Source organism: Amphiprion ocellaris, chromosome 12 (genome assembly GCF_022539595.1).
Source record: "Amphiprion ocellaris isolate individual 3 ecotype Okinawa chromosome 12, ASM2253959v1, whole genome shotgun sequence".
In the NCBI taxonomy this organism is placed as follows: domain Eukaryota; kingdom Metazoa; phylum Chordata; class Actinopteri; family Pomacentridae; genus Amphiprion; species Amphiprion ocellaris.
Window position 1 is genome coordinate 31,391,606 of NC_072777.1, and position 142,884 is coordinate 31,534,489.

Genomic DNA, 142,884 nt, shown 5'->3' on the forward strand with positions numbered 1-142,884 from the left:
CTGTGTATTAATAGTCTCTCATTAAATGACCATAAAAATTACTTAACTATGAATGTCTACCAGGACTCACGTATTCGATTTTTACAGCTGCTTGACTAAGAAGTTGTAACATCATAAATATTTTACATAAATTCCATTTCTTTTCTTTTTCTCTTTGTACAAATTGCTATTTGATTCATTATGTATTAATGCCAATGTTGATTATAGGAAGTCCAAAATGCTCAAATGTATAAGTGGCCGGATTGTTCTGCATCGTGAAATTTCTCTTGACCCCCCAATGAGGGTTTAGCCAACAGCAAAGGAAACTCACCAGCACCAAAATCATAACAACTGAGAAGAAAATAAGTTTTTGTTATTTGGGCTTTGAATAACTCAAGCATAGTAGCAATTTTTGCTTATACTAAAATGAAGCAGCATAGATTTCTATCAAATCTCACTGTCTTTACTGTATGTAGACTGATCATGCTGAGCCTCAATAAGAATGAGTGCCATAAACACTGTCAGGAACAAGGTTACATTAGAGTTATATTAAAAAAAGGAAAAACTATGGGATAATTTTTCAGCAAGTTTTTTTTTTTTATTTCTAAATTGTATCAAGCATAATTTTCTACATTATCTTCTTTACAATAAAAAAAACATACACCAATACTGATATATTTGTGACAAGCCGATATTTGCTTTGATTTGATTTCACTTGATTATCAGAATATTCTGCTGAAGTATCAACTGATACCACTGGCCAAGGCGTTAGAACTCAAATTGAGTGTGGTACAATGAACATCTGGTGAAAAAATGTATGAAAAAGTGAAATAACCTGAAAGAGACACTTTTTATTTTTATTTAACTATTGGAGGTCCAACAAAGGTTTATGACTGAAGCTTGGATATAAAAATAGAGGTGATCGTTTTGCTGGAATTAGTCTCTTCTATTCAAAACAGAAACATTTATCTTAAAATATAACTTGATCTTCAAGTTCAGACTGCCCTATAACTGCCCAGCTTGCAAAATTGATCTCATTTATCATTTCATTTCATATGCATGGTGCTGGTGTTCATACTAATAGTAGTAAGCATAGTATGCATTTCAGTCAAGTATCAGCCAGTGCAAAAAGATACTGTGAGGTCCTACCAGCAGAAACCAGGAGGTGGCAGGCTTCACACACGTGGGTGGCAGGCTTAACACATGGCCTCACCTCATGCGGGAATGACTGTAACATTAGAGCAGTCCAGCACATCAACAAAGAAACACACCTACATATTAAAAAGAGCTGCAAAATTGGCCAGCATGCTTGGCTGGCTGTCAGTAAAACACCATCTGTACAAATGGTGAAAAATGTCCGGTATCAATGTTACTGATGTGTTGTTGTAGTTTCATAAGCTGGCAATATTATTATGTGGAAAAAAACAAGCTCAAGTGATTCATCTTGATTTACTCGTTGAGGAGAATGTGGGATGCTGGGCTGATTCTTTCGAGGTAAATCATTATCCATCATGTTCTGGGTCTGTCTCTTTAAATCCACTTAAACATGAACCATCACTGTGGTATGATATTTTCACATTAACTATACCGCCTTTGAAAAGAGGTGAACTCAGTCCCCTTCTGTATTTTCTGTATAGTCTGTTTAACCAGGTCAATAGCAAATGAAAACTTTTTTGTGACTTTGTGTTTGGGTATACAGAGAAACTCTGTGTTGCTGCAGGGTTGTTATTTGCTATATGTATAATTTAGTTTGTGAAGTTTCTTAATGGGGTATATTAGAAACACAGTACTGCAGTATTTTGAACTTTGGAAAGCTCCAGTGTCATGAGACTAGTATACTGACTGATGGCAGAGGACGGACTCACATTTTTACTTCAGTAAAACTACTACTAACACACAGTAACAGGAATTTGCTCCAAGTAAAAGTCATGCCCTGAAAACATTACTGAAGTAAAATGTGTAAGAAAATGCACTTTGAATATTAAAAGTAGATGTAGCCAATGCAGAAAAATGTCCGACTACTACAAATATTATATATTACCTCATTAGGTTAGTTTTACTCATGCATTGATGTACACGCAGGAAGCTACGATTGTAATTGGCTGAGTTTAAGCTATTTTGTGTAGGACTGCAACTAATGATTATGGATTTATCTGTCGATTATTTTCTCCATTGTTTAATTGATTGTTTGGTTTGTCCCCCCCCCCCAAAAAAAAAAAAAAAAATTTGTGAGAAATACTGCCATAAGTGCTGTAAACAATTATCAAAACAATAGTTACTTTCTTCTCCAATTGATTAATCATCTAATGGTGTTAGCCCTATACGTAAAAACTGTTGGGTAGGTCAATTTATCACAAAATATTGTATTTCACAAGTTGTTTAGTTTCCAAAAAACAATCTGTAAAGCAACTAAAGCTGTCAGATAAATGTAGAGTAAAAAGTAGGGATGTCTGATATTGGCTTTTTTGCCAATAACCGATATGCTGATACTGTCCAATTCTCAATTTCCGATTCTGATATCAATCGATACCCATATATGTGGGATATTTAACTAATTTTAGGTAACATCACATATCTCCTGTCATGGAATTAACACGTCATGCCTCATTTTATTGTGATGCCCCATTGGATGCATTCTCAGATGCAACAGGGCTTTCCAAATGTAAACTTTGTGCAACATAAAAAAACTACTTAAATTAAGTTATGGAAAAAAGCTATATGTATGCCTTTTTTTTATTGTCTCAAACAACACACTCTCCCTCTCTCTCCCGCCCTCTATGAGTTCGGTAAATGCCTTCGATAATATCAGTGGGCTGATATTATCAGACATCCCTAGTAAGAAGTACAATGTTTCCTTCTGAAATGTAGTGGACCGCAAGTAGAAAGTTTAATGAAAATAAAAGACACAGGTAAAGTAACTAAATTTTGTACTAAAGTAGTGTACTTGAGTAAATGTATTTAGTTACATTCCACCAATGGCTGCACCTTCGATTGCGATAACAGATTGATGCAGTCTGTTATCAGTGCATTAATCAACAGTTAGCCACGGGAGGGGGCAAGCGCATGAAGCAAGGGACAGGGTGTCCTTCCACAGGAAATTGTGCCTGTCGACTACTTACTTTCCTTTATTTTAGTGATTTTTTTCTGCACTAAAATTTGAATTTTCTGCATCAGTTTATACCGAGGATGTCTTTAAATTAAGGAAAACTAAATTCAGGGGCCAGGTGATGATTTCAAATGCAATGGAAGATAACGCAGAAAGACTCTCTAGCATACCTTTATGAACCTAAATTTGTTGCACTGAGCTGCTGTTCACATGTTAAGAAGTAACTGTTATGCTGCTGTTTCCACAAAAGGTACAGTAGTTGAAAGTAGCATAATACACATTTGTTTCATATTAAAAAAAATGTTTTTGTTTTGTTTTTTTTTTTTGTTTTTTTTTTTGTTTTTGTTTTTTGGGTAAGGTGTTTATGATTTAGGTTTCTAGGTAATTTATTTGAGGCTCTTTAATACAGACTGTGGAGATGAAACCTACTTTCAAGAATTCTGGAAACAAAAGATACAAACTGGCCCAGAACCTGCAGACAAAACAGTCACAGTATGTGATAGAGCAACTACATGGATGTCCATGGAGAACAGATAAGACACTTAGGGCAAAAAGCAAGTAACTTCTGCTGTGCTGAGCTTCTATTTATTTAACCTGTTTAAACTAACTTACGGAAGTTATCTGTGTTACTGTTAGTTAGCATCAGTGTTTATTATGCTAACTGGCGACTCCTCATGAGGCTAACGGCTACAGACAAGCTCTGTATTTAGCTAGCAGCTTGCCTAACTTTATTTAACCAGTTTCAACTTTCTAGCCAGGAAAAGTTTGTTGAAAAAAATTACAACACACCTTAGAAATAAGCTGCTGTCCACTTCACCTGCATAAACTCACTTTTAAGTAGCCAATTAGCATTCACTTGAGTATGCTAATTTTGGTGGCTACTGATGAGGCTAAGGGCTACAGCCAAGTGCTGTAACTTAGCTTTACATTTGCATAACTTTATTTACCTACTTACACTTTTCTTAGAAAGAGAATTTTTGAAAAAAAAAAAATGAAACCACATCACTACAAATAATTTCTGCTGTGCTGAGCTTCTATTTATTTAACCTACTTAAGCTGACTTAGGTGTTGCGGTAGTTATGTGTGCTACTATTAGTTAGCTGTGTTACTATTAGTTAGCATTAGGGTTGATTATGCTAATTGGCGGCTCCTCTGAGGCTAACGGCTACAGACAGGCTCTATAATTTAGCTAGCAATATTTAACCAGTTGCAACTTTCTAGCTGGGAAAAGTTTGATGAAAAAACTTACACCACACCTTAGAAATAAGCTGCTGTCCACTTCACCTGCATAAACTCACTTATGTGTTGACATTAAAATAAATAGCCAATTAGCGTTCACTTTAGCATGCTAATTTTGGTGGCTACTGATGCGGCTAACTGCTACGGACAAACTGTATTTGAATTAGTCATTTGCAAACTTCATTTAACTAATTCTGACGTACTCGCCAGGGAAACAGACACCTTCTTTAGCTGAAGTGGTGTTCTGTTGACAGTAAAATGAGTAGGCTGCTAGTTAGCATTAAGGTCGACTGTGCTAATTTTGCAGCTACTCATGAAGCTAACGGCTACAGACGAGCTCCGTAATGTAGCTAGCTGTTTGCGTATCTTTGTTTAGCTGGCCGTAACTTACTAGCTATACATGGGTTGTGTTTATAAACAAACTCATCTCCACAGCACTGTTACCTTTCCAGACGACTCCTCCTGTTCCTCCTCCCGTCTACCTGCACTGTGGACGGGGCGTGTTTTCCCACTGGAAGAGCTCCACTCCTGCTTCAGTTCACTCCATGAGAAATATCCAGGAACAGCTCACCGGTCAAAACTGTGAATCAAGGTAAGACTGCTTCCACATTCCTCACTTCCACGGTTAGATTCAACAGCTGAATTTGATTAAAACCAGGATTCACAACACTGGACGAGATAATGCTAAATATCACAGTATATGACCGAGATTTATCCAGTTGAGCTCAATCTGTCGTGGGCCTACACAGAAGAAAGTTATTCCTTCACTGGGTGTTGTTTGTGGCTCCAGAGAAAGTTTGATATCATTGTTTTTTGCTTCATTATGAATAATTTTAAAAATAAAAAGGTGTTTTTGGACATAGTTTCTAAAAGAGGCTGCAGCTGTGTTGCAAAGAGGAAGTGTTTCTGTTTTTTGAGGAGTTAAAATCTTTATAAGCTCTTTAAATCATTGCATATTTAGTATGAAGCAATATTTGTGGTTTTTCAAATCAAGTGTATTTAGTTCTAGCAAGTTTTATGACAACTACAGTTGACCAAAGTGTTGTACTTGTCATAAAACAGGCAATTTGCAAATATTTGCAAATAAAAGCAAGACAGAAAAAAATCAATTGTAAAACAAAATAAATTACAATATTAAAAAAGTAAGAGAATAGGAGGAAATTTTATAAAATCAATTAGTAAAATTAAATAAAAATGAAAAATCTATTTGTACAGCAAAATAGACATAAATTAATAAAAATCAAGACAGAACTGGCTAAAACCCTATAAAATCAATCTGTAAAATAAAAGATACAGAAAAGCAAAATAGAAAACAGTAAAATAACTTGTAAAATCAAGCTGTAAAACATTTTTAAGTACATAAAAATAAGACATAAAACAGGGTTAAAACTTGTGAAATATAATTGTAAAATAGAATTTAATAAATTTTTAAAAATGTATATTAAAATAGAGGGCAAAACAGGATAACAACTTGTAAGGTCAAAAATAAGAATAAATTTAAAAATATTAAAATATTAAGACTGCTGATGTAAGCCAGTAAAAACACATACGTATTAAGATTGTTCCTAAAACTATAAATGGAGGAGGAATATTACATTAACTCACATTTACCTCCATCATGGAACGGTTAAAATAAATTTTTCTCTGCATTCCAGAGGCCTGGAAGTTCAGTCAGAGAAATGTACCCAGGTGCCAACCCACGCATGGCTTTAATGTATTTATTTAATGTAGTGCTTGTATTTTCTGCCATTAGACCAGTACACCACTGCTCCCTCCATCACTTTCTGTTGTTTTTGCAGCTCGTGTAATATTATTGGAGTCAATTAATCGTGCTCCAACACATCTCAACAAGTCTTTCCCTCAGCAGCCTCACAAACTTTTAACTGCACCCTACAGCTGCTCTGGGTACAGGGAGAGAGCGGCAGCAGAAAAGAAAATCAGAATGTTCATTAAACCTTGCCTTCCAGCTACAGCTTTTCACACTGTATGCACTTCCACTGGTCTATCCTCTCGGGATGAGTGAAACAGGTATGATTGCTTTGGTCTTCATTCACCACGTTTCAGAAATGAAGGCAGATTGGTGCATTGTATGGAGCTGGTTGTTTTTTTGTGGCTCTCCTGCACCACATTCGTGTCCCTGCTCGTCACACATTCCAAAGCTTTACCCTCCCTGCTCCTCCTCCTCCTCCTTCTTGCATGCCTCGAGTCTTTCATCCATTCATTCGGTCCCATTAAACCCGACCAATCGTCCCACAGATCTGTAAGGAGCAGAGCTGAGCGTGCTGCAGCCTCATCTGTTTCTCCCTGCTGCCTGCCTGTCTGTGTGTTCGTTGATGTCTTATTTATAAATGTACTGGCTGAGAGGAGCTCCACTCCGGGGGCTGCGGTACTCTGCAGCAGAGTTAAAAATGTGTAAAACAGAAGGAGATGAATGTTTGCTAACTGCCAGCCAAGTTAATCAGGATGTTGAGAAACACTTAATCCGCTGACTCGTGTTTTCACGTCAGATGTTTCCTAATGTTCCAAAGAAAAAGAGCTTGAGAAACAAATATTTTTAGAGGAATTCCCCCCCGTCGTGTGTTTAATTAGAGGTGGCAGTTGTTTCTCTGCGTTGGTGATATCTAAACCTACGAACAACCTGTCTGCAATCTCACCTCTGTCTTTTTTTGTTATTTTTTTTTTTTTTTAAGAGTGGGGCTATGATCACAGCTGCAGAATATGGAGAGACGTCATGGGAGCTGTCGGTACAGATCGATCAGAAACAGGGGGATGAGTCCATGAAATTTAAGCTGAGGGTGAAGGGAGACTTGCACATCGGAGGCCTCATGCTGAAGTTGGTGGAAAAAATCAGTAAGTGGCACAAATGTATGGAAAACTCTTGTGTGAACACAAGTTTACATCCAGTTGTAAAGATGGTGTATATCATGGCAGGCTTGTACTTTCCAATGACTCCTATAACTTAATTTTCTATTGTGAAATGGGCCAAAAATATGCATACAGACACTTAAATTACCTGTTTTGGTGATGAAGAAAGTTTTGTTAATCAAATTTTCTTACTTACTTTCTCATGGTTGATAACAATCGACTACATTTTCTCTGGGCCAATTTAAATAAGGGCTCATTTGATTCAGTCATTAGACTCTGCCACAAACACTACAATGGGAAAGTCTGAGGAGCCCAACAAAGATCTGAAGAAGCAAATCATTGACTTGAACAAGTCAGGAAAGTCACTTGGAGCAACTTCAAAGCAGATGCATATCCCAAAATCCTCAGTGCAAACAACTGTAAGAATAAATTGTGTGGTACAGTTGTGTTACTGCCATGATCAGGAAATAAACATAAGCTATCACCTGCTGCTGAAAGACAATTGGTCAGGATGGTCAAGAGTCAACTAAGAATCCATAAAAACAAGGTCTGCAATAAATTAGAAGCTGCTGGAACACAGCTACAGTGTCACAGATCTGAGAGGTTGCCATGAAGAAGGAAGTTCTTCCTCTAGAAGCAGCCCCTTAAAGCTATACTGAAGTTTGCTGTTGATTATATGGTCAAAGAAAAGGTCTTATGGAGGGAAGTTCTGTGGCCAGATGAAACAAAAAATGATCTATTTGGCCACAATAACTAGAAATATGCTTGGAGGTGAGAAGTTGAGGCCTTTAAACCCAAGAACACCAAACCTACCATCAAGCATGGTGGTGGCAGTATTATGCTCTGATGCTGTTAAAGTAAATGGAATAATGACGAAGGAGGATTACCTCCTCGTTCTTCAGGAAAACCCTAAAATCATCAGCTAAAAGGTTGAATCTTGGATGCAATTGGGTGTTCCAACAAGACAATGACCGCAAACACACATCAAAGGTGATGAAGAAACTGCTAAATCAAGCTAGAAATAAGTTTATTTTTTTAGACTGACCTTCACAAAGTCCTGACTTAAACCCCATTAAGAACCTGTGGACTGTGATGAAGATGCCTGTGTCAACAAATTCAGCTGAACTTCACCATTTCTGTACAGAGGAGGGTCAACGATACAACTGGAAGCTTTTGGGCAAATATTTTTGACCCTTCCTGACCAATTATCTCAGCAGCAGGTGACAGTGTGTGCTTTCTTCCTGACTGTGGCATTAACACAACTGTACCATGCACTTTATATTACAGCTGTTTGCACTGATGATTTTGGGATCTGTAGCTGCTTTGAGGAGGCTCCAAGTGACTTTCTTGACGTGTTCAAGTCAATGATTTGCTTCTTCAGATCTGTACTCAGCTCCTCAGACTTTCCCATTGTAGTGACTGAGTCCAATAAGTCAATGAAATGGGTCTTATTTAAATTGGCTTCATGGAGTCACCAGCTGTAGTCAATCTTAATCACTCACAAGCAGTTAAGAGGTTATGCCGCTAAGAAAATTTGATCAATACAGCTTTCTGATACCAATACTAATACTTCAAGTATGTATACTTTTGACCAAGCAGATGTTTTCATATTTCTAAAAGACCTGTAATAGTCATTGGAAACTCAACTCTGCCATGATATTCTTGGCCTTTTCTAGTGTATGTAAGCTTTAGTTTGCAATTGTATATGTGTAACTGGAAAGAATTGCTGTTCCTTGTCTTAACTACTTACATTTAAACCCCAGCTTAACCGGCGTACCTGTTTCAAAGCGTCCGCCCGCCTCAGCCTCCCCCTGCAGCCACAACAGCTCTGTTAGTTGAGCCACACCCTTGTTTGCCCTGCATTTTTCTACACCGCAGCACCATTGTTTTGTCACAAAGCGTCGGCTTGTGTAGCCTCGAGGGCCGAAGTTCAGCCAGGATGCGATATCTCTTTACAGTCCCCAATAAACACAGAGGAGGGAGCAAGTGCAGCTTTAGTAAGGTGGCTTAAAGAGCAGGAGACATAATAAATGACTCAACAGTTTGTCATGAACAGACGGAGTTCGGCCCAGTGATGTCAGGTAGACTCATTAAACCACACCACCTACACACCAGTGGGTACTGGAAGTGTTGGCAGCAGATGTAGTTGTTGAAATATATTTGAGCCATGAGGCCAGAAATTCACCTCAAGACCCCTTTAAGCATGACATGCAGTAACTTTATGTGTTAAAGATGCAGATATGATGGAGATGATAATGTTTCCCTGCAGAGGCTCCTCAGGACTGGTCCGATCACGCTCTGTGGTGGGAACAGAGGAAATGCTGGCTGCTCAAGACCCACTGGACCCTGGACAAGTATGGAATTCAGGTAATACGATACAAATCAGCCACAAAAAAAAAACTCCCAAAAAAGATCTATATTTCTCGAAAGTTTGAAAACTATTTGAATTGCCATGTGAAGGGTTTCTCCAGTCTAAGCATAATAAATAAATTCTGTTTGTGCTCACAGCTCTTTAGGGTGTGGAGTTTTTTTTTTTACAGCCACACTAGGGAGCTGCTGAATGAAATCATCTTGTTTTTATTAACCTTTTCAGTGCAGCCAGAACTATCTGGTAGGAATATTATTCCTATAATACCTGACTGTAACAAAAAATTAATGCTGAAAATCAAGAAAATGTTTCGTAAATGGATGCAATGACTTTTTAAAGAACCCATTACCGACTCTGCATTTGTAAACATCATTTTATGCTATATATAACCTTTGTGTAAATACTATAGAAGTGCATTGCTGCAATGCCAGAAAAAGAAAAACAGATCATAATTTTAAAAAGTAAATTGTTATAACAAGATGTTTTTCATATTGCAAGCACATATACAGGTTATAACAAGATATTTTCATGTTATGACAAGATATTTAAAACTTCTAACGAGACATTTCATGTTCTAACAGGATGTTTTTTTAATAATAGCAGGATATATTTGTGCTATAATAGATATTTTCATGTTCTAACAGGATAGTTTCACATTATAAAAAGGTATATTCATGTTATGACAAGACAGTTTCATGTTCTTACAGGATATTGTTATGTAATTACACATAAATAACATATTATAACCAGATATATTCTTGTTATAGCTATATTTTTTCACATTGTAACAAGTCACTTAATCAGATATTTTTATGCTATATCAAGCTATTTTTATGTCATAACATTTTATTGCATAATAACAAGATTTTTTTGAGGTATAAAACTATATTTCTTATGTTATGTCAAATTATTTTCACATTATAACAAGATTTTTTTCACATTTTAACAAGACAGTTTCACATAATAACAAAATATTGTCTTCTAATAAAAAAGTAGTTGTTACAACACTATACTACTTATCTTGTAATGTGAAACTGTGCAAACAATAGATAAATTGAGGAAAAGATAAGTTACATGATTTGATCAAGTTCTCGTTCATGCATAGGTTAAGCTATGGCAAGATTCTGCTGTTATTGAGAACAATGGATCATCTAGTGTAACAAAAACTTCATATGATAACATGATATTGATCCATATTTCTCTTAGTGCCGCGGCAGTTCAACAAATGCACAAATAAAGCGACAGAGGAAGTTTCTTAAACACAACTTAAAGTTTGTACAATACTGTATGTTTTGATTTTGCACCTGAATTTCATATGATTTGATTGACTTCTGCTCTGTAGTCGGATGCCGACCTGCGCTACACACCTCAGCACAAACCTCTGCTGCTGCAGCTTCCCAACATGAAAACCATCAAAATGACCGTCAGCTTCTCCAGCGTGGTCTTCAAGGCAGTGACAGAAATCTGTCGAACGCTCAGTGAGTTTTAACTCTTCCTAATCTCTGCACTTTAGACAGTAAACTCATCTCCCCATCACATCTTCTTTTCTTATCTTCCCTCTCAGACATCAGAAGATCAGAGGAACTGTCTCTGCTGAAGCCTCCAGATGATCCGTCCAGGAAGAAGAAGAAGAGAGACAAGAACTCACCTCAGGAGGAACTGTGGGACATTGATTTACTCAGCGGGGGTCCAGGAGGAACAGGTGAGTCCTTCTTGGTGCATCAGTTTACTGGATAAAGACTAAACTGTAATTAAGAAAAACACTCATTTTAATGGATGAACTGATCTGCGTTGGTGGATTTCTATAATTGTGTTTCTTGTTAGGATGAATTTATAGATTGCATTTGATAAATCAAACTGTTTTACATTTCTGATCAGTAGCATTTGTGCAGTGGTTTCTGTTCTGGGATGTGGAGCTCCTTGAGAGAGGTGCAGAGTTACAGAAGGGGAATTTTTGTTGTGAAAGTTTAATTAATTAGAATCCAAAAAATTGCCCATGTGATTGGTTCCAACTGGAATTTGTTTTCTATGTCAAAGCAAAATACTAATGTGTTTGATTTGGAAAAGATGAAGGGACAAGAACACTGTGATGTTTTAGTTGAATCAAGGCTCAGTTCAGCAAGATTGTAAATATTGTGGTTTTGTGGACTCAAGCTGACTAGTTGTCTAATTGTTTAACTAATCATCAGTGGTTGTAAATTGAAGTTTAATATGAGCGATGCTGACAGTTTGTGTGTTGAAAACCAGCCACAACTGTATTTAGGGTCAGTTGGAGATTCATAATTTCTGTAATTTCTCAAGTGAAATTACTGTCCAGCTTCTTTTTTAAGCCAGTTTCGGACTCTTTTGCGTTTTGTTTCATGTCTGAATGAAAAACCTCCTCACGGCTCCATAACATTTACATTTCACTTTCATTTTACAAGTCTGAAGTCCATACCGTTGTATTAACAAATTTGCAAATATGTTTGGTGAGCAATGTGGTTTTGGTACTTAATATAACGATTTGTCACATTCTATACTGTATGTCGTGTGCCATTATATGTGCACACTATAATGTAAATACTGCAGATATATTGTCATGAGACTGAGGAACAGAAAATCTTCATAATAAAAAGTGACAGCAACTGTGGAACAGATGGTTTACATATATCTTCAGTACAGTTTGCCATCAGATCCTGACTGATCCGGTTGCTCTTAGTTCAGTTTAGTCTTTTGTTTTATAGCGGCTCCTTGGTGATCACATTTCCCAAATATGATGCATGTACTTTTGCTCTCTTTGTCACTGTGATGAGTCTGTTTGAGGAACATTACTCTGAAAGTGACTTATGTCTGAGTCACAGAATGCCGTCACTTTAAACCCTCGTGTCGTCCTGCAAGTCAAAACCTAGACCTGTTTTAAAGTTTGAAAATGTGGGAAAAAATATATTTTCACAGTAAAACTTCTGATGTTCACATTGTCAACATTTTTGGAGAAATTTTTGAAAATTTTTTTGGTGGAAAAAAGAAATTTAAAAAATGTTTCTTTAAGAACATTCACAAAAAATCAACCAAAATCCAGCGAAATTCACTGGATTTTGGTTGATTTTTTGTGAATGTTCTTCTAGAAAATATTAGAAGTTTAGTGATATATATGTAATTACTTTAGATATTTTTAGGATTTTTTAGGAACATTTTTACTCATTTTTTTGAAAATATTTACAAGAATATTCTTGCCACATTTGGGGGATTTTTTTCAATAAAACTTTTAAGGGAAACTTCTAAGGAATTATTGGAATTTTCTTCCTGAAGGTTTTGCAAATTTTCAGATATTTGGGGAATTTTTTTTGCTGAATTTTTGGATTTTTTTCAGACAAGGAAACAATATTTTTTGGTGCCCGTAAATGAGGACAACAGGAGGGTTAAGATCAGCGCAGCAGCAGTGTTACACATCATGTCAGGAAGCAGCTGGTGTCTTGCTTGCGCTGGGGGAGGAGAAGAAATATGAGAAATAATGTAGATGCCATACTGTGAAAATGCTGCAATACAATCAGGAATGCATCTGAAAGCAGCATGACGATGACCCCATAACTACAGTCAAAGACCTAAAGAACAATTTTTACTGACAAAAAGATAATATTACCCCTCTAATCTAAATCGAGGCAGCCTAGATCTATAGAGACACACTGTAAAAAAAATGAAAGATTGTAATTTTTTTTAACAATTTGCTGTTATTTTTGTTAATTTTTGTAGTTGGTTTTGTTCAGTTACAGTTAATAACTAGCAAAAGCAAAGGAAAAAAAATGTAATTTACCTGTTAACTATTTTTAAAAAACAAGCCAAAACTGTCAATGATGTCCAAATCAAAAATCAGTATTTTTAGAAATGGAACTTAAAATTTTTTTTTGTGAATTTAACTACTATAAATTACCTTTATTTTACAGATATCTGCCATTATTTGAAGGGAAAAGTGTGTATATTATGGACTGAAAAATAGTAAATGATTTTAAACTGTTTTTGACAGTTTTTTTTTTGTTTTGTTAAATTACAGATAATGTCTTGTAACATGGCAGAAAAATGTATTAATTTATATGCTGACTGTCAAAAGAAATTAATTAATTAATGTCCACATGACAAATATGTATTTTTGCGAATATTGATAAATGCTTTTACAATGTGTGAAAAATCTTCTAAAATCTTCTTTATTTCTTTTTTCTTTTATTTGCAAATATTTGCAGTTATTTTCACAGTTTAAACAGTTCTTTAAAGTTACAGTATTCCACCATTTTTTAATTATTTTTTCTGCCAACTTGCCAGTTTTTGTACAGAATTTTTGTGTAGTAACTTCTCGAAGATACTTCAAACATTCTTTCTGTACCCGGGAACACTTTCGAAGTGCGCTTCAAAAGAATTGGCACTGCTTAATGCAAATATTGATTTGAGTTTGATTGGGTTTATCCTGTTTACTGCACTTCCAATAAAGAAAACTGATAAATAAAAACTCTTTATGACATAATTGGTGAAAGAATGAATCATCCTGAGTAAAACTTTTGCACAGTCCTGGGTGTATGGGGCTGCTGAGATGTGACAGGCCACAGTTTTAATCAGTGAGATCTAAAAGAATAGTTCAGTACGCTGCCGTGTTCTTCTTCTCTCACTCTTACACCGTGTTCAGCCTCCACATCAACCTGAAAATCACTCTAATTAAGACCCTTGATGTCTGTCACCTTTAATGTTTCATGACGCTTTATTGTGTAACCTTTTTGTCAAACTTTTATTCTAACTCTTTTTCAAACTTCTCTTTTAGTTTGTTTAATTCTTTTATCTCACTTCTGACTGGTGAATCGTACCATTTTTTGTTTACCATGATTGTGATTTTTGATCTTTTGTTTTCCCCTAACAAGGCCCCATGTACAGTAAGACCATGACAGCGACCTACGACCCGGAGAACGGGATGCCGGTGTCGGCCACCAGCCTCTGGTTTGGAGAAAACCCTCTGGCTGAAAGTCAACCGAACCTGCCGCCTGCTGAGCTCGCAAAGATGTACCAGCCACTGTCGCTGGTGGACAAAGCAATCAACAGTGCAGGGTAGAAACTTTTAAATACTTAGTTGGTTATTATACAGTTTGGATTTTATACAGCTGAAACAGCAAAGCCATGGCTAGAAGTAGGGAGTACTCAGAAATGTTTTGTGCAGCAAGTTATAATGCCGTAAATCATAAAAAACTTTACATTTGTTTGAATTTTTTATTTGCTAAATTTGAACATACCTAGAGTCAGTGTGTTTAACATTATTCCAAGTGTCAGCAGGTGCTATTCCAAGTGGAAAACTAAAAAAATATAGAGGCTGCACTATAGAGATTTTGCATTTTTAATTTGTTTCCATGTATGTCTCCTATCCGCTATCTGTTTTATACTTTTTACTTCACATTTTTACAAGTTATTCAGATTTGTTTTTGTCCTATTATTCCTTGATGGCTTTGAAAACATGCGAAGGTTAAAATCATTTCATTTCCTATGAGCACTGTGCTGAATTTAACAGACACAAAGGCCTTGAGGCATAAGAGACGGTTCTAAACACTCTATGGACTGACTATGCAGTGCAAACAAACTACATATAAGAAACTCTCCATAAACCTCACAAGAAGAATATGACTAATTAAATATATTTTTACATATTTATCTGTATATTTAGTAAATCTAGTAAATACATTTGCTGATAGACACAGATCTTTCTGTAAAGGCAAGGCAAAGGAGAGAAAATCTGTGGTTTGATATAGATTTTGCATTTTTTATTTGATTCCATGCATGTCCCCTATCTGCTTTATCAAAACACATCCTGCAGTTCAGTCGAGAAGTCCATGAGTTTTTGTCACATCGGTGTTAGTTGTAGTTGAATGGCTTCACAGTTGTCTTGAGGAGAACTAAATATTTTGATTTTTACATAATCTGGCTGGAGCAAACGCTGTATATTTGGCAAATATTTAAACAAGGCATGTTTTGGTGAAATTTCACAATTTTAAAGTTGGGTTTGGTTAAGTTTTCTGATAGATGTGTAGCTCAAGAACCATCGGAAAGCTATACAGTTGGTTAATATACAATTTGGATAATGCAAAGTTTATTCAGTCGCAACACCAGAGACAGAAGTAGAAAGAACTCAAAAATGACAAAATATGTTACTATACATACCCACAGCTCCTCTGATTGGTTGTTGCTGTGTTTTTCAGGTGGTTGGACTCGTCTCGTTCCCTAATGGAGCAGGACATCCAAGACGACGACAAGCTGCTGCTCCGCTTCAAGTATAACGTCTTCTTTGACCTGAATCCTAAAGTAAAGAAACCACGAATGCGTCCCAAAATAACAGCAAGGCAGTTTAAGTTTGCTGTTGTTGAACTGAACATGTGTTTGTGTGTTTTTGTGTCTGTGTAGTACGACGCTGTGAGGATCACACAGCTGTATGAACAGGCTCGCTGGAACATCCTGCTGGAGGAGATCGACTGCACTGAGGAGGAGATGCTCATGTTTGCTTCATTACAGGTGAACCTTCAGAGTTATAGGAGAAAATAAATCATTTTGAAGATTTTAAACTCTTGTTTTGGGCAACATAATAATTGGATAACAATTTCTAGCTGAGGAAATATCAGTAAATGATAATTTAATGTAACCAGCATTTGAAAAAAGCCATGACTATAAGTACACTGTAAACTATAAATAATAAATAGCATGACAGCATATCACTGTGACAGCCCATAATAAGACAACAGATTAAGAGTTATTCCTTTTACTGGTTGGAGAAACACCAAAATTTGCACCTGAAACAAAAGCAAACCAAAAAAAATCACACCGTTGTTGCTGTTAAAGATTGTATGTGCAATTACTGGCATTGCTTTAGTTAAAAATTAAAGTTGCTAATGATAAATTATGACCCAGCTCACCAGGGGAAAAGGAAGGAACATAGAATCAACAAAAACAGAACTTCTAACTGGAAGTTTTAAACACCTGCTCAACAACTCAACTTAACAAAATATAGGACTTAAAATTAAATACTGTGCTGACCTTGTTAACCAAACAAAAATGACAATACAAAAAGGTCTATACATTGGTTTTGCAACTACTAATGCATCTCAGCCAGTTAGAATATTGTGAAAAACTTTCATGTTTTTCATCAGCTATTTAAGACACTAAAAATTTTATATATTTTAGATTCATATTCACATCTAAAATAAAATGTTTGAAGTATTTTACTCTTTTAAATTTGATAATTATGACCTACAGCTCCAGAAGGATTAAAAAAAATATTAGAAAAAATGATCATGCATTTCTGATTTTAATGTGCCATAATCAACCAAATTAAAGCAAAAACAGCCTTGAAATATTTCATTGCACTTCAGCCAAACGGTCCTTAAATTTTTCTTCCATCACTGTTGGTTGAAACTGAGTCACTGATGGCTTCATCGCTGCGATGAGGTGTGCAGAATTTTTTGTTTGTTTCTGAATCTGGTCGAAATAAACTGTATATTTTTGATGAATTTTCAAACAAAACACGTAGAATAAAGTGATTTTGATGAAATATCTCGATTTTAAGCTTTGATTTGGTTTCATTTTCTGATGGAATGTGTGTTACATATGAGGAGATACGATAAAGTTTTCTTAATACCAAAGGAAAGCCGAGATATTATACAGGACTAATGCAGCATCTAATAGGAAAGTAGTGAGAAATAAATATGATACATGACTAAATTTAAATAAATAAGTAAATTTAAGTAACTAGCTGAGGTAATTCTGCCAGTGATACTGAAGAAAACATGGAATATTGTGGATGAAATTGAACTATTACACATGAAAATTAAGGAATGAGTAGTTCAAAGACCATCAATAAGTAGCAAATCTAATAATTCTTTCTGTTTTTACCATTTCTGACTGATGCTGCTGCACTGATCTTAACCCTCCTGTTGTCATTTATTATGGATTACAGTGCTCCAGGGTTATAGTGACGTGGCTTAGATTAGTTTTAAGTGCAGTATATGTTTGTGTTGGAGTTGAGAATAGAGGAGAGCGAGTTTGGAGTCTAAATCCTTGAGAGGACGTGTCGGGACAAGAAGAAAATCCTGATGGAGAGGGAGGACATAAAGGTGGAATAGTAAGAATTACAGCTCCAGAAAAAAAGAAAGAAACTCATGTTGACCATGAGTTTGATCTGTCACCTTCTCTGTGTGTAAATTTCAGCTCATCTCTGGTGCCTTCAGCTTTTCTTTTTACACAATGATTCAGAAACCAGAGGGATCCAAAAGGAGTCACCTACACACTGCTGCAATGGCTGCCCAATCCTCCCTCTGACTCACGCCAGCCTTGCATAACCTCTTCAGTCACGTCGGACAACTTCACAAAGACTAGAAAAGACAAAAAAGGTTGCTTTTTGATTTAAAACTTTCCTCTCTTTTTAAATTTTGTCTCCACAGTATCACATTTGTAAGCTGACCATGTCAAGCGAGCCGCTGGATCACTCCAACGAGCCGGAAATCGATGAAGTGGAGGCCGCCCTGTCCAACCTGGAGGTGACGCTGGAGGGAGGACACACGGACAGAATCCTGGTAAACATCGATTTTTTGATTATTTCAGGCTTCTCTGCTCTGATACAGTAGAACAGCTGTTTTTAAAGGCGATAGGTAGGAGCTCGCTGATTGCAAGTCTTCACAAGAAGTCGCAGGATAATGGACAGTTGTTTGTCTCGCCTCCAGGAAGACATTACAGACATTCCAGAGCTGGCAGATTCCCTCCGGCTGTTTAGGTAAACCCGTCTTTATGCATAATGCACTGTATTACAAAAAGGACTCAAGTAAAACCCCAATTGTGTGTGGCTGAAATTGCATTTGCATGTTCTTTGTCTCTAAATCAGCCTAATGTAGTGATTTGGAAGATCATTTTTGGAGCTTATAAGATGATTTACTTAACAAATCTAAAATATTCTCAGCTTGTTTCTCATATTTTTGCTTTTTGCTTATTATTAAAGTCCTCAAGGCAGTCTGATCCCTAACATAAAAAAGCTTTGAATAGGAAGTCTGTGTTTTTCATTTAGAGAATGTCTCATAAATTATCTTAAACTTCTAAGCAGTTTCGTTTGCTTTATTTTCTGTGTTGAATCAGGCCTAAAAGATTAACGCTGCGGCCCTACAAAGAATACTGGTTTGTATTTAAGGACACCACCATCTCCTACTACAAGAACAAGGAGGCCTCCGTCGGAGAACCGATAGAACAGTTTCACCTCCGAGGTCAGTGGTGCTTCTTGTGTTTTACATTGTTGTGGATCAGTAACCCTCAATATAAGCTTTACCTTGTTGTGTTAATATGTCATGAAAGATTAGCAGTTTTCTACTCAGACTGGAAAAGTGAGTACCAAGATACTCTACTGCATCGATTAATCGATTAGTTGTCAACTACTTCGATTGTATTTTTACAAATAGTAATGTGCTCTTTTACAGTGTGTGACTGTGAAATGACACAGTGATTATTCTGTACTTGTTTTATTGTGCTGTGGTTTTAATGTGTCTGTAATCTCGACGGCATTGGAAATGAAGGAAACCTCAATGTCCTTTCGAGAATAAATAAAGGTTTGAACTGAACTGAGTTTCCTTGCATTTAAATCCGCTAAAATATCTTTATTTTAAGATATTTGCCATAGTTTAAACTGCTTTTTGAAATGTTAGATTATTTCTCTGTTTTAAATATATTTTTTTCTGGCACCTTTGCTGCCAGATTTTCAGATATTTCCTCTGAAATATAGGAGAGAGGAAGAATAAAGTAGCATAACATGGAAATAATAAACTGTATTTTAGTACAGTCTTCTATCAGTACATTCTTCACTATTTTCTCTTCTTCAGGCTGTGAAGTTGTTCCGGACGTCAACGTCACAGACAAGAAATTCGGTATCAAGCTGCTTCTTCCGGTCGCTGACGGGATGAACGAGGTTTACATCCGATGTGACAATGTAAGATCCACCTCGACATCCGTGTGGTTAACAGCATTTCCCTGCAATAACCAGCAAGTCTTCTTCTTTTTAAAAATCCCTCCATGCATACAGAGGATAAAAACACGAGGCAGATTTTAAACTCGTCGTTCTGTGCAGGAAACGCAATACGCCAAGTGGAAAGCCGCCTGCATCCTGGCCTCCAAAGGCAAGACGATGGCCTACAGCTCCTACAAGTCGGAGGTGAAGAGCATCCAGTCCTTCCTGCAGATGAAGAGCCTGGCGCCCCCTCCTGGTCAGGCAGCTCCCGATCTGGACGCCATGGAGATGAACGCCGAGTGTTTTGTTTCTACTCGTTACGCCAAAAAGCACAAGACCAAACAGGTTGGTTGAGGAGCTCCATGCAGCAGATATGACATCAGTGCTATTGCTAAATGTTGTTGCTAAATCTTGTGATTGTGTCAAGCTGACAGCACGTATCCTGGAGGCGCATCAGAACATCGCACGGCTGTCGCTAATGGAGGCCAAGATGCGTTTTATCCAGGCCTGGCAGTCGCTCCCAGAGTTTGGCATCAACTACTACATAGTCAGGTAAAAATGGAGCGTGTGTTTTATTCTAACACAGTATTTTTGAACATGTATTGTGAGGCTATTCTTTTTGTGTTTCAGGTTCAAAGGCAGCAAGAAGGATGAGATTCTGGGGATTTCGTACAACCGGCTGATTCGTATCGACATGTCCTCCGGTCTGCCCGTCACCACGTGGAGGTTCGCCAACATGAAGCAGTGGAACGTCAACTGGGAGATCCGACAGGTGAAGGATTGTTGGGATTTATGTGTTGTTATCTCATCCGTCTCGTCGTTACCTCAGAATCCTTCATCTCTGTCTGCACGCATCTCCCTCCACAGGTGACCATAGAATTCGACCAGAATGTGACGATAGCCTTCTGCTGCCTGAGCTGCGACTGCAAAGTGGTGCACGAGTTCATCGGCGGCTACATCTTCCTCTCGACGCGATCGAAGGACCAGAACGAAACGCTAGACGAAGAACTTTTCCACAAACTCACAGGAGGCCAAGAATGAGCACAGAGTTGGTGGCTTCTTAGAGTGTACTTCTGTTTATTCAGATAGAGACGAGTGAGAAATTAAAGGAAAAAAACAAGAAAGTTTCTGGGAAAAGTGTTGGGCTTCGTTGTGCACCTTGACATTGATTCTCTGAGTCTCTAAAACTCTACTGGATTGATGAATGAACCATTTTTTCCTATTTTTTTAAAACTTTTTTTTAGCAAAACATCACCAAATCTCCTCACGGAGGTCAGGTTTTTCCTTTAATTTGTCACCCATCTGTATATGTTTTAGTGTGAAAGTGCAGCATTCATTTGCTGCAGCAGTAGTAACCACAAATACTGAGCAAATCACTGCCAAAGAACACATCAGAGAAATGATGCTTTTTCACCCACAGGACAGTATCTTTAGTTGTTTTTGTATCATTATGTGTCCTGCACTAGAAAAACTACGGTGTTGATGTAAATATGTAGCCAAGATTTGTCTTTCTCTCAAAACTTGGATGTTTGTAAGAAGTTTTTTTTTTTTTCCTAAGGTGAAGAAACTGAACAAAAACCAATAAAGGGTGTTTTTATATTTTACAACCTGTTTGTTCATTTATTGAAATTGCTTGTTTGTTCTAATTCCTAGACTGTAATGAGTTCTGCTGCTAAGTTCCTATACACTGTATTCAGGGTTTCTCGAGCACAGAGGAAATTTTCACAGCCTCCAGTGTGGTTTTAGCTTGTGCCAAAATGATAAGAATTGAGAATAATCATCACAATTAAGTTTTTAATTAGTTTCGTTAAATGGGATTTAATTTACTCAAGCACAAAATCGATTTTTGGTGATGAAATGGTGACAAATAACAGGAAAATCTCTTTCTCTCACATAAGGTAACACAGGCGTATTGTTTTTACTCTATGTGGACCAATCATGTTTACTGCTATGTGTGGTGACCCTCAAAGAACTATTCTGAGAAAAAAACTCAGTTGCTTTATCTTCTGTTCATGTCTGATGAGAAAATAACACCCTACTTTTTCAGAGCCACTGTATGGAAAACACATACAGCCGTACTTCTCACTGCTGCTACAACAATTCTGATGGTTTTTACATGAAGAAAAATTTCAGAAACAAGGTGAATTAATGCTGATTATCAGAAACGGTGAAAGACAGTCTTAGCTTTGCAGATCAGCAGAGCTTCTGCTGCTTTAACGACTGATTTTTAATACTAGTATTATCATTTTAATGCATGATATTTTGTTCATTTTGGGAACACACTATTAGAATGCATTTTATGTTCACATATCATGAAAATGTTGCCACTAATTTCCCTGTTCTATACCTCAATCGGGTTATTTGACAGATTTCAACATGATGTTTCTGACAAAACCTTAATCAGCAACTGATTAGTATTGCAGAGTTTAATTTAGTGTAACTGTCATTTAAAAGCTGCAAGTTATGAAGAAAAATAACTCTCTTTCCCCTTATTGAGGTATTTCCTGGCAGCTGTTAACTGAAGACGTCCCAGAATATCATGCAGGTTGCATCTGTCAACTACAGTCACCTTAAATAAAGTTGTAGAACCTATAGGTCACCTGAAATTATCCTACAGGTTGTCATTTTTGACCCCTGTTCCTATTTGCTTCTTTCACACTAATGCTGGGAGCTCATTCAGACCTTCTCTGTCCCTAATATGACCCTGAACGGTAGATGCTGCAACAGAAGATACAGGAGAGAGAGACAACTGATGTAGGAAAAACATGACTTGGTTAAGATTAGATACTGTTTAGTCTGACACTAGTAGACAAGTTGTCTCCATACTGGGCCGTAATCTAAATGTGGCATACCTCTCAACTCATTATATACCCAAGCTTGAAGAGAATCCTGAGAATTGATGCTACCAGCGCTCACATCACTGTGTTGCTGGTCGTGTCACCTCTCCTGATATCAGTAACCCTTCTTCTCAACAAAAGCCATCTGAGTCTCCAGAGTGTCTCTGAGTCTGCCTCCTCATTGGTCTCTCGCACAAATGACCTAAAGTTGCACCATTTTGTTCAATTTTCAATTTGATCAACTTATCCTGATAATTCCTGTCCAGTGTAGGATGAGCTCTTCTGCTCTCTCAGCCTCCTCACTGCTGCACTGGTGGTGGGCAGGTAGAGCTGGCAAACCATTACAAGCAGTTATAAAACACATCATGACAATGGGAAAAGGCAGGTAGAACACTTACATATTAAATGACAGTGGCACTAGGGAAGGGATCATATAATTTGGGTACAGTTATAAACTTTTATTTATCATTGTACAAATCTGAATGCAAAATGGAGGAAGACAAGGTAAAATGAACAAGAGGAGGAAGCAGTTAAGGCTCCAGTTTCATATTCATAACACTAAATGTTGTCAAATGATGAGGCACCAACAGTTACCCCATTGAATAATAAGTGTTTTTCAATATTTTGTTAATATAATGTCATATAAAACCAGTTTAGGACACCATTAATGCAGACAGCGATCATATCATCACTGCACAAACCAAGGAAAGATAATTTCAGTGCAAACTAAAGGCCTTTAAGTTTATTTTATGCTGAAAATATGACCTGCATCTTATTCAAATGGCTACATATCGTGCAACACACATCTATAAAACTAAAACTGCTACAATATATTGCACCTATTTAATATGTCTATTCAATTTTCCATGTTTTAAAATGGAAATGAAACAGCCAATATGAAGAAGGTATGATGTACATTATGATATTATACATGCAATTAAGCTGAAATATCGTGAGACAGAGTTTAACTGATGCAAATAATGAAAAGTCTGGAATTGTACATAGACAGTGGTGGAAAGTAACTATATACTCAAGTGCAGTACGTAAATACAGTCTAAGAGGCATGGGGTATCAAAGAGATGAATATTTCTTTAAACATTTACTCAAACCATTTAACTGATTGACAAATGTGTTGATGATTAATTCAAGATTAAATAACAAATTGATTAATGGATGCGCATCTATTATTAAAAGATGAGGAAAACTTGTTCCCAGCTTTTGCAGTCTGTATAGAGAATTGCTCATGCACACAATCTGTATTTACCAAATTTACATTTCACTAATAACAACGTTAAATGTCAGTCAGACTGACCAAACTAGGATTTTAAGTTTTAGTAATTTAACAACATTTTGCTGGTACTTAAAGTAAACATTTTTCATGCAGGATATTTACTTGAAATGAAGTATTTTTACCTTGTTGTACTTAGACTCCATCTCTAGTAAATTCCCCGGATTCAGCGCCCCCTCCTTCTGGCAGACACCGGTATAAACGCTTCTATCGATGATTCTGAAATCTACATTTTCCTCATCGCACTTCGCTCCTATTGGCTAGAAAACTCAGCGGCTCCTTTTCCAGCCAATTGCTCCAGCTACGTTCTGCTTTCCGTCCTGAGCGGCTACGGAAATGGAAGCTAACACGTGGAAATACTAACTTGCGGTGTTTTTGCTCTGACTTCAGGTTCCCGTTGTGCCTTTTTTGAACTGCCCTGTCAGTGACGACTCCGTGAAATTACCTAAAAGCGGCTTTTAGCTCCCAGCTGTGCGGTGAAGCGGTTTGTCAGCCGTTATTATGGCGGACAACGGAGATGAAGAGTACAGAATCCAACAGGGAGACTATGTTGTTCTGAAACGAGGAGACATCTTCAAAGCTGTGCAGATTGTACCGAAGAAGTGAGTCAGAAACTACTAAATGTGCTCCTTTTAACACCTAAACACAAGCTCAGCGGGTGCCTTTCTTAAAAGCATGGTGCTAGTTCGCCATTTTTCTAATTAAATGTCAATTTGCCATCTGCCAGTTGTCTACACGTGTATAAATACTACGGAAGAATGACGATTTATGTGTGTTTTCCTCACAGAAAAATAATTTTTGAGAAGCAGTGGTTCTTCCTGGATAATGCAGTGGGAAACTTGTACAGCACCACATTTGAGATTTCATCAGGAGGAATCCTGCAGCCACAGAAACTAAAGGAGACAGGAAATCCTTCAGGTGTGTAAACCACTACTCAATGCTGCATGCAGTCACATCCACTGTTCAGTTTTAATATTCTAAAACTGCCTTTTTCTAGCCACCTGAGGAAGTTTAATTTGTGATGCATATCTGTTATTTCCAGACCACTGAAAGCCTTACTTCTTACTTTCTATTTTCCCAGATTTAAAGGAGGCAGGCACAGACAACAGAAACATCGTGGACGATGGTAAATCTCAGAAACTGACCAGAGACGACATCGAGACGCTCAAAGAGCAAGGTCTGAAGGGTCAGGTACATCTGCAGCTTTACGATTACATATTTATATGGAGGAAAGTGACGCAGCACTGCCAGCTCTTGTGGTTGTTTAGTAAAGAATCATGGTGGCAATATTTTTTTATTTATATACAGTCACAGAAAAAATGATTAGACAATCATTGTTTTCTTCAGTTTCTTGTTCATTTTAATGCCTGGTACAACTAAAGGTATATTTGTTTGGACAAATATAATGATAACAACAAAAATAGCTCATAAGAGTTTCATTTAGGAGCTGATATCTAGACATTTTCCATGGTTTTCTTGATAATAACCAAAATCACTTCAGTTCTTCCATCAATATCTATGGCATTTTTAGTTAGTACTGATTCATCACCATTGTTTCTGATGACTGCAGCATGCGTCTTGGCTGCTCTCCACCAACTTCTAACATTGTTCTGCTGTCACAGCAGCCCATCCCTGTTGCACCAATTCAAATTAATTTGCTTTGTTTTTGGGTTTGTGGTTCTCCATTTTACATTTGATGATTTTCCACAGGTTTTCAGTTGGATTTAGATCTGGTGATTGAGCAGCCAAGGCATGGTTCTAATGTTCTGGTTCTCTATCCAGGCTTTAACTGACCTTGTCTTGTTGGAAAATCCAGTAATTGGAGGAAGGAAAGAGTTTTCCAGCTGATAGAAGTAGACTGTTTTCAAGAGTAACCCTGTACATGACCTGGTTCATTTGCCCTTCACACAATTGCATTTGCCCTGTTCCATTTTTTGTTATGTTCATTGTATTCTTCAGGTAATAAACCTTTAGTGGTACCAGGTATTAAAATGAAAAAGAAATTGAAGAAATCAAGGGTGGTCTAATATTTTTTTCCATGACTGTAGAATTCCACAATAAACAAAAACCAACAATGAATGGCTACTGCCTGGCTTATTTGCCTGTAGAACTGCAAAGAGACATTGATTATTTGACAATGAATCCATTAAATGCCAACCTGTTTGATGATAGGTTAGTCAGTTAGAAATAAAAGTCTCAGAATTGCAGCTTCTATGAATATTTTCTGGGGTCAAACAAGATATTTGTCAGCTTGTGTTTTAGGAAACACAGATTCACATTTGTCATTATTTTCTGGCATTTTATAGACAAACAACGAATCCAGAAAATAATCAACAGAATAATCATCAGTTAGAATAACTATTAGTTGCAGCGTTTTTCATCTGTGCGATAGAAACTGTTTGACAAAACACCCATCGAAATACGTAGATCAGCATCACTGGTACACACAGAAAAAATATTTAGTTGCAGTTTTTTTTCTGGCAGATATTACAATTTGATATATGTTAAAATTTCATTTAAGTCAATCTTCAGTTTGGTATTTTTTTGTGTTATAGATTTAAAATGTGTGTTGGAGTACTGAGACATAAGACACTATCAACAATGTGTCACACAAAGAGGATGGCATGAATTTGTAAAAAACAGTTTAAACCCAGACATGCTGCACAACATTTACCCTAAACCGCAGCCGTTATGATTTCCGTCTCCATCAGTACGATAAAAGTCAGACTCACAAGCGTCCTCAGATGGAGATCGCTCATGCAGTTAGCACAATATTCCTTCCAGGTAGCTCATTTCTGTGTTTAACTTTAGTCACAATGAAGACAATTGTTTAATTGTTTGATTTCTTTGGAAAGCTGCAGGGAGCTCAGGTTAATTTCCCAACTAAATGCTGTTCACAAGCTGTTCTGTGCAACTCCTCATTTCCCTGAATCACTACAGTGGAGGTGATGAGTGCAAAGTTGGTCTGACACAATGGACACATTAATAGGAAATACGGCAGGTTGAAGTCACCCAGAATTCTCTTTTAAGTGTGAACCACTGGGATGGGAGGATAAAGGCCCCAGACATGACTGGGAGGTTGAGAGATAAGTCAAGATATTGTTGGTTTTGTGGAAATCATGACCTTTAAATGGTTAAATAAAATGTTGAAAGCAAAATAATGTGAATTATTGCATTAAACTAGTCGTTGTGAGACCACTTACATTTTTGTATGTAAAAAAATCAATTTGCAAGTAAACTGAAACTTAATTTTTGAATTTCTTTTGTCGTTTTATTGAGTGTATGATCTGTTGCGTGATCTTTACATCACGTCGTAAAAAGTAAGTGGTTCATATCTGACAGATTGGAGCGTCTTGGTTTACTTGAACAAATATTCTTTGCCTGCTGCCTCTTAAAGCTCCATTTTAGGCTCAATACTCATTTCATTGTATTTGCTGCCCTTGAACTCTATTTTTAAGAAATATTTCTTTTCATAGTCTTATTGATGATATTAAAAATCTGTTTGCCCAAGAAAGTAAAAAGTAAAGACTCACTGCAGCCCTTGTTGGGTTGCTTAAGAGACATTCTAACCTGTATGGATTTAAAGACTTTCTGAAGACCGGTTGAGGACACTTTTGGCACTTTAGCTTCAAATAACCGATGTTTTGTGAAAACCTTAGGGGTGACCTTTGACAGCTCCTTCAGGTTTTGTTTGACAGATCGGCTCTGTTGTCAAAAGAAACTTTATTCAATTATTTCTCCACAGGAAATCATCCAGCAGCTCATAGAGAACAGCTCTACGTTCAGAGATAAGACCGAGTACGCTCAGGATAAGTACATCAAGAAGAAGAAGAAGAAGTGAGTGTCTGCTGATGATAAACTCACAATCTGTTCTGGACTCGAGTTAATGTAGAAATCAGTGTTTTAACCGGTTTCTGTCTTTTTTTCCAGGTATGAAAACACTGTGACGATTCTGAAACCCTCCTGCCGCATCCTGGCTATGATGTACCACGGCCGGGAACCAGGAAAGATCTGGTGAGTCCAGTTATGAGCTGTCAGCAAAATGTGAAAGTTTTCTCTGAATAGCAGCGAGATGATTGTTTGCTGTGTTGCAGCCACCTGCGGTACGACACACTGGCCCAGATGCTGACTCTGGCAAACATCCACGCTCACAGCAAGGTCCTGGTGTTTGAGACTTGTGCTGGACTGGTGCTGGGATCCATCATGGAGCGGATGGGAGGTAAATTGTGCAGGATTCTTCATTTCAGAGTGTCTTTCAACAGCCTTCGAATGATCGTCGTGTGGTTTCCTCCTCGTGCAGGCTACGGCTCGGTGATTCAGATGTACCCAGGAGGTGGGCCGGTTCGAGCGGGCGTGGAGAGCTTTGGCTTTCCTGCGCATTTTCACGACACGCTGCACGAGTTTCCCATCTGCCACGTCAACGCTCTGCTGGCAGGCGAACTGGACACCACTGCCAAAGACCCCACTGCTGGTAAGGACCGCCTCTTTCAGCAGCCTCTCCAAGATGTTTACAGCAATTCTCTCTGGCATGAACCAGTCACTCTCTCGCCTCCAACCAGTTCGGAAAGCAGCAGCTCAGCTTTTTTTCAGGTCTGGCTCCTCTCCATCGCCTCCATGTTAGTTGTAGAAGTGATTCTAAGGTTTTAATCATCTCCTTTAAGCCAAGTCAGGGTCCATATGAGCCAGCTCAAAGCCTTAGATAGGGGTGTCAAACTCATCTTAGTTCAGGGGCCACATTCAGCCCAGTTTGATTTCCAGTGACCAGTAAAATCACAGCATAATAACCTATGAATAACCACAACTCCTAATGTTTGCCTTTGTTTTAGTGAAAAAAGTACATTCTGAAAATGTTCACATTTAAGGAATTATCTTTGTACAAAACATCATGAACAACCTGACATTTCTTAAGAAAAAATAAGCTTATCATTTAAACATTACAACTTACAGTGTATCTACAAAGGGACAAAATGCTTAGTCGCAGGTATCTGGAACTGCTGAATGATATAATATTTTACTTTATGATCAAAACGACAAAAGTCCGACAAAAAATAACAAAAACAAGACAAAGTATTACAAGGATGAGACACAAAAAGACAAAAACGAGACAGAAAATGAGACAAACTGCACGAAACAAAACAGAAAAGAGGCCAAAATTTAGACAAAAAAGTTAGTGACAAAAAAATGAAAAAACAAGACAAAAAAATTGCACAAATGGCACAAATGAGACCAAACATGACAAAAGGGAAAAAAACAACAAAAAAGTAGACAAACAACACAAGCAAGACAAAAAACGTACAAAATGACAAAAACAAAACACAAACAACAAATAAAGCAAAACAGAAAATGACAAAAATATGATAAAAAACACAAGCGAGACAAGAAGGAAACAGAACATCAAAAACCAGAAACAAAGCGACAAAAACATGAGACAAATGCCAAAAATCAGACAAAAAAAACAGCAAAAGCAAGACAAAATATTACAAAAATGTGACACAAAATGACAAAAAATGAGACAAACGAAACAAAACAAAAAAGAGACCAAAATTTAGACAAAAAACTTACAAAGTGACAAAAAATGGACAAACGAAAAAAACTAGACAAAAAAATTGCACAAATGCCACCAACAAGACCAAAAAGGACAAAAGCGAAAAACAAAATGACAACACAAGCAAGACAAAAAAAAACACAAAACGATACACCACGAATAAAGCAAAAGACAAAATGACAAAAATATGATAAAAAACACAAGCAAGACAAAAAAAAACACAAAACAACAAAACCAGAAATTAAATGACAAAAACATGAGACAAACAACAAAAGTCAGACAAAAAAACAAGACGAAATATTACAAAAATAAGACACAAAATGACAAAAGAATGATGAACAAGCTAATATTTTACTTTACGATCAAAACAACTTGTCATGGTCTAGAAAGTATTTTAAATTTCTAGTTTTACTAATTTACAATCTGCAGTTAATGTCTTCTCTGTAATTTTTCCTCTTTACAAAGTCGTCCCGCGGGCCAGATTGGACCCTCTGGAGGGCCGGATTTGGTCCGCAGACCGCATGTTTGACACCCTGCCTTAGATCCTCAGACTCTTCTGGCTGCTCCAGAGTTGAGGATTAAATGTAAACTTGCTTTGCTATCGGAGCCCCTCGGCTTTAGACCGACCTACCTGAGGAGAAAAGGCTTCACAATCTGTGTCTTCTATAAAATCACTTCTTAAAACCAACTTTATAGACTTGATTTTTTTGTGATATCTTCTTTTTATTGCTTGGACTTTATTATTTTATTTATATTTTCTGTGAAGAAAATTCTTCACTGGAATTCTGTTTGCTCAAACAAACGGTCAGAGTCGTGTCTCAGGTCAAATTGAATGTTTCAACCTGCACAGAACACAGTCTGGACAAGTGACTGGCAATATAAAGAAACAGTTTAGCTTTTATATAAGCACATAAACAAGTTGCAGTGGTATTGTCAGTTTCTGAGCAGCTGGTTTCAACCGGCTGCTTGCAGGATCCACTTGTTGTATTTTCATGGTCAAAGTTAATCATGGAAATTTACTGAGTCCATTGGGTTATAAGAGTTTACAGTCACACAGTTATACAGTAGTTTGAAATCATAAAGAGCATTTAATCATAACATTCTGATAATTTTATAACATTTTCTTACATTGATAGTTTAAATCTGTTCACTTGCATGTGATACTTAACATTGCTGCGTCATCAGTCTGTTAAAGTTACATCATTCTGTCACTTTTAATGTTTCTCATGTCTTTATTCAGACATTGTCACAGTGCATGCATTATATTTGTCCTACATGCAAGACTGGACAGTACATTAAGTGACGTATAATAAACAAGACTGAATCAAAATGATTTAACGCCGGCTTATAAACCGTAACCCTGTGTGACGGCTCTCATGTCTTAACTTGCTGTGGGATCCTGATCCATCCTGTCACCATGTCGGAGATCATTTAGAGCCATAAGTTTTAAATGAGGTTACTTCTGTTGTTCCACGTGCATGAATGTGCACGGCTGAGACACTCGCATGACTTCAGCTGCTGTCTGATGATGATGCAGGTATTTTAATAAACTCAGAGGAAAGACTCCTAACATCTGGAAGCAACAAATTAGACTTTAGTGCTTACTATTTTGTTAAAGCTAGAATTACATTCATTACTGAGTTTTATTTTTTACAGAGAGTTCAGTTTGTAATAAATGTTGCAGAGAAATGTGAATGAGATGCATGGTTTATGATTTTGACACTAAAAGTGTTGCTCTCTGATGTTTTTGGACCAATAATGATGTCGAAATGTAGAAAAGGCCTCCCCCAAATCACTACACGCAACTCAAACTGCATATCTTATCTGTGGCTATTTGTTAATTTATAGTGGTACTGCATGCAGTTTAGACTTGTATTACCTTTTGTAGGTGACAGAAATGTTATTAAGTCACAACTTATCCAGAAAAAAGCAGTGTGCTCATTCAGATATGAAGTCAACACTGTCATTTTATCAAAGCACTTTGAAAAGTGTTGTTTTTCAAAGTGCCACATTTATTTATAGTGCTACAGTTATTGTTGTTTTCGATGAGACAGTAAAGCTACAAGCTTGTTCTGAATTGCCAAAGAAAACCAACATTTTCTGGTTGCAGCTGAACAGATACTAAGATGTGAATGTCCCCTTCTGATTAGCATTTTCTATTTTTCATTTTTTTGCATTATCAAGCTAAAATATGCCTTAAAATGTCACACAAAGACCACAAAATGACGAAAAACAGCTAAAATGTGACGCTAAACTCCCACTAAAGGACACAAAACAACCAAAATGAGACGCAAATTAAACTCATAAAGACATATAATGACCAAAGTATGACACAAAACAACCACAGAAAGAAGCAAAAATGATGTAAATGAACAAAACTATGACATAAAAGGAAGTTCTACCTTCATACTGTGAATTTTTGCCGAGTCTGGATTTATCACTTTTTAAGGACTGTTTGCATCATTTCTGAGCCTCAGAACATTTGAATTTTGTTGGAAGTGTCATTTCTAAAAAGTCATGTTGACACTTTTAAGCTAGGTTTTTAGACACATTTTGAGTCGTTTTGGACAAACTTTGAGTAATTTGCGATATTGTTTGTGTAATTTTCAACAATTTGCAAGCTAATATTCAGAAATATTATCTAAGATTCATCTGAGAGAGCTTTATCTTTTGCAACATTGCAGAGGAGAAGCTCAACCTGGCTGCAGATGAGGAACAAATCCAGCCCGAGGCAGAACAGCAGGGCAGTCCAGAGGAGCAGAACATGGAGACAAACGCTGCTCAGGACCAGGAGAAAATAGAGAAGGAGAAGCGCAGAGAAGCCAAAGTACGTCCAATATTTGCTAAAAATGTCTGTTTCGCTTGCATCCTATTATGTTTGTAATAATAAACAGGAGGCAGTTGATATTTTTCCCTTGATGTCAGCTGACGTTATTTATTCAGATGAAAAGTTGTGCTTCTTGTTTGAAGCTGGTGAAGCAAAGAAACATCACAAATGGTGTCCTGACCTCCTTGTTTTTTTTTTTTGTTTGTTTTTTTTTGTCAGGCTCAAGAAAGAAAAGTGAAGCTGGAGGAGAAGCGGAAGAAGCTGGCGGCTGCTGCAGCCCTGCTGGAAGGCAGAAACGCCGACGGGTTGGTGTCACGTTTTTGTTTCTCTGCTCACTTCTACCGGCTCTAAACTGCACCAAAACAAAAGCAATTAAAATCCACGCATGAGAAATGTACGAATGATTAAAGAGTCGTTAACTACGCCATAAAACGTCACCGTAAATCACCCAGCCTCCTCTGAGCTCCTGCACGGTGATGAGTCCTTTCAAGGTGAATAAATTGATTGCTTTGCAGTTTCCTCTCATCTAAAATCAAGAACCGTACAGCTTTCTTCATGATTGATGCATGAACTGGTGTGAAGGTGACATCTGAGCTCAGAGTACAAGTATTGATCTTGTTAGCTTATTGATTTCTCCTCTACATCACAGCAGCTATATCATAAACTCAGCCACAGAGCACAGTTTAGCCAATCGTCCTAAATCAGCCTCTTCGACCGACTCTCATCCAGTCGTATGAAATATGGTGAGAACATCGACCACGGGGAGCTGGTAAATCTCTGCATCTTTTGGTGATATGTCACGGACAGCTCATCGGCTAAATTCCAATTACAAACTGTGCTGTTGACGGTGTATTTCACATCGGACAGGTTTGCTTGATCATCCGTTTGTTTCGCAGGTTGGTGATAGCGAGTCGCTTCCACCCGTGTCCGGTCCTGATGACCCTGCTCAAATTCCTCGCCCCCTCCAGGCCTTTTGTAGTTTATTCCCAGTACAAAGAGGTGAGACGTTCACAGAGCCACAGCCACTGAATGAGCCTCATCAGTTATCTTAGAAGGATCTCCCATTAGCTGCCACTGCTCACAGATGTCCCCTGCATGAGAGCGGTGGACGTTTCTGTAACTGCCGAGGAGTTAGAATCACATCACACATCGTTCTACTTTTTACCTCAGTCGTGTTTATGCTGCTGAAAAGATCAGTTTGTTTTAAACGCTTGTTTTTCATTTTGATTTCTGCAGACTCTAATCGAGTGCTATACAAAACTCAAGGAGCAAGGCGGCACGGTGAACCTGAGACTCTCAGACACCTGGCTGAGGCATTATCAGGTAAATGTTCTGAATGTTTTATTTTATGCAGTAAACGCTGTTTTAATTCATACTTAATGTGATTGTGTGTGTAAAAAGTCACAAACAAAAGTTTATCATGGCAGTCTTGAGTTCCCAGTGACTCCTATAACTCAGATTTTTCTATGATGGAATAATTTAAACTAGTGGTTGGATGCAATTTAAAAAATGTATGTAGTTAATTAGAGGCTTTGTAATTAATTAATCGTGATTAATCGTATTTTTTTGCCAAATAGCAATATTTGACACAATAAGCAAAGTTTTTCTGTTCAAATACATTTTGATTGATGGCTAAATGGATGAACAGACATACACATATACGTGAACTTGAACAACAAAAATGTTTGTTTCATTTCTATTTATCTGCATTTTTCGTGTCTACTACATTCACAGATTACTGCAAACTCAAAGTGCAGTTATAGTGATTATATTCAACATTTTAAGACTTTTTGTAAATTCAAGCACTTTCAATGTCTTGAAAAGTGGACTATTATGGGATGGCTACACCGTTTGCCGGTTCCAGGACTGTAGCTAATGTGTCCACTGGATCATCAATTTCTCACATCCCATTCATTGTCTATGTGAAACTCACCGCATTGCATGCTGGTTGTGTTGTGTTCCGAGCTGTATTCCGGTCTGTAGACTTGCCTTCTATTTAATGCAAATTCGATGTGGGCAGCAGAGGTCCGACGCATTGCAAAATATTCGTTAAACATCTAAACTAGCTGTCGTTGAACTAAAACAAGGACAGATTCAACAACTGCACAGCTTATTTCTTCCCTCAAATGCTTTCAGAAATACTTTTGCTGAACTGTTTGTGTAGTAAACAAGAAAGTTTGTGGTCAAGCCGCCATGTTGGTCTGATGTTTCAGTGTTACCGATGTGCCAGAAATTAGGAAACTGAGAAAGGTGTGATTAAATGCGTTATTTTTTTAACGCGTTATTTTTTCTGTAATTAATTTATCGTAATTAACGTGTTAAAGTCCCAGCCCTAATTTAAATGTGCGCAATCATGCATTTTAGTTCTTTGCTGGAATTATGACAAGATCTGCTGTTTCAAAAGTATGCACACAGCAATTCAGTTATACGTTTTGGTGATGTAGAAAGCGGCATTAATCAAGTTTTCCTAGTTGTATGGCTCTTAAGTTCTCTTGAGTGAACATTACCTGATGCACAATTTTTTTCACTCACATGGATAAGTTTCCATGCTTCTTTCTTGTTTACTTTTGTTCTTTGTCATGTTTTTATGTCTGTTTGTGTCTGTAGTTTACATGTGTATTTGTTCCTGCTGGCGCCCCTTGGACAGGTCATGTTTGCAAATGAGAACTGGTTCTCAAACATTTTTACCTGGTAAAAAAAAAAGGTCAAATAAATAGAAAAAAGCTAAAGGTGCAGCCATGGTGTTCCCTCAAAATAGCGTCGGTTGAACATTTTCGGTGGATCACTTGCATGCAGGGAGACGCACAGTATCGTGAAAATGGATAATCTGCTGTAAAAAAACAGCAAAATATGAAATATGGTCACGCAGAAAACTGTAACCCAGATAGTGTGAGGAAAGACAAAGCCGACTGACATCATCGGTGACTTCCACCTACATCTGGTGAGTCATACTACACATAGTTTAACCCTGTTATGATCATTAATGCTTTGAAATTCAAAATTTCAACCCTCGAGTGTTATTGGAGGATGTAAGACTTTTTTTTACTTTTGTGACATTTTTAATTTTCATGTTGAAATTCAAGGTCAGTGAAATTACCATATATGGTTCTGTGCCCATTAGTGGAAAAAAAACATTCCAAGAAATGGTTATATCATCACTTAGTACAACTACTCAACCATAAAATGTGTGAGTTTTGTCAACCAGTCATTGTTAGTTTTGACGTTTCGACCGCAAATATGGAAGAGGACCAAACCGCTAGTCCATCTTTTTCCAACTTCCAAAAAAAGAGAAAGTTTGAGCTGTTCCAGGCCTCTGCTGATTGGTCAAATGCCATGATGTAGTGTGCTGTAACATAGCATGATCTTCACTGATTGGCTGGGTGAAAACCACATGCTTCTCCACCTCACTGAGAGGCGGGAGCAACTCCATATTTAATGTGTGCAGAAGTTACCAAATATAATCGCTTAACCGACGAAGGGTTAAGAGTCTCAGAGACGAGTAGAATCAATACCAAGAAGCACTGAAACTGTTCCTGCAGTATCTGGTTCCCCACATCTCACAAGGCGCTTATATTGTTTTATTTTCACATTTGTAAGTTCCAAACCCTTTTATGAGCTAAACTGTTGCAAATATTCTACATTTGGCAGCCTCAGTTCTTTATCATAATTGGTCATTTGTTAGAGACTTCCTATGATTTGTTCTCCTACTCTTTAGCTTTCCTCAGAATTGCACTGTAAAAATAAAACTGTTATTTATACGGTAAAATTCCAGCAGCTGTGGTTGCCAGAACGCTACCATAAAATTACAGGAAAACATTTTGTTCATTTATGGTAAAGAAACATATTGATATTGTTGATTTTACAGTTAAAAAATGTGCTTCCTTTTAAAAAAAGTTTGTTTTACTTGAAAAGTTACATGAAAATACCGTATGAACTAAAGTTTGCGTGACCCATAATAAATATTACAGCATTTTTCCATAATCAGAACAACAGTCAGTGGATTTAACATTTAATATTAATATTAGCATGACATAGTGTATATGTAAAAATTCTGGTTATAGCTGTCAAAAATATTAAAGCATATGTTTATCAACACAAAAGTACATCAATCTGACAGGGACAAAATGCAAAAATGTTTTTAGTTCTAAATATTACAGCATGTTTCTGTTACCAGTTCATACATTTAACTGTGAAAACTTGAGAAATGTATGCAAAAATTACAGTGTTGAATGCTGTACACATATTAAATAACTATGCAAGAGTACTAAGATGTATTTTTTTCAAGAGAAAAATACCTAAAAAAAAAACCCATAGTTTTCTCCTGATTAACTTCTTTACAGTGATTCAGTGTTATATAAACTGTATCAAACTGTTTTAGGGTTTACAGATTTTACCCGTCATGGTTTGACATTATTTCACCATAAAACTTACGAGCATTTTTTCCACAGCAACTGTATAAACTTAGCATGTTTTGCATTCTCACGAAACTTTTCCCTCTAAAGTGTTATTTCGCTGAGCCACTCCAGTCGCGTTAACGTCTCCTGACTGTATTTTCCCCAGGTGTTGCCTAACAGGACGCATCCCGTGCTGCTGATGAGCGGAGGCGGCGGCTACCTCCTCTCAGGGACGACTGTTGCCATGGACCAATCCAAACCTGCAGCCTCCCAGCGATCGGAGGAACCGGCACCAAAGAGGCAGAAGGTAAAAGACACGGAAGGATAAACTGGATACAGGAGCGTCTAACGTTAGAAGTGCACATCACCGGCATCCTGAAGGGAATCTCCTCCAGCACTGACGTCGGTTTCTGTTGAACTGATTTGACACATCTGGAGTAACGGAGGCAGGGTGTCTGGTTTGCATTCATCAGAGCACTTTCTGCCGTCTTTTGTGTTCACATCAGTGCACGTTGATGCTGAGAAGTTAGCCAGTTTAGGCTATCTGAGCTCAGTGTGTGTGAGGAGCAGGTGAATTAATCATTTCTGTTCTGGACAGGTTTGCGTCTTTTTGCCCCGAGACCAAGTATGACACTGTTTTTTGTTTTGTTTTTTATGTTCTCCAGCTTTTAGTTTTTTTATTGAGTTACCCCTGCAGAAAGTGCCATTTGTTATCTGATCCAGGGCTATATCTGTACCTGCACCCAATTATAAAGCAGAACTAAAAAGCATCATGTGCAGCTAATTATCATGAAGAAATAAATCACAGATGTCTGTTTGGTCCCAGAATATGTCCTTTTTATTGAGTGCAAACAAAACAAAGTCTTGAGAACACATTTGAATAATTTCTCATATGTATATTAATGTTTTCACATTTCTCTGACTATATATAGAAACATCCAGGCCATTCCCATGCGGATTAATTTCAGAACATCGAAATATCACAAACAGGTTGATAAAATGGTTTGGCAAGGCTCCATGGTTCTTTTTTGTATATTTTTTTGTCACTTTTAACATTGTAAGCACACTACATCAGCAGACATACAGTTAGACAGCAACTTCAATTCATTGGTAGCTGATAGTGTTAAATGCTGCTGGATTACGCCGTGTTTTCATGCAACTTGGCTGCGATTTTCTGCAACTCCATGTCCATCGCTGCCAGGTTTTCCAGCTCTTTCTCCTGGGAAAGAAAGCATTTTACACGTCAGCAACAAAAACAACACCAACTTTTATGACGACACCTGAGCAATCTGCTTTTTAACCACATTTGGAGCCGAATTAAAGGATTAATTTCCCATGCCTGCTCCAAAATGTCCTTAATTGGTCATTTAGGATAAATATTCCCTGATTATGCTTCGAGTTGCGGAGCTACAGAGCTAATAAATCACGATGCCGCCGCCTTTCTTATTTGTTTTTCTGCTTCAAAGTGTGACAACATAGAGGGGTCTCTGCAGGCTGTGGTTCTCGTTTAATGGCCATATTATGGCTTTGATTGCTCCAGGAGGCTACAATCATGAGCTTCTAAGTGCGATTACTGCAGCAAACATAAAACGTCGGTGTGCAGGGAACAAATAAAAGGGACAAACGAGAACAAGAGCTGATGTGAGCAAAGCAATTGCAGCTTCCAAGAAAGCCAGAGTTGAACAAGTCATTGCCTGTGAACACATTGGTTTGGTGTTTGTCCTCATGTATTTGCTCACTAGGGGTGGTTGTTGATGTGCATTTGCACAGATGCATATTCACCAGCGCTCTGTGGTTCTGAAGGCTAAAACCCAACATCTCCACATACAGCAGAGATTTCCATAATGAGCATGGATGTTTTTTTTCCCCTCAGTAACACTGTGGTGGAGGGACGTGATGTGCTTCGTGACTTTACTAGGTCAGCTGAAAAGGCTGCAAATTGTTTATGGGGACGACTGCAGAGTTAAGTGCTTTTCCCAGAGAATTGATATTTTAAATTTCAGCTCCAGTTTTTTGAAGATTTTCATGTGTGTTTAAATTGCCTGGATGCTGGTTGTCATGAGGAGCAGATATGACATATTAGAGTGAAAAAAGGGCTAGAACATCAGGGGAAAACATCTAAATGTGTTTTGTTTTGGTTTTTTTTGACAGATATTGCAGTTTGATTTGTAACATTATCTTTTAAAGTCAAGCTTCACTTCAACATTGATTATTTTAATAGATTTAAAATGTGATGGAGCGTCACCAAATGAAATACGATCAAAAATGTGGCTGCATCACAAGGCTTGAATTTGTTAAATCATTGGCATTGGGTCAATGTTGTGCCAAATGTTTAAATTGTGGCTCATAAATAATGAGACTGGTCAGTTGAACCACAGCATGCAGCCTGAACCATGTATTATACATTGATTGGCAGCATAAATGACCCCTGAAGCTTCTATTTGAATTAAATAAAGCATTAGTTAAGAAGTTGTACCTCGTATATCCTAAACTGCAACCTATGTAATATGCAAATCAAACTGTCAAATCACCATTTTGGTTTGTAATTGTGGAAACGTCCACCGAGACTGTAGTTCAGTGGTCTAGTTAGAGGTTTGATGAAGGTACCATGACAGAAATTGTCCATCAGGGTCATTTTTTTGCAGTTAGTGATGCAGTTTTTCCATTTACCTCCTGTGGAGTGAGTGTTCTCTGATTTGTGCTCCTTTTCGCCTCCTCTTGATTCGAGTGGTTTGCCAGCTGGTTTATCTTGTAGCTCAGCAACTTGGCCAGTTCGTCCATCTGAGCAGAGGAAAAGCAGAACCACATCATGTCAACTGACCAAAATAATGACCTGCTCATGAAAAAAATGGCCATTAAACACAATGAAATTCAAGATTTGCTTGGAAAATTGATGGAACATTGCACGTGCGTTAATTCAAAGCCTTTAAAACTAGTTCCTCGTTCAGTTTAATATGCTATATAAATGAATGACACCTCAAGTCTACCTTGTTTGAGGTGGCAGCATGTTCATCTGAATCCCTTTTATACCAGGCAGGATGATAGTAGCCTCTGAAAATCCAGGGATTACGTTTTTCAGCCAGATACCTGAAAAAAAAAGTGTGCCAATTACTTTCTTATCCCTGTTTACATCAGTGTTTTGTGCTCTACAAACTCAGAATTAACCAGCAGAAGGTAAATCTGATGATAGATACCTCAGAGCTTCATCTCTGTCCTTTCCCTCCTCCATATTCTCCTCTGAATCACCCCTCTGTTCTTCCTCTTCTTCTGATGATCCTCCGCCACGTTTGTGAAGTTTCTTTTTATGGTGATACCGGTGTGTTGGCTTCCAGATACGCTTTTCTATTTCTCCCTCTTCCTTGCCGTGTCTTTCATCAAAGCTCCATGACTCCTGGCTGCGTTCCTCCTCTGGTTCTTCTCGGACTTCTTCTGAGAGCTCTTCATCACGTTTGTGTTTCCTCTGGTGGTATCTGCCGGGTTTCCAGTTCCTCTTGTAACTTCCAGTATCAAAATCCCAGTATTCCTGGCTGCGCTCTTCATCAGGCTCGTCTCTGGCTTCTTCAGAAAGCTCTTCGTCACGTTTATGCCTCCTCTGATGGTGCCTGCCAGGTCTCCAGTCTCTCTTGTCTCTTCCCGTATCAAAATCCCAGTATTCCTGGCTGCGCTCTTCATCAGGCTCGTCTTGGGCTTCTTCAGAAAGCTCTTCATCACGTTTATGCCTCCTCTGGTGGTACCTTCGAGCCCTCCATTCTCTCTTCTCCCTTCCGCCATCAAAATCCCATGACTCTTGGCTTCGTTCCTCGTCTGGTTCTTCTCTTTCTTCCTCAGCGAGCTCTTCGTCACGTTTATGCCTCCTCTGGTGGTACCTACCAGCCCTCCACTCTCTCTTTTCTCTTCCAGTATCAAAATCCCACGACTCTTGGCTGCGTTCCTCCTCTGGTTCTTCTCGGGCTTCTTCTGAAAGCTCTTCGTCACGTTTGTGTCTCCTCTGGTGGTGTCTTCCGGGTCTCCAGTCCCTCTTGAATCGCTCATCGTCGAGACCCCAAGACTCCTGGCTGCGTTCTTCGAATTCGTCGCCCTCTGATGGCTCATCGCTGCGTTTGTGCAGCTTTTTCTTGTGGTGATAGCGATGCGTTGGCTTCCATGCGCGCTTGTCCACATCCCAGGACTCCTGGCTACGTTCCTCCTCAGGCTCCTCCTCCTCATTACGTTTTTGTTTTCTTTGGTGGTATCTTCCAGGCCTCCAGTTCCTCTTCTCCCTCTCCTCTTCGTCGTCTTCTTCCTCCTCATCGTCGGATCTCTTCTCTTCTAACCCCCAGCTCTCCTGACTGCGCTCATTATCCTCTTCCTCATCTCCTCGTTTGCTTTTCCTTTGGTGGTATCTTCCAGGCCTCCAGCCGCTCCTCTTCTCTCGTTCTTCCTCCACTTCGTTGTCGTGTCTCTTCTCCTTGTCATCGCCGAAACTCCAGGACTCTTGGCTGCGCTCGTCTTCTGGGGTTTCTCTTTTTTCCTCCACGGACTTCAAGAGCGCCTCGATGTCTTTTACATCTGCTGCCTTTGCTTCGGGCTCCACAGTGTGACCTTTGAGTACTTCTTCATGGTTTATTGTCCCCTCACTGCTCTTCTTGTCTAATGGGGCATGTTTAACCCCTAGAAAGATGAAAAGAGGAATAAAGATCCACTTATAGCTCTCAGGGACAAGATATGATGGATTTATCATTTGATTTCAGCCTTTAGATGACATTTGTCATGTTTTATTTTGTTGCATTTATGTTAAATTAAAGGTTGTTGGAGCTGAAACAGACTCCTGAATATATTCACTTGAATGAGACATTAAAACTAGGAGCATGGTTATCTTAATTCCTGTATTTATGTACATTCAGGTATTTAATAACACTTTTTTAAAAATTGTAGAGGGTCTCTACAACCTTAAAGTTACAGATTGTTTAAGAATCTTTATTAAATTGACTTTTTAGGTGATTTAGACTGAATTGGCATGAAAAATAACCACATATGGAAAGTCAATAAGCGTGGATAGAAGTTTTGTTGAAACTTTAGGTTGAAAAAAAGTAGAAGGGGGAAATTTATTCGTAAAACACTGCATTTCCCTCATTTTGGCAAATTTTAATGTGCCAATAGGTGCCTTTTCTGCATCAAATTAGGGTCAAAATATCTTAATTTACTGTAATTAAGTTCGCAAATTTGGATGATTTTGACTTTGAGCATGAAAAATAACCAAATCTGGAAAATTTATAGGCATGGAAAGAGGTTTTGTTTCAATTTTAGATGGGGAACATTAAATAGGAAGGAAATTAAAAACTAGTTTCCTGCATTCTGGTCATTTTCATGCCCCAATACAAGCCTTTTCTATGTCAAATTAGGGTGGAAATGTTCTACTTTATGCCAAGGGAGACACAACATCCACACATCAGGTAATAATTCAGAATATAATATATAATTCCATCAAGCTGTTTTCTTTCAATTGCAGTTAAAGAATCTTCTTCAAATTTGGATAATTAGGCTGAATGAGCATGAAAAATAACCTTAAGCAGAAAGGAGTATTAAACACTTCATTTCCTGCATTCTGGTGAATTTTCATGCACCAGTTTGTGCCTTTTCTGCCCCAACTTGTGTTTTTAATGTCTTTCTTTAGGTAAAGCATAACCCAAAGTTCATGCATCAGGTAAAAAAATCTAAATATAATGGACTATAATGCAGTAAAGCTCCCCTACAGGCTTCTATAACAACTTCTATCATTCAGTATTTTCCCTGCAGAGTCAAATACACATTTTAAATATTGAGAAGGAAGCATCCCCCTTCACTAAATCTACACCTCTCTCTTTTTATATCGTTTGCGCCACAAACCTGCTTGGATAATGTCTTTGCATTCCTGATCCAGCTGAGAATCCGGTTTGGAGAGAGCTTTGGACAAGACTTCAACCAGACATCTTGTAACCTGCAAGATTCACATCAGCTAAATATAGAAAAAAAATCTGCTATGATTTGATCAAATTCAAAATCAGATTGCATTTTAAAAAGTCATACCACGTCTTCTCTCTGTCCTTCTTTAACCACTGGAAGCGCTAGATTCTCTGCAAAAGTAAAACATGAATAAAGTGGATGAATCTCTGTCCGTGGTGCTGAACTGATCACTAACTTTACTGCGAGAAAAAGAAGGAATAAACGCTCACCTGTCAGCAGAGCCGCAACCGCGACCACAACGCAGAAAAGCCTCATGTTGGAAAAGATGAATGTAAATCCAGAGAGAAGAAAACCGAGCGGCTCCGGTCTCCTCCTTGTCGGCAGGAGGGAGCTGCTCTGAGCTTCTGCAGCCGAGCGGCGCCTCAAATACAGAGCGCAGTGGGCAGAGCAGCGTGGGAGGAGGACGCTCCAGGCTCAGCTATGTCATGACTCATTAAGACCTGCCAGCGAAGTGACTGGAGCACAATCTGACGCTCCGCTGTGTTGGACATTTTGCGGCAAAAAGTGGAATTTGTAATCCAGTTAGTGCCACAGTTCATTGTGGTGATGGTTTAAACAGGTTTAATGGGGGGGAGGTGGAGAGTTTTTGTGTTGCGGTGGTGCAGCAAAACCACCAAGAACCCAATGCAATGTGATATTTAAACCATGTAACTTTTTTTTTGTTTAATCTGATGGAAGTTAACTGAGCTGTTAGTGATATTCTTCTAGCGAAAATGACAGTTTTTATTGCATATTAAGTTGCATTCATGATACTCTGCTTGGTGGTTTATTCAGAAAAAATTAAATTTTCTGTAGAACTCAGTGAGAAAATGCCATAGTTTTGCTATAGCATTTGCTAAAGTTATGCAACTCCTGCTTATTTCCAGCTGCAGTGATGCCTCTTATGTGGGTTAATGTACCAGTAGGAATAGATTTCAGGGGGAAGCAGGAGATACATCATCTTCAGTTTTTGGAACATGCATTTCTGTCCCTGAATAAAAATGTGAAAGAAGCAAAGTAAAACCGGCTTACAATGTTTACTCAACCTTCTCCTTAAGGACATTTACAGGATAAAATGAAGCAGAAAAATCACAAATTTGTGCATGAAAATCCATCAGAATGCAGCAAATTGAGTATTTGATGGTCAAATTGTCCCCCCTACTCAATGTTTTACTCCATAAAGTTCAAACAAAACCTTCATCCATGCCTATAGATTTTCCACGTGGTTATTTTTCATGCTCATTAAACCAAAATCATGCAAATTTTAGAAAGACACACTCCAGCTTCTTGTTGTGTTCAAACTGAGCCTACATCCATGCTACAGATTCTCTGTATGTAACATGGATTTTCCACTTAATTCAACCAAAAATCATCCATGTAGTCCATTTCAGGAAGATTCTCTAACAGCCTTGTATGTCATTATATTTAAAATTGTTACCTGTTACATGAATTTCGGGTTTTCCTTTACCTAAATAATACATTTCACGCAAAAATTGGTGCATGAAAATTCACAAAAGCGTTTGATACTCAAAATGTTACTCATTCAGCTTGAATCACCCAAAAAATTCATTTAAGATTCTCTGTCTTTTAAAGAAATACAGAATGCCTGCACTGTATTCCATTATATTTTCAACATTTTTTGTTTGTCTTTGCATAAATTAAGACATTTGCAGCAAAAAATGATGAAGAATTTCCCTCCTACATAATGTTTTCTTCATAAAGTTCAACAAAACCTACACTGATGCTATAGATTTTCCGTATGTAGCACGGATTTTCTGTTATTTCAGCCAAACATCATCGAAAAAGTCAATTTAAGTAGATTATCTGTCTTTGGAAGAAACACGGAATGCCTGTATTATTCTGTTCTAATTAGCATTGTTGCCTGGTTCTTGAATTTTGTCTCTTCCTTTGCATAAATAAAGACACTATTATCATAATTTGATGCAGAAAAGGTGCAAATTGGTGCCTGAAAATTCACAAGATAAATAGGTGTTTGTGGGAGGACTAGTCCTTAATGTTAATGATCCCTTGAGTGTTTAAAGAAAATCACTGCCCATGCTATGGATTTTTTTTATGTGATATGGATTTTTTCGTGTTCATTTGACCAAAACCATTCAAATAGTCCCTTTAAGGAAGACCTTTCAATTGTCTTTGAATACAATAATGAAACATTAATTAGTAGGGTTTTTTTTCTTTTTTACCATTTCTTTCTTTCATGTGGTATACTTCAAAGACACTTCAGAATGTGTTGACTGTTCAGTACTGAATGTTTGAAATGAAAAATATTACATTTTTATTTTGAATTGTTACCTGCTTCCTGAATTTTGTGCTTCTTTTGCATAAATAAAGACATTTCCACCCTAATCTGATGCAAAAAGGCACAAAAAGGTGCACGAAAACTAACCAGAATGCAAAATATCAAGCGTTTGATGGACACACAGACAGAATTTCTCCCCTTCAGTGTTCTAACAAAAGCTACACCCATGATATAAACTGATAAAAATAAAGCACTGCATGCAAATGGAATTCTTTTCTGGCTTAGAGAAAAAAACCAAGCATCTAATTTCAATTTGGCCAGTGGTGCACATAAAGTTTTCGAGCTGTTTAACCGGTGACAAATTCTCGATCGTTAAGTTAATCCACAGCCTCATTAGGCGGCACAAGATGGAAATGTTGGACACAGTCATTACTGACTTGTAAATTCTCCACTCTCTGCTCATTGTCATTTCCAATATATGTGCTTGTTTCTATTCTGCTGCAGAGATTCCACGTGTCGGGACGACCAATGCTTACTCCCCTATGTTAAAAAGAACCCATAGAATATAATTGAATGCTACATGCTGCCTTAATATTTTTATTCAGTGCATTTAAGAAAGTACATCGACCGACACTGTGTCAGAATTGAGCACAAACGCCTCTTTAATAATTCATTCAGCCTTGAGCATTCAGGTTCTCATGGGAACTGAGGAGCTTCAGCACCAGCAGAGGAAAACTAGTTAATGGAGACCTGAATCAATAAGTTGCTGTGGTTTATCATGTACTGGAGGAGTAGCTTGTTGCTGCTCAGTGTACCTGTGATACTATTCAGTATTCAGATCTTAAGTAAAAGCAACAGTATCATAGTGTAGAGATACTCAGTCCTGCATTTACAGCTCCGCTTAAGTAAAAGTAGAAAAGTATTAGCATCAAAACATACTTAAATTTGCAAAATAACTAATATAAGAATAATGTATATGTTACAATAACTGATCACTTTGATGTTGCAGCAGATAAAGGTGATTTAACTACTTTAAATCTGCTGCTTGTCAATTTGTTCTCAGAGATCAACAGATTTTTATCCTGATCTATAATATTACACTATCATTTATTTGTTATTTGAATCATCAAAGTTGTATCTTTAGCTAATAATACTTCACATTTTATTTGTTGATTGTAGTTTTTAGCATTAAAGATACAAAAAAGTAAAGCAATTCAAGTAATAAAATAATTCTAGGGGAGCAAAAAGTGCAATATTTCTTTCTGAAATGTAATAAAGTAGAAGTCTAAAGTAGCAAAAAATGTTAAATACTCATGTAAAGTGTCCTAAAATTGAACTTATGTACAGTACTTCAGTAAAAGTACTTAACACCGATGATCCTGACTGTTCTTACACAAGTCCAGACACCATACACGAGTGTTTTACTTGATTAAAAATATGTATTTATATATATAGAGAGAGAGTTAGAAGAAGTGCTCCAATCTTCTACTTTAGCAAACGTACCAATATCACTGTGTAGAAATCCTCAAGTATTACAAGTCCTAATTTACATGAGTAAAAGCCCAAAAGTATAAACACTGAAATATCCTTCAAGTACCAAAAGTAAAAGTACTAATACTGCAGCATTTTCCATATAAGAACAATGTATATGAGATTATTCATTCCAAATTATTGATGTATTACTGTGTGTATTTACTGCTGGAAACAATGAAGTTTTATCTTAAGTTAATACTAAGGTATCACTGTGAGATTTTCCAACAATAATACATCATAATTTATTTGTTGATTGTTTTGTTTTTTTAACATTAATTTGAAAATGCAAAGTAGTTGAAGTTACCAGATAGTTGTAACGGAGTATAAAGTACAATATTTCACTTTAAAATATAGCAAAGTACAGGTATAAAGTAGCCAAAAATAATAAAAAGTACAATATTCCCCTCTGAAATGAGGCAAAGGAGATAACAAAAAATGGAAATACTCAAGAAAAGTATCCCAAAATTGAACGTAGGCTCAATACTTAGTAAAAGTACTCAGTTACTGATTATGACTATACCTACACAAGTCCGGACACCATAGACTGGTATTTATATGTATAATAATACATCGTAATATATTTGTTGATTATATTTGTTATTCTTAATCTAAAATATGAAAAGTAGCAAACTGGAGTGATGTGCAATATTCTCTCTGAATTGTACTGGAGTAGACGAATGAAGTAGCAAAAAAAAAGGAAATACTCATGCACAATACCTGAGTAAAAGTACTTAGTTACCTGACACCACTGCAAGTTGTTGATTCACAAAGAATTATGCAACTTACATAAAAACCCGTCTGCAGAGACACATTAAACATTTACCTACTGGAGTGATGTAGAAATGCAAATGTGTCAGGACAGTAACTTCAAACTTGTTCTTTTAATTCCCAACTTTGGATGAAATTAGGCTGAACAGGAGCATAATCTGTGGCTCCTGCTGTCTTCATAACAAACCCCGGATCGGGACGAGCTGACATGTGCAGCGACGGAGCTCAAACGTAGCGCGTTCGGCTCAGCATGGCTCAGAACATTCAATCTGACAAGGGCTGGCATCTTCTTTTTGGCACTTTGCATGGATTTTTTTTTCTAGCTTCCTTCCTTGTACAGTAGTTTGCTATTCCTCTTTATTCTGTTGTTCAGACACAAGACAAACACCTAAAATTAAATCAGTTTTTCCACAGGATGTTTACACAGCAAGCGCTGGCCTTTACATGCAACATTCAATTTCAATCATGTCTTGGAAGCTATAAGCCCAGAAACTGCAAGGGCTGCAAGCAAAATGGGAATATCGTGCTCCATAAATCACCTGAACATCTCGTGTATGCATGACCGGTTACTGACATGTGTATTTGTTACTGCAGACGGCCTCCATTGGGGGTAATAATTACAGGACAAAGCACAAAACCGGAACATCAGATGTATTATTTTTGCACATCTAGGCGATACATTCTGAGCCGAAGCCATCAATTTACCCAGTGCTGTGTGTGAATTACAGGACTGTTTTCAATTTGACATGCAGGGCAGCAGGACACTGCAGTTTCCTATATAGTCTACTGGGAGGAAGTCATGTCTGAAGCTTGGTATTCCTCAGCAAGCCACTGCAGGATATCAAAAGCACTGAACCACTAAATTATACAAGTCCCCATGCTCTGAACAATGTGTGTGCGTCCGAGGCTGTGTGTGCATTCACATGTGACGCTGTGGTTTTGAGGCTTTACTGCTTTTGCTCCAGGACTGATTAATATTTTAGTGAGCCATGAAGATATAGGAGCTTACAGGCAGCGAAGGTGGTGGTGGTTATAGGGGGGGTTTCAGAGGCAGTGTTTTCAGTCTCAGTCTCTCAGAGCATGATTCAGATCAGCCCCCCCATCCGTCTGCAACTGCACCACTCCTTTCATCGCTACCATTTACATGCATGAACAAAAGGCGAGTGGCTCACGATGAGCACAATGCGACGCCGCCGCATGAAAGGCTCCACTGGGCTTTGATCTTCGCCGAGGACAAGCTTTGTGTTTGGCTCAAAACTACTAAGAGACTTTGATGACAATCCAACAACAATAGTGGACTCTGTGTTCTGTCAAACGCACTTAGTTTTGCTAATATTTCTCTGCTTAATGGATCATTATGATCTGGCATTTGTTGACAAGGAGCCTAGTTTTATTTTGTATTGGCCTTAAGCTTCAATCTGATGTAGGATCTAAAGCAAAGTTCCATCCATCTTTAACATAAAAGATCTTCAGAACTGCTGGAATAGTTATGTAACACAGCTCCCCCACAGTGCATCTATTATCTATTCAATACTACGTACTACTAAAAAGAAGTTTTCTTTGGATGAACTACAGTTATCTTTTCCAATCTCTGGATGACCAGTGAGAAAATTCGTATTATGCTGCTGTGTGAAGCCCACATGCATTTTAGGTTCCTCTTGTACAGTCTGTTCTTTTCTGGTAATTCATGCGTTCATTTCTTTCTGCTTATCCAGAGTTGGGTCACGTTGGCAGCAGGCTAAACAGGGCATTCAATACATCCTTTTCCCCAGCAATGTTTTTCAGTTCCTCCTCGGGGATCCTGTGAGGTTCCCAGGCCAGATGAGATATATAATCCCTCCAGTAAATTGTGGATCTACCCCTGGAAAACCTACAAAAAAAGACAATGCCCAAGTTCCTCACCATATAGAAAAAAAAAAAAAAAACGAACTACAATTTATATTTGACTTTTCACATTAAGATATTTTGATAATGAGGTTTGTCGTAGTATGGAGAAATGGCGGTGTCATTCTGTTGATCCAGACTGCAACATCTCAAGAAACATTCAAAGGACTGCTGTGAAACTTTACACAGACATTCATGATGAATAGAGATTGAAATGTACTGACTTCCCTGGTCTCTTGATTGTGTTCCTAATGGGTCATCGTTTTGTTTTATAATGACATGTCTCAATGTCTCTACTGAATGTGTCAATAGGATAAATTTCTAACAGTCCCAATTAGAGTATATTAGCCTACTACCTAACTATCTACCAATATACCTGCTAAATGCTAGCATGTTAGGATTCCAGTTTTAGCATTTATGTTAAATCACTGCTTTGCTCAAAACAGTAGTAGGCAGAAACAGAAGCTTCTAGCACTTAATAATCAGTGAATGTCTGCCTGCTACCTAACTAACTGCCGATGTAAAACGCCTAGAAATATTAGCATGTTAATCTGTTTAACCTTAATACACCCTCAACCACAGTGGTCAATATGCGCTAATTAGCAAGCATTACCCAGCTACCTAAGTACCTTTGTAAGTTAGTGACTTACCTGCTAAACATTAGCATATTAGCATTCTGGTGGTCCCAAATCATTGCTCTAGCTCATGTAGTCACGAGCAATGTTCCCTCTAATTTTTCCTGAGTCTGAACAAACACACAAACTCCCTGAGCGTCCCTTGGACCACTGTGAGCAACATCAGACGTGTGCACTGTGGTCACACCAGCATCACATCCATTCAAGTTACATGGTTCATTAAAAGAATCAAATTACAGCATTTACATTTCTGTTAAAACACTTTGTCAACAGGAGCCAGTTGAAGGCTGCAGTGATTTTAGTGACACTACAATGTATAAGAGTGAAGTTATTGAATATTTGTCTCTCTTTACTGTTGCAGAGGTTTTGCAAATTGCAGATGGACCCTGTTCACTCCATAGACACCAATGTTATTCCTGTAGCTTGAAAGACAGCTACTTTTGATAAAACTGGGCTTGTAGCACATTGTCTGCCTTGCAACAATGGGAAAGAGGCACCGTTTATGTTTTGACAACCTATATCTAATGAGTTATTGATGCTGGAAGTCCGAATCTGTGAATATCTTTCCAACTTTACTGAACTTGGGGCCACTACCACCTAAGGAGTGATATATTTAATTTTGAAAAAAGCATTTAGCCATACTTAAAGATTTAAGTGCTTTATTAACACAGAACTAAACATTTTGTAATGTTTTATTATCACAGGTTCTGTCTGAAAAGAGGTGGCATCATTTTAAACAGTGAAATCAAACTAACAAAATGTAATGACCAACTAGTGAGCAATACTGGATTCTGCAAAAACATAAACAACTTTTTTTAAAATCTAAATCTTATCTTAACACAGTTAATGTATTAACTTATTTTTGTGTGTATGCATGTATTTATTGATTTATTTAGTACTGTTAACATATCAGAGTTCTGAATGAATTTTTCTTAAGTTAGGCAAAGGCTATTTATTGATTACATATAGGCTGTTAAATGTTTATTAAAAACTAAAAAGCATTAAAAAAAAAAAAAAAACAACTTAGGCATTTATTGAGTCACTAAAATACTGTAGAGTACAGACCACATCAGCATGATTATAAGCATCCTCTGGTAAATTAACAACCAGATACTGATGTCTCTCACCATATGGACTTCAGGAGATGACTGGGGGATGATAAATTGTGACCTACTGGTTGGGTTCTCTCTGTTCTCATGTTTCTTACATGTTTGTCCCCTGACAGCCGGGTCCTAATGTTTTTTGAGCAACACATCATACTATGACGTTTTTACAATGATGGTTCTACTATGGAACCAGTTTGACATGTTCAGGTGTTCTTTGTGTGAAAACTCAGAGATTTCAGGTATCAGAAGGTGGTTTTCAACTTTCTTTGTTAACTTTCTGCTTCAACTTTAAATTAAATTTCCTTCACTAACCCCGCCCTCTGGATTTCCAGGAAGCTGTGTTCCTATTGGCTGTCCAGGTGGCTGCTTGGTGTTATCAGGAACACCTGAGCAGCTTGGTGTTATCAGGAACACCTGAGCAGCTCAGTGTCTTCCTGCTTTATTTAGCTGCAGACAAACATTTCCTCTGCTTCTCCACCACTGAACCGGGTTTGGTTCCATTGCTTTAGCTTGTTCTTTAGGCGTTGGCTTGCAGCTTCCAGCAGTAAAATAGACTTTAATGTGTTTCTTGGTGTGTTTTAGGGCTTTGTACTGGATAGTTGTCTTGGTAAATGTGGTTCTTTAGCCACAGTTAGCACATGGTACTAATGTGTGCAGTGATTAGTGGATTTGGTACAGCTGAGTTGTGTCTTTATCTTGGCTGTAGTGAGTCTTCAGAGGTTTTTGGTCAGACACATTCTGTATTCTTGTTTGTGAACGAAGGTTGGTTGTCCAGAAGGTAAGAGTTCCTGTCCTGATTCTCTGTTCTCAGAGGTTCTCTGGTAGGCTGCAGGAGACTTTAGCGTTTGGGTTGTACTAGTTTGGTTTTTGTATGGTTTCATTTGGACGACTATCTTGAGGCCCCTCCATGTGGTTTAGTGAGGTTTTCTGGAACAGTTCTACAAAGCAACCTGCAGCAGAAGAGACTTTGAGAGTTTTTAGGAAGTTCTGGAGACCAGACTTTAGAGCAGCAGAAACATTTATCAGCAGTTTGAGCAGGAGAAGGTGATCTTCAGAGTAGAAATGAGACAGAAACCTTCTTGATCCGTGTGGTGAGGTCCTGTACCAAGAGTTTGAGCAGGTTGTGAAGAGTCTGTAGTTCTTTGGTCTGAAAGCACAAGAAGAGTCGACTCATTAAAGGAGAAAACAGGAGATATTGTTGGTTCTTCTGTCTCTGCAGTTTCCTTAGACTGAATATCAAGTTTATATTTTAAATGATTTACCATTTGAGCCCAAGAAGATTTCAATAAACTCCCTCCATCCCCTGGACACAACAGATTTTATTACCATGTTAAATCTTTTTTTTTTTTTTTTTTTTTTTTAAATGTTTTTGAGTTTTAATCATAGTTTTAGCATAGTTTTTTTTCCTCTTTGCTTGTTTAGTTTTGTCATCTGTGTAAAGGTGCTAAACAAATAAAGTTGAATTGATAAACTGAATAATTGACTAACTCATGATTGTGACAACAAAAGTTTTTTCATTGTGATTTAAGGGTTTATTTCATTTTTAAGGTTGGGGTTAAAATCTTGACAGAAAAATAAGATTAAAGAAATAAACTACATAACAAAAAGCAATTAAATCAAAGGAAAAAAATTAATACAATAAAACTTTAGAAAAGTTTTATTATTAAAAAGATTTAAGGGATTTAAGATGTAATTTTGTAATGAAACATTTAATTTTTTGATGAAATATTTTGTCTTTTTAAAGGTTTAATAATCTAATTAAATGTTTTGCATTTTTTAAAATGTTTAATATTCTTCTTGTTTAATTGTATTTTTTAAATGTTTAATTATGGAAAATATTTTATCTGTAATTTTTAATATTTGTATTTTAAAAATTTTGTTTAATTTCATAATGACATGTATTGTATCTTGTTGAATTATCTCATTCAATATTTTGTCTGTTTAATATAATTTAATTGTATTCAATGTTTAACTCTATTAAAAAGAAAAACCTTAAAGATTTAATCGAAACATTAAATATTGGGAAAGGAAAAAAAAACTCAAGCCGATAAAACATTTGAAAAAACAATTAAACATTAAAAAGACAAAACATTTGGAAATCAAATCAGACATTAGAAAAGAATAAAAGGTGAGAAAAGAGCAAAACTAAACGTTTAAGAAGAATCAAACTAAAGACAAAACATTTGAAAAGACACCAGTTAGACTTTAGAAGATCAAATTAAACAGAAGAGACAATAAAACTATCAAAAAGAGCAAAAACAGATAAAAGTCTTGGGTTTTCTAGTCTGAAAGAAAACATCAAGTTGTTTCTTCAAACATTTCCTCTTTCTATGTTCTTGGTTTGATTGTGGACAGATTTACTAAGAACTCATTTCAGAAAACTGCTTTCCAGATAAAGTCTACTAGTAGTTGAAGGCATTTATCAAACTAATGTTACCTTCTGATCTCCACAAACTTTACTGTTCAGTGAAGAGAATCAAAGTTTGTTGAGGATTTCTAAAAAACCCACAGGTGAAGGTCTGAGAAGAACTCAGATGGATGGTCTAAATGTGAAATCAAGACTCATGGTCACAAGTTTTAAGGCTTCTGTTAACCACAAAGTTCAAACTAACAGAGAAGTACTGAGAAACTTTTAAAATTTCAGTCCTCAGACTGTCTAAAGGTTCAAACTACCAGAGAAGTACTGAGAAACCTTTAAAACTTCAGTCCTCAGACTGTCTGAAGGTTCAAACTAACAGAGAACTACTCAAGAACTTTTAAGATTTCAGTCCTCAGAGTGTCTAAAGGTTCAAACTACCAGAGAAGTACTGAGAAACCTTTAAAATTTCAGTCCTCAGACTGTCTGAAGGTTCAAACTAACAGAGAACTACTCAAGAACTTTTGAGATTTCAGTCCTCAGAGTGTCTGAAGGTTCAAACTAACAGAGAACTACTCAGGAACTTAGAGGATTTCAGTCCTTGGACTGTCTGAAGGTTCAAACTAACAGAGAACTACTGTGGGACTTAGAAAATTTCATCCCTCAGACTGTGTGAAAGCTCAGGTCCTGAGGACTCAGGAGGTGTGGAGGCTTTGGAAAGTCTTGGAACTGAGGGTTCCACCCTTCAGCACAAAGGCTGAAGTCCAGCCTCCTGAGAAAAACGGTCGAGTCGAGACCCGAGAAAAAAAAAAACTCGAAAACGACAAAAAATAGATGATAAATGCGCAAAAAAAAGAAGAATTAGTATCTGAGCGAGTAGCTCAGGAGGATAAGAAGAGGACTACCAAGTGGAAGGTCGCAGGTTCAAGACCCACCACCGGCAATTTTCTTTCTTTGTCTTTGTCAGAATTTTCAAAAAACTTAAGAAGTGTCTGGTCTTGAACCAGCGACCTGCAGCTCCATAGGCAAATCCTTAACTCACTGAGCTACAGATCAGATAAAAAGAAATAAATTCGTCGTCCCTTTGGCATCGTAGTTCCTGAAGTGACCACATGGGTGGAGCCAGGGCGGAGTCTGGGTGGAGTCAGGGCGGAGAGTAGGCGGGGAGCTGGGTGGCGGCCTCCCCCCTCTACTCCCCCACCTCCCCCCACCACCCACCACACCTTCCCCCGCCCGACGAGTTCTTCGAGTCTCCACGAGTTCTTCGAGTCGCCACAGGTTTTCCCGAGTTTCTGGAGTTTCCACCAGGTCAGAGGCAGAACAAGTTGTCATGAAGAGGTGTTGAAGTCGGCCAGGATGGACTGACTTTTTACAGCGACTAGAAGGAAGACGACTAGAAGAGCAGGTCTTTAACCACCATCCATAAAATCCATGGAGTCGCTCCAGAGAAATGAAAGGTCAACTTTTATCAACCTCCATCCAGATATTCAACTTGATATCTTTAGACATTTTTAGCACCACAAACCTTTAGTATCACACTTTATTATCATTCATTAGGACTTTAATGGAATCCACCAGCAGATTTAGTTTTTGTTGACAAACTTTATTATTGTCATCGTGGGACTGCAGTATTTAAAACTGTTTCTTCTATTTGACCTCATGTTTATTAGTTTTAGTGGAAAAAGTTATTTTACTTGTCGATTAGTCTCTTAAAAACCACGTAATAAATTGGATTAGTCAAGAGCTTTAAATTTCTTACTTTGTCATATTTTAAATATGACAAAAAATATAAAAATAAAGTGTCTTGAGACAATTTGACCTGTATTTGGCGTTATATAAATAAAATTGAATTAAAATTGTATGTATCTTGTAACGGAGTAATTCAGCCATATATGTTGGAAAACACATTTTCTTTGTCCATTAATCTGTTGATTGTTTTCGCCACTAATTCATTTCTTGTTTTGGTTTATAAAATGTCAAACCCAAGTATATTCAGTTTACTGTCATAAAAACCAAAAAGATGTACATTCATGATGCAGGAATCAGGCAGTTTTTCACTTTTTATCTTAGTTTAGTCAGAAAGATAGTTGATAATGTGTGAATTGTTGCAGATTGTGAGCCGTAGAAGGTTTTAATCTTTGGGGCCGAGTGTCAGAAAACATTTAGAAACCAACATCAACAAAACACTCAACAAAGATTTGAACATCATTAAAGGGAAATCCAACTTTTGCATGGCAATGTCTCATGAAAGGACATTTATTTCCAATGTAAATGTGTGATATTCATCCTCTGGAGCTTTCTCTTCACATCGTCTTCCACCTGAACTGGTTTGGTCGGGATCATGTGCAACAAACATTTGAAAAACTGCACTTTAACATCAATGAATGACACTGAACTTTAATCTCGACATAAATGAGACTGAGTCTGGATGTGCTGCTCTGTCATTAACTCCTAAGTTTAGGGAAAGTTCAAACAAAAGAGGACAGTTCAGATAAGACTTGAGAATGAGCTTATTTTGAACAAACATCTCAGACTTTCTGAGCTTCAGCACCTCTAGCAAGATAATTTAACAACAAGCAACTCAAGAGATCCAGAAGTTGGAGAGAGTTAGCTTTAGCTGAGCCAAAGAACATGTGGGATGCTAACCTAGCAAACATTTCAGACTTTTCTCTGTGAATTCTGAGAAATAATTTCCTATTTAATGACAGAGCTACACATCTTAACTCAGTCTCATTAAAACAGACTCTAATTCAGTGTCATCCATCCATATTAAAGTGCAGTTACCCAAAATGTTGGCTGCATGAGCTCCAACAAAACCTGTCCAGGTAGAAGGCCACTTTGACAAACAGGAAGTGGAAGATTCCAAGCAGATTTATAGAAGGGGGAACCGGACTGTACTAAGTGTGGTCCAGTATAGAGGGGTGTTTTGTGGGTTTTTAAGGCTGATAATGATTATTAGTGAGACATTTGGAGTAGATATTCATTTGCAGTAAATGAAAGTATTTAAAGTCTTGGAGTTAAACTTTGAAGAACACAAACTCTAACAGAAAACTTTTTTGATACGTTTTTGTTTTGTTTACAGATGTTAAGTTAAAGGAGTTTTATTTGTGACGTATAACCAATCAAATCACTCCAGAAGACAGAGCGACCACAGGTAGATAAAGGTTCAGAGCCAAAGTAGCACCATTTTAAAATTTATTTATTACCATAAATCAGTAAAAAATAAAATATTAATAATCAGTAAATCAGTCAGCCCACAATTACTACAATTCTACAATGTATGTCTCTTTGCTTTGACTTGTTATTTGTACAATATACGATGTATATGATGGTGTTTTTTCATCCCAAAGGCTCTACTATGATGTTTTCTAAGAGACATACGATGCTACTCTGTTTGTTCTGGTCCTGGGTCGCTGCACTCCTCCTCTGTTGTTTTCTGGATTGTACTCAGCTGCATGCCTTCGTCCACCAGGCCTCCGTTGACTCGTCCCGCCTGCCGTCTCTGGAGCTGAAGCTGGATTGGAACAGACCAAAGTACAGTTCAATCACGATGCCAGCTGCCTCTCAAAAGGCTCCTTCATCTGGCAGGTGGTGGCACTTCTTCTGAGGGGAAGCTGAGCTGGCCCAGCAGAACTTTGGAGATGTGTTCCAGTGGTTGGTGGCTGTGTGGGGAGATAGAGAGGGACCTTTGAATTGTTCAGAAAGGAAAACAGGGAACCCATTGGTAGTTTTAGTTTAGGGTGCTACTGCGGTGTGTTTTTGGGTTTTAAGAGGTGAACAGGAAGAGTTTTTTTTCCTATTGATTATCTTTTACTTTGTTCCTGGTTGGACTGCCCATCAATGTCAACATGAAGTTCACTTTTAGTTCTGTTTATTTATTTTTATTTTACTAACACCCATTTGTTTTTAACTCCCTCACATGTGTTGTTGTAAACTTACTCTTTCAAATAAATACTAAGCTAACCCTCTGGAAACCAGCATTTGGACTGTTTTTGTGTTGCTCCTCACCTACTGACAGCTGTGGACTAAAGGCTATACTGTGACGTTTTTAGAGCAACATGCTATACTATGATGTTTGTTGGGCGACACGCTATACTATAGGCTTTTTTAATTGAAATATTACTGTGACTTTTTTTTGTTTTTTTAGCAACATATAAGAATTCGAACAGTTTTAAAAGCTACTACACTTTTACTTGTGCAATGAAATTATTATTCTATGGCATTTTTTAGATGACATATTATACTCTGATGTTTTCTTGAATTACATACTATTTTGACAATATACTGCACTATGACATTTTTTGAACCACATATCATACATGACAATTTTAGGCAACATCCTATCATTTTGCGCTTTTTGAACCACATAATAATCTATGTTTTGTTTTTTTTCTTGCCAACATGCTGTACTATGAACTACAGGCCATACTATGTTATTCTTGAGTAAAGCATACTATACTTTGACATTTTCTGAACTACATCCTATACTATGGCGTTATACACAGAGTGCTTTGGTTACATGTTGATTTATAATCTAGATTTTTTTCTGTTTTGTTTTTTGACAGGATTACCACAGACCTGACCGTGAACACTGTTGACACCCACCTCGGGGAGACGCTGCCTAAGATCTCAAGGCTGCTTGGTCGTGGTCTTTCTGGCACGTACTCTTCCAAGATGAACCGGGAAGTTTAACACTGATGGAATGACACCAGGTCTAAGCCGACAAACTTCCAATTCCTCCTCAACCCATAGTCTCTGGGAAACCTACATGGAGTAAGAAAAGTAGACGGAGAAGTAATTAAGTCTGTATACAACATATTAAAAAGAAATCATGCTACTAAATTTAGTACAAAGAACCGAATTCGCCAATATACTGGAGACCAGAGCTATTTAATTTGATAAGTATAACCTTGTTTAGTAACATTTCAATTATTTGAGAGCAGTCCTAAAGAACTGCCTGTAATCCCAATCATAAAATGGGTTTGGAGGAAGAACATAGATGGTAATCTGGATATACATGAGTTAGGCTTTATAACTACTATTGGTAGTATTGATGGTAGTAATAGTAATGTGACTACTACTAGTAGTAGTGGTAGTACACACTACTGCTGCTGATACTGGCACTGCTACTACAACTTGTAATACTATTACAAATGCTAACACTACTTCTACGACTCTAACAGCTGTTTATACTACTACTGCTGCTTGTACTTTTAGTATTACTACTACTGCTTGTACAACTATACTACAGCTACTATTAATCGTCTGGTATTTGGTTGTCAAGCTGCTAGCTCGCCTTAGCGTTTTGCTAGTGGCTAACTAGTTAGCTCTCATAGACTGGAAGCTCTCAACAAGATTTCATAATGAAAAAAGAGCCAAAAACTATTCTTAACTATGAAAAGTCATTCCAAGTGTAGCCCTCCTACTGATATATACTTTGGTTTTATAAAGAAAACCTTGGCATAAGAGATCAACCAGCGTGAGCTACTGAATTACCTTCGGATTCTTAAATACACACTGAGTGTAGGCATAGCTCTCATGCATAACTTTCATATCATTTAAACAGTTAAACCTACCTCTAGCACTAAACACACTACCAACACATGATAACATCAATGACTAGTCTGTTAGCATAAAACATAGCAACATTTATTCACCTCAAAAGGATGATAAACAGTTCAACGTGAAATTACAAACCCAAAATCACCCGGGATTTAGTCTGTCCTCTGGTACCAGACCTGGTGCACAGTTGGAACTCATGAAGAAACACACAAGGATAGAAAGTCCGGCTTCAGCTTCCAAAAAAATAGAAAGTCTGGCTTCAGCTTCCAAAAACAGAAAGTCCGGATTCAGCTTCCAAAAACCACAAAGTTCAACTTCAGTGTCCAAAAAAAAACAAAGGCTGTTCAACAGTCTTCACCGCCTCGGTACCTCACCACGATCCTTAACTCTGTCCCTCCTCACTCGGCGAGCGGCAGCTGTCGGTTGCTTGGTCGCTAGCTCGTTCGTTTTCCACCGGTAACTTTTCCTCCATTCTCCTTCAGCATCGCCGTCCGCTTCGCGCGCTTCACTCTTCATCCCGCCTCTGCAGCGATTCAATTGGCCCCCATGTCCATCACAACATAACAATCATTGGCCAACTATATCAGATTGGCACCTGTCTAACCCAATCATGACGGAAAACAACTTGTGGCGTTCACGGTCAACACAGAACATTGGAATTTCAGAGATTATGCGAAAACAGTAAATAAACAGCATTAGATACACGTCAACAAAATAAATGACAATAACAGAATACCAGGGCACTACACAAGTTTCCTTGTCTCAATCGCACGATGCAGTGTGTAACTGTATGCAGCACAGTGAGCCGGCATACTTCTTGTTTCCGTTTTCACGCCGTCGACATCAACGGAATGCACTGAAACTTTGCCCCCACTAGCTTAGCCTCGCTGTAGCACGCAGCTCAAAGGGGCGTGTCCTATCTACTCATTCATATCTATGACAACAACGATGGCTGCACATAAGGACGCCTGATGTTGATTAGCTGCGTAAATACCATTATATACAGTCTATGGTAAATACGTATGTGAATCGCATCATTGGCTGCAGCAGCCAGTCACCGGTAACTCACTGACTCACATTGAAAAATAGCACAGAATGAATTGTTACGTGTTTATTTTATTTACAATTTAGGTTGGTTTTTTTTGTGCGCAGCGCAGATTTTCTGTGCGCGGAGACCGTGTCAGCAGTGCGCAATTGCGCACGCGCGCAGCTTAGAGGGAACAGTGGTCACTAGCATGTACAAAGTAGTGAATATTTGCCTGCTACATTCCTAACTGTGCATGTGAGACAGTGAATCACCTGCTAAACATTAGCATGTTAGCATTCTGATGGTAGTATTTGGCTTAGATCACTGCTGTGCTTAAGTAGAGCCTCACATACTGTAAATGAGTCATTAGTACGACTGTAGAGCCACTTTAAAGCCTTTATTATGTCAGTTTTACTGTGCAGTTTATTCCCAACCAAAGTTGATAATAAACCTATGTGGCCTCTTATATCCTAGTGTCCTGAGGTGGTAATCCTTTTAGCCTGATTGGTGATCCACTTCTGCCCACCCATAGCATTTGGATACTCAATATGCTCTATGTGACACTTAAAAGAAGCCCAGCAGGCTAAATGAAATGGAAATGAAGCTCCAAATGACCCATGCAGGTGTCGTTACAAAACTGCTTGGTTGCTCCTGCTCTCATCAAACAGGATAATAAAGGGCTTTTACTCAAGTCGTATTTCTGTATATCCCAAACTGTATTAGCATCACTATAGTAGCCGCATGGCGCTTTCTCAATACAGCACTCAACAGGACCTAGAAGGCCTGCACAGGGGTGAAATAAAGAGGATTCATTGCGTGATACAGGATTACATTATCATAATTACCTGTCATGCAGGTAAAGCCTTATTGTAATATGCACTATTTATTAATGCTACTCATAAAATTTTTAGCCTCTGTCCCTTCATTCTGTTGTAAGTTAGATGAGAATTCAGCTTCATGGACAGAACCTGAAGTGAATAAAACTGAAAGAATCATGGAGATACTCCTCCAGAATTAAAATAAATTAAATGATCCCTGCAGGGGAATTGCTTCGTTGCAGTTAAAAAGTGACTATTTGTTGTGTGGATGTGTGAACTGCATACCGGGGGAACTGCATAATTACAGTCACTAGTGAGTTTTTGTTTTTTTTAAATGCAGATTTGTAGAGAATAGTTTTATTCCAGTAATATGAGTGAAGGTGAAGATTTTAATGAGATCTTTAAGGAGAAAAAGGATGATGATTATAACAACTTAGGAAGGATAAATATGAATAAATTATGACCGGAGAGAAGCAGGTTGGTTTTTATGACTAATGGCAATTTTCAAAAAAAGATTGTTTTTTAGAAGAATTAAGGTCAGCTGTTTAGAAATTCATGAAATGTTTGCAGTGAAATACATAAGGTTTGTTTGATTAACAGTAAAATGTATTGTTTTTTTGTGACTCTTCATCCTATATGGCTATGTTTCCCTGATTTCTGTGTTCATATCCAGAGTGAAATCAATTCTGCACAATATCCTCTCCCTGCCTGACACTGTGACATGAGTCATGATGGATGTCAGAACCCATACATCCAGTCAGAACGCCCGTGGCTTCGTCTGCAGCGCCGGCAGCACTTCCAGTAGTGCAGGACCAGCTCATCTTTCAAGTGTGTGTTTACTGAAATGTGCTAATGAAAGCCACGGGGTTATAGATGATGCCATGCCAACACTGCATTCAGCACAGTGAGCAGACAGAAACTACATTTATGGAGAAAGGATTATTTTCTAGTTAACTGTAGCTCATATTGAAAGAAGCATGCAAACATTGGTGTACAAACTGGTGAGATTTATCTTCTGTATTAATTACTGTGCGGCTTAGTTGCATGTTTTGTTTTCTTTTGCAATTTTAAGACCCTATTAAGGCTGACTTTGATTATTTGTGTACATTACATAGAGAATATTCATTTTTTTAAAAGTGTTTTTAACCATTTTAAACTGTTATTTCTCAGCATCTAGTGGTAAAGTTTTGCACTCCAAACTTTAACTGAAAAGATAATCAGTTATTGCCTCTATTTCAGTTTTTTCCCCTGTATTTTCTTGGAAAAATCACTTCTTTATGTTATCTAAGTTTTTGCTGTGGTTGCAGTAGCCTTGTTTGAGGTGCAGCTTACTGAGAAAAATGTGCTGAAAAGTTTAAATTCTCCTGAGCAACGGTGAAGCCAATCTGGTTTGCAAGAATGACAAAACACTGAAGGTTTGTACAGTGTGTGAGCTATAGCATGGCTTTAGGCAGAGCTCACTTTTTGCTTTTATGGTCAGAAATGACAAATACAACAATCAAAAAACACTCAATTTAGTTTGTATGGATCATATTCTTACTGTTTAATAAGAAAATGAACAATACGAATAAGAAACACATGAAATGTTGCTGCTTCATTTTAGGGTTAAATTTGTTCAGAAAGTTTGTTTTTCTTCCAGATTTTTGCGTTAAAGTTTATGATATTTTGCCGCCTCACCTTGATGGTGATGAATTCAACTGAATCAGTGATAAATCATACATCAATAAACCCTAATTTTATGCTCGATCCATGATGATGAAGATAGAGGAAAAACTGCATTTGTGGCACAATTAGCATCCTGTCAATATTTGAGAGTCTCCCAAAAACTTTTATGAACTTACGAAACGCTTCTTAAGGCAGTACGATGCAAGAATTGTGCATAAATTACCTATTGTTATGATTTACAAAAGCAAGCTGGTTATCCATAATGCCCGAACCCAGTGCAAAACATTTTTTCTAATCAATATACAAACACAAAGAACAAGGGAGAAAGAAATTGGAAAAGCCGAGTTAAAATAATTGCGTTGTATATGAAAAAGCTGAGACCCTGAACTCAGAGAAAGTCAATATCAAACCAACAGTAACGTGCCACACAAATGAGTGCAACAGAAGGAAAAAAGCCGAGGGCAAAAGAAGAAAAGGGAACATTTTCAGATAAAGAAAAGAAAGTTGAAGACTATATACTTCGAAAATCTAAAGAGCATGTTCAGCTCCCTTTGATTTCCTTTTGGTTATACTCTGGATTTATATAGAGGCGGCAAGTGTAAAATATTCACATTCGTCTCTTAAAACTTAAAATCTAGCTAAAGGTGACTTAGACTCATGAGACTCGACAGTGTTTTCAATTATTCTAAACCTGGAAAATGTATTATTCTTCTCTCTATCATTGTACACATTTTTCTGCATTATAATTCTGTACAGTTTTGTTTTTGTTTTTTTTTAATTAAATAATCATATTTGTGACTAAATAAACAATTAAAGCTAAAATCAGTGTGTCTGGGTAACGGTTTTTGCCTACCTTCTTGCACCTGACCCCAACATAGATCCCTTGTGACTCACAAATGATTGCAACGAAGTCTAAAATATAAATTTTGCAAGTATTATCATATCAAACAATGGGAAATCTGCATAGCCTGAACTGTTCTGAAAACAAAAAAGGTGCAGTATATGTCTCTAGCCCTTAATATGACCCAGAGAAGAGCTTAAAAGTCAGTAAATTGTATATTTTTTATTAACTAAACTTGTTTTTTAGGAGGCTTAAACCACCTCTGTTGTAGTTAAATTACCATAAAAGGGAGCTCACAAGGTTAATAATAATCTGAAGGTAAGATATGTAGTTTTAACTATTATAAAAGTAAACTGGTGCAGCAGTACTGCATCATTCATTTTTTAATTTAACATTTCCTCCTACCCAAGTTATGTCCGCGGCTGCTTGTCATACATTTTTCATCAACCTAAACATAACAAAAGATCAGCCGCTGCACAGCTGAGGATGTTTACAAAGCTTTTGTGCCAAACCTCTGCAGCAGATGAAAATTTAATGGGGTGTATATGTTCTCCTCTCCCGGGTTTTCATCATGAGTATTGATTTTGATATGTTAATGCAAATTATTACACAATTTGGATGCATAATAGTGATAAAGAGGTGATACAGACTTTCTATGGGGGCCGTTTATCAAAGTGTGAGATCAAGCTGACGCAAAAACTATCATTATTTTTGTGTGTTCTTTATTTTTGCACACAGATAGATATTCACAACCCCCAAAGCCAAGGATGCATAAACTGATAGAAGCCTTTATTGGCTGAAAGACATTTAAAGCAACTCTTTCCATCCCTGTGCTTCCTTTTTCTTTCCTACCTTTTGTTGCTACAGTCGTTGCTGTTGTTGTCTGACAATCTCACTTCAATACATCACATGAAAGAGCTCTCTGGAGAGAAGGCTGCTTCAGCTGCTGTTTGTCCTTCTGTTAGAAACAGCAAACAAAAGCAGAAATTACATTTAGCATTTTAAAAAAGGGCTTATTGGCTCAGCAACAAATCCAAATACACATTTTTGCGACTTCACGGGCTCGTGTCTGTTTGAGTTTGAGACGCTCTTTTTAAAAACCTGCCTTAAATCACAAATTACCACAGCTTTTCCACATCATTGATTTTTCTCCACTAATTGTCGCTGAGCAAAGGCGGCCGAGACACGGAGCAGAGCAGAAGTGCAGTTTGCAGGCAATCATTCCGGTGGTCCTGCTTTGTTTGGGCCTCAATTTCCGCACTGGGGAATATGGTGTTTTGCATAATTAGGACTTCAAGCAGGGATTAAGCACTCGCAAATCACTTACAAAATACCTGCAGGAACGACTTCATCTGCTTCAGCTCACTAGTAAGGTTGTAAAACAAGTAAATATAAGTGATGCCATCTTTTTTTTTCATGCAGTAAAGTAGCAGTGAAGAAAATGTGCATAAAATGACATGCAGTAGATATTAAAGAAGGAATGATGTAGGGGTTTATCACTGCTTTGAAACGTACAACAAAATATCTGCAGGAACAACTTCATCTCCTTCGCCTTACTGGTATAGTTGTAAAACAAGTAAATATAAGTGGTGGCATTTTTTTCTGTGCAGTAAAATAGTGGTGAATAAATGTGCAAAAAATGACATGCACTAGTTGTTAAAGAAGGAATAATGTAGGGGTTTATCACCGCTTTCTAGAATACAATACACAGAGAGTGATAAAACACTGTAAAAGTATCTTAAAAGTCTCTTGTATTGAGGCTGAGGTGATAGTAAAGATGACTGATGCTGCCCTTAAGCTGCTTCACTGCTGTGACCTTCAGCACTTTGCTTAAATTGACACTGATGTTAAACATTCTTCACAGGACTGATAACATCAAGTGGTTTCAAGTCAGGACTCAGACAGCAGTGAGCTAGAAATTGGATTATTTTGGCTAAATTCTGCCCGCGGTTCAAAGACTTAAAGGCTGTCAATAAGTATAAAGCTTCAGGAGGTTACACTGACCACTGACAGAGCCTCTGGGTGACTTCTTGGTGATATTCGATGAGGTCTTTTGATTCGACAGGTAACCTTCATGCTAAATCGTTTTAAACCTGTTAAACATTAATGTGCTGTTTAAGTGTCTCTAGTACTTACTATTCAGATGTGTTTACATGTTCCACTCAGAACAAAAACCTTTTCTGATTATATTATATTCTGAGGACGACCACTGAGATTGGATCAGTTGCAAGTGAACATCTGTCACACTCATTCTGTTCATTTAATAAGGGAGCAAACATGCATGTAGTGTTTGTTGTGCAAATTCATTGCTATAAATTGAAGAGACAACAAGTAAGCAACCACTTTTCTAACTTGCTGCTTAATTTCCATACCTATTAGCTTACAAAAACATACAAAAGCAGAAAAAACACAAATAAAATCAGAATTCATGTCTCCATCCTCTGGCCTCCTGTGTATTTCAGGATTGATTTTAACATCTTATTGTTGGTATTTAAGGTTTTTAACAGGTTAAACTGGTTGGAGCACTGAAGCCAACCAACCAAATGCTGTAGGATGTTCTGAGATCCAGGCACAAAAATAAACAGGGAACAGTTTCTTTTTTAATCTAATAACTGCTCAGACTTTAGAAACTTTTGTGTTGCTGCTAAAGATCCACTTATCATTCTTATAATTCCGTTGTCTTCTTATATTAACTTCTGTCTTTAAGTCATTGTGATTTCATGTGTTTTTGTGGTATGCTATTTTAATTATACAGCACTTTGGTTCAGATCTTGTCATTTTAAAATATGCTTTATAAACAAATTGGACTTTCTGCATCTTTTCGTTCCTTTAAAGTTGGCTTTGGGTTTTGTATTTATTGTTCAATTCAGTACAGACAGAATGTTAGACCACAGATTCAGCTACTGAGGGAGTTTTTGCTCATGTTTTTATAGCCTTATGAAGTGGGGTAAACTTCTGATGTATTTTTTTAAAAAACTTACTTTGTTTGCACTATACTTCAAAAAATAGAATGAAACAAGTTCAACGAAAGTGCTAACATTTAAATATATCATGAAAATCAAGACAAGTACTAGCATAAAAATGCTGAAAATTTTGATTTAAATCGTAAAGATTATAATATATAAAGTTTATGTTGGTCCTTGTAATGAAAAAACACAGGGGAAAGGGTTTTTTTCTCAAATTTTTTGCCTTGTTAACATGCCCACATGTTTTTCGTCTACACTGGAAGACAGATAATGAGCAAACAAAACATTCAGCGCCAAGGTGAAGCCTTTCTAACTGCAGTGACTGTTGCTAAACCACATTCAGACCTCCAAGGTTTCATACATAATAAAACTAAGCAGGATTTTCTGTGAGTTTTACAATGTTTGGGCAGCGTCATTTTAAGGCAGAAAAGGATTATTTTAATGGAAAAAAATATTCTAAATATGTAACTTTGATAATCAGAGATGAGTTTTTAAGGGTTTAATCAATGACTCCCAGGGCGACTTGAAGCCCAAGGCTATTTTTGACACTTGCAGATGAAAAAAAAATGCACCACTGTAAGACCAAAAAAACCCAAACTGGTCTCCATGGATCACGTTTTAGAGATGCTGGGGAGAGTTCTGAAACACAATAAGGCCCTGCCACTCAAGTCAGAGTGAGATCTGAAATATTTCAGCAAAAAATGTCATTGTTAATTGTGCCAAATCTGGAAGTTCAAGTAAATAACAGCCTGATAGCAGTGAGGCAGTGACAGAGATGGTATGGAAGTAAAGATTCTCAGCTGCAGCGCGACTAATTTGATAAAACCGAAATGAAGCACAACAAATGCTGCATCAGTTTTAGTCAATAGTAATCCCAGATGGCCTCTTCACTTGGAAAATGGCGCCATTTGAGCTTTCTATACCAGTTATGGCCTGATCTCAGCATTAGCGTCCTCCAAGGTGGAAGGAGTTAAATCAATATCACTGCCTCTCTGAAAGGACATTCAGGCTGGCTTCCAGATCAGTGGCAGTTTGGGAACAAGTTTTGTTTTTCTCTCACCCCGACGTCACCTTTGAACAGATTGGTGCTGGCATTTGTTTGCTTTAAAGAGGAATTCAGCCATTAATCTGATTTTCTCAGCTGGAGTAACACGAAGCACGTGTTTGATGGAAAATTTGCAGATGCAGCGTCTACTGGTCCGTCTGAGGAAGACGTGAATGTCTCAGTGCTTCCTATCACCCTCACAGAGATGCATGAGAGGTGATAGCATGACAATAAAACAACAAGATGTCTATAAGATATCAGCATGAAAGCTTGTTTACAACTGTGCAGGATCGTAATTCAGTAAGTTTACTTTTATGCAAATGGAGGAGTAGTTTGGATATTGTTAAAATATGCTTCCAGCAGGTTATGAAACAAAATATGATCTAAATATTTGACACAAGAATGAAATAATGCCTCTTCTGCAGTCGTGCAGTGACGTGTTGCTACAAAGAGCCTCCGAGAGGTTGTGCAGACTTTACGTGTTCCCTCAGGCTTTCTTAAGAGCTACAGCTTGTTGCCACATCAATGTGCTGTGAAGTCTGCTCACAGAATGTTCTTTGCTGCTTTTCATCTCTGCATCCTACCTTTTTCCTGTCAGAATATGTCAGAATGACTCTGCATTGCCGTGTAAATTCATGTGCAGATTAGCATGAATGAGTCCAAACGCGTATCTTAGTCACAGCACTGCTAACTGGAGTGTGCAGGAAAAGTAGCTGCATCACTGTCACACAGCTGTCATTCTGTGAATAATGAAACATCATACAGAGCTGGATGATGTGTGTTTGCTGGGATGGATGAAGCGTCGTGGTAAAAAAATAAACAAACAAATAAATGGGGACACAGTTTGCTTTATGAAATCTGTGCCGTGTCATCGGTTGCGCAACATTGCAGCTGATGACAATAAGGTTTGGTGTCATTTAGAATTGAAATGCCTCTTAAGAGCCGAGCCCAGCTGCACTTTGCAAGCAAACTGGTACATATTAGTAATATTATGAACACGAAGAAGTGCTTGCTTGTGAGCCCAGTTTTCAATCTGTTCCTCTTTGCTTTCCAGCAGAGACGTGGTGGGTCACTTTGACCTGGTTTCATCCTGTTTCTATCAGTGTCATTAATTCATCTCAGTGGGAACAGGTACCTCTTGATGGACTGTACTGACATTAGCTCTGGAGAGCAAGCGAGGCTGGGTTATTGTGACCTGACATCGAATACGCCTCAGATACACATATACAAGTGACAAGGGGAAGCACTACGAATGACCCTGTTGCTGTCCTGCAGTTTTTAAGATCATCTCTGTTATAAAACTGGAGACTAGAGTGTGTTTTCATGTGATAATCTCCCAGGACATATTGCTGCAGCTGCCGTTACAAATTAATCACTCCTTACATTCTCTTCCTTTGAAGGCTGAACACTCTTTATCTAACAGTCATCCCAGTTTTGCCCCATCAGCTGATTGCTAGGAAGTTCTGAAATCAATTACGCCAATAAAAGAGGAGGGAAACAGCGACGAGAGGAAATAAAACTACAAGAAACACACAAGGACATGGCTTATTACATAACAAGACAGGAAATAATTAAACCAAACTCAAAACAATCACCCCTTTCCACAGTATACCCTGCCTCTTACCTAATGTTATCTGGTATAAACTTTAGCCCTCTGATCCACCACAACACCACAACCACCGATAGGTGAAGTGAATAACATTGACTATCTTGTTACACTGGCACCTATGAAATAGTGGAATATACTAGGCACCAGATAAACTGTCAGTTCTTGAAGTTTACGTGCTGGCAGGAAGAAAAACGGACAGAATCTGAGAGAATTTGACAAATTCTGATGGCTACACGAATGGGTCAGTGCTTCTCCAAAACAGTCTGGTTTTGGGGGTGTTGCCAGTGGTGGTTAATACATTCCAAAAGTAGTCCAGGGTCTTGGGTGCCCAGTGCTGATCAATGCTCAAGGTGAGTTAAGGATGACCAAAGCGCTCTGATCTAACAGAAGAGCCACAGTAGCACAAACTGCAGAAACCCTTACTGAAACAGCCAGATAACTCAGTGACTAGCACCTCTGGAGACAGGAGATTGGTTGTTCAAATCTTGGTAAGGGCAGAGTTGTCCAGTGACGACCCTTAGGCGAGGTCCTGAGTCCTGCCCTGCCTACTTATCTCATGTCTGTCTACTCTTAGATGTTGCTCAGATGGGCTCTATGCGGCCAAATAATAAAAATAAAAATAATAAAAATAAAACTGAAAACCCATTCTTCCCTGTTTATCAGGTGTATTCCAATAAAATGCACGTGGTCTTATAAAACAGCCCTGCATTACATGGTGTCTTTGGCAAGGTTTAATATTTTTTCAGTAATCAACTTCTAAGAAGTTTTGTGGTTCCACTAATATAACTAAAAATAAGACGGTACAATTCAATTGCATCACAAATTACAGCTGTAAATAAATCAACACATTTAAGACATTACATAAAGTCTTATATACACATTTTAACTGTTTGCATATTAAAACATGAATATGCAGATGAATATGCAGGGCTGTGTTATTATACAGCATCAGCGCAGTTTGAGTATTGTTGTGAAACAGGCCTGCTAAATGAAATTGTCATTGCAGAAAAATGTGAAAACACACAGTGGATGTCTGTGTATAGAATTTTGTATCTGCAGAACAGACTCCAGTACACTACTAAAAGCTCCTACAATTACCATGTGAGCATCAGAACTAAACCATGAAGCAATGGAGGAAGGTGGCCTGCTCTGATGAATCACATCGTCTTTTACGTCATGTGGATGGCTGGCTCTGTATGCGTTGTTTACCTGCACAAAGGGAAGAGGGTGAGGTGTTGGAGGCATTGTGATGCTCTGGACAATTGGACAATGTTCTGGTTGCAGACCTTGGGACCTGCATTCATGTGGATGTCACTTTCACATGTACCACCGACCTAAACATTGCTACAGACCACCTACAACCCTTCATGGCAGCGTTGTTACCTGGTGGCTACTTTCAACAAGATAATGCTCCCTGTTAAGCTGTAAACATTGTTCAAGAATAGTTTGAGAAACATGACAAAGAGTTCAAGGTGTTGACTCGGCCTCCAAGTTCCCCAGATGTTAAAGCGATTGAGCCTGTGTTGGATGCTCTGGAATAAGAATATCGATCCATACAAGCCCCACCTCGCAAATTCCAGGACTCAAAGACTGCTGCTGAAGTCTTAGTACCACAGGAAACCTTAAGGAAGGGCTATTCAATTAAAAATTGACTCGGGCCGGATTTTCAGACTAAGAACATGAGCTGGGCCGGATGTTTTTAGCAGAAAGTGAGCAAAGTTAACCATTTCAAATAAACACAAACAGATCAGATAACAAACACACTGGATGTTTATAAACGTATTGCCACATCCAAAAGGACATAAACACAATAGAAGAGCAGTACTTAAACTAAACCTGTGCTGAAATACTGCTTCTTTAAATTTTACATTTCAAACACACAAGTTCAACACATTTTGATAGGTAAATATAAGCACAGGCTAAGGTGCATATGAACATAAAAACTAAGTGCAGATTAGAAACACCATCTTTTGTTTTGGTCACATCTCAAAGTGCATTAAAAAGTAACTTGCTTAACAGTAACTTTTCAGAACTTGAGACATTATTCTTCTTTTGAAATAATAAAAAACAGAGTTTGTCCCTGTCCATATTTGGTCTCATCTGAGACAGTCACATCTTCAGTGCATATAATAAAAAAAATAAATAAACAGTAGGCACAGTGATAGTTACTATCCCTTTGAAACGAAATAAAGCTGACATCAAAGTGCTTGATAAAGTGCAACTAAGTGAAATAACTGTCAAAACAAAATGTCTTTCTTAAATATTAAACTTATAATAAGTGAACAGAAAATAGTCACATAAATACATAAAACTACCTTTAGTGTCTGCTACAGCACGCTGCTTTGTTGCACTTACCATGTCTCGAAGACATCTGTGGCGAGAATGTTTGACTTGTCAGACCTGTTTGATAGCAGATGTCACACTCGTCTTAACTTTATCGTCCGTTAAAACTTCATCCACGACAGCCAACATGTAGTCCTTCACTGTTTCTGAGTCTGTGAACGGCCTCTTTTTCGTGGCCCTTTCCTGAGCTGTGCAGGTCCGCTTCATTGTAGTACAGCTCCGGTTGTAAGATGCAGTCAAACTCTGAATTATAGCCGCTCTCTCGTGACATCCCTCGGGAAAGTTTGTCCGAAACGTTTTCCAATGTGGTGTCTTCGGACATGATAATCTTTCAGCGCTGCAACGCACTCGTTGCAGAGTAAACGCATTGGTTTGGCGTTCGGACTTGGTGGTAAATAAATAAATACTTGTCAGTCCACGCAGGATTAAACCGACGGTTTTCCTCGCCGATTTGTCGTTTCAGGATAGAAAAAGACACGCTGCTATTTTCGCCTGTATAGAACTGCTAATGTTAACTTTTCAAACGCGTCTACTCAACACAATGCATTGTGGGTTAGTTGCTAGGTTACGGTAAGTGTTGCATTCAATGTTTGCAATAATGTTGGAATTTTTGTAAGAACTTGTCAGTGTTACTGAAAGATGTTTTTCTGTTTTTCTCGGACCCAAGTCCCAATCACTCGGCAGTTGCTTTAGGGCCACTCGAGGGTTGCTTTCGGGCCGCATGTGGCCCGCGGGCCGCTAATTGAATAGGGCTGCCTTAAGGGGTCTAGTGGAGTCCAGGCCTGGCCAGGTCAGAGCTGTTTTAGCATCACAAAGGGGACCTACACAATATTAGGCAGGTGGGTTTATTGTTGTGGCTGGTTGGTGTATGTTTTCAACACAAGACACAATAAGAACTACATAACAAACCAATCCATCCAATCATCTAATGCTGTTAAAGAAATTCCTTTCTTTGCAATAACTTATCAGTGACCATAAAACAGTTGAAACATAATGTGTGATAACCTCATGAGTTTAAAGTTCAGGTCCAACAAAGAGGGATTCACCTTGTGTTCCCAGAGTAATAAACACTTTTACAACTCACATAATAAGTGAATAGTTTCCCATCCCCAACACTCTCCTTCGAGTCATGCCTATTTAAGTTGTCTGTTTGTCTGGCTGTCTTTAGATTTTAACTCTACTCCCAGTAGAAGAACCTCAACTCCAATGGTCATGGCTGCAGAGAGGGGAAGCGGTGAGGTTGACAATCTTGCATTTGAGGTGAGTACAACAACTTATTCATGCAATGCTGGCATCTGTAGGAGTTCTTTCTAATTGCAGCCAGCATCAATAGGGAGCCTGTAAGTATTCAGAGAACACACATACTTCTGACATTATATTGTGTTAAGTAGTAAGAAATACACTTCACTTTGTTCTGATTAATCGTGCAAAATATGCAGAGTTTAATCGCCTGATTAAACACACAGTGGGAGTAATTTAAGAAGACAGTTTTAAAAAGTTGTGCAACTTTTGAAGAATTTTCCTCCAAGTTCACACAGCTCTGGCACAGGGCATGCACTGTACAAGACACTGTTTTATTTGCTTCATAGAATCCTACATTTGCAACCAAACACAACTGAGATGCCAAACTACTTGAAAGTGCACATGAAATGTAAAATGTTGTCAATAATTCAGTGTAAAATAAACATGAACTTTGAATGTTTACTAGTCATAAAATTCAGCTGAGAGCCAGTAAATACATAAGAATGTCCTCAGGTGAGTTTTTGTTGCTTATTTCTAAAGAAACTGTTAGCGAAGTGAACTTGATGATAGGTGAGTCATTTTTCATTGAATTGAAGATGACTCCTTCTCCTCCTATACCTCCTTAACAATTATTCTGCCTGTCTGTTTGTCTGCGGTTTTGAATCCTTTTTTTTTTTTTTTGTGGCGCTGCAGATGGACGAGCAAGTCAAAGGAGAAGCGAGTAAGACTTTTGGGAGCAGTTGTGTAGCAGCAGAGGACAACAGAAATAAACCAACCTATTGCGTAACTGATGTCCCCCCGTGGTACTTTTGTATTTTCCTGGCCCTTCAGGTAGGTGTGATCATATCTGTGTTGTTTCTATATGAATGCTTAGTAAGTGTCCTTATCGCATGTGTAATTACGTTGCAATTGGGCCAATAAAAGTCATATGTTAAAGCTTTTATTATGTAGTCATTTTAGAATTGCATATTATAGTTGTCAGTGAGTTACAGGCTTACACCACTGTTCAAAAGTTTGGGATCACTTAGAAATGTCCTCATTTTTGAAAGATAAGCAGTTTTTTCAATGAAGATAGCATTAAATTAATCAGAAATAGTCTAGACATTGTTAATGTGGTAAATGACTATTCTAGCTGGAAACGGCTGATTTTTAATGGAATATCTCCATAGGGGTACAGAGGAACATTTCCAGCAACCATCACTCCTGTGTTCTAATGCTACATTGTGTTAGCTAATGGTGTTGAAAGTCTAATTGATGAGTAGAAAACCCTTGTGTAGTTATGTTAGCACATGAATTAAAGTGGGAGTTTTCATGGAAAACATGAAATTGCCTGGGTGACCCCAAACTTTTGAACGGTGGTGTAAGTTGTTATTGTGTGTCACATAGTCAGTACTATAATTTTATCATTCTCATCGCTGTTCCTCTCCACCACAGCATTACCTGACAGCGTTTGGTGGAATCATCTCCATTCCTCTTATTCTTTCTGAGGGGTTGTGTCTGCAGCATGATAGCCTGACTCAGAGTCGCCTCATTAACACCATTTTCTTCGTCTCCGGCCTGTGCACCATCCTGCAGGTCACCTTCGGTGTCCGGTGAGAATGTTGCCACGAGTCAACTTCACTCCTCAGCATCCTTTAAGGAAAGATTGGAGAGATAGTTGCAATAAATTCTGTTCACACACAAAGTTGGACTTAAGTGAGACAGAATCTAGCCAAGTTGAAAAGTATTGCACTTGTTACCACAATCTTTAACGTATAGTTTGCAATTCTAAGTTACAGTTTCTGTCAAATGCAGTGAGTATCTGCTCATGGTTTGCTAGCTGCCTGTTCTGTGTATGTGCTGAATAAAAATCTGATGTTTGTGCATAGCCTTGGCGCTGCAAATGACAAGCAAAGAAAGTGGCTCAGACACATTGCAAAAAATGATGATGGAGAATTTTCCTCAAAACAAGCAGTCTTATTGAGCAATATTTGTTTTTCTGAAACATGTACACAACCAGTCAAAAGTTTGGACACAGCAAAATTTACGTCACATGTACCCTTGCGGACATGTGGATGATGACAACATGAATTGGCCTCAACACTGTCTTAATACATCAGTAACACCATCCAGAAACAACTTTAGATATACTCAGTTCTCATTCTTCCATCTGTCCCACTATCACATTATCAGATGTAATTTTTTATTTTTTTTGCTATATTTCCTACTCGTGCAATATTTCAATTTCATGTGCAACATTTCCTTACTGTGTGTAATATCACTTTACTACAGAAGCGTTGTCAGCAGTAAGTCTTACTTTTTCACTGAAATCTTACTTTTGCTTACTTATGTTCATTTCCAGTAATGTATCAGACATATATCTTGTTGCTTTTTAATTAGACACTGCACTTATTATGATGGGCTGCACAGTGGCTTGATGGTTAGCACTTTGGCCTTGCAGCTAGAAGATCCCCGGTGTGCGTCCCGGCCTTGCCAGGATCTTTCTCCATGGAGTTTGCATGTTCTCCCTGTGCATGTGTGGGTTTTATCCGGGTACTCCGCCTTCCTCCCACAGTCCAAAAACATGCTCAGGTTAATTGGTAACTCTAAATTGTCCGTAGGTGTAAATGCGAATGTGATTGTTTGTCTGTATGTGTAGCTTTGCAGTAGATTGGCGACCTGTCCGGGGTGCCTTTGCCCAAAGTTGGCTGGGATGAGCTCCAGCCTCCCTGCAACCCTAATGAGGATTAAGCGGTGTATAGATAATGGATGGATGGATTTATTGCTATATTGTGTAAAGGTGTTTTATGAGCAATATCAGGCACAAGCTTGATAAAGTTCAATCTCATCTTCCCACACGTAGGCTTCCCATCTTACAGGGAGGTACGTTTTCCTTGCTGACCCCTGCCATGGCCCTGCTGTCCGTGCCAGAACTCAAGTGCCCAGCTTGGACCCAGAACTCCACTCTGGTCAATACCTCATCTCCTGTCTTCATAGAAGTGTGGCAGACCCGCATAACAACAGTGAGCGAACACTCCAATATAAGCAAGCCAAAACAAAAAAAGCAACACTTCTGTGGAGCTCATGTTTAATTCAGTGAGCACGTGGCTTCTGCTCAAGGGAGCAACCAGTCATAATCACTGTTGCAGTCTATCACTCAGACAACAGAAGAGTGGCGATTCTGATGCTGCTGTGTTCATGTCCACAGCTGCAGGGCTCGATCATGGTGGCCTCCGTCCTGCAGGTCCTGGTTGGTTTCTCTGGCCTCATCGGCTTCCTCATGCGCTTCATTGGCCCCTTAACTATTGCCCCCACAGTCTCTCTCGTAGGCCTGTCACTGTACGACTCTGCCGGAGAGAAGGCTGGCAGCCACTGGGCCATCTCTGTTTTGTAAGTAGTAACCACTCTGAAGTGAAGCAGCAGCAATTTAGACATGACAATCAAGCTCTAACTTCACTGATTATGGTCTCATCAGCTGTGTGCTTCAAATGTGAAAGGAGTCTCTAATTTGCATGTAATTATGCTATTCTTGCCATACACTCAGGACCATGACACTGATCATCCTGTTCTCTCAGTACCTTCGTCGTGTACCAATCCCTGTTCCTGCATACAGCAAAACCAAGAAACTACACACTTCAAAGTTCTACCCATTCCAGACAGTGCCTGTATGTTCTCTGGCAACGCATCATTTGCTTAAAATACTACCAATATATTTTCAAAAGCTCAATTTTCAATATGATCTGACCCGTAAATGCTTACACTCATACTATTAGATCCTGCTTGGCATTGCAATCCCATGGTTATTCTGCTACCTCCTCACCATCTATGATGTCCTGCCATCTGATTCAGCCCAATACGGCTACCTGGCCCGTACCGATGTGAAGGGAAATGCCCTGATCGAGGCTTCTTGGTTCATATTTCCCTATCCTGGTAAGTTCCCAAAACAACTACACACTCCTGAAAGGTACTGGTAGAGGACATATTTAGATCCTTTTTTTTTTTTTTTTAAATGTAACAATATCCTCCATTCATTATTTTTTTCCTGTTTATCCAAAGGTGGGCTTTGGTTAAGTAGCAATATCACACTGTGAAAATACTGGACTTCAAATAAAGGCCCTGTTTTCAAATCATTACTTACTATACACATGACTACACATAAATACATGCGTAAGTCCAGGATTGCAGCAATATGCAAAAGTGCAGTTGCAGGTAGGCATACAACATGTCCCACGTTACTCAAGTAAAGTGCAAGTAGTTCGAATTTGTATCACATTTGCTTTTTATTTTAGGTCACACTCATAGACTGTGTGAAAAAGTTGGATAAAGCCTCCAGGTCTGAAAATAAAGCTAATGCAGAAGTGACTCTAACCTGCAACAGCCAGCAGGGGGTGACTCCTGTAGCTGCAAAATTAAGTCAAATTATATAGAAGTCTATGAGAAAATGATCTCAATTCACCCATGATTTTTTACCTGAGTAAATATTTTCCTAATAAGTTTACAGTCTCATTTGCTGGTTTCAAGACTTTTAAAGTACAGCAGAGTGTTAATTTTGTAAATTAAAGTCCCATTTAGAGAAAAATAGACACTGAAGCAGGGTAAGTTTCAGACAGAGCAACTGTGGATTGACAGGTTGCTACAACTCCTGGTATAGTTGATGTAGTGCCCTCGCTTGTTACATCCAGTTTGAATATGTGGTTTATATATAATACACACACACACACACACACACACACACACACACACACACACACACACACACACACACACACACACACACACACACACACACACACACACCACCAGTCAAAAGTTTGGACACGCTTTCTCATGAAAGCGTGTCCAAACCTCTGACTGGTAGTGTATATTTATGTGTATATTGTTCAAAAGTTTGGGGTCACCCAGGCAATTTCCTGTTTTCCATGAAAACTCACACTTTTATTCATGTGCTAACATAATTGCACAATGGTTTTCTAATCATCAATTAGCCTTTCAACACGATTAGGAAACACAATGTAGCATTAGAACACAGGAGTGATGGTTGTTGGAAATGTTCCTCTGTACCCCTATGGAGATATTCCTTTAAAAATGAGCCATTTCCAGCTAGAATAGTCTTTACCACAATAACTATGTCTAGACTGTATTTCTGATTGTCTTAATGTTATCTTCATTGAGAAAAAAAATGCTTTTCTTTCAAAAATGAGGACATTTCAGAGTGACCCCAAATTTTTGAATGGTAGCGTATATAAAAGAACTACAAATGTCAGACAAATGTAGTGGAGTAGAAAGTGCAGATTTTTTGTCTGAGATGTAGTGGAGTGAAAGTGTAGAGTCACAATAAATGGAAAAAATTCAAGTACAACGCAAGTACCTTGAATTTGTACCTGACTAAATCTGATTTTCTTATATTCAGCCAGTGCTGAAGTATCTGCTTATGAACTCTTCCTCTTTCAGGTCAGTGGGGGATACCGACTGTAAGCCTGGCAGGTGTGTTTGGCATTATGGCTGGGATAATATGCTCCATGATCGAGTCTGTGGGCGACTACCACACATGTGCCCGGCTGTCGGGGGCGCCTCGTCCACCCAAGCACGCCATCAACCGGGGCATCGGTGTGGAAGGGATCGGATCTTTGCTGGCGGGTGCCTTCGGAACAGGAAATGGGACTACTTCTTTTTGCGAGAATATAGCAGCACTTGATATCACCAAAGTAAGATATGTACATGCTCCCTAACATCATCTATCCTTCAACAGGAGAAAAAAGTAGTCAAAGGTCATTTGTGTATGGGGTTGATGTCATTTTTATACTATGCAGCAGGTTATTATTAAAAATTTCCTGAACAGCATACATGCATATATGACAAGGTGTTTGTGTGGTGACAGGTGGGTAGCCGGACGGTGATTCTCCTAACTGGATTTTTCATGATTTTGATGGGGATGCTGGGCAAAATTGGCGCCATCTTCACAACCATCCCCACTCCTGTGCTCGGAGGGATGTTCCTAATCATGTTTGGAGTCATATCTGCTGCTGGAATTTCTAATCTGCAGGTAAACAGCAGCCTTAAATAGTTTTTCTTTCATAATTTACAAATGTTGTTTTGCTGATAGTGGCATTTTTGGTTATCTTATTTGACAGTACACGGACATGAATTCGTCTAGGAATGTCTTCATTTTCGGTTTCTCCATGTTTTCTGCACTTGTCATTCCAAACTGGATCACGAAGTATCCCAGTTATCTCCAAACAGGTATCATTAACACAAAAGAAAAGAAATATCTTTAACCTACCATTCTTGTAAAACTGAAATTTAACGTCATTACAACAGAAAGTCATTAATATGATTCTTATTGTTTTGTTACACTGCATTTATGTTTTTCTCTTGTGTCCTTGGCGTCAGGAGTCAAAGAAGTGGACCAGGTGTTGACCACATTGTTGACCACCAATATGTTTGTAGGAGGGTTTTTGGGCTTCTTCCTAGATAATACAATTCCCGGTAAGCTGACGTGGAAGACTGAATCTGAATCACATTCTGACTTGTCATAACAAAAGGCACGGGTGTAATTAGTCACATTAATCACTGTTAACAACATTAGCAGCACCTGTGCTTTCCAAGGAAATTATATGGTCTATTCAGTGCACATGGCAGCTGCAGTTCTATGTAGATTCTGGACAGGAAACCTGTTTCTGTTGTGTTGCTTTACTGCCAGAGCTTTATCAGTGTGTGAATCAGCTTTTCTGTGAATGTAAGCTAATTGCTTTTCTAATGTCATTCAGGGACTAAACTTGAACGTGGCCTCTTAGGCTTGGAGAAACTACAACTTGAAGACTCGGGCAGCAACTTGGGAACTGAGGAGGTGTATAACCTGCCCTTTGGTATAACTTCCTACCTTCGATCTCAGTCTTGGGTTCGTTACATTCCTTTCTGCCCACGGGAAGATCATAAAAGTCAGTCTGAGGACAATATCATGCCACAGAGTCAGAAGAGTGAGGATAGCTCCCCAGTCGTCACCAAACAAACTGCAGTATAAGGTCTGAACTACAGGTTGTGTGGTAAAATGGAATATCGCATTTGCTTCTTATTTTAGGTCACACTTAAGACTGTGTACAAAAAAGTTGGATGCGGCCTGAAGTGTGAGTGAGCAAACGCAGAAGTGACTTTTACCTGCATTCTTTCTAAGAGCCAGCAGGGGGAGACGCCTCTGGTTGCAAAAAGAAGTCAGACAGTATAAAAGTCTATGAGAAAATTATCCTTTTTTCACCTCAGTAAAAAAAATAAATCTTAATATGTTTACGGTCTTAGTCATTGGTTGCAAGGCTTTTTGAGCACAGAATGTTTTAAATTTTGTAACTTATGGTCCCATTTAAAGGAAAATCTACAATAAATCAGGGTATGTTTAGGACAGAGCTACCTTGTGATAGATCGCTATCGTATTGCTATATGTATGCACCCAACAAAATTCCAAACTCAAGGCTTCAAAATGGAAGTCCACAAACCAACAGGTGACGTCACAGCTGTCTCGTCCATCACTTATATACAAGTCTAGGGTCTACACTACTGTTTCATAGAAAGGATTTTTATAATATCCATCCCAAATCCATTGTTATTTTTGAACTAAGGGACATTTAACTTATTGTGAGTTGTGGTGGAAAACCCAATCTGGTAAATAACATGTTATTTTACTTTGTTAATATGTCCATATGATGTGTTTTTAATGCTAAATGACAGAGTATGAATAAAATAAGCAGTAAATACCACGGCTGAGCATTTTCACTTTGGAATTCCAGTATACCAATGACCTCCAGACCTCCATGGTTTCATACACAACAAATCTAAGGAACCAATCCTGTTAGCTTGAACAGTGGGGTTTAGGAATCATTAATCTTCTTTCACACAAGAGCAAAAAAGAGATGTCCACGCACTTTCTGCTGAAGCACTTAGGATTACTCTGACTTCAATGACTGACAATCTGCACACATATAGTCAAAGTGGCACCTGCAGAGTTTCCGTATTCATTGTGATGTTCCATCCAATCGTTTCTTCGAGTGTTTTATCAACAAGTACCACCTGTCTATCGCTATATCTCCAAATAGTCTTTGTCAAAACTGAAACTGTGCCAGCACTCGCTTGAGACGATGGAAAAAAGTGGCTCACACAGTTCTTGTTAGTATAGTGGACCGTATCTCCATCTGTCATGTGGAAGACCGGGGTTCAATTCCCCGACAGTGAGTGTGTGACAAACATCTGTGGATGAATTATAAAAAAACTACTACTTCTGTAGTATGGAGCTGTTTGAGTTGAGTTCTAGGAAAGGCGGTGTGCTTGAGCTCAAGAAGTACAAACCTTGTAGCAACCAAAAACATAATAAGTGCCAATAATGTCATAAATATGGCCATTTTAATTGTATTAAAGCCAATTACGTAATAACTTGCCAATAAGTTCTTACATTATTGGTTGGTTATTACATGAATGGCCTAGCATTAAAAATTTTTTGGAAATAAATGTTTTTTTGTAGTTTTTGTGCAATTTGCTCATCAAAAATAGGTATCGTGGACAGCTTAGTCATCATATTCACTCATCAAGGATACGTCCCATGTAGCTCTGACTCGTCTTAATTATGGCTGTAATCATTATTTTGAATATCGTCTATTTGCTTAGATATGTAAATTCCTAATTACATGTCAGTGTCTCTGTTGGATGTTGCATTGTCAAATGAATTTATTGCATTTTTTTCTTGGAAAATATTTCATTAAAACTTTTTTTAAGCATTTCTCAAACTTCTGTGTAGTTCTAGGCTCTCTGCAAGTGTTTCTCTTATATAGAAGAGAAGAAATGCAGTCCTATGTACGTATTATTACATTATCAGTTATTACATTTTCAAAAGTTTTTTAATGCTAAGCCATTAACCTAATAACTAACCAATAAAGTAATAACTTACTAGATGTTTGCATCAGTGTATAAAGGGTTTAGTGACCAAAATCAAGTTGTTGACCAGACAATACAAGTTTTTCCACTTCATAAGCACTTGAGCTTTAATCAACATCATTTTTAAGAGGTGAAACAGTACGACACATGAAATGACAGCCCAAACTCGTGCACAGTTTCGCACTCAGAGAAGAGCGCCTAAAAAGTACATAAACACAGATGTAAAATATGGCCATTGTCTACTTTTGTTTTACTTTAAAAAATAAATATGTCCACCGAAAACAACAAAATTACACTAAGATGATCTGTGTTATTGTCCTATTGATTCATGTGGGACTTAACTTAGATATCTGCATCTATGTATAAAGTCTTTACCTAACAAAACCAAATTGTTTACCAGAAAATCCAAGTTTTTCTCCTTCAAAAACACTCCAGCTTTAATTGAGTTCATATTTAACAGGTGCAACAGTATATTTTAAGAATGAAATGACAAACAAAACTCATGCAAAGGCTTAAACTTAAAGAAAAGGCATGGAAGCAACTGTGCAGAGTAACATCTAAGCCTTTTTTAAGCACAAAGAGATTGTTTTAATGAGTTTTAAGGGGTTTAATTAACAACCGGAGTAATATTTTACAAAAGGTACATCAATACACACTGTAAATATGGCCATTGTCTACATTTGTTCGATTTTAAATATAAATATGTTAATTTTAACCAAAAAAACGACATTAATTTAAGTTATCTTATTGTCCTACATGGAGCTAAACTACCAACTTGGGTTTAATCTGAAAGTGTAAAGCAAATTCCTACTATTTGAGGCTGTCCAAACGAACAGAAATAAAAATATCTGAAGGTGAGCTTTCACAATCTGTCAGCACCAATTAAAAGAGAAGTACTGAACAATGAAAGTGTTCCCGTGTTCAACCATTACTCAGAATTCTTCCAATAACTCACAGGCAGTGGCGCACACAGACAAAAAACTAGAATAATGTGCTCTTCCTTCTCCTCTTTCAAAGGAAATTAAATTTAGCCTGTGGATAAATTTATTATCACGCAGCTCTATCTCCACACTGATCCAGGCACCTGCTTAAAAACCGGCGGCAGCAGCCCTCCAGCTCTTATTGTGTTTCCTTTTGCAAAAACAAACAGATAACGCATCTTCTCCATCTTTCTTCTCTGCCTACCACTGCTGTCATCTCTTTCTCCCCCGTATTCATTTCCTCTGTCTAACCACCTTTGACAGGCAGGTGTTATACGGTGTAATGCTTTGATCGGTGGAGCCATCAGCTTTATTCCCCGAGGCCCACTCTGAGCTCCTGGACAATAGCCGACCGGCCACACTGAGCGTAATTTGCACTTTAAAAATCCCACATTTTCTTTGATTGTCTGGATGTAGCTCAATGAGAGGACATTACAGGATATTACATTTTGGAGGACAGCGTTCTGGAAAAGTGGTTTTGCGCAGTAATTCACAGTTGAGGTTTATGTAACGCTGTGGCAGAGATCTACATTTCAAATGATACAGATAACTCAGCAATTCCTGCTCATCAGGGAAGGCTTCAAAGTCACCCTCTTTTTTTTCCCCGTCTGACACGTCTGCCTGGAGGAATTGCCTTTATTTTGTCTGTCTGAAATAAGCATCCTATTATCTCCCAGCTTTGAAGCACTTTGTGAGATAGATTGCAAGATCTTGAAAGATCAAATCTCAGATGCCAAGTTTATCTTTTTTTGACGTAAATATCACCACAAATGGAGTAAAGGGAGCAGATACAAGGAGGAAAAATGACTGGATTCACTCCCAGTAGATGGAACCACACTGCAGGCAATTGCACTACTTATTTATTTATTCAAACACAACCACGGTAAATAAGAAATATGCAGTGAAAGCTCACAAGAGTAAATATGCTTCAGCTGATTTTATTTATGGTACTCACATTTATTCCTATGACAGATTCTTATTTGAAAACTGTAATCTGCATGTATATGTACACTAATGACTTCGACTTCCATTATAACTGCTATTTTTCAGTATGTACTGGATTTATGTATGCACCACAGGGGAAAAAATATTCTGTAGATTTAGCTGAAGTTTAAGGATGCCCTGAAGGCGATTGCTTCCTGTTTACTCGGGGAGAAATAAATACCCCCCCCCAAGAAAAGAATACAAATACATTAATATAAAGGATATACTGTATTTCCTCCCTCTTGTTTCATTGAGGAAATCATTTTTTACATGTTTTTGCACATGTTCTTGGAATGCTGGTAATGCTGGTCAGTATGAGGAAACTGCAACAACACGTGACAACAACATTGGTACATTACTACAATAAAGGTCAGATTAAGCCCAGGGCTCTTTTACTGGGACATAAAAAAACAACATGTTCATTTGTGGAGCTCAGTGGCCGACTGATCTTCAGTGGTCAGAAGCACTGAATTCATCCTTGCACTGAGGTGAAACTGGTTTTCAGGTGGTGTTAGAAAGTAACTAAGTACATTCACTCATGTATTGTGCTTAACTGCTATTTTATGGTACTTGCACTTCACTTTAGTGTTTCCATTTTAAGCCAGTTTATGCTTTTAATGTACATTTCAAAGAGAATTGCTGCACTTTCTACTTCACTACAGTGATCAAACAGCTTTTTTAAGACAAAGAAATTATAGACTAAAACTGTAAATTATGCACACATCATAAATCTGTATGTTTACAAATGGTAATTCAGTCTTTTACATTTAGCTGTAAAATTATTACTATTTTACTGTATTCAAATGAGAAAACATCATTGTTTTACTGCCATTATTTGAGAGAAAAAATCTGAATATTAAAGACTGAAAAATGGTAAATATTTTTCTTAAACTGTTATTATACAGATTTTTCCTGTGTTGTTAAATAATATATGTGATATCTAGTAATATTACAGAAAAATAATTATTACATATACGTAATGTATTTTTACAAATAGTAATTTGTTCTTTTACAAAGTGTAAAATTACACAATTTTATTGTATTTAAATCTGCTAAAATACAGTTATTTTACAGATATTTGACATAATTGAACATTACACAAATTGTTGTGTATTTTTTCTGGGACCCATGTTGACACATTTTCACAGACGTTATTTTTACTTTATTTTTTACACTGTAAATAATGCATTTGTCCTTCTTTCTTTTTTTTTTTACCTTCTCAACATTCTTGGTCACAAATAATGAATTGGTATTTGTATGCTACACAGAGTACACATAGAGTGATACTGGCATTTAAAACAAAACAAACAAAATATACTTACAATTTTCACAGTAACCTAAACTTATTTTTTATATCATAGAATTTAATGTTGAAATATGAAAAATGTTCTGTTCTTTTTAAATTCTTATAATGTGCATTTGGTCAGTGAGAATTCAGTACAACTATAATTGCGGTGACTTTTCTCTGGCTGCAGAGCACTTCAATTTTGGGGGTTACTTTTGATAATTAGAGCAAAGTAGATTTTGCCAGATACTGAAATATAAGTGACATTTTAGTCATTTTAGCAAGGGATGTCCGATAATATCAACCCACATTAAAATTTGAAATGATGCAGTTACAGCAATGTAATGCCGATAACGGGGGTCATGACTCAGCAGTCAAAGAAAGGATGAATGCATTCACTCCTGTGCTTGGTGCGACTTCATCTCATCTACACTGTATGTCCACCTGTGACAAAACAAGTTCACTTGTCAGAAGCGTGGATGTAGTCCAGAGAGGACAGCAGCAGGAGCTCTGGAGGCTTGTGAAATAGGATCAGATTATCACTCCTCAGGCCGTCATAGTGCATCCAGCAACCGTTTATCTGGACGGCTGCAGAACAGTGATGTTCCTCTTTGTTGAAGAGTGTGGCGCCCACCAATATTATCGGCCCAATATTGCCATGAAAATGTAATATCGATCAATATCGTTATCGGGTTTTCTTGCCTATCATGAAAACTGGTAAAATAATGTCTGGATTTCGCCACGCAAATGATGACATCATGACATAGATGGAGGGATGGAGGGAGAGTCTGAACTGTTGTTTGAGAATTAAAAAAAAAAAGTAGTACTAGAAGTAGTTTTCTTATTTTGTACAGACAATGTTTACATTTGGAAAGCCTTGCTGCATTTGAGAATGCATCCAATGGGGCATCACAATAAAATTAGGCATGATGTGTTAATTCCACGACAGGAGATATATGATGTTACCTAAAATTAGTTAAATAGCCCACATATATCGGTATTGGTTGATATCCGAAATTGAGAGTTGGACAATATCGGTTATCGGCAAAAAAGCCAATATTTGACATCCCTAGTTTTAGCATTTCTTTTCCACGATGAAAAATCTAAAACTGATGATATAATCTTTGGTTGAAGTTCCAGTATGTGTAGAAAATATCAATTGTAGTTTAGGGGTAACCCTATCATTAACCAGAATGTTTGACCTTCAACAAAAAAAGCAGCTCCTGATATTTGTGTATTGCACTTGGTCACATTGTGATTCTGATAATATTGTAATTAATAGAGAAAGAGAGCAGAGGAGTGACATTATTATTAATGAGTTACTGCTTGAAGGTAATTGCATAAATCGTAACCATGGAGGTATCAGGATGTTTGTTTCACAATTAACCAATGACAGAGCATGTTTACAGTAAATGAATAGGCAGAGCAAGCAGTAACTGGTAAAAATGATTCATAATGAGAGCCCTGCTGGGTGCCGAGAAATAGCCTAAAATATTCATCATGCTGCAGTCTCTCTTCTCTCATTACAATTTCTCTCTGTTTCCTTGATGCTTTCATCAAGCCTCGCTCTCTCCTCACCAACTCAAACCATGTTTTACCGCTGATCCACTGTTAGTAGAGCATCAGAGCTCATACGAGACCTCTCAGTTCCAAACTTTTCATGGCTGACACACCCAGAGCAGATTTTCAACATTTCCTCAGGTCAGACTGATAATTGTCTCAGCTGCAGCCTCATCTCAGCTGCTTAGAGTCCCATCGGTGTTCATTAATGCAGACAGACAGCCTGCAGTAAGGAGCAGTTTATTCTAAATGAAAACTCTTATTTTACTCTGCAGTTTCTGAAGAGGGGAGGCTATGTAATCCCAGATTCATCAAAAAAGCACTGTATTTTGTTTCCGTGTAAATGTAGTAGTGATTGAGGATTGCACTTTTGAGAAATATTTAATCCTGACAACTTATTTTCCAGGGAAGTGACATAATTTAGACTGCCTTCCTTTCCACGGCAGCATAGTGTGTTATTGTCATGTGAACACTGGAGGGCGCTACAGGCCAGATTTTAATATTAAAGTCGGTTCACCAAGATTCATAGTTAATACTTCAATGGCACGATTCACATGTAATTAGAAACTGTGTATATGACCTGATTTCGAAAAGTCTTTCAAATACAGTGTCACCACTTTGTTTAAAGTTAAAAATTAACACACTTAAAGGAGAGCTGAAAGTGAAACTAAACCACTCAGTCCATCTTAACAATGACACTATTATATATCAATAACCAGTGGTGGAATGTAACTAAGTACAGTTACTCAATTACTGTATTTTTCCACAACACTACATTACAACTGCTACATCTCAGAGGGAGATATTGTACTGTTTATTTCACTAGATTTATCTGGCAGCTCTAGTTACTTTACATAGTAAGAATTTTGCCCCAAAAACACATGAAGAGATTATAAAATATGTAGTTTTGTTCCTGGTTAAACAACCCAGTGGACACTATTCAGCTATACAAGTACAGCTAAAACACTTTGAAAACTAAAAAAATTATGTAAAATGACAGTTCAATTGTTCAAACCTGAGGATATATATTCTTTCTTTCAAATAATAGCAAAGATCTGTAAAATAATCACATTTTTGCCCATTTCAATACAATAAAAATTACGCAATTTTACCATTAAATTTAAAAGAACAATTTATAATTCAGAGGGCCCAGATATAGACACAGGAGGCACGTTAGAGAAACAAAAGTCAAACTTCAGTGACTGAGGCTGGTACAAAGGTAACTATAGTACACAAGATTTAGCAAAAAATCAGCAAGCAAAGGCTCAACAAAAATACAAAAGCCAACAAAAACATGAGAAACAAACGGAAACAAGAAACAAAGTAAGTAAAACTTGTTCAAGGAAACTAAGCTTTAGAATCTAAATTTCCAGGTAAACCTCCCAGCTGCAAGGCTGACAGGTGGGACTGACGTGGAGGCACCACAATGACCTTTAAAACTGCTCACGTGGACACTGATGGGAGTAACTAAATAAACTTCTACTTTTATTTCTTTAAAATCATCTACCACTGATAATATGATTTACGTTTTGTTAGTTAATGTTACTTTTTTTTAACAATTCTACAATTTCATTCAGCAGACACTTTTCTGCCAAGTGCCAAGGTGTTCAGCAAGAGCTGGGTTGTTAGTCTTTCCTTAAAGACTGAGAGGGACTCTGCACATCGAACACAGTTTGGTAACTCGTTCCACCACTGGGGAACCACAGAGAAGAGTTTAGCTATGACCATCACTGTTGTGGAGGTTGTATCAGACGCCTTTTGTTGGACGAGGGTAGTTAGCGGGAGGGAGTGAGTGAATGATAGAGTTCAGGTAGATGTGGCTAGTAAGCTGCGAGGCTGTTTTCACATCCATCTGTAACACGTGGTTGCATTGTAATGTTGGTTCTCTGAGTGAAGAGACTATCACTCCATCCACTTACATACATCGCATGTATCTATGTGTGTATATTCACTCATCAAGCGTAACATTATGACCACATGCCTAATATTGTGTTGGTTCCTCTTTTGATAAGATAAGATAAGATAAAGTTCTTTATTTCTCCCCACTCCAGGGGAAATTTACATTGTTACAGCAGTTTTATTTACAATATATACAAGGGTGGCAAAATTTTTAACAGAAAAAATAAAAATAAAAATAAAGTTTAAAAGTGCAAAGATGTGCAGTGCAAGAATGTCTGTGCAAATTTTATGGTTTGGGGTGGTAATGATATAGTCCAGTTTATGTTAACATCAGCCAGTGATGCTGATGTTGTAAAGTCTTATAGCAGATGGGATGAAGGACCTGCGATAGCGCTCTTTCTTGCAGGGTGGATGTCTCAGTCTGCTGCTGAAGGAGCTGCTTAAAGACCCCACAGTGTCATGCAGTGGGTGAGAGGGATTGTCCATGATGGATGTGAGCTTTGACAACATCCTCCTCTCACCCACCTCCTCTATGGAGTCCAGGGAACAGTCCAGGACAGAACCAGCCCTCCTGACCAGTCTGTTTAGTCTCTTTCTGTCCCTTTCAGTGCTCCCTGCTCCCCAGCAGACCACTGCATAGAAAATAGCAGACGCTACCACAGAGTCATAAAATGTCCTGAGCAGAGTCCTGCACACTCCAAAGGACTGCTGCCAATGTTTATCGTCACCTTGTGTCCATGCTCTGTCACTGTCTTCAATACGCGTTTTTTCTTCGCTAACATTTCCCGTTTTGCTGCTGTCTGCTGCAAAACATAAACGTCTGCCGACGTGGCGTTCGGAGCAGCTCGTAAACTCATACACCGCTGACACCACGATGAAAACTTTATTAGTAAAGGCATTCATTTGTGATTAGTATCTGCTTCGTGGTACGGACAATCCAAATGGACCTACTGATTAAAGCATTTTGATTTATAGCGCCTATTTTGCTTTAGAAATCCATAATTCATACAGAATAAGTGCACTGCAGTAAAATATTGTTAAATTTTTTGATGTCTGTAACTAAAAACTTCGTCCAACACGTTTTAATGCGACATCGCGCTGAGGTGCCAGGGAAAATCATGCTTTATTACTGTTTACCTTTGTTTTTCTGTTGTTGTTGTTTTGTTTTTTTTTGTCGGGATGAACATGTGCTTTGAGCCGGTAACGCAATGCTTTTGAGGTCCGTGAATGCAGCATCCGCGGCAAACGGCAGATCCGGAGCAGGGCGGTCTGAACCGGCTCCGTTAAGTTGGCGGAAAAAACTGCAACAAAACACCGAATTTCAGAATAAAAGAATAAAAGAAAAACTGCAAATAATCCTAAACCTCAGCAGCGCCGAGATCCCATTTTGGGATCTCGCTGTCTCTCCTAAACCTACTGCAAATAATCCTAAACCTACTCGAGACATTTCTATAATTTAAAAAAGCACATTTTTTTCTCAATTTGTGTAGGAGATCATGATTTGTGAGCTTGCATTTTTTTATTTAAATGCAAAATATTTTAATTATTTTTTAGGACATTACTACAAGCGTTCAACTTATCTGATCACTTAAATTGATTGAAAAAATCTTGCAACAGACAGTACACAGTTTATTACACTGACTCTAGTTATTGTTTCTGTCGATAATTAAATTGGATCAGTGCAAATATATGTCTGTTTATATGTGTGATTGGAATGACTAGATTCTCTGGAGCATTCTCCATAAAGAAATACTCTATAAAGACCATCAATTTAATGCTAACAATAATAATAATAATTAGAAATTAAGAGGCCAAATATCAAAACTCATTTAAAAATCATTTAAGTTTCCTAGGATATGAAAACATGTTTAACAGGGATTAAAAAGGAATCAATCTTGTATTAGATATCAAGGGTTTTTTTCATGTAAGAAACAATTTTAGAGGCACAAACGCCTTCATTGTGAAGAAATAGGAGCTTTTGTGTATGTCACAGCAATTCAGGGATTTGAAAATACATGGGTAATTATATTTTTGCATCTTGCGTTAAAATCATAATATATAATGTTTATATGGTCAATTTCCCAGGTTCTTCATTCACTGCTTGTTTTACTTTGACAGTGTATCCCGGAGGTTGTGTTTCTGTTTTGGTCGCTTGACGCATGCGCAGGATGTTTGTTAATTCCGCCACATAGCGGAGAATCTTTGTTCAAGTTTAGCTGTCACGGTTTGATGGTTTAACGTGTTAACGGGAGTTTTTTTTATTATTTAAAAAAAAAATATCACGTTGCAAGTGTTATAATTACACTCGTGATGATTTCCAGTGGGTTTATTATGGATTCGCTGCAGGATAACCTGAGCTGATATGGCTGTTGCTGGAGCGGCTCGACAGATTTGCGTCTCCCCAGACAGATGCCTCTCAGCGTGATCCACGAGCTGGCTTTGCTCTAACTTCACCCTCATCAGTGGTGCCAAGAGCCGACACAGAGCTGCCAAACTTACGAAGGTAGCTATTAAGATCACATATTTTCTACTTCTCTTGGTTTGAAGGTGTCTTTTAGCTTTAGCTGCTGCTATTTACATCCTGCTAACTGTCACGGTCAGGGAGTTAGCTAACACTGATGCTGCTTCTCCAGTGAGGCTGTTTTAATAATAATTTAGCAGCCAGTGGTCACACTTGGAGTTAACACTGGATCAAATCTGATAAACTGTGCTTTCTGACTCCTAATAATATCACAGTTGGTGCAAGTAGCTAACCGTTTGGTCGGTTATATAGCCATGTACCTTGCAATTAGTTTGAATTCTGATGATTATTAAAGCTGTAACCATCTGTAAAGGTGTCTCATGGAAAGACTTGTTTTCATACATTTAATTTAATATTAATTTGGACGACCAATCCTTTATATAGTATAAGAGGAGAAACACAGGTGCTGTTGAGGATTACAAAAAAGTTCTCCCATAAAATCCCATAACACAATATTCCAAATAAATAAATAATTAGTTATTGTCAAAGCAAATCTACTTTCTCTTTAGTAAGCATTAGTCTTAGAATTAGTTTGAATACAATGATTTACAAAACTAGTCTAGGAGAAGAGATACAGATGCTGGGGAAGATACAAAGTTCTCCCTTAAATGTCAGTATCCTTAAATTAACTACCCAATAATAATCAAAGCAAATCTGCTGCTTATGCTTGGAGGTATTGCTCTTGGAATTAGTCTAATTTAATAATCATATGTAAAGGGGTCTCAGGGAAATACTTGTTTTTATATATTTAATTTAACATTGGTTTGGTTGACTGACCTTTGACATAGTCCAGGAAAAGAGATGCAGGTGCTAAAGAGAGGAGAAAATTCACCAATAAAATCCCATAATGTAACGCAATACCTCAAATAAATAAATAATAATAATCAAAGCACATCTGCTGCCTATGTTGGAGGGATTAGTGTTGGAATTAGTCTAAAATTATGATGATTTGCAGAGCTATAAACATAGTAATTTTGGTGATCAACTCTTTAAATAATTTGAGAAAAGAGATGCAGGTGCTAGTGAGGATTACAATTTTACTCATAAAACTCCAAAACCCAAATAAATAACCAATAACAATCAAAGCAGATCTGCTGCCATTGTTGGAGGCTTTAGTCTTAATATCAGTCTATATTTATATCTTATGTATACAGTTATAATCATATGTAAAGATATGTCTTGTGAAAATATGCTTGCGAATCACCAAGCTTGACCAGAGCTAGCAGTTTTAGATACCAGCTATAGGTTATTTATACTCCATAAACTAGGTGACCGATTCTTAAAACAGCCCAGTCCAAGAGATGCAGGTGCTGGTGAGGGGGAAAAGGTCACCCTCAACTCAATATAGCAAAAATAAACAATAAGTAATAATCAAACCCACACTGCTGATGAAACACACTAAAAATTGTATCCAAGTTTCACCTAATGAGAGCTTCTAGCCTCTAATACCTGAAGCCTCCCATTCCTGCCTGAGTGAATTGGTTAACTGGCCACCACCAGATACCAACAATGACAAGCCCTTTAGCCACTGTGCTCTCTCTCTCTCTCTCTCGAACATGTTCATACAAAATGCACAAGAGCCAAGCAGAGCAAAGCAGATCTGCTGCCTCACTGATACACAGAGGACGGAAAACGTAGGCTACTACTGTATTTGAATCAGTGGCGATGAGACTGACCAAGAAATAATTCAAAGGCTGGTTATGCTTTCTGTATTTATGTAGCTTAAATTATTTTAGCAGTACTCAGTGCTTGAAGTCGGACTATTTATCTAACCCCTGCTGATGTCTTCCAGCTTGTTTCTCCTGCCAATCTTTGTGCCCGTGTCGACTATGGAGACCACTCAGGTGACTTTGGCGGTCAGAGGAGAGACATCTCCAGGTAAATTTAAACCTGTTTGCAGACTAAATAGTAATGGCTAGAGACTTGCTGCAACATGATATTTAACCTATATTTACAAGTAACAGTCAGATTAATCTTTCCCTGTTCAATAGACGATTCAAGGCATTTCTGGAATATAATAATAATAATAATAATAATAATAATAATAATAATGATATAATTCTCTCTACTAACTTGATGTCATTGTATAGTTAGAGAGCCTGAACCTCCTCAGAAATGGAGCCATGGGTGCTCACAGCTGAACTCTTTGGCATTTTCAAACCCATTAATCACAGGAGACACTTCTGGAGCAGCAGTGACAAAACAAGTCTCGGTTGAACAGTATCTCACCTGCTGCTTCATGTCCCTTCACTTTAGCATTGTTTTGCTTGTGTAGTGGAGCCACTGAATCCGAAGGCAAGCACCTAGCAGGGCAGCTATATGTAAATGGGAAACCTTATAAAGTACTGCCAAGATAGGTAGGTACAATACCAATATGCCTGCCACACCCAGACTGGCGTTGTAAAGACCTGCCCTGTGTAACAATAAAAAAAATCAACAGTGTGAATTGTGAGACATTTTATCAAGCTGTCCACATTGTGCCAAAACAGAAATGGAAGATTTTCTGCTCAGATTTCATTGTAGTCTATCTCACTGAGTCACTAAATTCACCATGAACTCTTCACCTGAACAGTTTCTGATGTTTACATGGCATCGTTGTAATCCCTGACTATTGAAACACAGGGGTAGACATCACCTGTTATGTGTTATCATGTTTGATTGAGGAGATATGATTCAAGTACTTCATTTGGTTGACAGAAAGTAAAAGCTTTTTGAAGAAGGGTCCAACTTTTCTCCCAAAGCCCCTCATTCTGAGAACCACTTGGGTTTGAGCAGGATGAGTAGTCTTTTGTAATGTGAAGTAGGCTTCGTAAACTTTCACTTCCTTGGCTTTCGCAGTTCGAGCTACAGGAGTTAATTCAAAAGTTTGTTCGAATTTTGTACGTTTCAAGGCCCATACATTTTCTCCTATAGTTTGGAGTGATTCAAATTCACTTGCACATATTTATATATTATCTGTAGAAATAAATGGATATTTGTTTTTGTTATTATGTCAATAATTATTTTAATAACTAGTATTGGTGTATGTTAATATTTGTAGTTGATTCCTCTTGCATTTTTGCCATGGCTCCACTACTGAAAATGTTTAGGGCCCCAAACTGTGTACCAAGTTTAATGTTTTATTGAAAACACAAACATACTACCTCAAATCTAACACTTTCCATCTGAACTATCATAGATTATACCTTTTTTTTTCTCTCCAACAGTTTAGTTAAGGTACTGGGGAAATTGAGGAGGTGGCGTGAAGTAGATCAAAAACATGATCATATTTTTTTTTTAAAATGAGTTCAAAACGTTCTAAGTTATATATTATCCAAGTAAACAATGCTGCATTTGTATTTTTAATTAGGGCTGCATCTAACAGTTTGTTTTCTGATTGTGGATTAGTCTTTTTTTTTCATAAATACTCAATTAGTTTTTTGGTCTGTAAATTGTCAGATAAGGGCAAAAAAGGGTGTCTTGTTTCACCCACAACCCAAAAATAATCCATTTACTGTCACAAACGAGCTAAGAAACCAGGAAATATTCAAATTGACAAAGCTGGAATTGCAGAATTTTGGCTGTTTTTTTCCCAGAACAGCTTAATCGTTGCACAAGCAGCAATTAATTGTTGCTGTACTTTTAATTTACCCCTGAGATTTCATGCTAAAATGCTTCTCTGACTCTTTGTAGGTGAGGTGATTGCTGTTGTTGGTAGCTGTGAAGCACTGGGAAACTGGAGCCATCAGAAAGCTGTGACTTTACAGCCAGTTGGTGATGATGGGTAGGTGAACTGCACCTCACTTCTATCCAGGTTAAATAATGTCAGCATGTGTACTCAAACTGCTGAAATTACTAATATTACTGCTAATTGTAGGTGTATTTTTAAATGATTTCGCCATTTGTTTTGTTTTACCGACAGATGTACATGGACTACAACAGTCACCGTAACTAAAGGTGTTGTTGCCAAGTATCGCTACTTCAAAGGCTTCTTTCTGGAGTCTAAGGTGAGTCTCGTTTCATTACAGCAGCGGAGAAAAGTCATCGATTAATTTGCTTGTAATTGTCAGAATCTCTAGTCTAGTTACTAGTTGTTAAAAAGATAACTATTGCTCCTTAATTTGATTGTAATCTCAGTTTGCCTGCTATGCTCTGTGATCTGATGGACTGATTCATCTCATTTTGCAGCTCATCAGCAGAAAGAGGATAAACAAGTGTTAGACTGTTTTGAATCTCAAAGTTACCACGAACTTGAGCTATGACTTTCTCTGATTATGTGTCACTGTCTAAGCTTGGATCATTCACCAAGTCTGTGGATTACCGTCACTGCATCTGTATTTCTGCCTTCAGAAACAGCTTGAGGTCGGTGCTGTGGGATATATTTAAGTCCAGGAAAACTACTCAGCTGGCTTGTTCTTATCTGGCACGTGAGGCTTTACTGGGCCTCTGCTGAGTCACCTGTCTGTATGCAAACATACACACTAACGAACATACCAGGAATCGGATTTGCTTGAAAAAGAGAGAAAACGTGGGAGAGATTTTCCTAAAATCAAGTACAAGGTGTCAGAGTGCAAAAGTTTCTGGTGACTTTGTGCAGCCTGAGTTTGGGCGTGTTGTTGGTTTCCTTTTTTTTTTTTTTCAAAGGGTGGAACCTGCTTTGTGTGAGACTGTATGTTTTGACTTGGTTTCCTCACGTGTCTGTACTGTTGCTGTGAAATGCCTTATTGTGTGGTTTGACCTAAAAATCCATGCAAAGTGTAACTTAACAAAGTCTTACTTTTGTGATGATTTGTGCATTTTCTGAACCATACTAGGAAGTTACTAAGAACTGTAGCTGCAATATAAACAGGGTTTGAACTCACTGACATCTTTCACAGTTGCAGACTTGGCTGAAGCTGGCTGCTATGATGTGATTTCAAAACAAATATCTGAAATACGCTGCTGTATGCTATGGTTAATTACATTAGTATTACACACGTAAAAAGAAGCAGCTTCATATGTAACTACAAAATGTTTCCAAGTTCTATTTTTCTTCACTAACAAATCCACTTTTCAGATTTCAACCCATGGTGGCTGACTGCCCTAGCTGGGGGATTGGTGACTATACCAGATCTCATTCCTTTCTCACACTCTGGTCCAGAGACAGGCTTTGAGGCCACACTGAGAAGAAGTAGTTCACTGTATCTGATCTGAAAACCCTAACGTTGTACCCAACATTGGAATTGCAGAGTGCAGGTGGCCCCTGTCAAGTGATAGTCAATATGTGGGAGACCCATCATCAGCCTCGCACGATGAGCCCCACAGGTATAGAACAACAAAATAAAGGTGCACGGTTTGGTTGGGTTTGGTAAAGTGTGTAATACTCAAACCCCCCCATAGATCTCCCATCTTCTGCAGTCCTACAATTAACAGCTGTCCACTGACAGTAATGTAGAGGCCATTCTAGCTTATCCCACTTAAAAAAAGTTTTTGTTTTTGGGTTGGGGCTGCACAATATATTGTTTCAGCATTTGCAGTGTGATGATTGCGTTGCTTGATACAAAAAGAGAACTTACACGGTTCACATTTTCCAGAACAAATCTATAAGAGAAGTCTGATAGAAGATCATTCACTCCAATTTGAGGCTTCTTGGAGCACTTTGTTTTGTGTGTTGTTTTTTTTAACTTTATTTACAAACACCGACATAGAGTTTGTTGACATGCAGGCTCCACATGTGGTGGGCAAAATGAGCAATAGACACTGAAAAAGATTTGGTTGCAAAGAAAAACACTTATGACCATTTAAATCAACACTACGAAGCTCTGTATGAGGCTTGCAGAGCCAGATCTGAATGCCAACCAATGCAAAATACTATTCTATATGCTTTTGCAAGTGTTACACCATATAAGATATGATCTAAATGTTTTTATTTTAAATGGAGATTAACTCCTTTACAAAATCCCAATCATGCTAGAATGATTAATTCCTTCCAAATTGGAGTTATTCAAGTCATCTGAACATTTCTGTACCTTTTCATATCATAATATATACATACACTGCAGAAAAACAAAACATCTGAATGTCAGTTTTCCCCCCAATATCATGCAGCCCTATTTTGGGTTTATAAGTGAATGAATGTTCCAGGACTGCAGTGTTTTCTCCCACACAACACTGTAATTTACTGGTAGCCTCTGGAGCTTCTTGCTTATTTGGCACTGTGTGTACACTTTAAAAAAACAGATTAGTGGAGAGCACATGTTCGAATAATCAATAGCCACAGAGGAAACACTGCAGTGCAGCACATGTCATGACCTGTCATTGTAGATCTCTCTGGTGAACATGCCATTGTGTTGTCAAACAAAGCTCACTCAGTGCAAGCTTGATAGGGAGAATAGTTGCAGCTGCTTAGTGTCCTCTTTTTTTTTTTTTTTAAATTATTATTTTTTTTTAATCACGTCATATTACCCTACCCCTTTTTTTGTTTTAGTAAATCCTACTAACATGCTTTTCCTACTAAAATAAGAATTTGCTGTAAATATAAGATGTTTACATTTTTGTTAAATGCAGCAGTGCTTTGTTTAAATTCTTACTGGTTTCATAAACAACCTGCTAAGTTAACCGTAATGCCATACTAAGTGTTCTGGTTACAGATGTCTTGTAGGCATCCTTCTATCCCATTTTTAATGCTTTTTTCCTTTATTACAGCACCACACCAGAATATTGATGATGGACAATTTGGCGTTCACAGTAAGTTCAATAAAAAGACACAAAGCCACTACTAAATTTCTGTAGACTACTTACCAGAGCTGCAACGATTAATCAATTAGTTAGCCAGATTTTCTGAATATTTTCTCGTTTCTTAATAGCTCTATAACTGTACAGTGAATATATTTGGTTTATGGACAAAACACATTTTAGAAAGCACTGATGAACAATTTTCACCATTTTCTGACAAACAACTGATTGAATATTCAAGATAATAATAGACATTGAAAGTAATTGTTAGTTGCTGCCCTTTTTACCTCACTTATATAAAGGTCCTGTGAGGCAAAACCACTGTAGAAGTATATAACAGGAAGTCTCTGCACACTTCCTTTCTTTTGAAGAACACAGGTTTTGAGGTTGTTCATTATACCCAAACAAAGGGTAGCCTCTGCCCTGCTTTTATAGCTGAGACCAGTTCTGCAGTCAGCATTCACAAATAACAAAGTGGATGTACAGGCTCATCGCATGTTTCCTGTCTCTGTCCTCTATTTCTATAGATGGGGTGAATTGTGTTGACTCTGGGTGGCTGACATGCCAGACAGAAATTCGCCTGCGTCTGCACTATTCTAAGATGTCTCCGGTGTCCATCACGAAGAAGAAATTCAAGAAGTCTCGCTTCAGGTAAGGAGGACATGAAAGGCCAAATTTGACACCAGATGGCCAGAGAAAGTCTAGCGAGAAAGTGACACAAGACGGATCATTGCAGCGCTACTGTTACCTGAGTGTAACTGAAGTCCTGTGTACATAATTATGATAAGAGCAGCACAGGTCTGGCCCACACTGCAGGAGTTTCGGGCTGATTTACTCCCATTTGACCCTTCACAACAATCCCAGAAGTACCTGCTCAATGACCTTAGTCTGAACAGGCATTGGGCAAAGATTATTTGTCACTTTGAGGGGTTAACAGATCCAGTTATGAAACGTGCTTGCTGAAAAATAAACATGTTCTGGACAGTCTGGGTTGTTATGATTATCACACAAGTGGATAAGCAGTGTAGCCCATTTTAGCTACGTTATCTGGTGGTATTTAAACACCTCTCACCTCCAATTCTTGCTGAATAATAGACACAACTATGTTGACCACATCTTCCCAACTATTCATCCAGATTCCTTTAACCTGCTGCTTTTGTTTTTCCCCATTGCAAAGTATTAATGTCACAGCAAGTTGTTGCACCACAGTCTCTATTTCGTTTACATCTGTTTCCCCATGAGATCACATGAGGTGGTGCTCCGTTCCCTGATCGTTCTCTCTGACACAACAATCTTAATAATTAAAATAATCTCGGTGCTATTCTGTAGCGTCTTTCCAGTTTTATATTTTGTGCATGCTGGAAATTAGAGATAAGAATATCTGCAAATTTTCTCATTTTGTGAGTGATGCAACCTGATTTCAAACTTCTGCAATTTGAGCCTGTTAAGGGCTCAAAGTTAAATTGTTTAAAGAGTAAAACAATTTAACTTGTAATCCAATTTTCTTTTATAAATATGTAATTTTAATTTGACTATATCTGGCTGACTCTGAAATATACCTCTTTGTTTTTCCTGCCTATACAGGATCAAGCTGACATTAGAGGGCGTAGAGGAAGAGGATGATGAGGAGGAGGATCTCAGTCCATCAACTTGCCACAAAATGACCCCCACTCTGGAGATCAGTCTGATCAATGCCAACGGCTATAAGTCACGTCACTCACAGCCTGAGTGTGGCTACGCTCTGGAGCCGTCCCAGTGGACTGAGTACAGCATCCACACCATGGACCCTGACAACCTGGAGCTCACCTTTGAGTTCTTTGAGGTAATACTCATGTTAAAAAGACCTCTGATGAGTCAATACAATTGTACCCAAGTTAGCAATGAAGGTTTTTGATGGTTTTTTTTCTGGGTATGGATAATTAGAGTTGTATTAATCCTGCTTTTATATTTACAGGAGGATCTGAGTGAGCATGTAGTCCAGGGTGATATCCACCCAGGACATGTGGGCACTGCCTGCCTCCTCTCCTCTTCATTTTTGGAGAGTGGCAAAGACATTGGAGTAGTTACACTTCCCATAATGGGACGAAACTCCAGACAGACCATCGGTAAAGTAAGAGGTAAGATATTGTGTGTATTTACACTGCAAAGCAAGGACAAATAATTCTTGCAATGTGCACTACTTGCTGAGCTATCCGAGTTACTATATACGCACCTGTTAGCTAATGTTTGTGTACTGTAAATGTACAAACCATGTCACATTGTTGTTCTGTTTTCAGTGGATTACCTGGTAATTCGACCCATCCAGGGGATGCAGTGTAACATGAGCTCGTCGTTCACCAAATACTGGAAGAAAAGAAGCACTCTGAGTGTGGGTCACCGTGGAGCTGGCAGCACCCATGCAGCCAAGTGAGTCGAACAGGAAAATCTGGACCTGCATTTAGGTTAACCATAAAGAGAAAAAATTAGTTAACATATACTATATTAAACATGTGTGTAAAATGTGACTCAATCAGTTGATAAAAAGATGCAAATTTGCTACTATATATTCAACCTCAGCAAAACATTTTGACACGAGGAGTTAAAATTAACACCAAAACACATCGTGACTGATAAAGATTTCATTCTGCTGTTAATTTAGGCTTCTGCACCAAGTCCTGTAAATGTTTTTTCACTTGGACTGTGAAAATTTAGGATTTTCATTGTCTATTAATTTAATTTAATTAATTTAAGATTTTTTTTCTCGATTAATTGATTTGTTACATGGTCTATAAAATGTCAGGAAATGGTGAAAATCTTAATCAGTGTTTCCCAGAGCCCAAAATGATGTCCTCAGGTATCTTGTTTTGTCCATAACCCGAAAGAAAATATTCAAATTTAAGAAGCTGAGTCAAAGAATTTTTACTATTTTCCCCTTAAAAATCTGTAAAATTAATTAATCGTCTATGTAAGTAGTTGCTAATTTATTTATTAGTTAACAACAAATTGATTCATCATTAAAGCTTTAGTTTTCATGGCAGAAAAAGGGTGCAAGATGTCACTACAAGTAAATGCACCCACATATTAGTGTCGACATTTAGAAATGCATGTATTCAACATAAATTCCTGTCAAAAAAATGTATGCTGTATTGGTATTTTACAGGCATCACAGAGTCAGAGAGAACACAATAGCCTCCTTCAAAAGTGCTGCTAAACATGTAAGTCTCCGAGATGATTAATGCATGAGAGAATATTACCTTTGACATACCCTCTATTTAAATACTTGTGTTTTATTTGTGTACTTGTAGGGTGCAGCCTTTGTGGAGTTTGACGTTCACCTCTCCAAGGACGCTGTTCCTATAGTTTACCATGATCTGACCTGCTGCATATCTACCAAGAAGGTAAATTAAAATCCTGGTGTACTTTGCTCTGAAACTCCTCTGTCTCTATTGATATTTTTGTTTGACTGGAAAAAAAGCATGTCACAATATACAGGCTGTAATGGACATCGATCCACTGTTGCACAAGTAATTCTTTCTCTGACTCGACAGAAAAATGATAAGAATGTGGAGCTTATTGAAGTGCCAGTGAAAGACCTGACTTTTGACCAGCTACAGCTTTTGAAGGTAAACCCTGTTCTAGTTGGTTCAGGATCTCATTTTCATCTTCAGTTAACATAAAACATCTGATTAGGATGAGGAAAAACATACATTAATGCATGCATAATGAGAGGAATGTGCTCAGAATAGCTGGGTCACATCAGGAGCTGGATTGCAAATTGATCTCAGCCAGGTGTTTCCGCAGTCTGTGCAACTTGACCTCATTTTTCAGATATACATCTTCCCTGCAAGTCACCAAACTCTACCTCCAGCTCAAGCTGTACAGTAAAAGCTACAAATAGCATTGGTCTTCTCTTTAAAAAAAGATTGATGTTTGTCCATGACATTGTTTCGCATCAGCACCAAGTTTAAATCCAAAGAAACATGGATCAAGTGTCATTATCCAGATTGTACCAGGTGTAGTCTGGGCTTGAAATGAGTAAAATTTCTTTGCTCAAAATGATCTGTGTTCATAGTATCATGTGGCTGCTGATACTGAGTGAGTAGGGTCTTGTTGAAGTGGCAGTCGAGATTGTTATACAGTTAAACGACAAAAAATATCTACACTGTTATGACCAAAATGGATTGTTTTGGTCATTACTGAGATCATGGTTGTTCATGAGCTTTAAGGATTAAATATATAAAGTACTGCTTTCAATTAATCTTGTGCTACATTGCTGCTAATGTGCAAATCTTTGCATGAAAATAAGTCTTACTAATCCTTCCATCTTCGAGAGGAAAATATATATATATAAATTGTGTATAAAAGGACACTACAATTTACCAGTGCTCCTTAAATGTCTCATATGCAGGGCGTAGTAGCCGCTAGCTAAACTGCTGTACACAGAGAAGCCTCTGGTCCCCACTTGGTTATTGCAGCAACTCCGACTTATTGTTACCAAATTTACTCACTTTCAGTTGTTTTTTTGTAAGTGGAACATTTTAAAATATCAATCATTTTAAGAATTAATTGTAAAAAGCCAAAATCCAGCAACCAAAATTATACTCATTCCACCTATTTACTGAAAATAGTATTTGTCTTGTTGATCATTTAATTAACCAAACAAGTAACATGTTTTTCCTGATGTTTAAGTCTATAATGTATGATTTCTTACGTTGCACAGTTGGCTCATGTGACTGCCATGAAAGGAAGTGATCACAAAGGTATGTATCTGTTTTTTGTATATGTGTGTTTTTTCATACCTCACCCTGTCTGCTCAGAGTTTGGATGAAAGATTTAAGTAGCTAAGCTGTAAAATTTTATGATTGTAGTAGGTAATTTGCCTTTATTGTGTAAGGTGCTTAAATTTTAGCTTTGTTCCACAAAGTACAGTATTTTTCATGCAGAGTAGATCAAAAGAGAAGCACAAGTTCGGTTTTGAACAAACATTCCTTTGTACCCATCATTGTACATCAAAGGAAAGTGGTGATTAATGTATAATCAGATCAGCAGATCATTTTTATTATCAGCTCTAACACTTATTTGTTTTGTTTACTCCTCAGATCTGCTGGACGATGAAGATGAAATCGATGAGCATCAGCCGTTTCCCTCTCTCTCACAGGTAGATCACTTTATGACCAGGTGCTTTGTTACGAATATTTTACTATCTATGGCTGTAGTCTAATGGGAATTATAGTTGTATATTTTAACTGTAATGTGGATGTAAAAGCCCAGCTAAGGATAAGAGCTTACAATTAGCAATAGCTGCCAGTGCAGCACATCTGTTAGAGCTACGTTTAAACTGCATTGCACACATTAAATAAAAAATAATTTCAGTCAGAATATCGCTGACCTTTCCTCTACTGGGTCTAACTTTATGTGACAGTAAAATTACTCTTTGTAATTTGAAGATATTTCAAGCTATTCCTGAACATGTTGGCTTCAACATTGAGCTCAAATGGATCTCCCAGATGAAGGTGAGTATATTGTAAAACAGAAAAGGGAAAAACAAGCGGTTTCTAATTTATAAAATAAGCTGATGTTTTTAACCACTTTGCGTTAACAGGATGGATCATGGGACGGAAACTTGTCAAGCTACTTCAACATGAACACCTTCCTCGACATTGTTCTGTCCTGCGTTCTGCAGAAAGGTGGAAAAAGACGGATTGTGTTCTCCTGTTTTGACCCAGATGTCTGCACCATGTAAGTGCAATTAGATTAAGAAGGCACACTTTGATGTCTAATGAGCCATAGGAACTGCATACCATTCACAAACACGTGCCTTCGAGTAGAAAAAGAACCTTTGAACCAACTGAAAACACGTAATGTTTTTTCTTTATCTTCAGGTAGTTCAGCTTGTAACACTGGAAAGCATCACTTAGAATGTGGAACTGCTTAATGCTGCTTAAGGATTTGGTTATAAATAGGTGCTCTCCAGCAGTTGATGAGATCTGTTTCTATTTGTCCGTCAGGGTGCGTCATAAGCAGAACAAGTACCCCATCCTCTTCCTGACTCAGGGAATTTCAGACAAGTATCCGGAGCTGATGGACATCCGCTGTCAGACAACTCAGATCGCCATCAGTTTCGCTCAGAGTGAAAATATTCTGGTGAGCACTGTTTGCCTGGTAGAGCTGCAGCGGACCAAAGAAAATCTTGGTCGTACCTGCTCTTCAAACAATCAATTGGTCATGAGGAAAAGAAAATCTGCATGTTATCTGCTAGCATTCCATCTACTAGCGTTAGCCTAAATAAATTATAAATAAACTAGTGTTTGCAGCATAGCCAAAGTCATGTGTACAGGTAGTCTGTTCCTCTAATTGCTAAAAATAATGGATGAATCCTGTAAGGCTATTTATGTCGCATTTTCTTCTTATTTAAATTAACACTGAAGGTTGTCTGACCAATAAGAATTTAGCCAAATGACAGCATATCGACCAATTTTATACTATAATTTCTAATTTGGTTGTTGTTAAATTTGGAAAAAAATTAAATATAGTAACTTCAGAACCAGAAATACTTCATTGAACTCCAAGGGGAAATTGCTTTTGTTACAGTTGCTTCCTTTTCCTTTTCTCCCATTTTTTTCTTCTTCTAAAAGACTTTCAACAACTTGTTTTGGAATTTAGTGTACCATTCTCTGAACTTTGACACACAAGATTGTAAAAATTTAAACACGCTGTCCCCTTTTCATTCACTGAACTTTATCTACTGCTCTTCTAGGGAATCAGTGCCCACACCGAGGAGCTGTTAAAGCACCTGAACTACATCGGGGACGCCCAGGCTAAAGGTCTGGTGGTGTTCTGCTGGGGAGATGACAACAATGATCACGAGACCAGGAGGAAGCTGAGGCAGCAAGGAATAGACGGGCTCATCTATGATAGGTAGGTTATAACTCGGCTTGCATATCTGTGGCCTCCACATGAATTCTTGTAAAACCACAAACATCTATGTGGTGTTGAGGTTCAGTGTAAGCAGGAGGAAGGGATTGCTGTATTTTGTCTTCTCTTATTTTGGATTTTTTTTTATTACATTTCTTCTCATTGTTCATTACTACATGTTCATCAGCTGACACTAAAGACATACTGGCAGTTGCAATTAACTTTGAGAAACAAAATTCTTTTTTCAAAGCTTTCCAAGCATTTTTTTCTAAATGGGAAAGGTTAGTTGTGGTAGTTATCTTTATCCAGAAACACACTTATTGGTTGTAGTGTGAATTTCTTAACTTGCTGACTCATAGTTTTCTAAAGGCTTGTGTTTATGTAACATGGAAGTCTGATAACATATTATCAGACATGTTTTACATTTGCCTGCAACCTTGCAGAAGATAAAGCTGCATATAGATAATGGATAATGGGTGTTTTATATTTAAACCCAGTTACAGTTTTCCCCAGTATTCACTTCAGTGTTTGATTGTCCACCAAGAAAGCTAAGGTGAATAGTTATTTCCTTAACAGTATTGTGGTTTGGTTTTAATTACATTTGAGCTGAGACTGCTACAGCTTTCAGCCATCAGCTGTTGCTTAAACAAACTTTCCCTACTCCCAGCAGGTAAATGATTAACAGGAACATACGTTGCCATCGTATGTGTCACTGAACTGTGATGATTTCCAACTGCAGGTTGCGTCACAACGCTGTTGTTTTGGTACAGGCTGTGTGTGGAAAATCATACTGTTTACACATGGAGACGCAGACAAGTTTAAATACTGTTAAACACACACTGGCATTAGAGCTGAACGATGTGGGGAAAACACAATCAGTGTTTTCTAACTTTTCTGGCAGATGTTGCAATTTGATTTTAAGCCTAGTTTCAGTTTAGTGTTCTCTGTGATGGAGCATTATCACATGAGCTAATGACAAAACCGTCATTGTCACACAAGAAGACGGCATGAATCTGAAACCGTCGACACCACAGTTAAAACTTTGGGTCAAACAGGTTGCATAACATCTATCCAGCCTTTTGCAATTTGCTAATTTCATTCCTTCAAATCACAATTTCGATTTAAGATTCATTAAATTTTCAACTTTAATGGGAATTAAGATTTAGATGGTATGATCATGCATTTTGACACTACTCCACTTGGCAGTTCTTGGATCCCATATCTCCATTACATATTGCAATGTGACATCTGTTAATTGTGTTGTGCTTTTATAGCTCACCTGGCTGATGATCTTCTTTTTACAGTAACTAGCATAGACTTTACAATTGTCATCGCATGTTCTATTTTTGTAATGCATGCTTTTTAAATATTTTGACATAATTCTTTATCTTTAAATCATTTAATGAAAAAGATATATTGCAATTGGAAGTAATGCAGTAAATTTAAGTCAGAGCAGATTCTTAATATCCTCGTTGTTCATGCTCTTATGTGAAACATTTCATTGCTCTTTTAACCCATAGGTGAGGTGGACAAGGCCACACTGTGAACTACCAACTACTCCTGTCCAGACATACATAGACCATTCTAATCAAACACAGATAAAACACCTTGATAAATATTCTCTGAATTCAGCTTTTCGTGCTGAAGCCTGTTAAGTAACACCCTGGATCTTGTCCCGCACAGTTTTGTTTCTGTACTGGCTGACTCCACACCTGAGTTATTAAGCAGGCATTTCATTTTCATCAACAGATTACTCCATTCATAGCCCCTTCTCACATGAACACTCAGCTGTTTGTCAGCATGTTTTCCAGGATTTATGGTGTTATGTAATCAAGCACTGGCAGGCATGGTAATTATTTGGCATCTGTCATAGCTTCAGACAAAAAGGTTTGATTATTCGTTGAGTAATCTGTGAGTGGGAAATTAATTTACAGCAAGAGCCAGGGTGGTTATGTAAAACTGTTGTTGGTAGCAGAGTGCAGGAGTTTTGTCTGTCTGGTCTCAACAAAGCTGTGTGATCAGCAGGTTGTGTTTGTTCAGCCGTTTCACTTCTGTGTTTCACTGTACAATGACATTTGCTCTACATTTATGTTCGCACTTGGCCCAGATTTTTGCAGACGCTTGCAGAAACCATAGACGACGAACCCTAATTACTACCTAGCAGTCCCTGCAGATTCCACTTAATCTGAAATAAAAAAATAAAAACAACTGACATCTCCAGGTTGATGTTATAACTGTGCCTCTTTCTTGCAGAATTTGTGAAAGCTTGGTGCCACATTTTGACTCAAGTTCTCCAGATTCCCGTAATGTCTCTCTGGTTCCTGGCTGTGTTTTGTTGATGTACTCACTCCACACCCCTTGGCTTGTTTTTGAGGCCCCCCCCCCCCCCCGCTCCTCAATTACTATCTAAATATGTATCAGTCATTAAATGCTACAGGAACAACATACTGTTCCTTGACAATGATGCAAGACGGTTGACTGATCGCATTTCCTACGCCTTAGTAGTACAGTAACAGTTGTGGTTTTGCCTGTTTTGGAATCTTAAAAACTGGGATGGTACCAAACACAGTTTTTTGATTTGTCAACTGCCATGTTTATCATTTTTGAGGCTAGTTTCTACAGATGAGAGTGAGGTCATTTCTTTATTTTTTTTTCTAAATGCCTGTGTATTGTTTCGGGTATGCTATCAAAGGCTTCCTTTTTAGTAGTCTAAGCATGATTGAAGCAATATTTGGTGATATTTTTGAAGCGAAAGAGGCACCAAGACTGAATGGCATGTTCAGTGCATGACATATTGGCTTCTGTATGAACGACTTCTGTTTGTTTTCCTAAAAATTAATGTATGCAAGTTTCATATCACAAGGGCGCCTTCACAACCATGCATTCTCACTACATTTATACCCGAAAGTCCAACAAGTACCTGCATTTAAGCCTCATATATCAAAAAAACTCTCCACCTCTCAAAAACTTTCAGATGTCACAGCTTATTTTTCACAAATATACTTTCTATTATTTGCACCTGTCAAGCTTGTGGATGATCAGCTTGTACTACAGTTTGATTTCTTTACCAAAGGGGTGATCGCACTGGACCCTCTGCCTTCTATTTGGTGAATCTTTTAACAGCCTGTTTGGTAAAATAAGTTGAACACAGTCAGAGTTTATTGAGGTTGTTCTGCCTGTCAGATATTCTACATTTCAAGAAACTGGCTACAGGCTTCCTATAAATGTGCTCACTTTAAGAGACAGGGTTGATAACTTGTTTATGCTCACAGACAGATGACGTGATGCTTTCGTTATTTACTCTTGACCTAATCTGCTTTGGTGCAGGTTGTAAAATTGAGCCACCCAAATGTAGCTGATAAGGTGGTCAACCCAAAGTAAACTCATTATTACTGTAATGTGAAGTTTCGTGTCAAGCCCATGGGCGTTGCTTCACAGTGTTGAACACGCCAGGCAGGTAAAAGGTCAAGTGGTGAGCTCAAAGAATAGATGGCATCCAAAAATCCTTTAACCCTCTGAAACCCAAGCAGGTGTTTTTATTTGATCCTGTTACAATTTTCCTAACTGTGGACTCACTTTTCTAAAACTCAAATATGTCTGTTACGCAGTGTGACACCATTAGAATGGCACAAATTATTTTAAAAACGGAAAAAGAAAACATTTGTTTATCCATTTTAGAAAAATACTTACAGGCGTTACTAATACCTGGAAAAAATGGTGGCTCTACATACTGTAGATATGTTATTTTTTTACCATTTGAACTTGTCACCTATCTGCTCTGTGTAAACACAGCCTGCAGTTCAACCAATTTCAACTAAACCAATAAAAACAAATTTTTATTACGTTTTTTTGCAGGATCTGGTGCAAATTGTTTATTTTTGGAAAATTCTTAAATACGACAAGTATAATGAAGAGATTTTTATTAAATATAAGGACTTTAAGCTTACTTTTGGTTAATTTTCCAGACGAAACGGCAAGTCACACAATATGTTTAAGGACCATTAGAAAGTTTAGTTTCTGACTCTGATGCTCTGATTAATATGCTTTTAAACCCACCTGTGCGTTTTGGGTTCAGAGGGATAAGAACAATCAGAAAAGGCTCCTTGTCACTGCCAAAATGTTGACCAGTGCAATCAGTCCCAGTCAAAATGAATGCAGCTGATATTGCTGCTTCTATTGACACGGTTGCATGAAAAAAATAGGTGTGGATTACTGTTTGGGAAGATTACTTCTTTGCTGGATAGTTTAGAGCTGCACCGGAGTAGTCATCATATTTTTGCATCTTGCTGGTAGAAATTTTGGTGCAGCTTATATCAGATTAAATTTAATTTTTTTGCAAGTTTGTACTAAGTTTTTTTTTTTTTCAACTTAGTGGTACTGATAACGTATAGAATCTTAAGTTATTTGTACGATCAACTGTGCATTATGAAATTGTGTTGCCTAACTTATTTGTTCCAAGTAAATTATTTAATGGTAGAGAATGAGTTTGTAATTTGTGTGAGGATTTTTGTTTCGTGTGATAGGCCTACAACTTGCATCAGTATCTAACCACACACACGTCTCCTCCTCTTCCTCTAGTATCTGTGACGAACAAGGAGAGCAGCCAAACATCTTCCAGGTAGAGGAGCAACACTCCCTACAGGAGGTCATTACAGAGGAGACCCTGAAGAGCTCCACCTGTTCCTGCTACTCCATTCCCTGCGCCACGGCACCCTGCACAGCCTCCAAACCATGTGTTGGAAGCGTGGAGTCTGATTCTGGCCTCAGCTCCTCCTAAACATCTCTGAGCCATTCAACACACCTTATTGTACACTATCACTCAAGAGGACCACGGTGGGAACGCGGGTTTAAACTCAAAAAACATTTATCGGGTCTTTCCTCCTTCACAAATAGTCACAGGATTAAAAAGCACTTATACCATCTCCACTCCACTCGGCTGCAGATTTTGTCTTGTGTCGTCAGCAGTTTTACTATGTGTGCTTTCTATTGAAATGTTGATGTTCAGCCAAAATCTGACTTTTTTTTTTTTTTTTCTGACAGACTACAGATTGTTTAGGGACCAGAACAGTCTGATATTTATCAGGAAACAACATCAAATTAGGAAGTTAAAAACTTCACAGTTGATATTTATTGAGCCAATATGTCACATTTCCTCATAGTGTAAGTGCTAAAAATGTCATGCTTGTGATATTTTACGGGTGATGAATTATGACGATGCAGGGCTATGCTTGTTTTTTTTCCAGTTTCTGCTGTTATGTTTGATTCAGTGCATGTAGCCATTACCTGAAGCGTTATTTTCATGGTCTCAAATAACAATGAGTAATAATTTGGCCGGGTTTCCTACCAATCAAAATCAGCTGCATTTGGATGAGGGTGCAGGTTGCTATTAAGTGCATTTTTATATAACCTGTATGACTGTTTTAGTTGCTCCCATTTTTCATGCCTTTAAACTCCTGCTTTTTGACTTCATGATTAATAAGAGGTGCAATCAAAAGGTTCGGTGACTGTGTTTATAATAATGAAAAAAAAAAAATAACCACACTCTGCAAACAGATCAACCACATGCCATCGTGGTACAGTTCAGGTTAACGCCGAATGTCTTTCCTCAGACGCCTCAGGACTTTAAAGTGGAGTTCGGTATGATTCATGGTGCGCAAGTATGCGGAAAGAAATGAAAAAATTTGCATGCTCCTTGTGTTTTTCATTGCAAAGACTAGTGTTTTTATCACAAAAATACATGTAAAACCAATCCCGATGTAATGCAACATGTTCCGGACACACAGAAGCTCCTGTTAGCATTATTACACATTCTCACAGTCTCTGAACTTTTTGATTGCTCCTTGCTGCTATTAGTGTAAATTGCGCTCTGCATACTGTATATACTGTAGCCTTAACTTCAAGAAAGCAGAATGTTTTATTAGCGGACACACTTACCACAGCCTTAATTGGGAATACAATCACATTTTTCTGTTTCTGGCCTTTAGCTTCAGCATCACTGATACCTCACTCATAATCTATCACAATAGAGCTAAGCTCAGATGTGTGTACTTCTATACTACCTTGACAATACTCTGTACTGCGCGACAGATTATTTTTCTGTCCCCAGATACGCTTGAATCCATTTACAGGATGCTGAATGTAAATAGCTGTCTCCTCGCACAATCTGTCAACTACAGACTAATGATTAATGCATGCATGGTCTGTATATCTGTATGATAGAACAAGGAAGAATGACTGAACTTAGTGTGGAATATCAACTGCCACTTGTAATGTAAATAAAACTAAAACTTATGTTTGTTTATTTTGTGTTTTACTGTTTCTTAATACATGTTTTGCAGGAGTTACGCTTTTGCCATTTTACTTGAAAGCTGCACAGCGATGCTGTTGAATCATAGGAATAGACTAGGCAGTTTAAAGTTAAAATCAGTTACAGAATATCTGAATTATTAGCAAGCCAGATGCCAGAGTTAGTATGGGATTAATTCTGCTAGACATCGAATAATTTATATCTGCAAACTGATGACAGTTTTATTGTTTATACATTCAATCAGCTATATATTTTTGTTTTACAGAGTGCTGTAAAAGTACTAATAATTTTAGCCATCCTGCATGTAATTAAACATTAATTTAAACTTTGAGACAGTAATAATTACATCTTACAGCTGCAACATTATGACAATTTATTGATTTATAATTAGACTGGCTGTTGTTGCGTGCAAAATATAAAACAGGTGAGCCAAATATTACATAATGATAAGGGCTCTTTTATATTACATTTAACAAGTCTAAACAGAAGCTGTCTCATGTCAGTGTGCCCTGGTTAGATTAGAAATGTAAGTAATAACATGGCTGCTAGCTACTGTTCGGTAATAATGCTGTCTGCAGACAAGCAAAGTGTTGTGCTTGAGGGATTGTTGCTCATAACTGAGCAATAATGTATTAGTAAATTATACCATTAACATTTCTAATAATTACAAGTAACAAAGCATTTATAAATAATAGATACATTTTTGTGTTTAGGGATTTTAAGCTGCAGGATATAAGCAGAATACTGGGACATAAAAACAACATTAGTACATTACTACAATAAAAGACAGGTTAAGCAGGTTTAGTACGTGACATCTTTTTCTTCAGTAGCTGGGATTACAGAATGTATGCTCACACGCTAAAAAATACATTATTCAAGTATTGTACTTCACTGCAATTTTTAAGGTACTTGCACTTTACTTGACCATATCCATTTCATGCTACTTTATACATTAAATCAGCTACATTCCAGAGGTATTTAATACGCTTTCTTCTTCACTACATTTACCTGACAGATTTTTAAGATGAACATTTTACCCAATGGATGGTAAAACAAGTTTTTAACAAACAACATATGGTTGAAAATTTGTCAAATTTTCAGCCTTTTTGCTTTGTTACAGCCTGTGTAGTTGCCATTTCAGATGTCTATGAGTTGGTAACAGCTCCACTAAGTAGTGATTTTCCCTCTAAACTTCTCACATGGTCTCATTTCTACAAATGTTCAAATTATCCAGTATCTGACCAAAAATCAAAAATGACAGAACAAGTCTAGAGAACAGATCTGTGCATTAGAACTTTGTTTTTCTCTTTGTTCGTGTATATAAAACTGGCTAAACTTGCTGCTGAAACACTGAAGCATCACTATTAAGAATCTACTGATGACACATACAATAATCTATCAGTCAGAGGAACCAAACCAGCGCATTTACTTTACAACTTTTAATTTTGCTGTTGACACCAATTCGCTTTTACTTAAGTAAGATTCTGCATGCAAGACTTTTACTTGTAATGGAGTATTTTTTTTACATTGCTTTAAATTAAGTAAAAGATCTGATTATTTCTTACACCAGTGCTGAGCAGCTTTGCTCACTTCCATGCAACACTGCTAGTGCTGCAGTTTACCCGTTAGTTAATAATTAGTAAGAACACGCTCGATAGTAGTAGAGACGACTGATTATATCAAGTATCTTATCTTATGGCGACTGTCTGGCAGAGTATCAACATGGACCTTGAAACTGATTTGTCACTGATCACTTTCATTTGCAGCAACGTCAGCTGTTGTGTGCTTAATCCTAATTTAAGAACATATTACATATTCAGATAGACCATTTATTACACAGGTGCTTATGTTACACCCTAGCCTGGCTTGAAAGAATTTTAAGTCACTAGGAGACTTTGCTTGACAGAATTACTGTGCTGTTTGAAAAAAATGATGTGTGGAAATTCTATAAATTTTGAATTCTCTAAGTGTCCATCAGAGTTATTTACTGTAATAAACCGTGCATACTGACTCATACCTTCATAGGAGAAGAGCAAACAGTATAAATTCACACTTCATCTTATTACATTTGTCTCTCACACCCCTAACTAGCAGGATAAAAGGTCAAAGTATGGTCATTCTATGTTAGTAGAGCTTTGGTTACTGCTGAGGCAAACTGCCACTTCTCAGAATTATTTGTGTAAACTCACCATCATATCTTTCTCCATGAAACTGGGCATCTCTGATTTACGTCTGTGAGAGATAAGGTCTCCTCTGTACAGCAAGGTCAAGCTGGTGTCACTGGCAGCACAAACCAAAACTGGCAGAGCGAAAAACCTTCACATAAAACAGCACATAGTTAGTATATAAAATACTTAAAGTAGTAATACAGTTCACAACATAAACTGCTCTTAACAGCTACAGTCCCCACAGCAGGAGTGTAACTAAAGTCAGCACAAATTTCATTACTGCTTTTTGAGTACTACATGTATCCACCTTTAGCTTTGAAGACAGAATCAGTCCTCCTCTGTACAGAGGTCACCAAATTTCTGAAGAGATGTTCTGCCATTATTCACATATCAGCAACTCTATGCTGGAGGGGTTGGCCCAACTTCCTTTTTAAAATACCACAAAGGCATTTAAGTGGAGTCCGGTTAGGTCACATACTTGCTTTGGTCACAGTTTTCACATTGTTCTTTAGAAACTCTAGTGTCCGTTTTGACTGTGAGTTTTTGATTATTGTCATACTAGAATATTCCTCTTCTGCCAAGCTCAAGCAAACTTAAAGTCATTTTGTCAAAAAATAGGCGCACAGCACAAGCGAGACAAAAAGGAAACACAAAACGACAAAAACGAGAAACAAAAAGACAAGAATGTGACGCAAATGACAAAAGTCAGACAAAGAAACAACAAAAACAAGACAAAATGTTACAAATTGAGACACAAAACAAAAAAAGAACAAAGAGCAATCTAGTATTTTACTTTATGATGAAAACAACTTGTTATGATCTAGAAATTATTTTAAATGTATAGTTTTACAAATTTAACATCTAATGTCTTCTCTGTAATACCAATTTACAAAGTGTCCCACAGGCCGGATTGGACCCTCTGGAAGGCTGGTTTTGGCCTGCGGGCCGCATGTTTGACACCCCTGCTCTTAATTATTATTGCAATTGTGTTTTAACTGATTTTTAGTTGGCCACTGCTCTGTCTGTGTCCTTTTCCATCTTTGAGAAGCCTCACATTCCTCTGTCAATGATTTTCCATGTGAAGCCATGATGCAGATATGCAGCTAGAGACAGCCCATAGCTCCAACTAAGAAAGTTCCCGTGTTCATAGCTCATTTTATAACTCTGTTCATGCAATTGGGATGATGCACACCATAACTGAACACAATGTTAATGATCACAAGTTTAGTAATTTATGTGTCAGTTGTCCCAGATGAATTAACTTCAATATAGTCTTTCTAAAGAATTTGTTTTTCAATGTTCATAGGAGAAAATGCTTTACTGTCCAGCTTAAAATTATGCAGTTGCTGTGAGGTAATATTGCACAGGGTGTCTTCTATTCTGTTGTGTACTATAACAGTAGCAAATGTTAATTTGAGTAGTAAAATGTGAAATTGTACATAATTTCACATCATTGAAGTGTATGTAAAGGAGGCAAACATACTTTTTCAAAACGGCCCTTTTAGACTGCTACACACTGCATTAGAAGTGACGGCTTATTTTACTCCTCAACTGTATTATATACATGAATTGGTAACCTGTAAGTGACTGAATCTATAAAATGACTTACATTTATTTGTAAAGGTACAGTAATGTCCTTTAAAATGTATAAATTTGAAATACTCAAAGTACATGTAGTTGAAAAATATACTTCCGGCCTCAGTAATTTTGCTAGCAACACCTGGCTTTTGAGCTAAAAATTGTCTAAACTGTGAGAAGGCCGCTTTAAAACGGTCTTAGCAGGGATTAGAAAAACCAAAAAGCTTTACCGAACTTTTGACTAATGTGTGAAAGTACTTAGAAGTGAAATAAAATAAGGAATACTTACGAAAGTGAAGCTTGGTTTCAGTTATGTTTTCGCGCCCTCTGCTGTACGGATAAGCAACGTACACCGACTGCGCTGCTTCTGAATGATGAAAAAAATTATTGTATTACACGGAGAAGTTCAAGTAAAATGTTATTTAATATTGCGTTAAAAATGTAAAACAACAACAACTGTGTTTTAAATGTATTTTTGCCTACAGATATTACGTAACGAACGGTAAAAATAGCACAGCGTTTCATTGGGAGTTGTAGTTTTTTGTTGGTCTGCTTCTTGCTGCCTTTACGACGTACGGCACTCAGACTCCCATGATGCCCTGCCGTTCGCCTAAGCCACTAGCTAGTACACGCCTACGCTAAGTAAACCCGTCGACTGTAATCCTCACTGTACACAGCTGAATCTTATGCGGGTATTTTCCAGCTCACTTTTAAGTTTGTTCCAGACACAGAAATAGAAAGAAATGGACAACTCCGGGAAAGAGAAGGAGGCGATTCAGCTCATGGCCGACGCCGACAAAAAAGTCAAGTCCTCCGGCTCTTTCTTGGGAGGGATGTTCGGAGGGTAAGACAGCACTGCACCAAAGAACAACAGCTAGCAGCCGTTAAGTGTCCGCAGCAAAGTTGGCACGCAGCCTGTTTCTACACAGACTTACACTCAGGCAGCTAGGTTAGTTTTCGAAATGTTAAAATGTTTTATAAGTTGAGTTAGACAGGAAACTAGAGAGATGTCACACGTGACATACGGTATTATAATTCCCGCAAGTCAGTTAGCTAAGTTAGCTGTTACCCCGATTGTAAACAAGCCAGCAGATCACGACTCTCTCCAGGACCTGGCGATGGCCTGGAAGCTACGCAGCAGCAAACTTTAAAGGTTAAAATACCTACTTTGTTCGAGCCTTTTCTGTTGTTTCATCCAGCTGACATTTACAGTATAAGTTACTATACTGTATGCTGCTGTGTTGTCTGAACAGTTCACTCCTTTGTGGTTAATGTCAAGGATCTTTAAAAATCAACACGTCAGTTTCTGTGGAAAACACCCTCATCAGTGAAAACCCGAACACATGATCTAATCCTGTCTTAATCCCCAAAGCAATAACTGTTAATTAAACACTTGAAACAGCACAGATAAACATTAGCAGCTGCCTTTTTTAGTGGTTAACACCTTCCTTAATCCTCCAAATATTTAAAGGTTTCTTATGGGATAAGGTGAACCTGAATGATAGTATGGAGTGCAAACAACACATACATTACAGGGATGACAGTGGCAATACTTAAACTGACAGTAAGCATTCTTCTGGGAAGCACCTATTTTGCAGACTTTGGTTTATCAGACTGGCATCAACAAAATGAACACATCACCTAATGACAAGTGCCTTTGTCTATTATTTGTTATGCCTACATTCATACATTCCAAAAGTCAAATTGGCAGCCACATGGTTGTCATTTCAAAGGTTGCAGACAATGGTAAAGTTGTTCTGACATTTAATACCTACACTGGATATGTATTACAGATAGGCAAATATAATTCAATTGTTCTGAGTCAAAAAGAATAGATATCCACAATGTCATTCCTTCTTGGACAAATGACATCACTTTACAATTCGTGAATATGCGGTTTCTCAGTGCGAATATATGCAATTTAGATGCAGATATTCACCATTTTATTTGCAATTACCTGAAGCTGTATTTTGACCTGATGTAATTCCAGTTTCAGATATCTAAACTTTAGTTGTCTCTAGTCATAACTTCAAGAAGTCTCCATTTCCCTTTAAAATATCTTTAAGTTTGAACTAGTCAGAATGACATAGATTTTCCAAAGTGGAATATTCTGCTTTGACTAAATGTAATTGCATGCTGAAAGATACTGCAGCATTGCAGTAGTAACCACATTTGAGCAATCATTTTACCGCCATATCAGAGGAGACTGAAGCCAAACTTCTTGCAAATTTCAACCACAAGTTATGAATTTGCACAGCTCTCCTTCTCCACAAGCTACTTGCTGATGAGCTGTTCGTAATTCATTGTATTTTTCTAAAAAAAATATTTACAACAGCTGCTGCCATTACTTCTGCTAACACTGTTTCAATGTGAAGTCATACACGAGCTTGCTTTAGACTAGTCATTATGACGCTGGAGATGTCTACACATTTAATTGTAACAAATCCAAACTGAATTACAGCTACCTCTGTCATTTTAAGTAGCCAAAATGATATAATAGATATCTTGAACACTACTTCTGATTAGTCACAGTGTGATTGTGACCAGTCAAAATTATGTTGTTGATATTGTAATTCTGAAGTCAACATTTTTGTTTGTTATTAACTGCCATCTTAGTTTTGTATATTTTGCACAGGCCTGAACAAATAATCAAGACATTGTCAACATAACAATAGGACCAAGTTTAATATTTTGACACAGACCAAATGTGTCACGTCATGCTGTTATATATTAAGCATTGTGATGCTACAGAGATGACTCGGCATACAAATAATATATATATGATTGAGAAAGAAAGAAAAGCTTTGCTTGAATAGGTGCAAAATACAGAAAGCCAGCAGTTAATGTCTTGTGTGACTCAGTGTTTTTCCTAAAGCTGTGCCCGATGTGACCCCCAGATGTTACTACGCTGCAGTTCTCATCCCTTGGCAGACTTTATGCTGGTAATTCTGTGGCCGAGCATGCAGTGATGTAATCCTTTGCCATGATTGAATGACCACAGTATTATTACGACTCCAGGGAGCTCCCAGGGGTCCACTTCTGGTCATGGTGGGATGGAGATCTATAGAGCTTTTGTGGAGGGATTTAGATAAACCAATCGACCAGTTCCAGCATTGCATCTCAATGACGAATGCAACAGCTTGGTTTGCTGCACGGTAACATGTTAGACAGACTGATTCACTAATATATCATGAAAATTGGTTCTTTATTCAAAACAGTTTCTTTTCTTTTTCTCCTGTGTTTTTCTAGAGGACATCACAAAGTAGAGGAGGCATGTGAGATGTACTGCAGAGCAGCCAACATGTTCAAGATGGCCAAGAACTGGAGCGGTGCGATGGGCTTTTTATTACTTCAGACATCCAACCTAACAGTTTGAATGCACTTGAGAGGCTGTAAGATTATGTGTTGTGTTTTTTTTTTGGCTCTATAAGTGCAAAGCACAGCATTTGTGAAGGTGCCACAAGTTAGGAAAAAAAAGGGGAGGAATTATGTGCATAAATTTGAGTATTAACTTTTTTCACCTTTCCCTTGTCTTCAGCTGCTGGAAATGCATTCTGCAAGGCTGCACGTCTACACATGCAGCTGCAGAACAAACACGACTGCGCCACCAGTTTCATCGATGCAGGAAATGCGTACAAGAAGTCTGACCCCAACGGTAAGACCTTGTGGCTGCTGATTAAGTTCAAACTTAACCTCAGATGGCCTCAATGCATACATAATCTCACCCTTTTAACACCATAATAACTCTAATGTAACATTTAAACTGTTCAAGGGAAAGAAGTGTTGACTGGGCAGCGCTAATGTCTTTTAGCTATCTACCATTAGAGCACCTGCCTTCATTAATGTTTTCATGAATACAGTTGGGCAACTGGAGGAGTCTTACATCCAGCAGTGTAGAAATGAGGATATATAAATGTGTCCACTGTTAGGAAATTATTCAGAGATGATTTATCACAGATTTCCCTCCAATAATTAAACACATTGTGTCCCCATCTCACACTTTTCCTCACAAATCAAACCAGTTAAAGCCTGAGCCTTCTGCAATGAGGCATCCACTTTTTTTAAGCAGTCTTCTGTTGCTTTAATGTGTATATTTTATCAGCTGATGCTTTATATTGTGTAAGACCTGTCCTTGAGCTGCATGGTATTTACCGGTGGTTGATTTATTGGTCTCTTTGTACTCACTGTGGCGTCATTTAATGTCTCCTAAGCACACATGTGGCTTTTGTTGTGGGGGAGTGTGACTGGCTGAGGTTTTCACAAAGCAGGATTTCACTGTTTGTATGCAACGTTGGACAGGATGCAACATATATGAAGCTAAAGCTGGGGTAGGTGGAAATCTAGAAAAAATAAAAAAAGAAACAGCAGAATTTGAATATGGCAAACTTGTATATACATGTGCTTATTCACATGTGCAACACTAGTTTGATTGTAAACATGAAATTGATTTAGCCACAGCCATGAACTTTTGGCTATAGTTAGCGGGGAAGGGTAAACTATTAGCAGCATTCAACATTGCCACTCTCTGCCAGCTTTAATGGAAAATCTACCTACACAACCTAATCAGCCACTATTTTATTCATATGTTTATTTTTTCTTTTTCTTTTTTTAAATATTTTTAAAGAAATTGTTCTTTTTTAAAACATATTTATAGTATTTAATTACTCTTACCATTGTTTATTGTTACCTTTGTTTTTATGCTTTTAGGCTCTATTTTCTTTCATTTCACTCACTAACTTATGTTTGTTGTATTGATTTTTTGGAGTAAATCTTTTGCCATGTTTACCTTTTTCTCCACTTCTGCCTCTCTGGGCTTTTTTCTCTCTGTTTGACCAGACTGTCCTTCTGTTGTTCAGTGGTCTTTCTGAGTAGCCTCATTGTTTGGATCTTTGGGACTTCTATGAGTATGCTTCATCAACGTTGACACGTTTTACTGCATTTACTGTCAAACTCTGATTATGACAATAGGTAGTTGTCGCCAGTGCTGGAGCAGAAACTTTTCCACCAGTATGCATATATGCATTTGTAGAGCCGTCCAAGTCTGAAAAGACCTGTGATTGGGCAAAGTCTCCCATCATGGAAAAGATTTTCCAAAGCTCGAAAACAGAGTCAACAGAAGGTGCAGAAGCCTTCTTTCCTCCCAATCCACTTGATTTACAAACTGCTGAAGGCTTATTGTGGAATTTTTGCTCCATGATGCCAGAAAAATTCTGCCTACATCAGCTTTAATCATATCGTTCACCTGGTTTCACCCTGCTGAAGTAGCATCCAGGGCAGGACAAGGTGCTGTGCAAGAGTCTGTTAGATTTGAACTAAGCTAACATGATGTCTAACTGTTCCCTCCTCTTCCCTTAATGCTGCCAAAAGAGGCAATCAAGTGTTTAAATGCTTCCATCGATATATACACAGACATGGTAAGATGCACATAGAAAGTGTTCATGTGTGTTCTGATCCACTACAGTAAATTTGGACATGTCATTTTTATTTTTGTGCTTTCCTTTGACTAAACAGGAGTGCATATCACTTCATGTGGGTTGCCAAAAATCATCTTCATACATATTAATGTACTGTAGCAGGCAGGCTGTCTGTGGGCTCTTATCAACATATTCATAGCTCAAAGTTTTGTTTATTCGTTGCTGATGCTTTGATCAAATTACCTCCTTGTTGTTTCCTTTAGAGAGGATTCATTTTAGATGCTAAAACCTTGTAGATGTGAAGCCACAGGCTACTGTTTGACCTCGCCTCTCTGCACTGAGACTGGAACACAACACTTTCATTGACTGGAGAGGCGTCTGTGCATAGATCCACTTAGTAATGATTTCTGCTCTCTTGCCTTTCCAGGGAAGATTCACCATTGCAGCCAAACACCACATCAGTATCGCAGAGATCTACGAGTCTGATCTGGTGGATATTGAAAAGGTGATACTAGCAGAGGGCACGCAGTCAGATAATACTACCCACTGGTACTAATGCTGCAGCTTTAGGGCTTATTTGTGTTGTGGAGCACTTACAGTATTTGTTGTTTTGTCTTTTTTTTTAAAGGCTATTGCACATTATGAACAAGCAGCAGACTACTACAAAGGAGAAGAATCAAACAGGTACAGGTTCTCACTTTAATGTTCCTCTGAAATCAGATCCTGTTTACATGTGAAAAAATCAAAGAAGAAAGTAATTACTGTAACAATTTATAGGAGTATTTATAACCTTAAATAGTTCATCAGTGGTTTGACGAAAGCCTTTGCAGTGCGTTACATTTTTTAGGTTTAATACACTGATTTTTATTTTTATAAAGTTAATAGAATGAGGAACATTAAGAATAGACACTACAGATGAGTAAGTTCGATTTTATGTTATTTTAATTATTGTTATTGATTTTTATTATAATTATTGCTGATGATATCAACATGAAGCTTTTCAAGTTGATTACTTAGAACAAAATGATAACTTTTGTGTTACAAATTTTCTGAAATTTTATGTTTAAATATGCAATTGCTTATGCAAAAGCTTATTCAAAAATTGTTTTGATTGTGTTCTTTTTATTAAGTTGAGATAATCATGACGGATATTTCCTTTTTGGCAATGTATCAAATTTTATATGGAAAATAACAAATTGTATCTGTGTCTGAGAAATCACTTTCCACTAAGTTCCCCATTACAAAAACACCTCTCCAGGAAGTGTGTTAATTCCAGATCACATGACCTGCTCCACATGATGTCATTTCCTCCTGAAGAAAAGTCTGGCCAGACTCCAAGGCTTTCTGACTTATTTAATATAAAGTAGTGTGGATTTATCGCATGTCAACAGGTTTACTACAATATCTTTATAAATAACTTTCGATTTCAATTTTACTCAATTGTATATATAACATTTAGAAGAATCTTTCTGTAAAAATGCCATGCGGTGTTTGGTTATAGGCGGCCATGTTGATTTTAGGCCTGAAAACAGCAAAAATGTCAACTATGATACCTGTCAGCTATGTTACAAAAAGTCCTGCAATAATATATTGACCCACAAAATCAAAAAACTGCTTCAGCTATAACAAATGAAAGTGTTGCTGTGTAGTTTTTACCAACTCCTCAGACATATGCAGCTTTTATAGTTTGTTTTTCATGAACTTTTCCTTAGTTCTGCCAACAAGTGTCTGCTGAAGGTTGGAGCTTACTGCGCTCAGCTGGAGCAGTATCAGAAGGCTATTGAGATCTATGAGCAGGTGAGTGTTCTTCATGCTTTCAGCCTCTCTGCCAGCACTGAGTTCTGTGATACATTCTGCATGGTTTTAACGTATCCAGGTTGGAGCCAACACGATGGACAACCCGCTGCTGAAGTATAGCGCCAAAGAGTATTTCTTCAAAGCCGCCCTCTGTCATTTCATCGTTGACGAGCTCAACGCTAAGGTGAGTTTTTGCCTTCGTGGCTCACTCTCAGGATTTGGGATGAGGAGTTGTGGTGGAATTTCTAACACACCGCGTCTCCACAGATCGCTGTTGAAAAATACGAGGAGATGTTCCCGGCTTTTTCAGACTCCAGAGAATGCAAGTTGTTGAAGGTAGAACAGAGGAGTTTGATGACTTACTTTTTCCCCACCTTAATCTATCAAGTTTCTGAGAGTAACTTTCATATTTTTTGTGTTGTTTTAACAGAAACTTCTGGAGGCTCATGAGGAACAGAACAGTGAGGCTTTCACAGAGGCAGTAAGTCTTGTATACGCTGTGAAAGTTGTCAAGTTTTAAAATAGGCTTTTGGTGAGCGCTGGAGTCGACTTCAGCTTGCAGTTTTGCTGGCTCCCTTGCGTGTTCAAAAAAATGCTGCAGGCTGGATCTCAGGTAACCATTCAGTCTCCCAGGACTGTGTATTTATGTGGATCCAGTACAGACTCATGTCGTCACCATACAACAGAGCCCCGTGAAGTTTTTCAAAGTTAACTCAAAGTCAGAGAGAGGAGAGACATCATCTATGTACATATAATACGATTCTCATACCAGAAGTTTTTTTAAGAGCACATATACTGCTTTTTGGGCTTTTCCTTTTCCTCTTACGTGTGTTATAGGTTTCGTGTGCATGTAAAAGAGCTGCACAGAAAATCTCCTCGGACAAATGAATTCAAGTGAGCAAAACCTTCTAACTGTGCTTCTAAATTTCCTCACCGTGTTTTTGCTGCAGGTGAAGGAGTTCGACTCGATCTCTCGTCTGGACCAATGGCACACAACCCTCCTGCTGCGCATCAAAAAGACCATTCAGGGCGACGAAGGCGACCTGAAATGAAAGAAACGTCGGCGTGGAGCTGCAGCACAGAGGGACAAATCCATCACGCATGCTTTTCACACACACACAAACACACCAAACCGTAGACACTTCCACACTCGCCTCGCTGCGTTCGGCATCGGCAGAGGAGTGACGATTCTGAATATCCCACTGCACACTGCTATACTGTCAGATCTTTGCTTTCCTTACTGAATCTAGTCAGAATGTAAATCCTCTCGCCCTCACCTCTGTCTAGAGGATTGCTGCATACCTTTATCTGCTGAAATCCGCCCTGGGGGGATTTCACAGCTTTATTTTTTGTTTTGATGTTAGCGTTGACAAAGAAGAACTGCATGTTTTGTACCATTATTGTTTCCTAGCAGCTTTTTTTTTTAAAATCTAGTTTAGGATATATTTAAACAGATTCTTTAAATGATTCAGTTTCATGGTGTGTATGGATTTTAAATTATTCTCTTAATTTGTATTTGCTGGAATAGAAGTTGTTAAAGCGGACTTATTTAGGGTTTCCATTTAATCACCACAGGAGGTGACTCTTCTTGAATAAGGGCAATGATATGCACTAAGTGTAGACTGTTAAACATTTGTACTTAAACCACATCATTTTATTATATTTCATTTGTATTTCCTTTAGGATTCGTTGGTGTTTGAATGTTTGAAGCTACGATTTATAGTTTGCCTGTAAAGACTGTACTTCTGAATGAAGAGCACTGACTCCTTCTTCCCAGGGCAGTAATCTGGGGCTCATCATTAGTCACTCATCTCGTGTCGTGTCGTGATCTTCTCCTCGAAGGTTTTCTACCACGGTGAACCTTCCTAACGGCCAGTTGCTAAGCATGTCATTGTGTATAGTTCAGTGTTGTGTACATTCACTAGTGTTAGCCAGACCAAAGTTTTTACAGGAGGGTCGGTGGCCCGGTGTGCCCAGCTTCTTCCAGGTGGAATAACAGCGGGCTGTGGATATGATCTGTATGCTTGTGTAAACTGACATTAATAAAGGTATTATATCCCATCATGCATTACCTTTGACCTCATCTGTCAAACGGCAGTGTTGTATTAAAGCTTCTGATTTTAAACTGATCGATAAACAGGGGCTAAAGTTTATTATTTGAAATCAGAGGTTTTTCAGAGGAGGCTCGGTGAATGAAAGTGGGAAAAAAAATTATATATTACATTTCTTATCCACATACAGCGCCAGAGTTTCCTTTTTGATGCTATTCAACATTGAGTCATGGTCATTTTAATGTCATTTTTGAGAGGAATGAGAAAAAAGGTGACTTTTGTGTCAAAATATAAAATTTCTACAACGTGGAAAAAGACTGTAGACCAGGGGTGGGCAATTAATTTTCATATGGGGCAACATGAGAAACTTTGACGGTTGTTAAGGGCCGGACCAATACACTTACAGCTCTGCTCAATATATATATATCAATGAAAACAGTAAACAAAACAATACAATGATGTACAATGCCCAACTCTTGAATCTCTGCTCTCAGATCCCAAACTCGTTTAAGCATCTTGTTCAGGCTGAGCCATCTGACAACTGTCTGCTAACCAAGGTCACCATGTTCACTTTCATCTCCTCCACAAAGACAACAAACTGTCTGTAATTCAATGCTCTTGCCCTGATGAAGTTAACTACTTTAGTTACAACATCAGTCACGTGGTTGATTTTTAGCGCTGACTTACACAGCACCTCCTGATGTATAATGCAATGCAAAAATATTAGTTTCTGTTCTGGGTTTATTTCAGTCACTTTATCTTGCATCCGTTTCAAAAGTCCAACATCTTTCCCTGTCAAATTTGGACAGCCATCAGTAGTAACACCAACCAAATTCTCCCATTTTAGTCCCAGCTTGTTCATACATGTATTTACCTCAGTGAACAAATCACTCACCGTCGTGGTTCCCTTCATTGGCTGCACAGCTGCCAGCTCCTCCGTCATCTCAAAGGTTTTTGTTAGTCCACGTACAAAGATGAGTAACTGGGCTGTGTCACGGACATCACAGCTCTCGTCCAGAGCCAAGGAGAAAACGTCAAAATCGTTCACTTTGTTGTGCAGCTGAAGCTCCAGATTTTCGGCGATGTTCTCCACCCGCCTCGTTACGGTTCGCCTCCAAAGGGTCACATTAACGAACGCTTCTCTTTTCTCCGGTCATATAAACGCTGCAGAGTCCACCAGACATTCTTTTATAAACTCTCCATCAGAGAATGGTTTACTGTTTTTGGCGATTTTGTAGGATATTAGAAAACTCGTCTTGACTGCTGCATCCCTTGACGTGAGCTTTGGTAAAACAAAGTCATTGCTGCTTTAGCAGTTTAGCTAGCAAACCTTCAGATATCCTCCCCGCTCTGTATCAGTCAAATGTTTGTACTTCTCCGCCATGTTTGGTCTCGTAATGTCGATTATAATCCTTGAGCACCGCGACCTATTCGCCACAAACCAGCCCACAGCTTTACCTCTGACTTCAGTAAAGAAATACTTGGAAGTCCGTGCCTTGTTAAAAACTCTGCATTCGGAATCAATCTTTCTTTTTTGCCGTTAGCTGACATCTTCCCGGGCTGAAGCTGACCAACAAACCAATCAGCGCATAAACCTTATGTTAAGTACGGAAAGCACGCGCGAAAAAACGTTAACTTAGCAGATCTTTCAAAATAAAAGCAGTGCAGGCGGATTGTTTGTATGTATTGTGATGATATATATTTGCATTGACTTTTAATATTTTTCAGTGACCTCATACGGGCCAGTCAGGGTCATCCGGCGGGCCGGATGTGGCCCGCGGGCCGTAGGATGCCCAGGTCTGCACAATAATTTTAACAATTTTATCTGTATCCTCATCAAACTGCATGGCTATGGTAGTTAAAATACAAAAATTGGCAGGTCTGAAAACAAGAAATTCTCAAACTGCAGGCCAAGTATTTTAAAGAACTTAGTTTTGGACCCCAAATAACAAATAGGTAAACTCAACAAAGGTGGACAAAATTTCCACACTTCAGGTTGAATGTTTTTAGTTGTTTTCTAAACTTAAGTGACTTACAACTCTAATTTCTTGCAGTGGTGTGCATGAGAAATTTGTTATCCAGAGGAAAAAAGTGCCAGAATTTTGAAAGATTTAAACAACTTCATTTACATTTAAAACAAAATTATCCACAAAAAGGTGCAAACACCGAACTCATTCCAAAGGTGTATAAAGTCAGAGTTTAATAGCAATGGTAAAATGATTCAGATCGGATGTGCATTATATGTCAGGAATTACCAGTTTCGTCCAATCCATTTGTATTCAACATGACTTGTGCCATATTTTTCCCTATATATTATCAGATATGTACAATATTGTTTAATTTATTACACCTAATATGGTAATTACAGCTCTTATTTTGAATGAATATAACATTCCAAAAGACAGAAAAACTAAACATCACACCCACCTCTACTCACTATTAATGAAAACACTGGACTGTAGATCATAACTATGAAACGCTACCTTACTGCTTAATCCAAAGATGAAAAAATAAAATGATGGGGTTTGAACTCTTTACAAGACAAAAATCCATATTCAGAATCTACACAGCATCTTGATCTGAGGCAGTTTTATGTTCAGCTAAGGGGTTATTATCTGCTAACTTTTGCTGTCCATCGCTTTGGTCTGCTGCTGTTGGCTCTGGTCCATCAGTGACAATCACAGTCTGAATGTCTGGGTGCAAAGTTTCCGTCTCAGAAATGGCTTTAGCGTCTGAAACTGGAGCCAGAATGGTCTGTGAGGCAGCAGCTTCCAGCACAGACGACGGAGAAACAGTTGGGATCTCTGACACTGATGCTAACAAGCTGTCAGAAACTGGAACTGAGAGGGAGGAAACGGATAAAGATGTGGAGGCGGCGTCAGACAGCGGGAGGCCATGAGCCATGGACACGGGCAAAGAAAACGGGACGGGGATGGTTGAACCGTCCAGGGAGATGATGCTGGCTCCGGTGCCGTCCGTGGTCACGATGGGCTGGATCTGCGTCCCCGGTGGAACCTCGGTGTGGATGACGGTGATGCCGCCCAGAGCGCCGTGGCTCACCAGAGCGATGGCTCCGTGGCTGGTCCAATCAGAAGGTAGAGTGACGGGTTCGGCCGGAACCACGATGGAGTCAGTTTGGGTTTTATCAGCAGCACCGGGAGCAGCAGAGCTTTTTCTAGCAGCGCTCTGTTTCTCCCCTGTTCCTGCCTTTTCTGTCTTTCGATTAGTGGGAGATTTGGGTTTCTTTTCCTCCACATTTCCCTCCAGAACCACCAGGTATGTCTTCCAGGGAGCATCCGAGTCATGGACCTAAAAAGCAAGTCAGACGCACTGTTAAGAGGATTTTGTGGCTTTCCCATTTATGTGGCTGTTGTGGTTCTGTGGGACACGCTAGCTGCACTTTTTGCCTATAGTGTAGAGACTCGGGGAAACATCATTGTTCTGCTAATTTCTCTGTTAAAAATGTTTAAAATGACTCACAGAGAAATCAACTTTATCTGGAAAGCTGCAGGGAGCTAATGCTAACTGATCATAAGTTGTTTTGTGCGACCCCTCCTTTCCCTGAATCTCAACAACCAGTGGTTAAATTGGGATTTGTGAGGAAGGTGAGCTCTTCTCACATCCAGTAAGGTCAGGGTTCACAGGTCAAAATGCAGACAACTGAAATAGCAACAATTTCTCCAGTATAAGAAATCTGGAGTTTGTGAACATGGATGTTGCAGCTGAATTATCAAAATGTCATTTTTTATTCTGAAAACTTCATTCTATTCATCTCCATTGTGTTAATGAAGTTGTTAATACCAGATATCTTAAATTATAGCCATCTAAAAAGCTATTTACCACTAGGATTACTTCTTAAATATTTAGTTTTTTTCTAGAAGGAGAAAATATCTATATGTATGCACTGTGTGCTGCTCTTTTTTATTCAAACTGCTTTTCTATTTGCTGCTGTTACACTGTAAATTTCCCCGCTGCGGGATCAATAAAGGTTTTATCTGTCTGTCTGTCTGTCTGTCTGTCTGTCATGTCGTACTTTCTGTATCTTTAAATAATTTGAATGAAGCAACATTTGAAAGTAATTTGTCAGAAAAAACATCCCAAGGCAGTTATAAAACACCCTAAATATGCAAGCTTATACCCAAACACACTGCAGTAGCAGACCGTCCGTTTACTTCATAATGATTTTAATTAATATTAGTAATATTTGCATTTGATTGGCGTTTCCAGAAACACTGACATTCCTGCCAGATATAAAAATTCTTTGCATCAGTCCAACTGAAGTATGTGCTGTAGCTTCAAGGCTCAGCATAATAAACCAGATTTTTATTATTTGGTTGACTGCCTGCTGCCTTATTTTTGATTTACTTCAGCGATTAAATCAGTTTATGCTTGCAGTTATTCCACTTTTGTAACTATTATTGCATTTTAGCAGCAAAACTGAAAAATCTCTGCAATAATCTTCTTTATAGACCAGGAAAAATATGTGATGCTCTAGAGGAAGCAAAATTTGGACTTTTGCTTTATGATTTAACTGTAGTAACAGTGAACCTGTGCACAGAGAATCATTTCTGAGTATGTATGATCACAATGGCATGTCAGAGGATGTGAATAATGAATGAAGTTACTGCTGCTGTGCCACCTGCATACAGCTCTCGGTTTGCAAACAATCCTGCTGCTGTGTGATGCTAACATGAAAGAAAAGGATTCAACATTCTACATTCAGCACAAGACAGAGTCTGAAAGCAGATTTCAATATTTGTATGTGAGCTGGTGATGCTGTGATACTGAAAGGACAGAACTGAGCTCTAGTGTGGCACAGTTTGGATATCAGGAGGTGGAACTCCAGTCACATTTAACTCCTGTTTACGAGAACTACAATAGATTAATGGGAAATATGCCGGCTTGAAATGAACTGTAATTCTCTTTTAAAACAAAACTGATCATATGCTAAACATGCATTTGTGGTCACAGTGTAAAAAAATACCATCTTTGGTATTTTCTGTTTTCACTGTGGGTTGAAACAACATCATTCAATTCCAGTTCAATTCAATTTTTTTTTTTAATTAATTAAAATGTTATCAAAAAATGTATGACAGAAGAGGGCTCCGGGGAAATGCTGTTAACTGTTCAGTTTCTATGCCATAAGTCAGGACAAGGTCAAAGGTGTGATTAAAACTGAGTCGCTTTATTAACATGTTGAGAAAAGCCAATTGAGTCTAACAATGAATTAAATGCAGTCGTAAGATTGTCACTGCCAACGTCAACATGAATGTTAAAGTCACCAATACTGTTAAAGATACCCTTTCTGATAACATTCTGTGAGAGTAAGAGACTGTGCTCACCATGGTGTGCCTGCGAAGCGTGGACTTGTCGGTGAAGGTGCGTTTACAGAGGCCACACATGTAGGGTTTCTCTCCTGTGTGAATACGCTGATGCCTCTGAAGGGCGTTGAGCTGAGTGAACTGTTTGTCACAGTCTTTACAGCTGTACGGACGTTCTCCTAACATAGAAAATCAACACTGAAAAGTCAAATCAATGCCAGAGTGCAAAAAGTAAAGAATACTGGAGAAGGAATCATCAGAAATAATCAGAAACCCATATATATGAATTACCTGTGTGTATTTTTAAATGCTGGTTGAGGGAGTTCCTCTGAGCGAAGCCTCTTCCACACTGATCACACTTATAAGGTTTAGATCCAGTGTGGATGTTTGAATGGTGTCTCAGGTATTCTTTAGAGGCAAAGCTTTTCCCACAGGCCTCACACATGAAGGGCTTCTCTCCTAACAGGAGGAAAAAACGGTAAAAGAACAATTTTTAGTTTGCGTAGACAGGCTTGTTTTTTTTACAAGCTTAAAGACATACTTTATAAAACAGGCTTAGCTGACACAAATCTCCTGTCAAACCTAAAATGCTAAATGCTATATGTGACTTTACCTGTGTGTGATCTCTTATGATAGGCCAACATGTGCTTCTGAGTAAACCGGGCATCGCACTCGTCGCATGCAAACGGCTTCTCTCCTGTGTGAGTCCTGCACATGTGGAAACACACAGATTTAACACATACACATTAAAGCCACTGAGAGGCGGCGTTTCAAGGACTAAACTGTGAAGACTACACATCTCAGTCAGAACAACCATAGCAGTCATTATTAAAAACAGCCATACTAATCTTTTTTACAACAGTTCTGCTGAAAAAAATATATATAGTTGCTTAAGTCCACATGGCAGACACAAATTAATACCTCTTGCTAACAAGATCATTTTAAATTATTAACAGCAGCAGCTCTGATTGATAACATCAATTTTCTGGCTTCTTCTTGTCAGAGTTCACAATTAATGACTCAACTCACATAATTATGACTACGAGTACTTGTTAATTTAGTTTACGGTTACATTTTTCTGCCACACTTTTGCGAGGTCACAACTCTCGCAAAAGTTTTATTTGACCAGCAGTCATCAGTGGTGAGTTGTGTACCTGCGATGCATCTTGAGTGCAGAGTTCTGGGTAAATTTCGCCCCACACTCGGTGCATTCAAAGGGTTTCGTGCCTGTGTGTGTCCTCTCGTGTAACAACAAGGCAGTTTTGGAGCTGAGGGCCTTTCCACATTCAGAACAAACATGTCGCAGATTTCGCTCATGTACCTGGGAAACAGCAAGTGGAAATGATCAAATCAGGAGGAAAAAATGTACAGAAACCACTCTTATAGAAACTATTTTCCAATATTTTCATATACTGCATTTATTTCAATATGGCTTGTAGAAACAACAAGAGTGTGGATGTCATTAATCCTCACCTGTCTCTGGTGGCGGACGACATCCTTCTTCCGTTTAAAGGTCTTTGTGCAGGAGTCACATGCAAAGAGCCTCTCATTACTGTGGACATGCTTCTCATGGATCTTCAGGTTGCTGCGGTTAGCGAAGGTCTGCTGGCAGGTCTCACAGCGAAAGACGACATCTGCTTTCACTCCATGATACGTGCTGACAACAAGAGGTTACAGCGATATCAGAAGACAAATGTTACGTAAAGGGAACTTGATGATTATCTCACATAACTCCAGCTTTAGAGGTCGACTTGTCTTAAGAGATTTATTGCAGTCAACATAGTAGAACTGCAGCAGATAAGACTGTTGTCACTATAATAGTATAAGAATAATTTCCAGCTACACAATTACCTGCATCCTTTCCTGGGTAGGGACACAGTTTAGTAATCAATATCCAGTAATTGCTGAGCTGATAAACATAGCATGAGCTTTTGTATACTTTGGAAATAGTTATGACAAATAAATACATATTAAGAGCCTGGGTGCACTGAAGCTACCTAATGAAGGATTTTTTCCTGCTTAGAGGATTTTTTTTTGTGCCCTTGAATGACATTTTAGCCAATGCCAAATTGAAAAGAATTTTATTAGTTAAGGTTTCCCATACTCCTAATAGACATTATAGTAATTTTTGGTTATCAAATGGTCAGAAATAACAGAATATGCACAGATTTCTGTCAAATAAGGTAGCACAGATGTACTGCTTTTAAAGAATGATAGGTGGTTTTACACACAACCAATACTAATACCGATAGTAGTCATGAATACAGATAATTGATATGTGGAACCAATTTTTACATTTGCAGTAAAAATAAAAATCTTGATGTCAAGTTTAGAATAGCACAAACTCGATTAAAATATGAACTAAACTGCCTTTGCTCATGTATGTTTTACATCTTTTCATTAACAAAATCAAAAACTGTTTGACAAATAAGGCTGAACAACTTAGAAAAACTATCTAACAGTGATTTTTCTGACAGATTTTGCGTGGTAAAGTTTTATCAAGTCAAGTTTCGGTTCAATATTCACTGTGTAATAGATTTATAGCATGTGATGGAGCACTACCACATGAGACAACATCAAAAGCACACCTGCCAAACGAGGAGATTTGCATAAGTCAAAACCCGGTAAAAGATGTGTTGCATAATAAACATCCTAACTGCATTTCTTGCATATTGCATTGCTTCATATCCCAATTTCAAATTGAGTATTTCTTCAGATACAGCTGAAACCAACATAGACTCTCCTTCCTGACACCTATTAAAGCCTGTAAAGCCAGAAAAAGTGACAGTAAGACCAGAGGCTGACTAGATGACTCACTTTTCCTACCAAACTATTATTATCAGCGTCAAGCTGGAACACATGTACATGCAGAAAGACCAACAAGGAAAACATCAGGAATGTTGCTAACTTGCAAACAGTTAGGTGCTAAACTCGATGCTGAAAATTTGCTGGCAATTACCCTGAAAATAATATTGTCATCTACAGTATGAATCCTAAGACAAGGTGTGTTCACTTAAGGGAATTATGGTGTCAATCAATAAAAACCAGGATCATAACTCTGCTACCTGATGTGCTTCAAGTAGCTTCTCTCATAGTGGAAAGTCCGCTGGCACTTGTTGCACTGGAACTGGGCCTTGGATGTTCTTTTTACTGTCTCATTGGACTCTCCTTCCTCATCTTCTTCTTCCTCTTCCTCCTCCTCTTCTTCTTCCTCCTCTCCCTCCAGTGAAGGTTCTTCTGGATCCCTACGCTGCTCATCATCCTCACATTCAAAATCACCCACATCTGAGACAGGTTTTCCCTCTGAAGACTCATCCCCTCTGTCCTCCTTGTCCTCTGGATGAGCCTCGGCCTCAGTCCTATCCTCATCCTCCTTCGACTCTTCGTTGGTACCTTCATTGCTAGAAGCCTGTTTTTTAGTATACCAACGCCTCTGGAGCACTTTATTACCAGTCATCTTCAGTTTTAGCTGTCTCCCTGGTCTTTTTTCATCTGTCACAGTGTCCTTTGCCTTTAATCTTTTTGAAGCCACTTCTTTCTCACAGCTCTGTGGCGAGAGCTGCCGCTTAAGAGGTAAGCTTTTAGGCTGCTTCTTCCCTTTGGTCTGTTTCTCTGCTTTGGCTTCATGTAAGTCGTCTGTAGCTACAACTTTTGACACAGATGTTTTCTTTGCAGGGTGCTGCAGGATCCCAGCGCTCATGGCCTCAACACAAACCTCTGACAGATCCTCACAGTCCAGAAGTTTCGCCACAGCTTGAACATCACCAATCCTATCTCTGGCAACTTCGACTTTACCCGTGTAAACAAATTCCAGAAACTTCGAGAAATCCCTGGAGTGCATATTGGAGAGTAACAGTTTATCTCGAGCTGCATCCTGAGACAGAAGAATCTTCTTGAAATAGCCACTGGATGCAGCCAGCATCACCTGATGGGCTTGAAACTCCTGCACATCTCCCTGGTAGTCGACCTGCACTGTGACGTCGCTCAGCTGTCCCTGGAGCCTCAGCTGATGCAGAGAAGCCAAAATGTTTTCATGATGGAAATTTGACGTGAGCTGGACCACTTTGACCCCCATAGTTCATTAGTGCTGCACAGGAAAACAAAAAAAAAAGGTTACGGTGACTTGTAATGCTTAAAATAGATGTGAACATCCCTATGAATTCTCAAAGGTGTGAGCACAGAGCTTAAATAAGATTATATTTTGGCGTAAATGTATGTGTCATTATCACAGCTGTAGAATCCAACAGCAGCAGGATCTGTACAACTTCCAACCTGAGAATGATTTAGCACAACAGCAGGAACTTCATTAACTAACTAACCTTCTTCTGATGTGTCACTGTGATCGTACAAAAAGCCTTTTCTAGAAAATTAACAGTTGAATTGTTGCTCAAAGATTCACAGTTTCTACAGTGAAATCTTTGAGAACAAAGCAGTTATGTTCAGGATGGATCCAGCATCCAAATACCATTTCCTCCAGAGAACCACAATATTTTCTTACTGGTGTTTTCTGTGCATTATTACAGTGTGTTTTCAATATTGCTGCTTAAATGCAATAATATCTGGAATAGTGGCATAGCTACAACAGGCCGCATAACTGATCTAATCACTTAAGTAAAAAATAATAGTAAGGCAACAGATGGTCGATATAACAATGCAAAAACACTCATGCCGATCCTATAATTTACAGCAGATATTTCCATGGTCCAGTGCAAAGATTTGTCTGTTCAGATCCAGCATAAATGTCAGTGTTTCAAATATTAATGCCATCTATTAAAGACAATAGAAACTAAAAATAGCGGTATGCCACTGCATCGTACTGGGATTTAAGTCTGTAGAATATGTTAAAGAGAAAGATATTGCAATGCAAGACGTGACTTAAATGGAAAATGGTCATTTTTTTGCATTTCTGTCCCACCAAAAAAACCCAATATAAACATTTCTGCTGCTGTCTGCATCAAACAAGAAAGTACTCTTAAATCTGGAAAATATATTTAAGGCAGAAGCATCTGTGTGGCAACATTTTACCTTTAGCAAAAAAAAAAAAAAAAAAAAAAAAAAAAGCAGCTGCTGCAATCTGGATATTGTACTTGTACATATAGCTTAACAATAAACTGCTTTCAAATTGCAATTTGAAGCAATGCAATTAAGAAATTGCAAAAGCTGCAATTTCGGATTTACATTATGCATCATGTTTGACCCTGGATTTAATCTGTCAATACTTTTCATGCTATGTCACATGTTTAAACTATATTACACAGCCAATGTTGTGTCTAAGTTTGATTTTTACACATTACTATGTAAGTTGTACAACTACTTATTTTTCCCCAAACTGTTCAGCACTTGTATGTTGTGACATCTGTACAAAATTGCAGCTCCTTTGATTTGGATATTGCACTTCCATATTCCGATGTAAAGAATATTTCATTTAATTGTTCAGCTGTACTTTCTGCTAAAGAAATCATCTCTACTTCTGCTGTCCACAGTCTGGTCTGTGACCTCAAATCTCACTGCACAATGGTTTTATTATTTTACTAACTTTACCTTATTTACCTTTACCTTATTGCTATTGTAACTGTTACATCTTTTATTGTCTTACTGGGCTACACTGTAAATGAGGCCTCCGTATTTCATTGTACTCTGAGATTAAATCAAGGTTAAATAAAGGAAAAAGGGTGAATCTGACTCTGAAATAACTCTAATATTATGGAGGTAAATGGAATTGCAGCATTTGTTCCCCCAGAAACAGAGCTGTGCAATCCAGATAACTAGAACACAATGTGTACAGTTCAGTTTTCCTGTAATTAGTTTATACTGAAGAAATAATCTTTATGTTGATCTTTATGAGTTTGGTCTGTGACCCCAAACCCCCTTCAACAAGGTCTCCACCTCCTCATACAGACCTGATCAAAATCTTAAGACCAGTTGAAAAATAGCTAGAATTTACCTTTTGCACATTTGGATCTTAATGAGGTTTTAAGTAGAGCTACAATATGCAAAAGCCAGAAGGGGGAGTGAGACAAAAAGCACTTTGAAAAAGTAATTTATTGAAAACAACAAGTAAACTGAAATAGGCTGTTTATCAGCTGATCAAAAGTTTAAGACCATCGCTCAAAAAATTACAAAAAACTCTCCAAACCAGAACAAAAAATGTTCTCAGTAGGATTCAGTGATGAGTAGCTTCACCGTTCTTGTTAATCACTTCAAAAATTCGTTTGGGCATGCTTGATGCAAGTGTTTCCAGGAGGCTGGTGGGAACATTGCTCCAAGTGGTGAAGATGGCTTCACGAAGGGCATCAACTGTCTGGAACTGATGGCCATTTTTATAAACTTCCCTTGCCATCCATCCCCAAATGTTCTTTATGGGATTTAAATCAGGGGAACATGCGGGATGGTCCAAAAGAGTGATGATATTCTCCCTGAAGAAGTCCTTGGTCAAGCGAGCATTGTGAACTGCAGCGTTGTCCTGTTGAAAAACCCAGCTGTTACCACACAGACGAGGGTCCTCAGTCATGAGGGATGCCCGCTGCAACATCTGCACGTAACCGGCCGCCGTTTGACGACCTGCACCACCTGAAGCTCCAGTGTTCCACTGAATGAAAAAGCACCCAGATCATGATGGACCCCCCTCCACTGTGCCGGGTAGAAAACATCTCAGGTGGGATCTCCTTGTCATGCCAGTAACGTTGGAAGCCATCTGGACCGTCAAGGTTAAATTTTTTCTCATCAGAGAATAAAACTTTTTTCCACCTTTCAATGTCCCATGTTTGATGCTCCCTGGCAAAGTCTAAACGGGCAGTTTTGTGGCGTTGTAGGAGACGAGGTCTTTGAATTCGTTTTTTGTTTTTGAAAACCTTTTCCCGCAGATGCCGTCTGATGGTTATTGCGCTGCAGTCGGCACCTGTAAGGGCCTTAATTTGGGTCGAGGACCGCCCTGTGGCTTGACGGACAGCCAATCGGATCCTCCGGCTCAGCGCAGGTGTAATTTTTTTGGGTCTACCACTTGACTTTTTTGTTCCATAATGCTCAGGATCTTTCAAAAAATTTAGAATTACTGTCTTACTGCGTCCAACCTCAGCAGCAATGGCACGCTGCGAGAGGCCTTGCTTATGCAGCTCTACGATCCGACCACGTTCAAGAAGAGAAAGCTTCTTAGCTTTAGCCATCAGGAGGGCATGACCGTGTGAATGCCTGACAGAAGATGAGAATTTTGAGCAGATTTGGGCTTTTATAGCCTGTGGTCTTGGTATCTTTCACTATCGGAGTCAGTAAATGCTAACAGTAGCATCACAGACACAATGCTAAATGAGCTAGCTTAGCTAAAGTTAACCGGCTAACGCCAAATAAAAGCACAACGTGAAGCCGTGGCTGAACACACCGACCGGGAGACCGTCTGTCAGGCAGCACTACGGCACGACAACACGGAGCAAGTTTTCTTACCGTAAGCTCGCTAAAATGGCAGCCCTGCAGAAACGTTCCGCACGGAGGAAGGTCCGTCCCCGCAGCAACGACTTCATCCGCATCCGGGGCCGAGGTGGCGGATCTGGGATCAGTACTCCGTTTGCCGCCGCGTTTGAAATGTGGACAGCCGACGGCAGGCGGCTGTTTCTGTGTCATTTTAACCGGCTGTTGCCCAACGTGGTGCCTGAAAACCGGTTCGTGTGGGGCTTTTCAACCAGCCTGAAGCTAACAGCTTCAAGGAAGCTTCAGGGAACCTTCAAGTGAGTTTGTTCGAGTTTTACAAGAAAGTTACAGTTTGTTGAAAATGCAACCAAGCAAACAGGAACCTTCAGGGAACTTTGGGGAACCAATTTTTTTTGATTTTTTTTTTTGAAGGTTAGGGTTGGTATAATTTTACAGAAAAGTCACATTTTGTTGTATATGCAGCCTAGCAAACAAGGACCTTTCGGGAACCTTAGGGAACGTTCAGGGAACCTTCAGAAAGCGTTAGATGAAAGTTAGCATTTGTAGAATTTTTGCAGGAAAGCATTGTGCATGTGCTAACAACAAATTGCAGCTTTCAACAAACTGCTAACTTAAGGTTTCCCAGAGGTTTGTATTTGCTGCGAAGCAAATTTTTTGCAAAAATAGCAGCAGATACATTCCTACTTATATTTCTTTCTTTGTCTTCATGTATAGATTAAAAAAATACAGCCTGTTTCACAATAGTTAGCTATATTTATTAGTTAAAAAATAAAATCATGAAATCAGTCTGTTGTGAGTAAACAGGAACCTTCAGGAATGTTCTCCAAATATTCCTGTTTGCTGGGAAGCTAATTTAGTAAGCTAGCAGTCTGTACTATAATGCTACTTATATTTGCTAGCATGTCTTCGTGTACACATCAAAATACAGTCCATTTCATCACAATTAGCTATAATTATTAGTTATATAAGAACAGAAAAGAAGCAGAATACTTTTATTTTGAAAAGCTGCTGCTGGCAAACATGTCAATGACAGGAGTGGATCTTTTTTCCTCAGTACTGATTCTATTTACTGTCATAATATGAATTAATAGCTCATAAAACCACCGAATCCATTGTGGGATATATAATTAGATCCATATATTTTCCATTATAATTTGAATCGTCAAGTGGTGCCTGGATTTTGTGATTTCCCTTACATAAACAAAGACATTTCCACTATAAATTGATGCAGAAAAGGCAAAAATGGATCCAAAGAGTTAAAAGAAGCCAACACCCATGGTACATTGCATTTCTTCCATTACTATCATTTTGTATGAAGTAAGCTAAGTGTAAGCCTCAGCATTCTGAAACAAAAAAAAGATATTAAAGAGAAAGTATTATGACAGCTGTAACATTCCTACTGCACTAAAACAGTCATTTTGTGAAATAAGGATGCTACTGTAAAACCAGTAGCATGAAAAGTATGTTTATTAGTGCATTATTCCCAAACACCCACATGGTGGCAGCATTGCACAGATTTTTACTGACTTTAAGCTTCTTGTGGTGGATTAAATAGCAGTTTAAAATCCACATTTGCATTTTCCACTGCATTTCATTCCTAATTTCTAGCAAGGCTTCCTTTCTGACCTACTATTTCAACAATAAGCTTGCCATTTAAACGTTGTGATACTGTGATACACTCTTAATCTTAATGTAAACCTTATCTAAATTGCTTTTTATATCTGTAGAATGTCAAATTATTTTGGCCAGGATGCGTTTTTAAAATGGATTCTTAAACCGAATGAAATTATTCCTTGTGAAATAAAGGTTAAATGAAATTAAATGCAAGAAAACAGTTACTTCCCCTCTGTATAATAGTAGTGTGTGGTTGTATGGGAGTACAGTATAAAATAGGTCAACATGTTGGAGGATTTAAGCTGATTTATTTACATTCAAGCCTGCATATATCATCGACAGGCTTGCAAAATATTGTCATTCCAAAGGTGTATGGAAAGCTACTTGAGGATTCACTGGGGTGCTGTTCTGCCGCTGCCAGAGTTTTCTTTTCCTTTTTTTTTTTCCTTCCAGAGGAAATCCATATACCTTACATTTGTCTTAATGAATTCTGCAAAGCTAGCAATCTGCTCTGTTCCGGTGACTCATGCTGCTCCTGGACCAACTCTGTGCAAACTCCAGCTCTGACCTGGAACACTGTGTTCACCTGGATTTTATTATTTTACTGTGCCGCCATACTCTCATACTGTGACATATTCTAAAGGTAGATTACAGTTTTCATATAGCTGGACCTTAATTTGACTTCATATGATGCATGACATCTGCAGATCTGTAACTGTGCCTTTGTGGGAATTAAAAGTACTTGCATATCTATCAATACAGTGGAGAGTATTACAGTTGAAGTAAGTCCACAGTTTAGTGAAATACTCAGCTACTTTGTGCAAATTACGACGTTTTACTCTTTGTTTGACTCTTTGTCTGGTAGAAATGTTTTAGCTACCTATGAGGCAATCTCTGTGGTTAGTGATTAGCTGGGTCTCAGTTTTTGTTGTGCAGCAGAAAAAGTTGTTCTGGTTCGTGCCGATGGTAGATATTAAAGCCATCTCAGATCAGCGTTTGTGGTTTGAGATGTTGTCACAGGATGAAGATAGAAACGGATTCGGTGTTTCTACGTGTCATCGCCGGCTGACATGTGTAATCAAAGGGGATGAACACATGCTGCACCGCTGAAAGAACAAAAGGTCAAACAGTCATTTCAGAAACATGCCATTTTAATCTACTTTCAGCAGTGATATCGGTTGACTTTTCACATGACTCCAGGGCAGGGACGTGCACGGGCAAATTGAGAGGTTGTTGCTCTAGCTGAGTATTTGATTTTTACTCTCATATCTCTGTGGATGAACACAACTGAAAGCCTGGATTACAACAACAAACATTTCTGTCAAGGAAATTTCACAAGGCAGTAATATCAGGACAGTGAAGGATATAATATTCTGTGTGTTTGTCATTGATTGAGATATTTGCTTTAGTTCATTATTAGCATACTTGCAGCTTTAAAAAAATGCTTCAGAGAAAATTGGCCTTCCTGACATTACTTCAGTTTTGACATTTCTATCATAATGGTTCACCTGCTGGTTGTTTGACTTCAGCTCTGCAACAGGTTCCACTAATTTAACAGTGTCATTGTTTTAACATTACATTACATTACACAAAAATGGGCATTTTTACCAATTTGAACATTATAAGTTACCATCTTTTAGAGGAAAAGTAGACGATTTCTATCAGCTACATCTACTTGTTGGTTTAAAATTCATCACAACCTGAATGAAGCGTGTTCAAGAACTAAAGGTTGTTTTCCAGGCCGCTTTAGGGGGACCTGAACCTTTATACACCTTTCAAACGTAAAAAAAGGTCCTGTAGAACTTCTTTAATGGCTGTTTTCAGGAAGAAAACGTCTTACTTCGGGGTAGGTTCTTCTGAAAACCTGCTATGCAGAGCGTAACACTGATTGGTTTAATTCGGAGAGGACAACAAGCGCCATTTTTCTACCTTCTAGCTGTCTAATAGCAGCCTTTTCCTGTTTAATATCATGTTCACCTACATAAAATTCATCATAAAGGCTAATAAAATAATCCTCCATTGTTCTGCTTCCTACATAGGGCTGTTGGATCCTACAGCGCAATGGAACCAGAAAGGCTAAAAGTGCCAATATTCCTGTAAATGTTTGTGCCACCTCATAGTCATTTCTACAAGAGACTTACCCAAAACCCTCATACGACCTCCACCATACCAGGTTTGGATGCTGTAGTGTCATATAGCAATTCTGGGCTTCTGTATTTCTATTCATAATAGCCTTTATCTTTGTAGCACCTTCCAAAAACATAGCTACAAAGTGCTTTACAATACAAACAGAAAATCAGAACCAGAAGTTCAGATATAAACAAGATAACAGAATTTGAATAAATAGAACAATTACCATTTGTTAAGAAAATACTGTCCCGTGAAAATGAGTTTTTAGAGATTTAAAACACGATACTGAGCAACTGAGGGGGTCTAGACATCGTTAGGAACCAATAGACAGGCTTTGTCAGAAGATCTCCAGCAAAATGTGGCTCATAGGGAGTTAGCAGATACAGATACAGACAGTAAACAGATTATTCAAAGCTTTAAAAATGAGCAATAGAATCTTCAAATCTTGAAAGGCAGTGAGGATTGGTTTATAGCGGTCGCTTCTCTTAGTACGGTACTTGTTAAAAGCCCAGCAGCAGTGTTCTGTATCAGCTGCAGTCTCTGGATGTTTCGCCTGCTGGTACCTGTAAAGTGCACTGCAGTAGTGGAGATAAAAGCACGGATGACCTTTTCTAAGTCTGCAGAAGAAAGGGACAATCTGATCTCAGTTAGTCGTCTCAGTTGGGCAAAGCAGGACTGTAAATACTTAGTCAACTGAGAATCAAAGGACAAATCGGAGTCAAAGATAAAACCGAGGGTGCAAGCATCTTTACAAGCACTGTTACATAAAGCAGTAAGACTAGTGGAGAGATTATTAATGATTTTAGTACTGGAGCAACTAACTTCCAGGTTTTAAACCTCTGAGCCCTACAACCAGTCCTTCTATCCTCATGAAATGGCCAAAATTACAAAATTTATCAAAGCTATACGCTGTACAAACGGGGCAAATTGTCAGATTTTGAGCTTCCCAATGATCCTTAAACTACTTACCTATAATGTGCTGCTCTAAGGGGGAACTTAATCTAATCTAATCTTAAATTATTAGATATGTCATGGGAATTTATTTGGTTAGCGCATATTTGTAATCTTTGATAGCTGTTTCCTTTATAACAAAAATATGTGGATGTATACGTGTTTATTACATCACAGCTTAAGTTTTTTGAGCTAGTTGAGTTAAATTAGTTAGGCTTTCCAAGCATAGCCACTTATCATGTATGATTGTGCATGATACATTCAGGTGTAACCAAAACAATTTCGCCATAATTAAATCATTTGCTGTCATCAGATACTGGTGCAGTTTTAAAGCCATTTGGTGACTCAGCTGTGAGCACCACTCATGGACAAAAAATTGTAGTTTTTGGCTGAACTGCAGGCAGTGTTTACACCGAGTGGATAGGAGGAATTAAAAATATAAGCAGTAAAATATCTGCAAATATAATTCATTCCAGTACTGATAACGCCTGTAGATAGTTTTTTTTTTTTTTTTTTTTTTTTTTTCAAACTGGCTTCTCTCTACTTCTAGTCATGGTTGTGCGGTTTGCATAGAGGTCAGGACTTTATACTGCAGAAATAAAAGAGGCCCATGGTGAGGAATAATGTGACAGGAACACAAAATTCCCAGAAACTGCTTGGGATGGAAGGACATAACAACGGATGCATTTTTGCAGCCATAACAGCAAAAATACCTCATTGTAATTATTATTTTGATCAGCCAAAGAGGGTAAATGGGCTGTTGTTGGGGCAGCTTCAGCCTTGTGCACATCTTGGCTCCAGGGCATTTAGTGTTGTTGAAAGGTGCACAGGATGTCAGGGAACAAAAGTCAGGGTTTCAGATGTTGCCAGTCGTTGGCGTGCCTAATAGCCAGCTGTATCGCCAGGCCTTCCAGTAACAAATTAAATTCCCACAGACACGTCATCAGGTTGTCAGTGAAGAAGACAAAGCGCAAATGCTTGCTGAAAGGTGATGGACTCAGCAAGCAAAACATTCTGCGGACTCTGCGCCGTGTTTGCTCTGCTCTGGGTAGACTCCTCCACACAACCGAAAATATCAGCGCTCACATTCCACAGCACACAAACAACACGACAAAATGTGCACTGTGTGAGAGGAAAAGCAAAGCCAAGGGCGATTTTAATTTGAGGCTACAGAGCACATACACTGTAAAAGGAAAAAGAACACAGCAGAATTCAGTAGTTTGATGGTGATGGTTGTGTCTGGGCTCAGTTTGTGTGCTGTATCGCACAAACACTTTAATTTGGATGCAGCAAGGGTAAATCAGTCAGTCAGTGTCCTTGCAGGACCTCTCTGCAGCTCCTTTACAGGGCTGACTCATAATCTCAGCAGATGAACTGAACCAGTGATGGTAAACACTAGCAGAGTACATGGAAGTGTGGACACTGGTGGTCCAAGAATAACCACAGCATTCTCTTTGTGCTTGCCCATATCACCACACAGCTGCTGCCAGACCAATCACAAACCAGTCAGTATTTTGCGGCGTCTCTCTCTCTTCCCCTCCAGTCAGTGAACTCGGTTAACAGAAAACATATTTCACGACTTGTGTTTCAACAGATGCTGTTTTGTCAATGGCATGTTTCTGCTTCTTTCTGTTGATTCTATGCAAATTTGTAGAGCGGTTTTAGTTGTTTTAGTAAATGAATATGATTCTCCACCCATGTTTACGTAAGGATGAAGCTGGTCTGGAGTCAAATATTGTACATGTTTGTGCAGTCCTGTCAAGGCCAAGGCTGCTTTGCCAGGATACACACAGCACACCAGGCCTGTCTATGGTGCTCGCGTAACACTTCAACCTAACGCCCTTCCCCTTTTTCCCCTCTCTTTTCTTTTTTGAACTGGCTGGAAGCCACACAGCGTTTAGCCGGGCCAGAATATTGCTGGAACCTCTAAAACCTCAATGAGACATCAGGACATAAGCAGCCAGTGATGCACAAAAATTGCAGAAGAATCTCCATGCCATTAATGGCTTGGAATGATGAGAAGTTTGTACAGAAGGACATAGTTTCACACCAAATATGAGCAGAAACAGGTATGACTTTTTAATCATGCTCAAACCGTGACTCCAGGGATGACATTGTCTGTGAACTGAGTAGCATCATCTGGGGCTGAAAAATGAATTCTGCAGTTCCACGAGTGTCCACTTGAAGCTGCCTCCAAAAACGAGTCAATCCTCTTAGACCCCGATGTTTAAAAGTCCAACTTTACAGCAGAAGTAAACACATGTACAGCTGGATACAAAAATTATTTTGGTCTCTGTAGCTACTTTTCCCTCTTCCTGACAACTGTACTGGGGTTGAATTCATATATAACTCAACCATTTAAATTTATTAAGACT

At 38.1% G+C, this 142,884-nt stretch overlaps 7 protein-coding genes and 3 long non-coding RNA genes across 14 annotated transcripts; 5 read left to right on the plus strand and 5 right to left on the minus strand.

The window, feature by feature from the left end:
• Positions 1–4,761: 4,761 nt before the first annotated feature.
• On the plus strand, positions 4,762–21,143 carry fermt1 (FERM domain containing kindlin 1). The gene is made up of 16 exons (XM_023271945.3): positions 4,762–4,916; positions 7,015–7,174; positions 9,459–9,556; positions 10,900–11,035; positions 11,122–11,259; positions 14,438–14,621; positions 15,761–15,863; positions 15,963–16,070; positions 17,993–18,124; positions 18,272–18,321; positions 18,678–18,802; positions 19,412–19,518; positions 19,657–19,881; positions 19,964–20,088; positions 20,167–20,308; positions 20,404–21,143. Exons 2-16 carry the CDS (start codon positions 7,024–7,026, stop codon positions 20,575–20,577), a joined length of 1,998 nt encoding a protein of 665 aa, XP_023127713.2. The 5' UTR covers positions 4,762–4,916; positions 7,015–7,023; the 3' UTR covers positions 20,578–21,143.
• A 2,827-nt stretch (positions 21,144–23,970) lies between these two features.
• trmt6 (tRNA methyltransferase 6 non-catalytic subunit) lies at positions 23,971–37,255 on the plus strand. The gene is made up of 12 exons (XM_023271954.3): positions 23,971–24,263; positions 24,449–24,579; positions 24,743–24,852; positions 27,407–27,498; positions 27,592–27,675; positions 27,756–27,880; positions 27,962–28,132; positions 31,891–32,033; positions 32,253–32,338; positions 32,930–33,032; positions 33,270–33,356; positions 36,594–37,255. The coding sequence occupies exons 1-12, from the start codon at positions 24,163–24,165 to the stop codon at positions 36,753–36,755; spliced, it is 1,395 nt and encodes a 464-aa protein (XP_023127722.1). The 5' UTR covers positions 23,971–24,162; the 3' UTR covers positions 36,756–37,255.
• Positions 37,241–42,772, minus strand: chgb (chromogranin B). Its single transcript, XM_023271953.3, has 7 exons — positions 42,619–42,772; positions 42,473–42,519; positions 42,293–42,383; positions 39,622–41,077; positions 39,415–39,514; positions 39,098–39,208; positions 37,241–37,646 (listed from the first exon to the last, which is right to left on the minus strand). The coding sequence occupies exons 1-7, from the start codon at positions 42,662–42,664 to the stop codon at positions 37,566–37,568; spliced, it is 1,932 nt and encodes a 643-aa protein (XP_023127721.2). The 5' UTR covers positions 42,665–42,772; the 3' UTR covers positions 37,241–37,565.
• A 3,835-nt stretch (positions 42,773–46,607) lies between these two features.
• LOC118470407 (uncharacterized) lies at positions 46,608–71,918 on the minus strand. Its single transcript, XR_008603467.1, has 3 exons — positions 70,816–71,918; positions 63,693–63,798; positions 46,608–51,718 (listed from the first exon to the last, which is right to left on the minus strand). It is a non-coding gene; the product is annotated as an uncharacterized LOC118470407 (long non-coding RNA).
• LOC129350163 (uncharacterized) lies at positions 56,109–61,495 on the minus strand. Of its 2 annotated transcripts, none has more exons than XR_008603466.1 (3): positions 58,625–61,495; positions 57,533–57,691; positions 56,109–56,589 (listed from the first exon to the last, which is right to left on the minus strand). It is a non-coding gene; the product is annotated as an uncharacterized LOC129350163 (long non-coding RNA). The 2 variants fall into 2 exon arrangements; XR_008603465.1 differs by having other exon boundaries at positions 58,635–61,420.
• On the plus strand, positions 71,904–79,772 carry LOC111569673 (solute carrier family 23 member 2-like). Its single transcript, XM_023271942.3, has 12 exons — positions 71,904–72,063; positions 72,739–72,876; positions 73,480–73,637; positions 74,888–75,047; positions 75,233–75,414; positions 75,569–75,689; positions 75,798–75,954; positions 77,476–77,729; positions 77,903–78,067; positions 78,156–78,264; positions 78,415–78,510; positions 78,792–79,772. Exons 1-12 carry the CDS (start codon positions 72,010–72,012, stop codon positions 79,043–79,045), a joined length of 1,848 nt encoding a protein of 615 aa, XP_023127710.1. The 5' UTR covers positions 71,904–72,009; the 3' UTR covers positions 79,046–79,772.
• Positions 79,773–89,810: 10,038 nt separating this feature from the next.
• On the plus strand, positions 89,811–110,047 carry gpcpd1 (glycerophosphocholine phosphodiesterase 1). Of its 3 annotated transcripts, XM_055016027.1 has the most exons (21): positions 89,811–90,151; positions 91,962–92,047; positions 93,842–93,932; positions 94,071–94,155; positions 95,377–95,452; positions 96,833–96,874; positions 97,390–97,513; positions 98,447–98,684; positions 98,817–98,979; positions 99,139–99,268; positions 100,002–100,056; positions 100,147–100,239; positions 100,390–100,464; positions 101,562–101,601; positions 101,941–101,999; positions 102,289–102,354; positions 102,444–102,580; positions 102,850–102,985; positions 103,599–103,759; positions 106,010–106,059; positions 108,335–108,514. In XM_055016027.1, the coding sequence occupies exons 2-21, from the start codon at positions 91,999–92,001 to the stop codon at positions 108,376–108,378; spliced, it is 1,914 nt and encodes a 637-aa protein (XP_054872002.1). In that variant the 5' UTR covers positions 89,811–90,151; positions 91,962–91,998; the 3' UTR covers positions 108,379–108,514. The 3 variants fall into 3 exon arrangements, with proteins under 3 accessions (XP_054872002.1, XP_023127709.1, XP_054872003.1); XM_023271941.3 differs by lacking the exon at positions 106,010–106,059 and having other exon boundaries at positions 89,814–90,151; positions 108,335–110,047; XM_055016028.1 differs by lacking the exons at positions 89,811–90,151; positions 91,962–92,047; positions 106,010–106,059 and having other exon boundaries at positions 93,917–93,932; positions 94,337–96,874; positions 108,335–110,047.
• On the minus strand, positions 99,154–114,191 carry LOC118470408 (uncharacterized). The gene is made up of 3 exons (XR_004847467.2): positions 114,099–114,191; positions 112,253–112,379; positions 99,154–99,293 (listed from the first exon to the last, which is right to left on the minus strand). It is a non-coding gene; the product is annotated as an uncharacterized LOC118470408 (long non-coding RNA).
• A 250-nt stretch (positions 114,192–114,441) lies between these two features.
• Positions 114,442–123,081, plus strand: napbb (N-ethylmaleimide-sensitive factor attachment protein, beta b). Of its 2 annotated transcripts, XM_023271943.3 has the most exons (11): positions 114,442–114,653; positions 117,059–117,138; positions 117,348–117,464; positions 119,177–119,223; positions 119,651–119,728; positions 119,852–119,907; positions 120,936–121,020; positions 121,100–121,204; positions 121,288–121,356; positions 121,451–121,501; positions 121,971–123,081. In XM_023271943.3, the coding sequence occupies exons 1-11, from the start codon at positions 114,553–114,555 to the stop codon at positions 122,070–122,072; spliced, it is 891 nt and encodes a 296-aa protein (XP_023127711.1). In that variant the 5' UTR covers positions 114,442–114,552; the 3' UTR covers positions 122,073–123,081. The 2 variants fall into 2 exon arrangements, with proteins under 2 accessions (XP_023127711.1, XP_023127712.1); XM_023271944.3 differs by lacking the exon at positions 119,177–119,223 and having other exon boundaries at positions 114,594–114,653.
• Positions 123,082–125,249: 2,168 nt separating this feature from the next.
• gzf1 (GDNF-inducible zinc finger protein 1) lies at positions 125,250–135,972 on the minus strand. Its single transcript, XM_023271947.3, has 8 exons — positions 135,830–135,972; positions 131,458–132,479; positions 129,866–130,049; positions 129,547–129,713; positions 129,006–129,100; positions 128,684–128,851; positions 128,414–128,571; positions 125,250–126,380 (listed from the first exon to the last, which is right to left on the minus strand). Exons 2-8 carry the CDS (start codon positions 132,465–132,467, stop codon positions 125,634–125,636), a joined length of 2,529 nt encoding a protein of 842 aa, XP_023127715.1. The 5' UTR covers positions 132,468–132,479; positions 135,830–135,972; the 3' UTR covers positions 125,250–125,633.
• Positions 135,973–142,884: the final 6,912 nt, after the last annotated feature.

What these genes read in the sequence shown, in the direction of transcription:
- gpcpd1 (XM_023271941.3), top strand. Translation starts at nt 91,999, where the DNA reads ATGGAGACCACTCAGGTGACTTTGGCGGTCAGAGGAGAGACATCTCCA. An exon ending in GCTGCATATCTACCAAGAAG is followed by an intron (nt 100,240 to 100,389) that starts GTAAATTAAAAT and finishes CTGACTCGACAG; the next exon opens with AAAAATGATAAGAATGTGGA. An exon ending in GACCCAGATGTCTGCACCAT is followed by an intron (nt 102,581 to 102,849) that starts GTAAGTGCAATT and finishes TTTGTCCGTCAG; the next exon opens with GGTGCGTCATAAGCAGAACA.
- gzf1 (XM_023271947.3), bottom strand. Translation starts at nt 132,467, where the DNA reads ATGGGGGTCAAAGTGGTCCAGCTCACGTCAAATTTCCATCATGAAAAC. An exon ending in TCGTCCGCCACCAGAGACAG is followed by an intron (nt 129,714 to 129,865) that starts GTGAGGATTAAT and finishes GCTGTTTCCCAG; the next exon opens with GTACATGAGCGAAATCTGCG. An exon ending in GCATTTAAAAATACACACAG is followed by an intron (nt 128,572 to 128,683) that starts GTAATTCATATA and finishes TTTCTATGTTAG; the next exon opens with GAGAACGTCCGTACAGCTGT.
- LOC111569673 (XM_023271942.3), top strand. Translation starts at nt 72,010, where the DNA reads ATGGTCATGGCTGCAGAGAGGGGAAGCGGTGAGGTTGACAATCTTGCA. An exon ending in CTGGAATTTCTAATCTGCAG is followed by an intron (nt 78,068 to 78,155) that starts GTAAACAGCAGC and finishes CTTATTTGACAG; the next exon opens with TACACGGACATGAATTCGTC. An exon ending in TCCCAGTTATCTCCAAACAG is followed by an intron (nt 78,265 to 78,414) that starts GTATCATTAACA and finishes CCTTGGCGTCAG; the next exon opens with GAGTCAAAGAAGTGGACCAG.
- fermt1 (XM_023271945.3), top strand. Translation starts at nt 7,024, where the DNA reads ATGATCACAGCTGCAGAATATGGAGAGACGTCATGGGAGCTGTCGGTA. An exon ending in GAAGTTGGTGGAAAAAATCA is followed by an intron (nt 7,175 to 9,458) that starts GTAAGTGGCACA and finishes GTTTCCCTGCAG; the next exon opens with AGGCTCCTCAGGACTGGTCC. An exon ending in AAAAGCACAAGACCAAACAG is followed by an intron (nt 19,882 to 19,963) that starts GTTGGTTGAGGA and finishes GATTGTGTCAAG; the next exon opens with CTGACAGCACGTATCCTGGA.
- trmt6 (XM_023271954.3), top strand. Translation starts at nt 24,163, where the DNA reads ATGGCGGACAACGGAGATGAAGAGTACAGAATCCAACAGGGAGACTAT. An exon ending in GGAGACAGGAAATCCTTCAG is followed by an intron (nt 24,580 to 24,742) that starts GTGTGTAAACCA and finishes CTATTTTCCCAG; the next exon opens with ATTTAAAGGAGGCAGGCACA. An exon ending in CGGGAACCAGGAAAGATCTG is followed by an intron (nt 27,676 to 27,755) that starts GTGAGTCCAGTT and finishes GCTGTGTTGCAG; the next exon opens with CCACCTGCGGTACGACACAC.
- napbb (XM_023271943.3), top strand. Translation starts at nt 114,553, where the DNA reads ATGGACAACTCCGGGAAAGAGAAGGAGGCGATTCAGCTCATGGCCGAC. An exon ending in TTGGGAGGGATGTTCGGAGG is followed by an intron (nt 114,654 to 117,058) that starts GTAAGACAGCAC and finishes GTGTTTTTCTAG; the next exon opens with AGGACATCACAAAGTAGAGG. An exon ending in TCGATATATACACAGACATG is followed by an intron (nt 119,224 to 119,650) that starts GTAAGATGCACA and finishes TTGCCTTTCCAG; the next exon opens with GGAAGATTCACCATTGCAGC.
- chgb (XM_023271953.3), bottom strand. Translation starts at nt 42,664, where the DNA reads ATGAGGCTTTTCTGCGTTGTGGTCGCGGTTGCGGCTCTGCTGACAG. An exon ending in AAGGACAGAGAGAAGACGTG is followed by an intron (nt 42,384 to 42,472) that starts GTATGACTTTTT and finishes TGAATCTTGCAG; the next exon opens with GTTACAAGATGTCTGGTTGA. An exon ending in CAAAGACATTATCCAAGCAG is followed by an intron (nt 41,078 to 42,292) that starts GTTTGTGGCGCA and finishes TCATCTTTCTAG; the next exon opens with GGGTTAAACATGCCCCATTA.